Here is a 144,179-nt window from a genome sequence, read left to right as displayed (position 1 = left end):
GGGGAAGGATGTCCTGGAAAGAAGCACCTTCCTGGGACCGTGGATGAGCATGGGTACCAGGATGTATTAGGAGTTCAGATGATGGATGATGGGAGTTTAGGCAGGCCCTGGAGGTAGGTTGGGAAAGGGATCCTCATGGGGGTATGTAAAGAGATATAACTACAGGGATGGCAGGGGCCTTGGAGTCTGGATTCCTGTATGATGTGTGGGTGGGGTTGTTGTACAGAGCCTGGAGACTGGTCAGCAAGGGGCCACCCAGTGACTCCATGGAACTGGAACTCTAACAGCTGAACATCCCTCTCAGATGAAGAAAGCTGATGTCTGGGATTTAACCCAACGTGGAACAGACAGTGAGAAGGACAAGAGCCCTGAGTCCTAGACCAGTGGTATGGTGTTTACAGGCTACTGAGGACCTGGAGCTGTGCTGGCCACCAGGGGTGAGCGCTGGACTGCAGGAGGCCCCCTGAATAGAGATACCCCAAGTCACATCATGTATCATTCTTACCTGGGTTCTTAGGATGGAGTCCTGAGCAGTTTCTGATTGTATCATCTGTTCAGCCAAGGGTCAGAAAGTATTGTGCAGTCTCTGGAAACTTGCTCAACATTTTTAGTCTTTGCCACTAATTTATTTAGATGTTTCATCTTCTCACTTATTTAAATGTCAGTGGCAGGAGCTGGGCACAGAGAGTGCTGCACCAGCCTCCCCTGCCATTCAGGACATTCAGAGTGTGGCCAGCAGCCTTGCTGTTTTCTCTGTCTTCTCATTCTGAAGCCATCCTTCCTCTTCTGCTCTGTCTTTTCTTTTTGTTGCTTTAAATGCTAGCTGTTCAGTCATGAAACACATTTCAAACACCTTCACAAAATGAACTGTAGAAACCACAGAGAGGCCTTTGTTGGAGACCTCACGGTCCACTCCATCAATCTCAGGGAGATGGAAACCAGGAAGTCAGAAGATGCAGAGCTCTTCCCAAGTGGAATTGTAATAGGCTTGGTCTGCCTTTCTGGGAAGAGGGAGCAAGCTGGTCATGGACAAATATTTCTGTCTTTCCTACAGTAATATGTTGAAAGCCTGACCCCCAATATGATGGTATTTACAAGTTCCACCTTTGGGAAGTGATTAAATTCAGGTGAGGTCATGAGGGTGGGGTGCCCATTGGGGGTTAGTGCTCTTACAAAGAGAGTAAGAGACCAGAGCTCACTCTTTCCACCCTGCGAGGACAGTGAGAAAATGGCCATCTGCAAGCCAGGAAGAGTGTTCTTTCCAGGAAAGGAATCACCCTGGTCTTGGACTTCCAGGACTGTGGGAAGTCAATGTCAGCTATTAAACCTGCCTGATCTGTGGTAATTGGTTGTAGCAGCCTGAGCTAAGACATTCACGTAAGCCCAAATCTATCCAAATGGAGTAACTCCTGTGTGTGTGTGTGTGTGTGTGTGTGCGTGTGTGTGTGTGTAGGAGGAGCAGTTGTGCAGATAAATACAACAGCCCACACACCTAGAATGATTTGCGTGTGCCGCATGTGTGCACAGAGCTGGACCTCCAGCTGCAGGGATGTGATCCAGAACCAGCAGAGAGCGTGGAAGGGAGATGCAGACGAGCCATCACCATGGCGACCCCGCTTAGATCCCTAACTCCAGGATCCAAGGCCACCATGTCACCACGAATGAAACAGGTACAGGGATCTTAGCACAGATTTCATGCACCTAAGTGATGCTGCCATCACAAGGCTGAGTGAGCTGCCTGCCCACCATGGACTGAATGTAGTTCAGCTGCTCAGTGATGAAGCAACACTATATGTATCTGATGTCAAGGCCATATTGCAAATATATAGATCAGATCAGATCAGATCAGTCAATCAGTTGTGTCCAACTCTTTGCGACCCCGTGAATCACAGCATGCCAGGCCTCCCTGTCCATCACCAACTCCCGGAGTTCACTCAGACTCACATCCAACGAGTCGGTGATGCCATCCAGCCATCTCATCCTCTGTCGTCCCCTTCTCCTCTTGCCCCCAATCCCTCCCAGCATCAGAGTCTTTTCCAATGAGGCAACTCTTCACATGAGGTGGCCAAAGTACTGGAGTTTCAGCTTTAGCATCATTCCTTCCAAAGAAATCCCAGGGCTGATCTCCTTCAGAATGGACTGGTTGGATCTCCTTGCAGTCCAAGGGACTCTCAAGAGTCTTCTCCAACACCACAGTTCAAAAGCATCAATTCTTCGGTGCTCAGCTTTCTTCACAGTCCAACTCTCACATCCATACATGATTACTGGAAAAACCATAGCCTTGACTAGATGGACCTTTGTTGGCAAAGTAATGTCTCTGCTTTTGAATATGCTATCTAGGTTGGTCATAACTTTCCTTCCAAGGAGTAAGCGTCTTTTAATTTCATGGCTGCAGTCACCATCTGCAAATAGATAAGAACAGATACAGATATAGGTGTGGGTGTAGATACAGGTAAAGATGCACCTACAAATGCAGAAGTACATGTACCATGATTCTCAGCAAAGTTTTTACTTCTCACTGTATTTTAAGCTGCATCTTAGTGTTCATCTGATTCTTAAATGAAAAGCATCACCTGGCAAAAGAAAGATCTTAAAATTTCTTATTGACGTCATCAATTTTGCATGAACAATGTTCATTTTCCTGAATGATAACAACTTTGTAGAAGTTCAGAAGGTGGAACATTAGGAAGCTTTTACAGTGGTATCTATTTCTAAGATCATGGAATGCAGTCCCATCACTTCATGGCAAATAGATGGGGAAAAATGGAAACAGTGACAGACTTGATATTCTCAGGCTTCAAAATTACTGTGGATGATGACTGTAGCCTTGAAATTAAAAGATGCTTGCTCCTTGAAAGAAAAGCTATGACAAACCTAGACAATGTATTAAAAAGCAGAGACATCACTGCCGACAAAGGTCTGTATAGTCAAAGCTGTGGTTTTTCCAGTAGTCATGTATGGATGTGAGAGTTGGACCATAGAAGGCTGAGTGCCAAAGAATTGACACTTTCAATCTGTGGTTTTGGAGAAGACCGATAGTCCCTTGGACAGCAAGGATATCAAACCAGTCAATCTTAAAGTAAATCAACTCTGACTATTCATTGAAAAGACTGAAGCTGAAGCTCCAATACCTTGGTCACCTGATGTGAACAGCCGATTCATTGGAAAAGACCCCAATTGGGAAAGATTGAAGGCAGGAGGAGAAGAAGGTGACAGAGTATGAGATGGTTGGATGCCATCACTACGCCAATGGACATGCGTTCGAGCAAGCTCTGGGAGATAGTGAAGGACAGGAAAGCCTGGTGTGCTGCTGTCCATGGGGTCACAGAGAGTTGGGCATGACTTAGAGACGGATCAACAATAACAGATCAACAACAATAACAACAACAGGATGCCACGGCAGATTCCACACCGGGTTCTTATAAAATTGTAGAGCTGGAGGACTTCTTTCTGGTCTCCCCAGGAGTTACACCAATGTAGGGCAGTTTACTGTGCCAGGTACATGTTAGTTTTTCTGTTTAAAATGTTTTTAAACTGAACTTTCAAAATTCCAAAGTTAGCTCACATAATGCATAGTACAAAAAAGACTGAATTTTTACCTTCTAAGATCAAGAAGAGTTGACTCATTGGAAGAGTTGACTCATTGGAAAAGTCTCTGATGCTGGGAGGGATTGGGGGCAGGAGGAGAAGGGGATGACAGAGGATGAGATGGCTGGATGGCATCACTGACTCGATGGACGTCTGAGTGAACTCCGGGAGCTGGTGATGGACAGGGAGGCCTGGAGTGCTGCGATTCATGGGGTCGCAAAGAATCGGACACGACTGAGAGACTGAACTGAACTGAACTGAAGATCAAAAACAAAACAATGGTGTCTGTTCTTTCCACTTCTGTCCTAAATTAGAACTCTTAACCAGGACAGTTAGGCAAGAAATGGAATAAAAGTCATCCATTTTGAAAGGAAGTAGTAAAACTTTTCCATTTGCAGATGATGTGATATGGTATATAGATATGTATACAGAAAACACTAAGGAATTCACTGAAAAGACTATTAGAGCTAATAAGCAAGTTCAATAAGGTTTAGAGTTACAGCATCAATATGTAAAAATCAATTGTATTTCTACACACAGCAATAAACAAAACGTGAAAGTAAGAAAATAGCTTTACCTACAATAGTATCAAAAAGAATAAAACAGGAATAAATTTATCAAGAGAAGTGTAAAACTTTGAACACCATAAAACATTATTGAAAGAAATGAAACAAGGCCTAAATAAATGAAAGGGCATGTTCTTGGATTAGGAATTTCAGTGTTGTTAAGATGGCATCACTGACTCAGTGGACATGAGTTTGCACAAACACTGGGAGATAGTGAAGGACAGGGAAGTCTGGTGTGCTACAGTCCATGGGGTCGCAAAGAGTCGGACATGACTGAGTGAATGAACAACAAGATGGCAATACTAAGCAAGGTGATCTGCACATCAAGCACATCAAAAACTCCAGCTGGCTTCTCTGCAGGAATTGACAAGTTGATCCTAAGTTTCATATGGAAATTCAAGGAATCCATAATAGCCAAAATAGTCTTGGATAAGAACTAAGTTGGGGGGCTCACAGATCCCAATTTCAAACCTTGCTCCAAAGCTACAAGGATCAATGTAGCGTGGCTGTGGCATGGGCATGAAGACAGACCTATAGATCAATAGAATTAAGAGAGAGTCTGGAACAAAATCCCTACCTCCATCATACATTGATTTCAACAAGGATGCCAAGACAATGCAACAGGGAAAACATATTCTTTTCAATAAAGTTACTTGGACAGCTGGATATTCACATGCAAAGGAATGCGGTTGGACCCCTACTTTATGCTAAGTACAAAAATTAAGTCAAAGTGAATAAAAAACCTACATGTCAGGGCTCAAACTATAAAACTCTCAGGAGAAAACATAGATGTAATCTTTGTGACCTTGAATTTGGCAATAGTTTCTTAGTTATGACCCCAAAGCAAAATTTTGCAAATTATATATCTGATAAGGGACTTGTATCTATGATACATATATAAAGAATTCCTACAACTCAATAATAAAAATATAAACCCAGTGTAAAAATGGCCAAAAGATCTGTTCTTCAATAAATGATATCAAATAACCAATTAAGCACATGAAAAGATTCTCAATATCCTTAGTCATTAAAGAAACATAAATCAAAACCATTAGTAACACCCACATGACCCAGAATGGCCATGCTGCTGCTGCTACTGCTGCTAAGTCGCTTCAGTCATGTCCGACTCTGTGCGACCCCAGAGATGGCAGCCCATCAGGCTCCCCCGTCCCTGGGATTCTCCAGGCAAGAACACTGGAGTGGGTTGCCATTTCCTTCTCTGATGCATGAAAGTGAAAAGTGTAAGTGAAGTCACTCGGTCATGTCCGACCCCCCATGACCCCATGGACTGCAGCCCTCCAGGCTCCTCCATCCATGGGATTCTCCAGGCAAGAGTACTGGAGTGGGGTGCCATTGCCTTGATAAAAGATAATAACAAGTACTGGTGAAGATGTGGGGAAATTAGAACTATCATGTACTGCCAATGGGAATGTGAAATGGTGCAGCTGCTTTGGAAAACAATCCAGAAGGTAAGGTTACCAAGTGACCTAGTTAATTCCACTCTGCAGAATACACCCATGAGAAAGGAAAGCATACCCTACACGCAAAAACTTGTATATGAATATTTACAGCAGCACTGTTCACAGATGTCCAGTGGCTGGTGAAGGGATAAGTAAAATAGGGTGTGTCTCCAGGGGTCTCCAGGGGCTTCTCTGGTGGTCCAGTGGTTAAGACATAGCACTTCCAGTGCAGGGGGCATAGGTTCCACCTCAGGTCAGAGAACTAAGACCCTGCATGTCACGCAGTGCAGCCAAAAATATATCCAAACAGTGAAATATCATTCAGTAGTACAAAATAATGTCCTCACACATGCCACAACATGGATGAATCTTGAAAATATACCAAGTGAAAGAAGCCAGTAACAAAGGATAAGATATTGTACGATTATTATGAAATGTTCAAAATAGGCAAATTCATAGTGACAGGAAGTAGATTGGGAGTTATATGGGCCTGAAGAAGGGAATCAGCTGCGGGGGGCTATAAGGGGTGGATGGAGACTGACTGCTAGTGGTTATGGCATTTCTTTGGAGGGTGATAAAGACGCTCAGAAATTGTGGTAATGGTTGCATGACTGTGAACACACTGAACATTAAATTGCATAATTTAAACAGGTGGCTAATCTGGAATGTCCTTTATATTTCAGTAAAGCTGTTCTTTTATAATTTGTCAATAGTAGGTGATTGCTTATTCCATTGTCAATAATATCAATCAAGTCACTGAAATTAATCAAGTGTCTGATCTACCAGCTAGAAACCCATGTTATTACTACCCGGGGAACATTTGCATCTTGTGTGGGTTCACTAGTGGAATGGCTCAGAGCTCAGGAAAGGGACTCATTTCACAAGGCAGAGTCAAAGTACTGTCCACTCCCAGGTTGGGTATTCTCAGATTGCATATCCTTGGCTCCTAATTTGCATTGCAGTATTACTTTTAATTTTTTTAAGGTATCTTCTGAAATGTATTGATAACATGAAACCATTATGAGTTCTATTGGAGTATGTGTGTGTATGCGTGTGCTTGGTCACTGACTCTTTGAGAACCTAAGGACTGAGCCCACCAGGCTCCTCTGTCCATGGCATGTGGGATTCTCCAGGCAAAAATACTGGAGTGGGTTACCATGCCCTCCTCCAGGGCAGCTTCCCCACCCAGGGAATGAACCTGTGTCTCCTGAGGCTCCTGCATTGCAGGCAGATTCTTTACTGCTGAGCCACCTGGGAAGCCCTTTATTGGAGGGCTTTAAATATCACAGTGAAATTTTGCACTAGGCACTTAGATTATTTACATGCCAAACTGCTGCAAAACGTGAATAAGTTGATAGACCACATGCTAGGAAGGACAGTGAGTCTAAGTGTAAACCATCCCTCCCCTCATAGGAAACGGAACTGTGAAGTGAAGTGAAAGTCGTTCAGTCATGTCTGACTCTTTGCGACCCATGGACTATGCAGTCCATGGAATTCTCCAGGCCAGAATACTGGCGTGGGTAGGCTTTCCCTTCTATAGGGGATCACACCCAGGTGTCCCACATTGCAGGCGGATTGTTTATCAGCTGAGCCACAAGGGAAGCAAAAAGTCAGGTCAGAAAGTGTTTAATATTGTCCCTGCCCAAGCAAGAATGGGCTGCTTGTTTTGGTGAACAGAGACTTAGAGGCTGGATGGGTTCCATCCTGGGCCGGGCCTCCAGGTCCTTGGAGGGTGTTTGGCTAGAAGGAAGTCTGCAGACAGGGAAGAGGGTGGGATTCTGGTCCCTCTCAGAAAACCGAGACACAGAATGATGCAGGCAAAGGGTCTCCAGCCATTCCTTGAGGTCCTGCTGGAGGAGAAGACTGGGGTCCTTCATCTCATATCATACCCTCCTCTGTTCAGAGAGCCTGGTGCAGTGGCTGTGAGGTTTGTTCAATGTTGAAAGGATGGGAAAAGTTTTTAATTCTTAAAAAGATTTATACAGTTTTCCTTTTTTATGACAATAAACTCTTATCAATCAATGCCTTTTTTTTCTATTATGGACACAGATTCTAATTCGCTCTAAGATGCTACTGCCATGGTGGCTTATTCTTTGAAATATAAATCATCTCAAACTTTAAAATGTTGCCATGTGGTTCAACCCTACAAACAAATAAGAAGCAAGATCTTCATTCTGTTACTAGTTTGTTGAAAAATATGACCAAAGGTGTTTTAAAAATAGCCTCCAGGTAAATAATTGGAGGCAAGATTGTCCCTGCCGATTTTTTGTCCCGTTTCCCAAAAACTCCCCTCATCTTGGCAGTCCGGGGGTCGTCCCTTTCCAAGGTAAAAGGGCTTGCTGCACAGTTTGAAGGATCTGTTGGTTTTTTTTCCCCCAATATTTCATTTCTTTGATATGGTTAGGAGTGAGAAGCAGACTGAGGATCTGCTAGGAGTCCGGATGAAAGCAGGCACATGAAAAAATTCCCTGAAGAGCTGGACACGACCTGCTGAGGGATCGAAACCCAGTGTGAGAGGCAGGGGTGGAATTGCAGGCGTGGGGGCCCTGGGCTGGGAACCCAAGACCATTCATTCCTGGCAGCATCCAGCTCCCCTAAGCTCCACCCAGAAGTGTGGTCGCCTTTGTCATTTTAATTGGTCTGTGTTTGTGAAGTGGGGCCTCTATTTACTTATAGCTTGGGGCTTGTGTTTACCAAGCCTGGTGGAGGCCAAGTGACAGGGCTCCCGCACGCTCTCCCCTGTATCTTGAGGCCCTTTTCTTTTCAGTATCTGTGCCTGTCTAATTCGTGAGCTTCTGTGAAGCAAGCACAGGAGGGTACAAGGCCTACAGGGAGGAATTACACCTAATTACTCAAATAATTGCTAGGCTGTTGCCTTCTTAGTCACTGAAAATAATTTCCAGGTCCCTGGCTTTTATAGATAGTCTTCTGGAGGCAGGAGGACACAGCCCCCTTTTCAACTCAGCCCATTCACTCACAAAATCAGAACACTCGAGCCTGCAAAATTAATAAGCACCACTTCCATTACATATATTTTAGGTTGTTGTTGCCGTGGCGATAAAGTCAGGGACATTGAATCTCCTCTGTTGAGCCATTGTTATCATCCCTGGCCATCTGCTGCCGAGGAGTGATACTCCATCTCATTTGCATGATGACTGATATATGGGAGGTTTGGAAGGACATATGCCACGGCAATCATGTGATGAAAATTAAAGTGAAAGTTTTGGGCCCAGAGCCGAAAAAAAATCTGTGTATGCGCATGAGGCTGTTGATGTGCAAATGTGAGTCATATTGAGAAGGTCTGAATAGGGAGGTGTGACGTAAAGAGGGGACACAAGGCAGGTGCTTATCTCTCGGCAGTCAAAGGCACTGGATGTCATATCATGGGAACTACCTTCCAAAGAAACAGCTTTAATGTTTCCGTTCAGCACACAAGGGAGGAGAGAAATATAAGTTTTGGAAGCGAACAAAAAAGTAAGTTGGAAACTTTGGAACTGCGTTACTGCTAGCATGGAGGTTTAAGTCACTCAGCATTTTAGTAAGTTTCTGTGTTTTAAGTCGTCATGTTGAGTTTTGTTCCTGGGGGAAAAGATGATACCACTAAAGGTTGAAGTTTGGAAGTATGTAGATGGTTTTTCTGATGTTTGTTTGGAACTTCGGTTTCTGGTTTCTGCTGTGGTAGATACTTGGTCAACATTTTAAATGCCCTTTCTGTCTCTCTTTTTTAAATTTTTGCAAAAAAAAAAAAGATTTTTGGATCTTCGTGGAGAAGGATTTCAGAATAAAATATCTTGGTGCAATTGCATTTATACTGCATCAGTATTGTCTTTGCTCATATACATTTTGAAATGTGCAAATTCGCAACAGAATATTTGATATGAAATGATACTTGGTACACTTCTTTCTCTGAAACAAAGTAAAGTGAAATAATTTCTGAGATCACAAAAACTGTCCTTGAGATTGCAAATCTGACATCTCACTAGGACGGAGGAAATCTTTTCTGGGGAAGCGGGGGGGCAGGCAGGGGGGGCTGGTAAGTGGGTTGTCAGCACAACAATATAGATTATTTTTATAAACAAATTACCAATATCAAAGATGTTCCGTATTTTTTTTGGAAAGTCAGAAATTCCAGTCATGTTTACATATAAGGGAAAGAGTTTATCTGAAGTCCTAGAGATATTTAAAATGTTAAGTATAGTCTTTATAATCTTGTCTTTAAATATTTAGAGAATTGAATCAGAGCAGCCTTCTTAAAAAATGAGATGGTTCATTTTTTTATAAATGCAGATATCAGGAGACTCTTTAGAAAGTTAAAGAGTGATAGTAGAAAAGGCTGAAAAAGAGACAGACTTAATATGAACCTTGAACAAAATTCTGCTGAAGGATAAGTTCAATGAAATATTACTAAAAGAGAGAGAAAATTTTCAAATACCTTGATAAACAGTCTTTTGCCTCATGTTCCTTTCATCCTAACAAGGCATTTATTAAACATGCTTTGATACATGTGGAAATAATAGATGTCTCCTAAAGGGGTATAGTGAGCTTTTTCTCTTTCAATTTCAAAGAACAAAGCAGCTAATAGGCAAAGTGTGCAAAATAACTTCTCCAATATTTTTTTTTAGTGAAAGTGGCTTATTGTCAGAAAAGTTATACCAATTCTTACCTTATGTAATAACTAGCACTGCAAAACTCAAGAGAAAAGAATTGATGAAGAAATATTAAGCATAATTGTGTACACTATCTTTATGTTAGAGAAAAAAGTAAATAAGGACCAGGAAACCATCAAATTCATAGTCTAAAATAAAACTGAAATTAGACTTTCCTTAACTTTTCCCCTTGCAAATATCATCTGCATATTATCCTACTTTTATGCGTGTAACCTAAGATTACCCATGATCTCTTTTATCCTTATTCTAAATATTCAATTACTCACTGGTGATTATTGTGGCCTTCTTGGCTTACTCCAATATTAGATTAATATAGATTTCTTGTGCCAAATTAGCGGAAATCACTGTTGCACATAAGAGTGATTCGCTCTTTTTTAGTTGTATTTATGTTATAGAAGCTGCATCATTTTAAGCTTAAAAGCTTTTATATTTTAAATTTGGATATACTGTACCTTGGAGAGTATAAGGTAGTTGTATTTAAAACCTTTTAAAGTACATTGGAACTTCTATGGAGATTCTAATTTAGTTATGGTTAAAGGAGTCTTTTTTTTTTTTTTTCAAGAGTGGCCATTGCTATTCTGCTATAACATCAACCAGTAAGTTTTAAAGTTTCTTGGTTCTTCTTAACTTAGACATTTTAAGTGCAAATGAAGAATGGAAATGCTCGGAGCTGTCCATGGTAGCATGCTCTTTAAAAAGTTAGATGTTATAAAATGTATATCTATATACTCTGTATAATTGGCCTTATTACCATTTTAAAAGGTCAGGATTAAATTCTTACTAGGTAAATTAACTGGGTATATATAGTAATTATTTGCAGATAATGTAACAACCTTACTCTTACAATTCAATTGCAAAACTTTAAGCTTCCATAATGTAATAAATGTTTCAGTTGCAGCTTTAAAGTATTTATGAGTAAGTAAACAAAAATCATAAGCTATTAGTTATGTAATTATTTAGGTTTACATTAACAGAAAAGCACAGTGCAAATAGTTTCCATGGTAGTAGGACCATGCGAACAAACATCAAAAAATGTAACTTGTATGACTTTACTGCTCTTGAAATTAATTCCTGTCCTTATGTGACCTGCCATGTCTGCTATAGAAATCTAAAAGATCATAATTGTTTGATATGAAATGCAAAAGGAATAGTTAAATTGAAAGTTTAACATCATACAATTCAAAATCCCAAGCGGTATATAAACATTAAAAGAAACTTTGGACTGCTAATCCTAGGAAATGAGTTTTATGGATTGAATTCAACAAGGCTTCAGAAATGGTTCCATCTGCTGCCTAGCAGCTGGTGAAAGGATAAATTTAATTCATTAATTCATTTGGAAAAAAGGATCCGAAGTAGTAAAGACTTCATTGCTCATAATGCATAGAGGTGAAAACACAAACTGAAATCTGGTCCAATTGATCATCCAAGATAATGAGCCACATTTTGTCTTCCCTTTTTTTGGTAAAGGTCTTAGTGATGGAGTCAATACGGTGTTGATTTTTATGAGAATAACCAATCATTCCCAATCATTTCAATGATAAAAATGAAAAACTCGGGGAAATTTGAAGTAAGTCACATTTTTTAAAATCGAGGGAACATTAGGAATTATACATGTTCTCATTTTGTGTGTGTGTGTACACGGGTAGCAGTGTGTGTCTGTGCTTGTAGCACATACATATGTAATCTCTAAATCATATATATTCTGAATCATTCCAGTGAACTACCTATATTAATTGGCATCCTCCCATTTGTCAAGATATTCAAACTTCCTTAGTCCTTAAGATTAATGTAGGCATCCTTCAGATTCAGAATTCATATTTACTCAAAAGTTACAAGGTTCAAAATGACACTTGTTTTGTTTTCTCCTTTTTCTACACTTCAAACCAGTTGCTCCAGCCTCTGTTTTTACTCACAGGCTGCAAAGGACTTCAAAGATAAAAAGTTGTACTTGAAGTTGTCTTTTCCGAGCATCTCTTCTCTGTTAATCATGCTGACGTAGGACATGGAAAAAAGATTCAGTTGGCTGCATGGCACGGAGTTTTTAGTATCTTTATATAAAAATGATAGAGGTTTGATGCTCGGTTTCTTGAATTGCTTAAATTTAACCAACATGGTGAGGTATTGAAAAAGTTAATGTGTTTGAATTCCCTTTAACTGATAATCATAATCATATTGGTGGATCTTTTCCCCATCTGCTGGCATTTTAATGGGAGCGAGTTTTCCTTCAGAAGTGTGGCGCTCACCTTCCCGGGAGAGGTAGATATGTCCTGGGTGACAGTGAATTGATCACCATAGAGAAAAGGACGCTCCTGACCTGCTTCAGAATCAGCATCCATTTGAGCCCCTCATTTTGGATGGTGATTTCATGAACGGTTTTTGACTATTCTTTCTCTGTGGCCATAGCTCACTGTGGTGGGTTTGTTGGATTTGCTCTAAAGGTTCTGTTTGCACCCTGTGGGTTGGGTTAAGAATCAGGGTTTATGCATTTACTTGTGCTGTTGCATTGTTTATACAGCTTTGGTTTAGTTTTGATCTTTTTTTTTTTTTTTTTTGCCTTTTTTTTTTTTGCCTTTGAGGCTCTTCCACAGTGTCAGCTGCTGACTGATAGTAGGAAAAACGGCCTCATGGTGTGAATGAAAGGGACCTAGCGGTTGGTAAACAGAGATAAGGAATAAATAGAGCACAGGCAGAAGGAGATAGTTCTGTGGGCGCCCAGACTGCTGCCAGTCTGTTCAGGGGAGAGGCAGAGCCTGCCTTTTCCCAGATTAAATTAGTGTGCGAAATCTCCAGTGACCTCCTCCGCTTCTCCCCACACTCTGTGGCCAAGCTGAACAGCCTCTGCTGTAAAGTATTCGTTTTATCCAGGGACTGGCTGGACAATGGAGCTCTCCCTGATACTTATGGACAGCTGTCGTCATTCACCGTGCTGTCAGCATTTCATTTTTCAGAGGAGTTAAAAGGGTTTCTACCTTGTCACGGAAAGAGGGCAGAAAGGCAACTTTGCCAGTCCTGAGGCTGCTCAGGCTGGTGCGGGGGCGGGGGGGTGCGGGCAGTAGAACCGGGGTGGGGGTGACATGAGGGTCCGGAGAAACTGTGAAAGGGAACACTGCTTTTGGATTCTGCTAATATGATTAAGTGAAGGCAGAAATTCAATTTCAAATCTGGGGTCCTTGCTCAGAGAAAATATCTTTGATGCTAAAAGTTCTTTTTTTTTTAAAATTAAGGTCACCCGTTCCAACCAGAGAATTCATCTCTGCCTGCTCTACCCTTGTTTTGGCTAAATATGCATGCATTTTATTACCTGCGAGTAACCACCCTTAAAACAGTGAGACTGCAGTATACCTCGGGAGTCTCATTTTTTTTTCTTTTCTTTTTTTTTTTTAGTGATTTACTGCAAATATATTCAGCATTTGACTGATTAAATAGACCTTCGGCAACCTTGAGGGTCACTGTGTAGAGTATGTACATAGAAAATGCATCAGCCCATTGTACCCTGGCAGCTAATGAGATTGGTCGTTAAGTAAATGACACAAAGCCCACAAAAAAAGCTTAGCAGCTCACTAGAGTATCACAGAGTGTCCCTGCACACCACACAACGACACAAACACTGGACTACCCTGGCCCACCCCTGCTTTATTCTACATCACTGCTTCCCTGGTGTCAGCATGAGAGCAGAACAAAGGCAGGAGGTGCGGGTAAGTCAGTCTGGCAATTAAACCCCAGGGAGAAGTTGAACAAATCTTAGCCTAACCGTGGCGAGGCAAGTCCGATTCTCGACAAGTAGGTCAGAATGAAGGGGTTTTGCTATCACTTCTGGAAATGTTGCTTCAGTGATCAAAGCTCTTCTGTGGCCATTCTGCTCGTTTCGTTTTTGCCATTTCATAAAAGTTTTTACATTTCAAAGTCGAGTGTCCTCCAGAATGCAAGGGGACTTGAATTGGAAAGGCAGGCTGTTGGCTGGAGGAAGGGGGCTTTTGCGAGGGACGGCTGTTCAGGTGTGTGTAAAGGTTTGAGAAACTTTCAGATGCATGAGGTAACTTTGATTTTAGTTAGTCCTGCTGCTTTTCAGAGAGAAGGGAAACCGGGGTGTGAATGGGGGCAGTGAAGTTGTTTCTTGTCAATATGAAATTGTCCCGTCCGCTAGAATGTATTTACATGTGTGAGATAACCATTTCCTCGATCAGTATCTTAAAAATCAATCAATCAAACACAACAGAACAAGGAGATGAAAGCTCCTTTTTTTGTGTGTGTGTGCATTCCACTTCTCTTGAATCTGCAAATGAAATCATTGCTGTGATTTTGTAATGTTGAATAGGATTAGTGGTTATTTGCTTGCTGTACTTGGGGAGAAAAATCTAAGCTCTCTGACACTGAGCAGCACGGGGGTACTGTATCCCTTGAAAAATGCAGTTAGTATTGAGCTCTAACATTGCAGGATCCTTTTAGAGAAATATGGCAACAGGAAGTTGCCGGAAAGTCTTATCTGCCTTGCTGAAATGTCTGTCTGCCTTAGATGTGTGTACTCAGAGGCTGTTTAGTTCAAGAGAGAATGACGTTGTTACACGGCATTCAGGTAAATTCAGTATTTTATTCTAAGGACTGTCAGCTAAGTGGATTGTCAATGGTTTAATAAACCCTGATACTCTCATTGAAAACATTTTAAAAAGTATTGTTAAGTGTGATGTTTTAAAATAGTTGGATTCATAATATTGTCAGGATTCAATTTTTGAAGACATTGTCATTTAATATTAGAATAGCGTGTCATCTGTTCATGAATTAAAACTCTCCGTATTACACAGAAACTGGTTTCCAAACTTGCATTACTTGCCCTGAAACATTTTTATTTATGTAAGAATATGGAAATATTAGGATACAGAGTGATTGCTCACTATTAGTATTCATGGGAGATTCATAATAGAAGTTTAGAATGGGATCTCACTGACCCAGAGGTCACACACTTTTTTTGTGTCTTGAAGTACTTTTCTCTTTCCAGTGTGTTCCCAGCATTCATTTTCTTTATGAGTCATTTAAGACTATATGTGGACAGTATATAATATATACTATGTATTATGAACTCTAAGTATTATTTTTATAGTGACCAGAATTGAGAAGGAAATAGATTTTGTGAAGAAAGTGTTCTAACAGTGTCTTGTTCTTTCAAGTAAGAAAGAGGTACTTTGATTTTACTCAATTCAGATATTTGGAATATGTCATCTCATCACCAGGCCTTTAATGGGGTAGAAATTGTGGAAAGCCCAGGCGGTCTGAAAGTGGCTACAATTACCTCTAACAATTCTAGTTTAAGGCAGAGTTATGCAAGTTAGGCAGTCAGTCTTTCTTTTGGACATTGTAGATCCATGAGGTTCTCTTCTTGTACTGAACATTTTAAATTTGAATCTCATGTAGTATAGTTTATTTTTTTCTGTGGTTGCTTGTGTTCATCATGTTAACATAGGAGTGAGACGTTCAGAAAACACACAGTCCTTTCGGATGGCTGTACACGTCTGACTGCTCTCCCCCTCAGTGCAGCTAAGGTTGGGCAAGCGGGCCCAAGTGTAATACCCGCATCACTGTGGATAAAACCGAGTGGGATTGCTTCCACAGAAATATAGTTGTCATTCTTCCAAGCAAAATCGGGCTGCGTTGCAATTGAGATCAGAGGGCCTGGGTCATTACTTTTGCTTTATGGGAACTTGTTTGCATCAGGATTGGTCTTGAACTTAAGACATGTTTTAAAAAATCTAACTATGAAAATACACGAAGAAAATGCTTCTACCTGCTGTTTAACTTTCTTCTTCAAAAGAAATGGGAGGAACTTCATTTCTGCTGATAGAAGGAAACTTTGTGTTATTGAACTTGTATTCAAATTGATTTGAGAGAGACGTGTTGTAAGTTCAAAGGATGGTGTGGCTTGCTGTGGGTAGTGCAGGGGGCTCATTTCCAGTCCTAAGGAAAAGAACTATGACATGTTTGCTGGAGATGAGGCCGTCTGAGTGCCATGTGAGTGACACAGAGTAACCAGAGAACCTGCTCTACTCCCTTCCCAAGTTCATATGTTTGAAACCTGGTTCTTCCACTGCCTAGATCTGTGTTCCTGGAGAGTTATTTAGCTTTCCTGGGCCTCAGTTTCTTGGTCTGTTGGATAGGGGGTGGGTGGATAAATCTTGCTCTTGTCATAACTTCTGTTAAAATTAAATAAGGTGATATAAGTATTTGAAAAGCTTTTCCTGCCTTAACTTTCCCCTGGAGCTTAAACCAGTGGGTGGACCTAACAACGTCACATGAAGACCCCCTCATGCTTGCCTCACCACTACAGAACTCTTTCTCATGTTTTCACTTTCAGAGCCCTCAATTTTGTGAGATTCCTTGAAATATTGTGAAAAGTCCATTTTACGTGGCTGTGTGCTCATACCAAGTCTAAGGTAAACAAGTTAAAATACCAAATGTATATTGATATATGTGATTTGATGGGCTTCTTATGCATAGTTTTATTAATAGCAATTAAATGTATATTAAAATTTCATTACATTTGAACTTCAACCTCCTATAACCAGAAATACTGAATTTCATTTCAGAAAAGAATTTGAAATGAAATTCTGTATTTCATTCCCTAATTTAAGTACTTAATGAAAGCAAAGGTCTTTATCTACTATTAGGATTACTTCTCTCTTTTTTTTTTAACTTAGTATCTTTATTTTTTGTCCTTTTGGGGTTTATTTCATAAGGTTGTGGTGTAGATTATTTCTTATAATTGATACTTTGATTTGGTAAAAAAATTTTCTTCTTCAGGGACTTTATGATTGGAAAATATTTTATTCCATTAACTAAAGAAACTTGAACCTCGTTGACTGATAAATATTTTAAAATTTCATTCCAGTGAACTCTAAGTGTAGTATCAAATTGATAAGCTTTCAGGTACAAATTTGTTACTTTTTTGATTTAAGTCTTCAGATTTAATTGTAGAAATACTTGTTCTGCTAGGGTTTGACCTGTATATTTAAATTGCAACTTAGAATTTCGTTGCTAAGAAGAATTTCTGATCTTGTGTACCTTGTGTCTACAGGTACTCTCAAAAATGTGAATGCATCCAAAGTCTTATTAGTGACTTATTTATACTAAGTAGTATTAACTACAAAAGTATAATAGCTTTTAAAATACAAATATTTTAATTTATTTGACTTACACAGTATAAATATGAAGGAACAGAGGTACTTGACACAGTTTATGTTCTCCAAATATTCCTAAATACTGTTTGGTTTGTCAGAGTAAAATATATATTAATTGATATGCTACTAAGATGAAAAAATTACACTTGGTATTCTGTGAAAAATGTTTGTATCATGATCTCATTGCAGAACAAGTCTACAAAGATGGTACATTTTCCCCACCTTTTTCAAAATTTAAAAATAACAAAGACAGTTTCATTTCCTAAAACTTTGAGTTTTTCCATGAAGGAAGCATGGCACAAGGCTACTGTGGAAACCTGGCCTCATCCTTTTTTTCAGGCATGCCCTGTCTGTGTCCAGTTTCTATATGAGTGAATGCATGCTTGGCATGAAACAAAACTTAGTTGTCTCGACTTAGTGTTATGCAGAAGCAAACTGAAATGAAATAGTTAATTATTTAAATAGAATAAACAGTATTTTCATTCCTGGCATGTAGATTAAAGAGAATAAGAAAACAATAAATGAGAAATTTTGTTATTGAAAACCTAATTTGTAAAGGAATACCGTGAGCTAGGAAGATGCATGAGTGTGCGCTCTTTTGTTTCTACAGTATATTTGGTATGAATTAGAATGAAGGTATTTACCTCTTTTAAATTTTCTTCTTTCAAATAACAAACAATGGTAGGGAATTAGTCTTAACATTTCTATTCTGAAGGGCGAGAAAGGGGTGAGGATGAAATATGCTCATGAAGAAAATGAAATCAAGAAAAGATTGAGGCTGACAAAATGACTACTCTAGAAAGGGGGCAGAGATTCGAGTACACAACCCATTATGTACACAGCCCTTGATCTTTTTTTGTGTGTGAAATATACCAGTGTCTACCAAAAGGGTTAAAGAAAATGCATTCTGTTGCATCTGCTTACTAAATCCCTTACTTTAGTAGAAATTCAAATTTTGTAAAGATTATTCGTTTTATTGATGCATATAATTATAATCACAAGCCATCTGCTGATTTGGCAGGCATGGTTAAAATTCTCTAACTCTCATAACCTTTCAAGTACAGTGCCCTTGGGACTCTATTTCACTTTTATATTTTGGAAAACATGTAGGGACAAATAAGGGCGGTCATCTACAGAATGTCAGGCCTGAGGAAGGGAAGGAACAGAGATGGGGTACTGCAGAGGGCATTTTTAAGGGTAGAGGAAGTTCTTTTTTCCATTTTCTTTTTTTGCTTTTGACTTCATGAAGGATTATCCTAGTTCTATGATGTATTTAGGAATTTTTTACCTAAGGATTAAAGCTCTACCATTTTACTCCTGAAAGGCAGGTTCTAAGTCTAAACAAAACAAATAAAAAACCTTTCTGAATAATCCTCACATTGGTTTTCACAGGTAAGTGGAATGCATTTCACTGAGACTTTTTGAGCTAATAGAATATTCCACTGGTTTTATTTTTTCTGAAATACATTCTGAATCACTTCCCAGCCATCGATTTCAGATTGTAGGACAGTTTGTGCATTTTGATATGGACCTTTGGTTTGAAGGTCAAATTTCTAAGTGTTTTTGTAGGAAATCTCGTGCTGAGTAGACTTCACATGGCAGGAATCTTCTGGGGTCCCTTTTTAACTCCCGTGAACATTTGAAGCTTGGTGATGTCCCATGCCTGCTTCCCTTACTTCCATGGGACTGTTTCTACATAATGGGACCTGGTGAACCAGGAGACTCCAACAGTTAGGTTTTGTGGTTGGAGATGGTATCTAGGCCGTATCTCAGCAAGACTGCAGGTGAGCCAGGGGCGACGCCAGCAACTGTGGGATCCAGGACTTGGCTTTGTCGAATGATGGAAACACATACTTCCCTTATTCCTTCTCGATCTCTAACCCCCACACTCACACATATTCACACACACCTGTTAAGTCATTGACCCAAGGACTATTTCTTAGGTTTGGCCAATTAGGAAAAGAACTTCTGGTACAAATGTTGTGTATGTGACAAGGATGATATATGTGATAGTAATAACAAAATGATAATCTTTGACCTTCACTGATGCATGCACAGGACCGATGTGCCAGTCTTGTGTTAAGCCCCTGTGTTATGCATTATGTGATTTATTACTTGTAATATTTCCCTTTGTACCCCTTTTTGTGGATAAAGCAAATGATATTGAGACCCATACAGGTGTTTTCCTGGAGGTCAGCAGCAGGATCGAGGCTTGAACCCAAATCTAACTGTTCCCCAAATCCATGCTCTTAATTTCTTTCTATGCTGTGTGGTCTCTGAGTGCAGAGATTAGGGGGAAAACACTGTCAGCGACAGTGTCAAGTGACACCAGATCCCATGGACTTTGGGTTCTGCTGCTGCTAAGCCGCTTCAGTCGTGTCCGACTCTGTGCAACCCCACAGACGGCAGCCCACCAGGCTCCCCCATCCCTGGGATTCTCCAAGCAAGAATGCTGGAGTGGGTTGCCATTTCCTTCTCCAATGCATGAAAGTGAAAAGTGAAAGTGAAGTACTCAGTCGTGTTGACTCCCAGCAACCCCATGGACTGCAGCCCACCAGGCTCCTCCACGTTCTACTCACAGTCAAATATCGTTAAGTTGTTGAATGATCCTGATCCAACAACTTGCTTTATTTTGATAACATCTGTCATATTCATGGTTGAGTGCGGTGGGTCCTTTTCATTCCCTCAATTCTGTAACTTGATGAACTTTTTAAAAATGAAAACATCCCCAAATTTGAAAAATAGTTCATAGACAGCATAAGTCTTTGATATACCTCATACATAGATATTTAGCAGGCCATAACCTGGTATCGGAAGTAGCCTGCTCTGAGAACTATATGAGCTTTAGCACTGGTGCTAAACATTAGCACATCGAAGTTACACGTTTAGCCAAACAGGCAGAATCTTAGGTCTGTGAGCGAAAGCACACACTCACCTGGAAACACCTGATGACTAAATTCTTCCTCTGAGTCTGTTAATGTTGAGCAGAAGACATAATTTTTTTGACTTTGATAATAACACAGTGCTGACTTCATGCAGCCCGCTATTTTGAATCTTTTGCAGCTATGAATTCTTTTAATTCTAAGAATAACCAGAGGAAAAGGAAAAGCCCATGAGTAAGGTCTGCCATCATCCCTTTCATAGACGAGGTGACCATGCCCTGGGGACATGGGTGAGCCTGCCCAGAACTCAGGGCTTCAGATCAGAGCCTGGCTGACCCTGCTTGACACTGTGGCCTCAGGCAGCATGGGTTACAGTCAGCCACTGTGTTCCCTTTCTCTCTGTGGACTCGTTAAGATTTCACTTTGCTTAAGAAAAAATGACATCGATTACGGATTATGAATTACATGTAGATTCATCATCGTTATTTATTTTTGCATTTTAGATCTTATTTAAGCAGTTACTATTATAATACTCAGTTTCCTTAAATTATTATAGAAGATTAACCCAAAAACATCGTCTAATCTTTTGCAAATACCATGTTGAAAATAGAATACCGAGTAAGAAGAGTCAAGTTAATGCGATTTGACAAAAATCCTTTAGAAGAGAATCTGTATTTAAAATAATTTTTCAGTATCTAGCACAGAAACTTTGAGAACTGTGTTAGCTTTAGCTCTGGTGCTGAACAGCATCACATCGAAGTTATCTAGCACAGAAACTGTGAACACTGCAAGATGCAGAAGTGTTTGTTGGAAATAAAGAATCTAAGGATGAAGAGTTTCAATCACAGTGGAACTCTTCTAGGTAGATACCACGTCAAGTTCACAGATGATTAAAATATTTTGTTCTGGTTGGATATGACTTAAGATAGTGTTTGTATTTTATAGTTTCCCAGTGAAGTAAAAAAATGTAAATATCAGCACTAGAAAACTGAAACAGGTTATTCAGGCCCTCGGTTGACTAAGAAATAGTGATGTGTCTAGAATTTGCCAGGAGTTTAGACGATGGATGTAAGTCATGCTACCTGCCCTCGGGGACTTTGTGAGCTGGAGTGGAGCACAGTGATGTGGTTGAAGTCACCAGCCTTGGCTGGGTCATTGTTCATGTGATAGGGAGGTTTCCTCATGGCCACATGCCACTCCACTCTGCCACTCGTCCCTACTGTATGTGGGGCCAGAGCACCCCACCAGGCCTAGGTGGTTCCATTTTCCCCTAAAAGGTAAGGTTATGGCTTAAAGAATAGAATGACTGCTTTTGCTTAGCTGTGGCCTCAGGGAAGATTTCGTTGAAGAGCCATTTAAAGAGCCCTGAATCCATCCATTGACCAGCTTATTGAGAGTCTGCTGTGTTCCAGCATTGTGGATATAGACACAAGTATTGTGAGATGTCATCCCACAGCAGAAGACACGGGCAAACTGACATTCACAGGCCAGCGGGGCCCATGCTACGCAGGAGGCAGGCCCAGAGCATAGGTTTGAAAACTGGTCAGGAGTCGTAAGTGACAGCCCTGTGGCTGGGATCGCAGTGGGGGTGATTAGCGAGGTTAAGAGGTTCAGAAGGAAGAGGTTTTTAGAGGAAAAACTGATAAATGCAAGACAACCAGGTAGTGATATTGAGTATCCAGTTGATCCATGGATCTGAGATACAAGGGCAAGATCTGAGAGGGACATTTGGATGTGGTTTCCAAGGAGAATGTACGGAGTGCGAAGAGGATCAAAATTAGCAACACCGGAGAAGAGCAGTGTTTTAGTGGAAAGGTAGCAAAGAGGAGCCAACAAAAGAGGAATGAAGAGAACTGGAGAAATTCGCGAATTTCTCCAATTTGTAGAAAACAAGGGTGTAAACAACTAGCTCAGAAAACAGACTGACAATGCACCGTGAGACACATTGAGTAGGAAGACACTGGTGAGCTCAGCTACAGACACTCAGGTTGACTCAGGGACTGGGAGCCAGGTCACCATGGGTCCTACTGGAAAGTAAGGTGAGAACAGAAAGCCTCTGGGAATTTTAAGGAGTTTGAAGAACAGAGTCAATAATATATAGAGGAGAAATATGTTTATATACTGAAGAGAAGGAACCAGAGGGTATAGAAGGCTGAGACAAGATATGGATGAAAAACAAATCTGATCAGGTAGGAGTCCAAAATCGGGAGGGAGCATTCTCCTCTAAAACCAGAGAGAAAAAGAGACAGACGAGAGGATGCAGATAACAGGGTGTCTGTACATGGAAAGGTGAGACCTTGGGACCATTCCTAGTAGATAGCCCCATGTTTTCTGTGAAGTTAAGCAGCAAAATCCTGTATCCATTCTGTGTGGAATAGCTTTAAAGTCTAAGTGCCTTTAATATGTTTTTATTATTACATTTACATCATGTTAAAAACAAAAGGTTCTACTTCACTCCTAAATGTTATATATCAAGGATGTTGGTGCAGAAACTCAGAAGATGGAAGAGAACCAGAGGAGCAAGGGCTTTGAGCTGTCCTAGAAGATGCAGGTGGCAGGGGCAGGGAAGAGGAGCATGTCCTCTGGGACTGGGAAGGAGGAGGTGAGCAGGAGGGGCAGGCATTGGCTCCTCTGCCCTGAGGACTCGTGAGGACGCTGGGAGGCGTGGGCTTAGATCACAGTAGGCTGTAGATACACTTCCATTCTGTATCTGTCTTCTTTTTGTACTTTTCCTTGATTTACACTGAAGATGGACCTTTAGCCATTTGCCTCTTTTTATCTTTCCCGTCTCTACCCCAGACAAGGTCCACCTCCTCGTACCCAGGTGACTGCCACAGCCTGGATACTGCTCTCCCAGACTTCCAGCCTCTGTGCACAGCTGTCCAAAGTCATCTTTATCACACTTAACACAAAATGCAGACTCCTCACTACACTCTGTATGGTTCCACCTGTTTTTTTGAATAGCTTTGTTGAGATATAATTCACATAGCAGACAACTTACTTATTTAATGTTCCAGTTCAATAGTCGTCAGTATGTTCAGATTTACGCATCAGCTTTAGAGCATTTCCCTTTCCCCAGAAGAGACTCTGCATCCCTTAGCCATCATGCTCACGTTCCCTCTGCCCCAGGCTCCAGACAACTACTTGTCTGCTTGTGTTTTCGTAGCTAAGCCTACTCTGGAGATTTCATCTAAATGGAATAGCATTGCGTATGGTCTTTTGTGACTTTTCTCTCACGGTATAATATTTTCAAGGCTCATCCATGTTGTATCATCTATCAGTGCTTCACTCCTTTGTACTGTGGAACAATATTCCATTGATTGGATAGACCATGTTTTATTTATCCACTTATTAGTTTATGAACATTTGGGTTGTCTCTTTTCCATTGTTTATGAACAATGCTTCTGTGAACATTGATGTACAGTTTTTGTGAGTGTGGACATATGTTTTTATTTCTCTTGAGTATGTACCTAAGGGTTGAATTGTGGATTACATGGTAACCTCGTGTTTAACCATTTGAGGTACTGCCAGACAGTTTTCCAATGCAGCTTCACCGTTTGACTTTCTCACCAGCATTTGACATTCTCTTCATCTCCTGACCAACACTTATTATTGTGTGTCTTTTTATTATAGCCATCCTAATGGATGTGAAGTGGTACCTCATCATAGATTCGTTTTGTTTTTCCCTAGTGACTAATGACGTTGAGCATCTTTTCATGTGCTTATTGGCTATTTGTACGTCTTCTTTGGAGAAATGTCTGTTCAAGTCCTTGACCCATTTTCAGTGAGTAGCTCATCTTCCTATTATTGAGTTGTCATCTTTTTTAAATATTCTGGGTAGAGCTCTAACTGCTTTCACCACAGGCACAGTTCTTGTACTTTGTTTTAAATGAGCAAAGATTACTATTACTTCAATTTAAAATACTCCTCAGCTTCTTGAGTATTTTTCCATAGTACTTATCACTGCTTCAAATTGCACAGTACATTCATTACTTCCTTTTCTCTTGGTCTGGCTCCCAAGAATATAATTTCTGTCTCATCTAGCCCCGCTTCTCCCTCTACTCTCTCACGATAATGAGAGGCTATTGTGATTAAACACATGTACCTTTCAGCAGGTGTCTAATGCCCAGGGCTGCTTCTCAAGGGCTGGGTGACTCTGGGCAAGTATTTAACTTCTTTGTGTTATAATCTCCTCATTTGAAAGATGGGAAAAATTAATAATCGATGTGTATAGTCATTATGCAAAATGAATTAATATATAATAAAGCATTTACAATAGTATTTAGCACAAAGAAATAAAATAAAAAAGTCAGCAAATATTTTTGAATGAAGACTTAATGAATTTTCCTACTAACAAGGAAAATGAGCTGTTAAGTTTCCAAAGATTTAACCTGTTTCATCAACACATATCCTCACTATGACCAGGAGAGGTTTTTAATTGGGTACCAACTACCTGTGGGCTTTGCATGAAAACTGATCCCTGTGGGGATCGTGGAGTTTTACAGAATTTCTGCCATGTGCCATGCCTTTTATGAGTGACAGTTCAAAAGTCTTCAGGGCTCCAGAGGGAGGTTCTGTTATGGTACACTTTTAACAGTTGAAGACCCTGAAGATCTGCTAGGGAGGCTAAATGCAGTCCTGAGATCACAGAACTAGCAAATGTTAGAGTTAGGATTTAAATTCAGGTTGGTGTTACCACTTTACCACCTTTGGTGAGGGCTTGGAGTGTCCCTTCAACTACGAGCATTTCCCAGGTTATTGGTCACTGTCTTTCCCCACAGACTGGTTTTATGATTTTTACCGTATTTCATTGTCTCCATAATCTTATCACTCATCACCGACTTTCTGAACATTCTCTCCAGGCAGTTTCCAATAAATGACACAAAGAAATTCCCATTTTGTGAGCTCTCAGTTGTGGGTCTTTCCAGGATTTGCTCAGAGAAAGACATGCAAGCTCCACCTGCCATTTTAGCCACAGCTACACAGCAGGAGAAACCTTGGCATCATAAAGGATCTTGAGCATTAGCTCAACTTAAAATAGGAATAATGATGTCAACACCCTTAGGCTGTTGTGAGACTTAACTAAGATAATAAGACCATGAGATGCTAGTCCAGTGCGTGAATTGGTGTCCAGGTATGATTGAAGATAGCAATTGCTAAAAGCCTCCTCTGATTCTGTGTTTACCTCTTGCCTCCTGCAGATCGCTTAAAGCACCCTCCACCATTCCCTACTGCCTCTACCTAATTTAGGGTCAGCATATTGCTTGGCATATTCATGATAAATAATACCGTGTTTCTTCCATTGCCTCAATTTTATTTCATGGTATCTTAAGAACTGCCCAATTTAGTTTCTTTAGGCATTTGTAACACACCAGTCACTCTTCTGTTTTTAGCATATGATTAAATTGGCTATGACAATCCTTAAGTTTTAATACACCCCCACTTGGAATTAAAATCAATAGTTATATGTATTATTATTAAGGTAATAGCAAGATTGCATAATGTTTTGGGTACATTTTAACTTGCAAGTTATTTTTAATTTGCAAAGTTGATCTTAATTCATAAGCAGACTGTTCATAAGATTGTTATTTTGTACATCCCTACTTTTTAGGTATAACATTAATAATACAATCATTGACTTTAAGCATCATAGGTACTAGTCTTACAAGCTGATCTACCCTGTATATTTTCACCTGCATAACTTTTTGCTACATGCTGTGGGTACTTTTGTATTTTATCTTTAGATATTATTTTAAAGGATACTTTCATATTTTATCTTTAGATATTGTTTTCTCAAAATTCATATCCCAAAATTCATATCATAGCCCTGATCACAGTTCTCTGTTTTCTTAATAATTAATTGGTCAGCGGTCCTCAAATAGTCAGCACTCTCACTGGGTTTCTGGACTCTGGAGGAGGCAGAGACAAGGTTGCCCCAGCCCTGTGGGAGCTGTCAATAGGTGGGTGGTGAAGAGCATGTAGAGGGTGATACATGATGGGATCAGGGGCTGTGATCTGAGTAGGCATGGCTTCCTGTAGGAATACAGAACCACACTTGGGAGGAGGAGTTAGAATGTGAGAGGAAACCCATCTTGGTTCCTGGAGGCCAAGTCTTCATTTCACGAGTGTTCTTGTTATTCACTTTGGAATCACAGTATATAAACTAAGTTTTTAAAAGACGGATTCTGTAGTTCGTCCAACGAATTTTCTTCTTATACACACCTTCTTAGAAAAATTTAATGTCTTCCCAAAATATGTAATATGTTACCTCTGACAGAAAACTAAGGTCAAATTTCCTCAGTAATCATCTACAGATAGTGAAACGTGGGGATCGAGAGAGAAACTAGTGAAAACCAATAGGGTTCTGGAATTGGATAAGCACAGGACGAAGTGCCTGATGTGAGCTGTCCTGGTCTCTCTGGAAAACCAGATGTTCAAATGACCAGAGGCTCTTATTGAGTCTGATTCATTATAACTCGTAAAAGGCACCCAAGCAGAGATGCGGGTTAAGATCTGGACTCTCACAGCAGTCTCAGTGTGACAGCACTGTGCACAGCCGAACTGCATGAGTTCTCCTCTACTCAGACTCTATAGCTCATGTTTGTCCTTCTGCAGGCGAGAACTCATCAAACCCAGAACCCTCAGGTTGTTCTCCTGACTTACTGAGAAATAAACTCAGCACCTCCATCTCCTCAAAGACTTTCATTTCATCACCTCTTTGGTTTGTGCAACACAAACATTTGTACTATGAGAGGGGCACACACCTCACACCCCGCTCCACTCTCCAGGAGTACACCTGTTTATATGAATTCTTCCCCCTTTTTCTCTAGAAGAATAGGTGCTTAGTGAGGAGTAAATAAGTTAATGTGTTCATTTAAAAATACTGTTCTATATGGAGAAGGTTGGTTATACTGGCATTGATCAGATTCCTTATTTGTGATGTTATCTTGTATTTAGGTGAGGTTAGGATGGCACCCCACTCCAGTACTCTTGCCTGGAAAATCCCAGGGACAGAGGAGCCTGGTAGGCTGCAGTCTATGGGGTCGCTAAGAGTCGGACACGACTGAGCGATTTCACTTTCACTTTTCACTTTCATGCATTGGAGAAGGAAATGGCAACCCACTCCAGTGTTCTTGCCTGGAGAATCCCAGGGACAGGGGAGCCTGGTGGGCTGCTGTCTATGGGGTCGCACAGAGTCAGATACGACTGAAGTGACTTAGCAGTAGCAGCAGCAGTACTTTTAGAATAGCTTTGTTAAATAAAATCTCAGGGGGATAGCAAGACCAAATAAGAGATGGCAAGAATTCCAGAAGGGCTACAGATTCCTTAAAAATTGTTCTTATTTGTGAATGAACTTATGGGAACCAGGGGGTAGTGGGGAGGGGTAGATTGGGAGTTTTGGATGGACATGTGCACACTGCTATATTTAAAATGTATAAACAGCAAGGGCCTACTGTATAGCACAGAGAAATCTGCTCAATACTCTGTGGTAACCTAAATGGGAGAGGAATTTCAAAAAGAATTTTAAAATTGTTCTCATTGGCTTACTGTGATTTCTTACACTGAGCCATAATTCTCCCAGCTTTACTGGAATATTGTTTAGTAAGTTCGTGACTCAGGACACTAAATAGTTTTTCCTTGTCTGGGCACATCCCTGCAAAAGCACTTCACTTCTGTGCCATGTGTCACTTTCTGTTTGGGGAATCATCCTCCATCTCTTCAGTGATGTGTTCTTCTACAAAATAAATTGTTTTTTATAAATAAATTTATTTTACTTTCAACTGCTCTCACACTTCTAGTTCTAAAATATGTATTCCAATGAACAATGCTGGATATACCCTTGTAAGAGCTTTCTCACTGAGGTGTTTACCCTGACAGCAATGCAAATAGATTTTTTAGTTTTAGACTAAGAGGTATTTTCATCCTTCGAGAAGTTTTTGGGATGATGTGTTCTTCAACATAGCAGCGACCTGAACCCTTCAATAGTCTCTGAGAAACTTGCTGTACCATTTAGGAATAAGTGAAAATGTACTAAGGCTGGTAAAACATTGATTCTCTCAAGGAAAACTGCATTCTTGCTTGACATAGAAATTCATTTTTATGATATCATTTTTAATTAATTCATCCTCTTATTTTATTTGCTATGGGCTAGTTTCAGTGCTGGTGCAGTCTTAGATCTGTAATTTCTGAGCTTACATTTGTTAATGGCACCTGTAATGAAGAAGTGCATAATTACTGTTTCTTTCTCAACATGAATGACTTCATCTGAAGGGAAGATCAAGTTCAATAAGCTATAAAGTGGTTCTCAGAACGTACTCCAGTGAGGGGCCAGAACATTCACTTTGTATCTGTTGTTTTCTAGCATAAAGTATTAAAAACAGAGCGGATACATAGCTTGAGAACAGAGTGGGGAATACCGCTGCTCCATGTGGGCGTAGGGAATTTAGACTGTGGGATGGGCTTGCCTCACAGCCTGTGTTAGCGAACATTGAAGGTGACAGTTCTGAGTGTGGTCCCCAGGCCATCAGCACCTGCCTGGAACATGAGGGGAAGGGCCGTGCTCACGCCCACCCCAGATGCCCCTGTGGGTGACCGTGGTGCTGGCTGAGGTCTGAGAACTGCTGCTCTGACACTGCTGTTCAAGCTGTGGTCCGTGGAGTAGCGGGAGCCCCTGGACCCTTGTTAGCAGTGCAGGAGTTTGGGGTATCGGAAGCAGGTGGTCCTGATGTGGAGTAGAACCTGAACTACTGACCTGAGGTCAGAGCAGGACGCTTACCTGAGGTTAGAGCATTTAGGGACATTTGAGAGGCTGTCAAAGTGGGATCAGTGATGCTTTTTTTTTCACTGCACCAAATATTGGTTTGGCCAAAAAGTTAGTTTGGGTTTTTCTGTAACATCTTACAATTTATTTAAACAGCCTAATTCAACTTGTTTATATTAAGGGAACAGTGGGAATAACTGTGAGAGTACAGAAAGAAATGTTTACAGGTAACGCATGAGAAAAGTAGGCTTCATGTGTTTTGCTTATTTTATAAGATAGTTGGTAGGTCACTCAGCTAACAAAATACACAATCACTATGAAATACTACCTTTAAACCTTAATTATTTTCAAGAAAGTGTTACTTATTAAATGTACCCTAGCCTTTTATAGTATGTGATTTCTATTTTTAGTTTCTTTTGGTAGAAGTTGTTAATTTATTCTAGTATTTACATCAATATATCAATGCTTCTGTTTTTACTCTTCTTAAGCTCTGTCTTTTTTAAAAAATATAACCTCATACTAGCTGGTTTGTATATTTTAAATGATATACGTTGAATCCCCGTTATTATTTGTACCACTTCATACCAGTGATTTCATTCCATTTTCCAGTTTTTCTGTCCTTTGTCAGAACAGAAAGCACTTATGTGGTATTCCTATACTTATAACTCCATGCTTTGTATCAGTCTTCATTTCTCAACTAGCTAAAGAAATTCTCAGCATCTATCTTTTTGCCAAAACTTTTGCAATCATCTGTTGGTTAGATGAAGCCTTGCCTCTAGCAGAGGGCTTGCAAACAATACCCCTTTTTGTTGAGTGGAATCAGTGAGCACTTTACTGTTTGTGGATCCCCCTCAGTTCCTTCTGGGATACAAAGAGGGAAGAGATGTGTAAATCTCTCGTCACAATGTTCAGAAATATGTAAAGGCACACTGTGTCTACATTGTGGGATGGAGAACAGAACCATGGTCTAGGGAGCAGAGCTATAAACTGGATAATAAATGCTAAGTGTGCATGAATATACACACACACACACACATATATATATACATACATATATGGACATAGGAACACATGCATATAGACACATATATATCTATATATCCCACAATGACCTAGACATTTTAAGTGAAAGCGTAGTTTTCAAGTAATTTTTTTTGAAAGCTCAATTTTTTGATTCACTTTTCATGTACAGATAAATCTATGTTTTATGTCTCTCTTTTTCTACCCTCAAATTTATTTTTCCCGAATGTGTCTCTTAGAAAGTCTTTTTACCAGGGAAGGAGGTTGTAAACTTTCGAGTCCCATCTCATCCCCACGGGGTCATTGTTACAATGCTGAGGAACCAGGAAGACAAAGCTTTCTGTTGAAGCTGTGAAGTTTGCCTCTTTCCAGGACTTGGCGTTTTCCGCCTTCTGGTGGTGAAGCCAGTGGCCTGGGCAGAAAAGAAGACTTGACCAAGTAGCATCTTATTTGTAAGAACATTTGTAGCATGGAAACACATGAAAATGAAGGGATTTTTTTTTTAAGCCTTTGGAAATCTTTGCACAACAAACACCCCCGTATGTAAATAGAACTGTCACTAGCTGTTTGTCCAACAGCGAGGCCTCCAGATGAACCAGGGCTGTGCGCTGACAGGGACAGCTGACTCATTAGCAGAGAGCAGTGAAAGGTAATTAACCCTGGGAAAAGTACAGCTGCCGTGCGGGCTGTTCCTTTCTGTAGGATCTGATTAGAAATTAGTGTTAAACCACTGACTCTTTTTTTTTTTTTTTTAAAGACTGTCATTGATAATTCACTTTCACTCTCAGGTGTGTGCCCAGAAAAGGTTCTCAAATGTACTTGTGGACAAAGGAACTCAAATCTAAAAAGCATTTTCTGATCACAGTAGACACCTGTTTTTCTTGTTGAGGGGAGTTCTTTCAAATGAATATTATTGGACTGTTGACGATTGGTTAGTGCCTTGGTCCATTCTCTCGTAGTCAATATGTAAATTACTTGAAAAGATTGTTTCATACAGTTAATAAGCTGTAGATAATTACTGTTTAATTAAGTTTCTCTTTTTCTTTCCATTTTCCCTCTGATGACACTTCTTGTCCATAGCAATGGAAAGTCTCCAGTTCAGAGCCAGTGGACGTTAGGGAAGGTGAGTAAAGATTATTTAGAAATAAATATCCCCCTCCAGAGAGAAGTACCCCTAACTTTCCAAAGGCCTCCAAAAACTTGAAAATTTAAGGTATTTGTTTTTTGAGGGCAACTAAAGATGCCTGATTTTGTTAATGTTGGTCTCTTCCTGGTCATTTGAGTTACAATTATGTATTTTTTTGAGAATTGTGTACACCAGGCCTTCTTGGTTGATGATGTCACTTGTCTCATATGAGGAGCATTAATACTTAAACACAATCAGGATTTACATACATAGCTGAAGAATGTAGTGGCAGCATTATCACCCTGCCTCCACAAACTGTCTTTTTTTTAGAATAAATGGGGAAAAAAACTTTAACATCTGAAAGAACTTAAGTCAGAGGAAAAAAATATAACAAAAGATAAGACAAATAGAAAACAAATGGAAACATGGCACTTTGAACCCAAATATTAACAGTGATATTAAATGCCTATGTCTTAATTCCTGAAACCTGTGAATACGTTATCTTACATACAAAAGGAGTGTGAATAAATTAAGAGTCTGGAGATGGGAGAGTTGCTTGGATTATCCAGGTGGGCTCAACTTATCCCAGGGACCGTAAGAGAAAGGCAGGTGGATGAGTCACGGAGAAGTGACCCGAGAAGGACCCACCATTGGAAGAGGGAAGAAGGAGCCATGGGCCATGGAATGCAGTGGCCTCGAGACACTAAGAATGGCCACTGAAAAAACAACAATCTCAGACCTACAATACAAGGAACTGGGGTATGCCCCCAGTCCTCGTGAATTCCCCATACAGCCTCTGGAAAGAAGCGCAGCCTGATTTGATCTTAGCCTGGTGCAACTGTCCCAGACTTCAGACCTCCAGAGCTGTAAGGTAATGTATTTGTGTGAAGCCATGAAGTTTGTGGACTTTTTACAGCAATAACAGAAAACTAATATGGAGGATAAGTCAACCGATAGATGGGACCCATTTTACAGCTGACAGTATAAATCCTCTAAAGAATTTCTTGTGTTTGAATGAAGAGAAGAAAGATTTCTTGAGCACCCAAGACTGAGAAATCAGTTTTAGGAAGTGGAATTTGTAAATCATGATGATGGTTATCATGAATTCTGAGATTTCCATTTTTGCGTTGCAACACCCCTCCTCACACCAAAAATGTTCTCCATGTGGTAGTTTTGTAAGCATAATGCCTGTATCATCAGAGGTACAGATGAATACCAGCTTTACTGGGACAGTTAGTATGTCTGTGTTTCACTGAGCTTGAGCAAGAGGAGTAGAATGTCCATGGGAGAGACGAGGTCCATGATGCAGAGAGAAAACTGATCTGACTATTACGGGGTTCACAGGGCCTGGCACCTAGATTCCCAGGGCTGTCACGCAGAAGCTGGTGTTAGCATGGAAGGCTTTCTTCATTGCGAAATGGTGACAACTCCCCATAGGCATGGGATGATGACAGGAAAAGAGTGCACTATGGTGCTCATGAGAGTGCCTTTCTCAGGGAAAGAGTTCAGTCAAGGTGTTATTTAGTCGCTGAGTTGTGTCTGACTCTTGCGACTTCATGGACTGTATAGCCCGCCGGGCTCCTCTGTCCATGGAATTTTCCAGGCAAGAATACTGGAGTGAATAGCCATTTCCTTCACCATGGGATCTTCTTGACCCAGAAAATGTCATACCATTTTACTTTCATGGTAAAAGTAATGGGTTAGTTTTGTCTTTCCCTGTGGTTCCATTTTTATCTCCAGTACAAAGCTCATCCATTTGAAGGACATGGACATATGCTGTTTAAAATAAAATGTAAGTGTGTTTTTAAGTCAGGACAGTGGCCATACTGACAAATTCTGAGTAAGAAAAGTGAGGTACAGAAACTGGAAACTGGATATAGTTTAAATGAGTTGAAGATCTTCCTAAATGGTTTTCTTGCCAAATTTGGAAAAACAAGACTAGTATTTCCATGTTACCTTTGGCTTTTATTCCCATGAAAGGACTGATTTAAATCACGTACTGTTAGTTTTCATGTAAATCAGATAAAAGTAGACGTTGAGGAAGAAACTGACTGAAATCTATTACGCTCTATGCTTGCTCTCCTTTGGTTTTGGGAGCCAACTTTTATACATAAGGAAAGAGGACATTGAAGACAAAATTGTAAATTCTTAACTGGCATAGCAATCAGACAAAATCTATAAGCTCCAGATGTTGTCCTGGGATGTTATGTATTGAATGCAATTAATAGGATAGTATCTCAGGCATCCAAGGAATATTATTTTAGGCTTATTTTAATTCAATTCAGTAGTAACTGAATTCAATTCAATTCAGTATTGAACCCACTCTGGCCACATTGTGTGTCAGTGAAAGGTCAACATGACACATCCCCTCAAGTCCATAAGCTTTACTGGCACCGGGAGGATAAAGTGACCTTGACTCTGTGATGTCAGGGAGCTCAAGGAATCAGGTTGGAGGTGCCTGGCACCTCACAAGTCCATGCCATTCGGTCACTTCACCACGGCATGGGTGATACTGCTTCTCACCAGACACATTTTGCAGCTCTGATACCAAAGGGAAGAGTTCCTTTGAGAGTAGCAAATAAAATCAACACATCCTAAACATTTCATTTTAGCTCTTTACCCTGACCAGCTAGTCTCCTTTGACACTTGTCTAGCTATACAAAACTGTGGCTTAAATACATTGCTTAACCAAGCCAAGTACAACTTTGACTGTGGTTTTTCATTTGGTCTTTGGGGACATTTATTTATTGTAGCCAAAGTCTCTGAATCTCCGAAGATGCGTTCTTCATGATTCATCATTTCTGGAAGCATTTCCAGGCTGGTCTCAGCCTGTGCTCCCATTGCTTGTTCTGCCTCCTCCCTTATCATATTTCCACATCCTATTGGAATCCTCAGTTTGCTGATTTGTACCATGAGGATAAGAACTGTGCTTTCTGTATCTTTAAATGCCCAAGACTGGCATGGAGTTTCCTAGATCAGTTCTCAATAAATGTGTATTGAACCAATAATAAGTAAAGTGTTTAGCAGAAAGGGACTTATGTTAACAGAATCTGCATTAAATTAACTATAATGAGGACAAAATCCAAAAACCCTTCTGCAAAAATCCAATGCCCACTGGCCTCAACATTTGAGAATCAGGTCATTTCTTTGACAGTTTCGTTAGTTTCTCCCATTCCATATTGCCTGGTCAGACAATAAAGATAAATGATTCTATTCTTTTATCTTAATCCAATTGTACAGAATATGGTGAGGATTTTAATGCAAAACAAACAGTTCCTGCTGGGTGAAACAGCACACTTGTTGGAAAAAATTCTAAGAAAACCTCTTAGAAACGGACAAGGAAAATATAAAATGTCTTAGGATATCAAGCATATTGTGTAACAATCTATATAATAAAACAGCTTAAATAGAGAAAATTCCCTTTACATAATAAAAAGCCTCCTTTTTGAATCAACAAGTGCTCTTTGAACTTTATTAAAAATGTTTTGACATTATAGGGTTGTTTAGTATAGATTTACTCAAAATAGCACATTTAGTTGCAACACAAGCCTTGAAGTTAAGTGGTTAGTTTAATAAAACAGAGTTTCCATAGTTACCACAGGAGAACAGAAGATAACTTTTATTTCTTTGGAAGCCAGAAAGGGGCTTTAGAGAAAAGATTAAGCAAACAGACCCAGGCAGGTTCATTATGCAGGGCTTTGCACCTCATTGGCTTGTTTAAAAGTAGAAACTTGATATTACAGGAAATTAAAGTTTTCCCCCTAAAATCTATAGCAGCACACTAAGAACTATGCATATTCCATATCCCTGGGCATTCCCAACTAGCATCTGAGTCAGAGAGAAAGCTGGGTTAATGAGATCAATTTTTGCTCACAGTGTTTTGTTAAGAACCATTTCATAAACAAGTGGTTAAAAACCCATGCAGGAGACAGCACAGCCCTGCTCTCCGTCTCAGGTCTAACTTGGTTATTCCCGATCACCATTCTGTCGGAAGGCCTGATGGAAGGAAACCAAAATCCTCCTCATGCCGGTTCGCTGAGATACGCTCTGAATGCTAGAGATGGCTATTGTCGCCGTGCCCTCTGCTGTGTGAACCCAAGGAGCTCTTCACCGTTGACTGTTGAGAAGCAGAGTGACGTGGTTCCCCACTATCTCACCTTCAGCCTGTGAGCCTTTAAGGCGGCAGTGATTAACAGGACTTTCCCAAAGTTTCTATGTAGTTACAAGGACAGTTTCAATCTTCTGTCATTTTTTTGCATTAGCTCTGATTATGCTTTTACCAGAAAAATGCATTTGTTTTAAAGGTAACAATACCGACTAGGAGAATAGCTTATGTTTCATCTATATTTATCAGCACTCACTGTACATTTGTGTCTTCATTACCAGGAAATATTAAGGGACATTGTGCCATCGATTCCTGTTTACAGTTTATTATGCAGAGATAGGAAACACTTAGCATGTAAAATGAATGTAGAAATTATTCCTGGATAGAAACATGGACATTTCCCACTCGTTGGCTCTTTCTCCTCCATCACCGGATCAGAGTGTAATTGTCAGTAATCAGGCCTGCTTGCTGCTGATAAAACCACTCTGAATGCTAGCGGCCTTCTTTGTGTGATGACTCAATTATTCCAGAAGTGCCTCATCAAATCTACCCCATCAGCTGGGCTAATAAATAAGGAGAAGAAACTGGCCCCCCAAAGCAAATTATAAATCCATTTGCATTAACCATTTCGCTGGTCCATGATCTAGGCAGAAATAAGCATGGCAGCTTGTGTTAAGCTTATTTGAATATGTTTATAATGTTTACAGCATGCAACTTTTTTTTTTTTCCCACAAGGTGTTGGAATTATCAGTCATGAATGGCATCTGAATGCATTTATGTTAATTGCAGCAAGGCTTTAAGGATCTTTGAGGGCTATTTTGTGACTTAAATCAGGTGGAAGTTAAAACCTCTTGCAGGGAGAAGTATGGGTCTCGCACGAGTTATTGGCATTGCCTCAGAGTTTCAGAAGAAGGGGCTTGTGCTTTATTTTTACAGGTGGTAAAAGGACACATATGAATAATATAATGCCTGCTAGTACAAGTACAATGACTTCATATTGATCACAGTGGAAACCAGAAGTTATTCTGATGTTCTGTATGACTGCAGCAATTTGCAGAGAAAAAAAAAAAAAATTTTCTAGAGAAGATCAGAGTTGCCATAGCATTCTTTGTACTTCAGATTCCTTGAAAGACTCCATAAGGCAGAGAGCTCAAAAAGCCAGGCAAACCAGTAAAAATCAATTAAGTCCATCAATGGAAATTTTGTACATTGACAAATCATGTTTCTGTTCTTCTTATAAAATAACAAACTCTACTACATAAGTTTTGTTTGTAGTTGAACTTCAGTGATCACTGGGGAAGCAAAAAACATTCAGAATGTAATATGAAGAGCAGTTTGGTTGCTGATATCAAATAATTAGTCTTGCTGAATATGCTGTGATTTAAAACCCAAGGCATCCCCCCCTAAGAGGATGCAATGCCACTGTCCCATTTTGCAATGGGGGCTGTTTCAGTTTTGAATAAGTTCTTTCTACTCCTACAGTGACAAGTAGAGCTTCTAGCCAGTAAACAGTATTTTTATTTGCCTAAAACAACTTGAACCCGCTGCTGCTGTTGCTAAGTCGCTTCAGTCGTGTCCGACTCTGCGACCCCATAGACGGAAGCCCACCAGGCTCTACTATCCCTGGGATTCTCCAGGCAAGAACACTGGAGTGGGTTGCCATTACCTTCTCCAATGCATGAAAGTGAAAAGTGAAAGCGAAGTCGCTCAATCATGTCCGACTCTTCTCGACCCCATGGACTGCAGCCTAGCAGGCTCCTCCGTCCATGGGATTTTCCAGGCAAGAGTACTGGAGTGGGGTGCCATCACCTTCTCTGAAAAGGAACCCACTACTTCTCTTCATTTGCTCCTGTCTATGAAGCAAGTCGGAGAAGGCAATGGCAAGCCACTCCAGTAGTCTTGCCTAGAAAATCCCATGGATGGAGGAGCCTGGTGGGCTGCAGTCCATGGGGTCGCTACGAGTCGGTCGTGACTGAGTGACTTCACTTTCACTTTTCACTTTCACGCAATGGAGAAGGAAATGGCAACCCACTCCAGTGTTCTTGCCTGGAGAATCCCAGGGACGGCAGAGCCTGGTGGGCTGCTGTCTATGGGGTCACAGAGAGTCAGATACGACTGAAGCAACTTAGCAGCAGCAGCAGCATGAAGCAAGTCCTCCTTGTATCAATCTGAAAGGCTAAGAAGAAGGAAGTAGTGTTTGACAGCATAAATATAATGTGACAGAAGGCTAACGTCATTTTTGTACATCAGTTGCTAAATATATACTCTCTTGCTATGATGAGAAAGCTCATTGATGAAAAAATTCAAAATAAGAGGTTTAAATTTTCATTAGAAATTTAATGATGAACATGGCAAGTTGGAAAGCTGAAGAATTCAATCGTCTGTCCAAGCAAATTTATACGAAATTTGACTCTCACTTAAATTATCATGGTAATTAATATAAAAATAAACCTAGAGAGGTGGGATGGGAGGTGGGAGGGAAGCTCCAGAGGGAGGGGATATATGTGTACATGTGGCTGATTCACTTCATTGTACACAGAAACTAACACATTTTAAAGCAATTATACTCCAATTAAAAAATATTAAAATTAAAACTAGACAGAAGTATAAAGGACTTGCTTTCCCATTAAAAAAAAAAAAAGATCAAGAAAAATCCCCCCTTTTCACCATGCTAACTAATGAACAATTGGTGAAGATCCCAAAGGTAGTGACTGAGAGGTTAAAAGTGTTGGGAGGTTGGGAGACAGGGCTTCATGGGTCAGCAGTGCTGAGGTTGTATGTGTGTGTTAGTCGCTCAGTTGTGTCCAGCTCTTTGTGATCCCATGGACTGTAGCTCACCAGACTCCTCTGTCCATGGAATTCTCCAGGCAAGAATACTGAGTGGGTTGCCATTCCCTTCTCCAGAGGATCTTCCCGACTCAGGGATTGAACCTGGGTCTCCCACATTACAGGCAGATTCTTCACCTTCTGAGCCAGCAGGGAAGCCCAGTGCTAAGGTTAACATGCTGAATTCTCCCATTTCATTTGGCAGGAAACTAGACCTGAGGGTGATGTTTGGAGTTTGAATTAACACCCAAGTTCTGAGAGGAGGCTGCTGGGCATTGCATCGGACCAGTCCCACTGGTAAGTGAACTCCAAACGTAGCAGTTGTCTCACAGGGCTTCCAGCATGATGACGTTTCATATTCGATTTCCTTGCCCTTTCATCAAAGTTTTCACTTTGAGTTTAGTCCGGAGGATTTTTTTTAATATAGAATTTGTTTCTGAGTCGTAAGTAAATCTATGGTTCTCTGCTTTAAGGACACAATTGACAGTTGCATCTTAGGTCACCTCACTACCACCACCACCAATAAAATATAATCTGATATAGCTCTAAAAAAGTAACATCTCAGATTCATTACATCATATCATCAGGTTTAAAAACTGTCTTTCATATACATACTGCTGCTGCTGCTGCTGCTAAGTCGCTTCAGTCATGTCCGACTCTGTGCAACCCCATAGACGGCAGCCCACCAGGCTTCCTGTCCCTGGGATTCTCCAGGCAAGAACACTGGAGTGGGTTGCCATTTCCTTCTCCAGTGCATGAAAGTGAAAAGTGAAAGTGAAGTCGCTCAGTCATGTCCGACTCCTAGGGACCCTATGGACTGCAGCCCACCAGGCTCCTCCGTGCATGGGATTTTCCAGGCAAGAGTACTGGAGTGGGGTGCCAATTGCCTTCTCTGCATATACACATTACCATCTGTAAAATAGCTGGTGGGACACTGCTGTATAGCATAGGGAGCTCAGCTCGGTGCTCTGTGATGACCTAGAGGGGTGGGGTGGGGGCAGGAGGGAAGCTCAAGAGGGAACGGGTGTTTGTATACTTATGGCTGATTCACTTAGTTGTTGTATAGCAGAAACCAACACAACACTGTAAAGCAATTATGCTCCAATTAAAAATAAAAAACATTAATACTGTAGTGCATATTTGAAAGTTGCTAAAAAATAAAAAAGAACTGTCCTTTTCTGAAGCAAATACTTGTCCTTGAAGTGTCTGTAAATTTAGCACTCCATCCATGATTATTGGCATAAAGCAGAGCACACAAATGGAGTCTTCTGTGATGACTCCATTTAACAAGTGAAGCCACGTCTTAATTATAGCCACGCTGAAAGACTGTGCAGCCCACTAGGCTCCCAGAACCTTGGTTTGTCATGTAGTTTCACCTTCTAAGACTGCAGTTTCATGAAAAGATGAACTTCAATGGAAAAGTGTCCATCCTGGTAGGCAGGGGAGAGAACTAACTCAGTTACATGTTGGGGGAGCTTGGTCAAGATTCCAAATCTTAGGTTAATTGTCTTCCAAAATGTGTATCTCCTAAGAATATTTTAGTAAGTCCTTAACTTTTACAGCATGGTTTAAGATCAGCAAAGAGATTAAAAGTATGGCAATTATTGCCATTTGCAGCATCATGGATGGACCTAGGGATTGTCATATTGAGTGAAGTCAGTCAGACAGAGAAAGAAAAATATCGTATGACATCCCTTATAGGTGGAATCTAAAAAGAAATGATACAAATGAACTTATTTACAAAACAGACTCATAGACTTAGAAAAAGAACCAGTGATTGCCAGGGGGAAGGATGAGGGGAAGAGATAGTTGGGGAGTTTGGGATGGACATGTACACACTGCTATATTTAAAATGGATAACCAACAAGGTCCTACTGTACAGCACAGGGAACTCCGCTCCATGTTATGTAGTAGCCTGGATGGAAGGGCAGTTCGGAGGAGAATGGATACATGTGTATGTATGACTGAGTCCCTTTGCTGTCTACCTGCAAATATCACAACATTGTTAATCAGCTATACTCCAGTAAGAAATAAAAAGTTAAGAAAGAGTATGGCGACTATTGAAAATGGGTTTTTAAGGGTCCCTCTTTGATACAGTAATAGGACACATGCAGGGAGTGAAGGGAACCGATTGCAGTGGGAGATTCCTCTTGGTATCAGCCAGTGTGTTTCCACAAGGCCGTGGGCGGAGTTGTGAACGATGGATGCTTGAAACAGTGAGCCTCTGCAGCTCCTCTTTCCCACCCGTATTCCGGTGCACTTGGACTTCCCAGGCCTTTTGTGTCACATCACATTTCTGAACTTATATTTTGCCGGCATCCTCTGTGCAGGGCTCCACGTGGATCTCAGCTGTGCTGCCTTTGCTCTGCTCCCTGGGGAGGGGAGAGACAGCAGATGGGGTTAGGGCAGAGGGCTGACGCATCTGACAGCAAACGGCCGGGTTGTTGCGGGGAAGCCGCAAGCGTCAGGAAGCTCCTTTTCCCCTGAGAACCAAGTAACCACTGAAGAAAGTTGAAAATGAGCCCTCTGAGAAACGCTATTAAAAGTAGTAAAAAATCACGATTGTGCAGATGAGGTGCTGCTGTGTGCTTATTCGGATGCTAATGAGTTTGACATTAGGGAACTCGGAGGGTTTAGAGCTACTCCCTTCTGTGATTCGGTTCTTTATTGGCAATCTTTGAGAAAATAAATGGAAAATGTATTGCTAATAAACACACACCACGATTGGGTGTAGACAAAAAGCCATTACTTTCAGGGTTTAGAAAAGCACTCTGCCCACCAGTGTTTTCCAGATCTTTTGTCTTAGGTTAGAGTGTGACAAACAAAGGGGACAGGCAGGTGGACCTACCGAGGGCGAGGGAGGGTAAGCCAAACACAGTTGTAGAAAAAGCTGGGTTTTGTTTTTGCTTTTTTTTTTTTGTTGCAATCAAGCAAACTAAGAACTCCCGAGTCCTATGGGACTTTTCAGTCCTTCCATCCTGTGTCTTGAGACTTTTGCTGTGTGAGACATCCTGTCATGAGACATCTGTGTCTTAAGACATCTGCTCTGTCTTAAGGGTTTTATCCCCATTTTTCGCCAGGATCTACAGTTGCTGATTTGAGTTGAAGAAGCATCTGCTTAATGTCTGGTCAGAACTTTCAAGTGACGCAGAAATCCATGGTTAAAAAGCCGGACCCTCCAACTTACTGCAAGGGGTAAACACAAACCCTAGAGATCATCTGCCAGGAAGGTTGGTGACTTGTGTTCTAGAATGCCAGAATGGACGGACAAACCGTAGCAAGTGTGTGTTAAGATAGGTACTATATATATATATATATATATATAGTGTTCATGTCAGTAGCCACTCGCTGTCAGGCTGAGTGTGTTAACACTGAATTTCAGAGTTTTCTTTCAAGGGCCAAGCAGCCTGAAGACAGATTCTGTTCCATCCCTGGGACCAGGTAAAGGAGATGCAGGCCTGTGTGTTATGTCTGGAAGCAAGGAAGCCACACGCAGATTGTTCCCATGGAAAGCAGGATGAAACGTTGGCAAAAAGTGCTAGTAGCCTTTCGGGACACCTCATTCAAGGGCGGCCTAAATCCACATGCCTTGGGATCTTGTCTCTCGTGACTTCTTGAGGATAGCACGTGCCAAACCTTGACTGATCTTTTTCTTCTGGTGGTTAAAAATAAAACCGAGAATAATGACATTGAGAAGCCCTATTATACAATTTTCCTAGTAAAGGGCAGGCATTTTATCTATATCTATATCTATGTGTGTGCTTAGCCGCTCGGTTATGTCCAGCTCTTCGTGACCCCATGGACTGCAGCCTGTCATGCTCCTCTGTCCATGGGGATTCTCCAGACAAGAATACTGGAGTGGGTTGCCATGCCCTTCTTTATCTATATCTTATCTATATATCTAGTTTGGTAAGAAAAACAAAAATCGATTTGGCTTACCTTAATAAAGGTAAAGGGGGTAGAGAATCTGCCTGCAATACAGGGGACCTGGGTTCGATCCCTGGGTCAGAAAGATCCCCTGGAGAAGGGACTGGCAACCTACTACAGTGTTCTTGCCTGGAGAATCCATGGACAGAGGAGCCTGGTGGGCTACAGTCCATGGGGTCACAAAGAGTCAGACATGACTGAGCAACTAACACAGACAGCCAGGATAAAGGTAAACATCTTTTCCCCATTGATATATTATTAAATAGTATGATATTTTCATTCTGTTTATAGCATAGTCCATCAGAATTATAGATAATTGTTTACTGTTCACTTCACTGGTTATTTTTGCTTTTCTGTTTTTTTTTGTCCACCTTACATACCTTCTCTCTTTTATTTTTTATCTTAATAGAATGAATTGCAGGATTTCTCACTAAAGCGAACACAGGTGTTCATTCATTCTGACGGAGGGGGCTCACCGAGTCAGCGTACAAGTTACCTGGAGAAAGAGGTAAGACATTTTTATTAAAAAGCAGAATATGTTGAAATAAAATGGATCCGATTGAAGCATTTTATAAAGACTCTCTCCTATGACATTGCTTTATCTCTGTAGATTTACTTTCACAAAAATATATTGTTAATGCCCAATTTAGGATTGTGATTTTTTTTGTCAGAAGCGTGATCACTCTACTGTTTTAAAATATTAAACAGGTGAAGTTCTCTGAGCCTACAAGCCCTTTTGCATATTGATTAGTATATGTTATTTGTTTGCACATGTTTGCCCTTAGAGAGAGACTCAGCATTAAAATTGTTTTAAAATTCCAATTTGAATTCATTTGTATTAGAAATTAGTTTATTTAAGGATCAGGAGTAAATAAGTGAGATTTTTAAAAGCATGTTTTTAAAAGCATTGTAGCTGATTTCTGCAGTTAATTCCTACAAACAGTGAAAAGTAAGGAACTGGGACATCCTTGGGAAAAATCTGTTTAAAATGGCTTACCCCTCTATGAAGAAGCTTGTTTTCTAACATTTATGCATTTTTCAACACATGCATCTCAAAATATCAACAAGAAAAAAAATGTTTTAGACGGTTTCAGGGTGTTAACTTTCACTGAGTTCTCTTTAATCAGAGCATATGAAAAATATTTTTAAGTCTATGAAAACACAAAGCTGGTGATTGCCCCCTTAGGTCACAAAACTGTGACTCGGAGGCCGCGGTACAGAGACTAATAGAAATCCTTGGCACCCGGCGTCCACCTAAGGGAATGATAGAACTATTTGCTGGAGTCGTTTGGCAAAAGGACACAGACATATGGCTTTGGTTCATGGTCACGTTGCCAGTTGTGCAAAGTTAGAGGGTTAGTCGGTACAGAGGAGCGGCAGCAGCTCAGACATCAAAAGTGAGACTCCAAACACATCAGCCTCCTCTTAAAGCCACCCAAGCTTTCACAGGCCTGAGGTTTCTTCCTTTCGACTCTAGAAATTCCGTTTCAAAGGCAGCTTTTCTGTGGGGGTGTGCATGCCCTCAGCCTCAGGAAGAGCTCTCCCCAGACAGCTGTCCTGCGTCTGAGAGAAGACTGAACCTGCTTCCCCATCAGGGGTGAAAGGACATGAGATGGGTCACCAGTGTGCGGGATGCCATCGTTCGGTTCTTCAGCTTTTTATGCAGAATACGAAGCAGTACAGATAGAGCTGGACAGGAACAGAGATTTGAAATCAGGGATCCTGTGCCCTAAATAAAAGATTTGGAAAATTTTTCATTTCATTTAGGAGAAAGGATTCAAAAAAGTTTCAGAAAATTAATAATATGGCGTCAAGGATGCTGTCAAACTTCTTGATTTTATTCATTTAGATGTTTTAAAGTTTGCTTTCTTTTTTTAAAAACAAATTATTATTATGTTTGGCTGCATTGCATGGCATATGGAACTTTCCTGACCAGGGGCTGAACCTTTGCCCACAGCATTGGAGGCACGGAGTCTTAACCAGAGGACCACCAGGAAGTCCTTACATTTATTTTCTGAATTACTCTCCCTGAGAAATAAGTAAATGTATGAAAAGAGAACCAGGAAACTAAAAGGAGGGTAAGAACAGAGGAAAAATATACTTGATCATTCAATCTTGGTTTCCTTCTCAACGAGTCAACTGTGCTTTTAGGATCACAGCTCATTTCCCCCATCTTTTCCTTGTACAACAGGGAAGCATCTTCTGCTGCTATTTTCCGTCGATTCAAAGCTCTGTTGGAAACAAAATGATGCCAGATTCATCAAAAGGAAGGGCACTCAGTGTAGGGTTCTTTGTTCTTCGATCTGGCCAAGTTCTGTCCCAAGGTACAGACATCATTTAGCTGTTCCATTTTCTGAGGTTAGCCTTTTCCAACTTCCTCAGTTTCTTTTTGTCATTAAAAAAAGGCTGACTTTTGTTAAGGAAGCATCCGCTGAGGATGGGGGGCTCCTGGTGGGGAGGACCCCTGGACCTCCTCTCGGCAGGCAGGGGACTAACTTCCTCTCGCCATCACCGTGAGCTTCTCAGGAATGGAAGAGTCACGTGACACAACAGACAGACTGCCTTGTCGGTTTACAACTCCCAGGAGAGGAACACTATGAAATCTTTAAAGTGGGACTTATTGTAAGTCAAATGTAGTGAAAGACTTCTCAAATTAAAAGTAGCTACTGGCGTGAAATTATATGTAACTAGACAGGGCTTCCCTGGTGGCTTAGATGGTAAAAAATCTGCATGCCATGCAGAACACCTAGTTTGATCCCTGGGTCGGGAAGATCCCCTGGAAGAGGGCATGGCAACTCGTTCCAGCATTCTTGCCCGGAGAATCCCATGGACAGAGGAGCCTGAGGAGCTATAGTCCATGGGGTCACAAAGAGTTGGATATGATTATGCGACTAACACTTTCATTTTCAGACAAGATTACAATTAATTGTATAAGGATTTTGAGAGTGTCCTCAAAATGTTATGATCACCATGGCTTTTCTACTAATATTAAGAAATTCGAGACTACTTATAAATCTATATCAAGGATGACAGTGGATAGAATTCTGTTGAAAGGAGAAATAAAACTTAAAGGTTACCAAGAGATTTGTTTTACCCAAATCTTAAGAAGTGATTAAATGTTTACTTGGAGGTTGTTTTTGTGGACAAACAATTTTGTTTAACCATTGATCAAAATAGAGTTTTAAGTGAAAAATAAAATCAAAGGGAACTAAATCTCCTCACATACCAGTCATTTGCATGTGTGATGGAAGCAAAACTGAGTTTATCAATCTGGTGTCCTGCTTCTTGAATCTCTCCCTTCCACAAATCAGCAATTCCAGGGGTCCCTGGTGGCTCAGATGGTAAAGACTCTGCCTGCAATGCAGGAGACCCAGGTTCGATTCCTGGGTCAGGAAGCTCATCTGGAGGAGGGCATGGCAACCCACTCCAGTATTCTTGTCTGGAGAATCCCATGGACAGAGGAGCCTGGTGGGCTACAGTCCATGAGGTTGCAAAGAGTTGGACACAACTGAACCCCAAAGACGGCACCTAGTTGGTGCCATGGAGTGATGCAGAAGGAAGATCCTCTGATAGCCCCTGACGTATCTAAGTGCCAGGAGGAGAAGGTGGTCAAGTTCATGTCACTAGGGACACCTGCACATAGCTTTGTAAATCCCTTGAAGACGTTACATGAGTTTTCCAAATTCAAGTAAATAATAAGAATGTATTTTATAGTCATCTTTCTTCTTCACTGCCTCTTTGCTTATCTCCATTGTTGGTTGGCATAGCCTTCCTCTAAGTTTGCTTCTTTGCCTCCTTTATTTTATAAGTTTCTTTCCCTCTTGCCATTTATCCTTGTATTAATTAATCTCCCCCAGAGAATTGGGGGAGAAGCTCCTTAAAATATTTTTTCATGACTTCATTATGAAATGGATACCAAGAAGGAACCCCTTTTTTCCCTTCAACATAAATATTATATGTAACATATCCATAGTTACAGGTTAATAGAACTTTCCCATAGCTTCATGAAAAATAAGAGTGGCAAAATTTGCCCTTACTGTTTTATCTCGATTGAGTAGATTGATATAGCCAGGAGGAAATGGTAAGAGTCTCAGAAAATGTCTTATTCCCATCCATAAACAATGGGATGCAGATAAAGGCCCTAAGAAATGGGAAGAAGGACAGCTGTTTGGAAAATCAAAGCTCTGTTTTGAGGAAAGAAATGCTTCATTAAGTTTTTCAAAGTCAATTGCAGGCTTGTCCATAGCATTTGGGGTGTAGGCAGAAAGGCTGATCAAGCCTCCTTTTCCAATAGAAAAAAAAGATAATGTTCTCCATAAGAAGTGGAGTTTTTAGGATGCCGCCCATGTGGGTTATGGTGGTGGCTGCTTCTGTAACCGGGAGAACTTGACCGGGTAGCTGGTCCCCTCCCGCATACACACCCCTCATGTCTGAGCACCAGCAAGAGGTAGGACCTCTTTCCCATGAAGGAACCATCGCTGGAATGTGGTGCCCACTGAATCCAAGGTTCCGTTTTACAAAAATTAAGTCTACCCATCAGCAGTTTATTGAAGTCCATGAACATAATCCATAGGAAGAATGCTTAGAGGTTTCTGTTCCCAGGTGTAAGGTTTTCATGAACAAAGGCTTTTTTTCAAGCTGAGGTCTCCCAGGAGATCAAATTTTCTCTTGAATGTTAAAACTTCTTGCCCCAAAAGAAAGCCCAAGATGTCTTATATCCTTATCCCCAAGTTGCTGCAAGACTTAACTAAACCCAGAACTTAGGAACTGTCCTTCAGGTGTGAAAGGAGGGAGAGCTGAAATGGGTGAATTGTATGTGGGGGCCTTGATCCCTCCCATGCCCATCACTTGGCCCACATGTTACGTTGAACTGAGCTTCGTGGATGTGTTACCAGTTCTTACAAAGCTTGAATGGGATGTATGTGCTCCAGTATGACGCTATTGTCCAGCCAGAGGACAATAGCATCGGAAAATGCCGTCCTGAGGCTGGCAGTCCAGGCACCCTCAAGCCAGGATCCATGAATATTTATTTATGCCTAGCTTCCCGGGACTGTGAAAGGGAGGCGGCTGCTCAGGGGGAAGGCAGAGCCGTCAGGTGCTCAGACAGCTGGATTGCAAAAGAGCATCCGTCTGGAAGCTGTTAGAGAGAAGGTTAAAGCAGGTTTCTGAAACTTTCCTGTGCGCTGCTGGCACTCCTCTTCACACAGCGTTGCAGTTTTCATGAAGAAATCCGTGGAGTCCAGCCTTCACTTCCCATTGAATGGGAGTCCATCCCATTCAAGCTTTGCGTTTGAGTGGGCAATGTTCAGAGTGGTTGGAGGCTAAGAGCGCCTATGTGCAGGATAACCTTAAGACTCACGTTGAGGGGATTCTCACCGCCCACCCCTCCACCCCCCGCCCCGCGCCCCCGCATGAGCAGCAGAAGCAAAATGGATGGTTTTGACCATTTTAACCCTTAAGCTGCTGATCTCCCTTATTATAATCAAGCGACTCAATTAGCACGCAGGGAGAGGGGTTCGCACGAGTCGATCCACTTTATATGCAGCAGGGACACTCACAGAGGAGGATTTCACAACACAGGGCTCACCATCCTGTGTAAACCAAGCCACTGTAATCCCAGACAGTGTCACATCTGTCATAAATCCGCGTGGTTTTAAAAGAAGGGACATCTACAGGAGAGAAAAAAAAAACACTTCTGTTTTCTTGTCTTCTCTTATCATGTAGTTTTAAAATAGTCGTAACAATAGACCGTTTTTATGTAGGTGAAAGCCATGGCTGCTCGAAAAAGCAGTGGACACTTTTTGTTGGCTAATTTGCAAAACAGTTCAGTGATTGGTGTGGTGTTTATTATAAAATGATGACAAAAGGGTGCTGGTGGTTTTAATAGTTTTAGCTTACGAGGGCTGTCGTTAATTTTGTCTGTAGTGTTGCAGGTGAAAAAATGCACAATGGATAAATAGTCTATATTGGTTTAACTGAACATAATATATAGTGTGTTCTGGAGTTGTTTGTCTCAATAGACTATAGTAATCAAAAGTAATGAACCTATTATGTGCAGGACCTTGGAGAGTGTCGAATGGCAGTAAAAGTGTGGCGCATAAAAGGTTTATTAAAGGAAATTAAAGCCCATCATTGCCACACCTGCTCCCCTATTATAAGTCTATGGCAGGTCAGCGCTTTCCATCACAACTCAGCCTCGGAGAGCAGAGATGCGTCTCCCATCCTCATTGCAGGCACACCGCATCCCCGCCTGTGTCAGGATTTAAGGATGGAAGCCGTGGAGAGCACCTTCTGCCTGCCTCTGATTTCCAACCAGCGAAACAACTTCTTTCTGTTTCAGAATTCTTCTGGTAAAGTGCAAATGTGAATTAAACTGAGATGCTTAACAAATCCTAGTGAAATGGTTGGAGGTAGTCGGGTCAGAATCTATCTCCATGTGGACTAAAATAGCAGACTTTTTAAGTCTTGGCATCCCTTTGATAATTCACTTGGTTATATTTAAGATCATTAGTAATGATATTTTAGGGAATTGATGCTGACCGAAACAACACTCAAAGTTTCCTCTCCTTATAGATGTGGATGATTATAACTCACCTCTATTCTGGAATTACCAGAGTAAATGTCATCATCATTTCCAGTGGTATTTTACAATAGGGGCATTTTGAGGTTTTGTGCTACATTGGTTTTTTACACTGGGAGTTTTTTTTTCTAACTTAGAAACAGGCCCGTATCCGAAGCTGGTCATGCATGTGTGTTCAGTTCTGTCCAACTCTGTGTGATCCTATGGGCTGTAGCCTGCCAGCCTCCTCTGTCCATAGGATTTTTCAGGCAAGAAATACTGGAGTGGGTGGCCATTCCCTCCTCCAGGGGATCTGCCTGACCTAGGGATAGAACCCACATCTCTTGTGTCTCCTGCATTGGCAGGCGAGTTCTTTAAAAAAAGGCCTGTATCCAAAAGGTTCTAGAAATACAAGGGAATCTGGTTGAGTAACTTAGTCTGGAACATTTTGGTTTGGTATCTGAGGTTTTGTCTCTTTCACAACCACTGTTAGTCAGACCATTCTTCTTTCCATCTTCATGATGCTGAAAGTGTCTGAGTCGCTAGTGAACACTTGCAGACAAGAACATCTGCCTTCTTGTCCATTTCCTCTGGTTTCAGCATCTACAGAAGTATTTCCAGAACTTGCGGGCTGTAAGAGCAGTCACGGTTCTGTCTCCACAGAGTCAGATGCTGTTCAGCAATGGGAAAGCTCCTCTGCTCTTCATAATGACCTAAAGATCTTCTAGTGGCCTGTGTTTGTATTTTAGTCAATGTCAAAGGAATGACCCAGGACTTTGTGTTCACATTACAGATGGATGCAGAGGCTGAAGATAAAACGCTTCGTACCCGTGCAAAAGGAACCAAGGGTGAGTAAGCGTGCAGATTCCGTGACCCTGTGCCCAGCACACCATGAAATGTGGGCATCCCATGCTTGGTCCCTGATGGGTTGTCAGGAGGATCACAACTTCCTTAGGATTCCCGTTTTTAAATCAAGCCAGGACGCTGCATCATGGCACTCTGTGGCTAAAGAATATGAACCAGGAATTGAAGGACCCGGAAAAGGCCAAATAATGTAGGTTGCTAATGTTTACAAAATGCAACCATGAGTAGATTTAAATATCCTGCAAAACAGTATAAGGGTCAGCAAGGGAAGAAGGCTTTGTGGAGACCTCAAATTATCGACGTGACCTTTAACATCCAAGGGAAAAGTCCAAACCATTCATTTATTGCCAAAGTGGGTTTTGATTTTTATGTTATCTGGTTTAGTGGCTCCCAATCTAAACTTCATGTGAGTAAAATGACGATGTTTGGTTTTAGACTGTCCCCGCCAGGGATTCCGGCAGCTCTGCAAAGTCATGTCTGAAAGGTTTAACTTGCCGGTTACCCTCTCTTTTTGTAACCAACAGATGGTAATGTAATATTGAAATATAAACAGGCCCTTGATGATCGAAACATCTGGAAAACAGGATTGACTGGCAATAATACCCCTTAAGGAAAATAACTTTTATTATAATTAGCTATATTTGTGTGACCCTCCATTCTAAACGGAAGGTTCAGCCTGGCCTCTGGAGGGAGCCAGTAGCTGTTCCTGGCCTGACCCACCTCAGGTTGGCCTCCTGGTGGAGGAAGGGTTGGGCTGGGGAGTGATCACACAGTCGTTTGGAAGCATTTTGAGATTTACAGTTGAAAGCATCTAATCAAATTCGATGCTTTTGTTAGCTGTGTTTATGTTGTGTAGTCAAGGTACATAATCCCCATTTCAGTGAATTATGGAATCACCCATTTTTTAAAATTCCAGGATGATTTTTTTTTTCCAGTTAAAATAGAACCCTGACTATCATTAGGCATGATAACCAAAATGCAGAATCATGCATTTGCATTTGGTCCAAGATATGGACATTTTCTGTACCCAAACTGAAGTTGTGCAGTATTCTTTCCCAGGTTTAGTTAAAGTTACTTTAAAAGTAATTACATCATATATCCTATTATTTGGAGCAACTTCCCTGGTGGCTCAGTGGAAAAGAATCTGCCTGTAAGGCAGGACATACAGGTTTGATCCCTGGCTCGGGAAGATCTCCTGTAGAGGGAAATGGCAACCCACTCCAGCATTCTTGCCTGGGAAATCCCATGGACAGAGGAGCCTGGTGGGCTACAGTCCCTAATATTTGGAATGCAATTTTGGAAACATCAAAGTTTTAGGCAGCAAAGTTCTCCATGGAATAAGAGTTTAGTGATAATATCCTAGCACTGTTTAGGATAGGCTCACGTCTGCCATAAATATCAGTATTCTAGGAACTGTATTTGGATTGTTCAAATCTCTTATTCTGGCTTCTGAAAGCACACGACTCTCTCGTACTTCAAATGCATTTTAATTTGCCATTCTTTTTGGACTTTGAATCCTTTTGGCACATACATAAGCACTCTTAAACAGAGCCAAAATGTTGTTGGAGAAATGAAACAACTGTTTCTCATGTAGCGTGAGTCATCTTTAAAACCACCTGTTGTCTCTCTCAATATGCTGCTTATTCTGTGGTAGGCAGGTATTTATAAACATGAACTTCTTTAGTTCCCATCATTGCTTTTTTTTCTCTAACTGCTTTCTTTTGCAAATTTATTTATTTTTTTAATTGAAGGATAATTGCTTTACGTAATTTTGTTGTTTTCTGTCAAACATCAACATGAATCAGCCATAGGTGTACATATATCTCCTCCTCTTTCACCTTCCTCCCATCTTCCTCCCTGTCCCACCCCTCAAGGTTGATACACAGCCCCTGTTTGAGTTCCCTGAGACATACAGCATTCCCATTGGCTATCTATTTTACATTTGGTAATGTAAGTTTCCATGTTACTCTCTCCATACATTTTACCCTCTCCTCCGCTCTCCCCATGTCCGTAAGTCTTTGGAAAAATCAAAGCTCTTCTTTCTGTAAGTGTCTTATTTTTAATTGGAGGTTGAAATTAACATGACTCAAACTTCTCCTCTTTCTCCAGGAATAAAATTTATGGAACAGAATCTTAGGATATTTATTAATAAAATATTGTCCATTTTATTTAAATGCTTGTTTAATATAAATAAAATGCAAACAAGATTCTTTTGAAAATTTTCGTAGAGACAACAAAATTGATTTAAAAAGTAGTTCAGGGACTTCCCTCGCAGTCCAATGGTTAAGACTTCACCTTCTAATGCAGAGGTGTGGGTTCAATACATGGTCGGGGAGCTAAGATCTCACATACCTTGCAGCCAAAAAACCAAAACATAAAGCAGAAGCAATAGTGTAACAAATTCAATAGACTTTAAAAAATGGTCCACATTAAAAAAAACCTTAAAATAAAAAGTAATTTGTCCTCTGTGCTGCTGTACTTTTTTGGTGAGATTTTAGAGACAGGTATTTGGAAGTTGATCCATGACTGCAAAGTCCCAGGGTCACTGGAGGCCTGATCCAGAACTATCTGTTCTGGGCCCTGGTCACCTGTCTTCTTGTGTCCAAAGAACCGGAAAGATGAATCAGCACAAAGGGAAACTGTTGGGTCTGCACTAATCAGGGCTTCCCAAGTGGCGCTAGAACACACCTACCAATGCAGGAGATGTAGGAGACTTGGGTTTTTGATTCCTGGGTCGGAGGAGGGCCTGGTAACCCACTCCAATATTCCTGTCTAGAGAATCCCATGGACAGAGGAACCTGGTGGGCTATAGTCCATGAGGTTGAAAAGAGTCAGACAATACTACAGTGACTTACCACGCATGTAATGCACTAACCATGCACTGGCCGTTATCCCGAGGAGGTGAAAGGTTGCTCTCATGCAGTTTACAAAATTATGCACTGATTTTCCTTTTCTGTCTTTCTTTTTGTCAGTAGCACCAATGGATTCTCTAATCCAGGAGCTCAGGTAAGAGTTGCCCTACTTTACTTTTTCTAAGATTGATTGGCTTTAATTATTAGAATGTTTTGTACTTTTCAAGCCTCAGATCCTCATTTGGCGGTGAGCACTAAGCCAGTGGGCCTATCTCGTGTGCCTCTGTCTCTGCACCAAAGGGACAAAGGGGAGAAACTACGGACTGTCCATCTAAAGCAATCCAAGCTAATATTCTGATAACAAGACACCGTTTTTCTGTAACGTGAGCGGTTTCCCACTTTCTCCTCAGAGGGTGTGCTGCCTCTGTGTGCACACCCGATGTGTGGTTTGTTTTCGTACTGATGGAAACAGAGAACTGAGGTCATCTGAGAACCTGACTGAGGAATAAGCCCAGGATGGTTCTCCTTAATAATCAGATAGTTGTTTTTTAGATTCCACATGTAAATGATATCACATGATAGGTCTTTCTTTGTCAGGCTTGTTTTACTTAGTTTGATAATCCCTGGATCCACCAGTGTTGCTACAAGTATATTATTTAATTCCTTTTAAAGGCTGAGGAATATTCCTTTGTACATATGTACCACATCTTCTTTACCCATTCATCTGTTGATGAACACTTAGGTTGCTTCCATGTCTTGGCTAATACAAATGAACTTATTTACAAAACAGAAGTAGACTCACAGACATAGCAAACAAAGTTATCCTTACAAAAAGGAAGAGGGGGATAAATGAGGAGTTTGGGATTAACATAGACACATTACTATATATAAAATCAATAAATAAGATCCTACTGTATAGCACAGGGAGCTATACTCAATATTTTATAATAACCTCTAATGGAAAAGAATAGGAAAAATAAATTATATATAATATATATGTAGCTGAATCACCGTGCTGTGTACCAAAAATTAACACAACCTTGTGAATCAACATACTTCAATTTAAAAAATTTTTTTAAATTACCAGATAATCATGTGAATTTTTGACTGTAGGTATTTGAATGTAACATGGAATTCGGGGTGGATCTAAGCACTTCAGACTGAGAGACTGTGATATGGGCCTCAGGCAATGCTCTGGAAATTCCAGTTGACTAGTTTTTACAGAGTAAACTCCAATACATAGGTTTTCTTTCATGGGGTCTTTGCAAGGTCTGGCTTTGTTTTGTTTTAAAGTGCATATTTAGAAAGAAACGCATGTTGCCGATACGTTTTCTGTCCTGGTGCTATTTTTTAACAAGATTTGTCAAGCAAGAGGAACCCCTTATCTCTTCTCTACGTGTGCAAACCCAGAAAGTCCCAAACTCAGGGTCTAATCCATCTTTCTGGAAGCAGCGATAGTATGCGTGTTCCTCGGGGGAAGGAAACTGGAGTACGGGCAGCAGTGTCTGGACACGCACTGGTGTGTGAACCTATAACAGTGTCTGGTACACCTGGAAATTTACAGTGTGTGCATTGACAGTTTACATCCTCATTTTTCCAGGCAGCTGTGCCTTGTGTCTCCCTGAAGGAGTACCTTCGGTCCATTCATCAATTGAATGGGATGGGATCTGTCAGAATTGGGTACAAGCCTTCATGCTGGTGCTTTTCTCTGTGGAAATGTGTTTGTAGGAAAGCCATGGCCCCTTCATCATGGATGTTGTCATTGAGAATTTTACATTTTAAACTGCTTTTATAAGAGTAGAGTCCAGAATACACCCACACATAGGGACAGGATTAAATGGCTGAAGTATCTGGCTCCCTTAAATTCTTGCTTTTGCATCTCTTCTTGTTGACAATTCCTGTTTGTTTGGAGATGATGTCTCTGAGGAGTAGAGGAGAGAAGTGGACAATGCTCAAGGATTCAGGGGTCTGTGATATGTGCCCTCCCAGGGGGGATTCTTGGGGGTCTCACTGCTGAAGAACTAAGTGTGTTTTCCAGTAGGGTTCTTTGTAGGGAGTTAAACTACTCAGAGGCAGGGAAGGCCTTTTGAGTAATGTGTCTTGAAGAATAATGTGAAAAACAAAGGAAAATTTTGGAGAAATGAATATATTTTGTGTTTGACCTAAATTCATAGAGAAAAAAAGAGGACTTTAGCAGAAAGAAACAGCTTTGTGAGAGAAGCAGCATTGTTTAAATAATCTCATTGGAAAAGACCCTGATGCTGGGAAACACTGAAGGCAGGAGAGGGGGACAACAGAGGATGAGATGGTTGGATGGCATCACTGACTTGATGGATGTGAGTTGGAGCAAGCTCTGGGAGTTGGTGATAGACAGGGAAGCCTGGTGTGCTGCAGTCCATGGGGTCACAAAGAGTCGGACACAACTGAGTCGGACACAACTGAGTGACTGAATTGAACTTAACTAATGGAGAAATAGAGATTACTATCTAAGTGATAATTAAATATGTTAATATTTATTAACATCAATAATTACAGTCAAACTAATATTTATTGAGAGCCAGAGAGTCCTGAGTGTCCTGGAGCAGTTTATTTCATCAATTCTCCAAGAACCTTACAAGGTAGAAACTATTATTTTTCCAGTTTTTGGATGAAGAAAGTGAAAATAAATAGTTTACATAAATAGCCTAAGATTAAACAACTAATAAGGAATTCAGACTTCTAACTCAGGCCAGCTCTTCACCCTGGCTGCGTGCTCTCTCCTGTGCAATTAATGCTGATTATCCAGCATATGAATCAAAAAGAAAGTCTGCCATCCATGTCCTCAGAATCTGGATTGTTACAGTTTTGTAGTGTAACCCTTATGGTTTATTTTTCAAAGCCTGTTGGTGTTCAGTTGCTCAGTTGTGTCCAACTCTTTGTGATCCCATGGACTGTAGCTTGCCAGGATCCTCTGTCCATGGGATTTTCCAGGCAAGAATACTGGAGTGGGTTGTCATTCCCTTCTCCAGGGGATCTTCCTGACCGAGGGATCGAACTTGCATTTCAAAGCCTAGTTTTCTGAAATTCAAAAAAGAATACACTTCAATTAAAAATAACATTTCCTAGTCTTCTAATTTTCTAAATAAATGTTTGTCAGATATTCAATTTTACCTAACTTGTCATTAAATTAGTTAATCAATTCAGAAAGCTTGTGATAATTGCTGGAAAATTCATAAGCAAAATGAATTCACCTATTTTTTTCTTTACTGAGAATGATTTTATAAAAATTACTGATTATTGTTAATTTGATAATTACTTATTTTCAACAGCCTGATCATGCTCAGGCTAAATAGGTCTCAAGCTGTTTCTTAAATGGCTCAAGTTGATCCAGGTATGAATCCTAATTGCCATTCTATATAAACCCTGAAAAAAGTCTGATTTGTACGGAAAATTATAGTCTTGGTCTCTTTTTAATTTTGTCCAACTTCATCCATTTGCTACAGTTGTTCCTCTGACTGATTCTGCAGCTTTGTTCTAGTCCAGAACCCAGAATTTGTTGCTCCTGAATTCTGAGTATCTAAGGAAATGTGGCTGATTTTCCCCAGTGTAAAACTTGTGGCTCTTTTGCAGAGAACCTTGGCAACTTTATTTAGTTCTTTCTTTTAGAATGTATTGGACATGTTATTGCTTCTACAGCTACTACTTACAAAAACACTAATACAAATGAAGCTGATTTAAATATACTGCATATTGTTCCTGACACTAATAAAAATTGATACTGACATTCTCATCTTCTTATGATCCTCTATGTCAGCTACTCTCCTCACCATTAAAAAAGCAATTTATAACCCCAGACCCACCTTTAATCATGTGTCTTATTAGCATTTCCAGCTTTTCCTCCAGCACAATTCAGGTTACATGTGGTGCTGAGGGGGCTCTCATGCGTCCATCTAAATCATGACTGTTGGATTTTCTATGCTCTTTTCTTTTATTACTGTTATCCTTAATCTGATCCTCCTGCAATTGCATCTGCTAATATTGGTAATTGTGTTGTGCGTCTGTAAAGTGTTTTACACCAGTCCAGCCCCTCTTCTCTCATTAGGAAAATATATTCCAGCCTCTGAAATGGCTTTTCTATGTGACTCTTTAGAGGCACAAGTGAATTCAAGGCTCTTAATTATATTAGAGGTAAATCCCACTGTCCTTTCATGGTCTTATTGCTGCCTCCTAGTTAGATGAAGTTTTGTAATAAAATTTTAATTTAGTTATCTCTTTACTTTGTTCGGTCACTAAATCGTGTCTGACTCTTTGTGACCCCATGGACTGCAGCAAGTCAGGCATCCCTGTCCTTCACAATCTCCTGGAGTTTGCTCAAATACATGTCCATTGAGTGATGCTATCCAACCATCTCATCCTCTGCCATCTCCTTCTCCTTTTGTCTTCAATCTTTCCCAGCATCAGGGTCTTTTCTAATGAGTTGGCTCTTAACATCAGGTGGCCAAAGGATTGGAGCTTCACCTTCAGCACCATCCCTTCCAATGAATATTCAGTGTTGATTTCAAGTGACATTGTCTAGGTCTAACTGACAAGCTGGGTTGGGGGAAGTTAGTGCTTTATTCCCGCAAGGGTCTTTGACTGAAAGAGACTGGACCAGAGTCAGAACTGTGGGCCTGTCTGTGGTCCAGAGTGTACTCCATGTCTCACTGGACACAGTGTAGCCACTGTATTGCCCCGATACTGCAGACCCTAGCATTCCTTTGTTCCCCCAATAGTCTTTACTTTTTAGAGCAGTTTAGAGTCACAGCAAAACTGAGCAGAAGGTGCAGAACTCCACACAGACCCCCACAGCCTCCCCCACCGTCAGCACCCCCACCGGGTGGTATCTTTGTTACAGCGGATGAACCTGCACTGCCATGTTGAGATCCCATCTCAGCATCCGCATTTGGGGGAATATTTACTTACACCTCATCAACAGATGAATAAATCAAGGTGGACTATATCAGACCTACAAACCAAGCCTAGCACGTTTTCTTGATTCACAGCACTGCTGATTAGAGATCACTCTCCTTCCTTCCGGATTTTTGTATTCCATGAATGAGTGATGTGATTTTAAGTCTGTGTTAAAATACCTGGAGTACGTACAAATCTCTGTTCATTCTAGTTGTTTTCCTTTCAAAACGCTGTCTCCCAGGCGATGAACTGGTGTGGGCCTTGTCCTTCCAAGATGGATTTTTACACGTCAGGAGGTGTGTGTTGTTTTTGCCATTGGCCTGAGGTCAAGGACGGGCCTTTAGAACGGGGCCAACACAGCAGGCGGAACTGAGAGACTGAAGAGCAGTGCTCTCCAGTTTGCATATGTAATGTGACGGTTGCGTGGGGCGGGTGCTCCCCAGCTTAGTTGTGTATGTTTTACTTTCCATCATAAAGCCTGAATTTTGGGAAAAACAGCATGGGGCTTATACATAACTATTCCAAGTAAAGTTTCTCAGAAAAAAATAAGAACAAGCAAATGTGCTTTCTTTTCTCTACCTTTTCTTTCCATGTTCCAATATTATCACAAGGATGTGGGTGGTACAGGTCAGCCAATGGTTCTAGGACATACGGTGTGAACATCTCCAGAAACCAGACCTTTTCTAAAGCCATGATGCAGGCCACCCTTGTGGGCCACACATGAAGATGTACCCACCGAGGCTTTCGTCTTGCAGAACTCAACCACAGAGATCACTGTTTATCCACTCAGCTCTTCTTTCTCTGGTGCTTGCTCGCTTCAGTTGTGTCCGACTGTATGACCCCATGGACTGTAGCCCGCCAGGCTCCTCTGTCCATGGGATTCTCCAGGCAAGAATACTGGAGTAGGTTGCCATTTCCTTCTCCAGGAGATCTCAACCCAGGGAGTGAACCCGCATCTCTTGCCTCTCCTGCCTTGGCAGGCAGTTTCTTTACCACTAGCGCCACCTGGATACACAAACCTTTTTACACAGCACAATTTGCTACTCTTGATTGAGGAAAGAATATTTCCTTCCTTGGTGTTTGTTCAGCACTTACTCTGCACCAGCGTTGCCCCAGTTAGCACATTGGTATAATAAACCAGGGGATTATATGATAACATCCCTGTGGGTGACATTGTAGAGGGAGATGTCCCCTCCTACTCGGGGACCAGGTGTCACCCAGAGCCTACCTGCTCAGAGCACCCCTGGGTGCTTATTAGAAGTGCAGGTTCCCAGGCTAACTCCAGACTGAACCTGCATTCTTATGAGGTCTCTGAGGGCATGGCAACCACTCCAGTATGCTTGCCTGGGAAATCCCATGGACAGAGGAGCCTGCGAGCCACAGTCTGTTGGGTTGCAAGGAGTGAGACATGATTGAGTGACTAACACTTTCACTTTTCACAGGCATCTACAATGTATTCTCAGAGGATTTGGTTATGTCTCAGACAAAATCCAGAGTCTCTTTCAGCTTCCATGGATCACGTGACTGCCTTGTCACCTTGATGTGTAGGTAACCAATGCACTGAGGTTCCTTTCAACCTGCCCAGGCACATCAGAGTTCAGATGCAGTCACTGTCTTCTCACCCAGTTGTTCCATGGAGCATCTCTAACCCAATGTAGAAGTATTTCATTCCATCTCTTATTTCTCCTTCATCTTCTGAGAAGGAAGAATTGACTTGAATCACTGGCAGGTTCTTCATCTCTGCTGTTATCTCTCAAGAAAGCTATTAATGTACCCACTGGAAGTCTCCTCTCAATTACAGTATGTGTTGGCAAACATAAGAGTTCTGACGCTTTGTTGTGTTTTTCCCGCTGGAAGTGTGAACCCAGATAAACGTGTCCCACATGCTGACATGTGAACTCCCTACCCCTAAAGCGTGTGTGTGCTTTAGTTGCAGTGTTTTCTCTCTGTGCGTGACTTCCTGGAACTCTTAACGCAGACGGGGACTTTGTCAGGGGAGTGTGTTGGGGTGAAACTGGGTGAACCGCCACCCTGGATCCAGGGGGCCTCGTGGTGGGTCAGACCCTCTGTGGGACCTCGGAGCCAAGTTCAGATGTCACATCCCTCTGCCTTCTTGACTAAGGCTGCTCTGTGCAGTATTTTCAGTCTCGGCCTCTGGGTCCCGCGAACTGTCCCCCACCTCCAAGCAGAGCTTAACTGGCCTCCGGCTTTATGCAGATGTGCCTTCTGACTTGTCTTCGCCTTTGAAGCTTTCTGCTGCCTTTTCACTTCGTTTTTTTCCTTGTGTGATCATTCTCCTTGTTTATTTCATCCTCCTTGAAACAGAAAGTGCTTTTCTCGTATCACATCCACTTCCAAATGTTCTTCTTCCAGTCTCATCACCAGACTGTTTTCTGCAGGAAACCCCAAGCCTAAAACTCCTTCTTATTTTATTTTATTTTATGTTATATCATTCTCTTTCCATCTCAATTCTACTACATCTGTTCCTGGCAGCATTCTCTCCTTTATCTTTTCCCCTGTAGGATTTGTAGTCACTCTTTAAGGCTAATGACTAATGTCATCTCCGCCGTGAGCTGTCCCCATGACCTCCCAGGCTGACTAATACTTTCTTCCATTGTGTCCCCAAAGTACTTCTTTTCCTGTCTGTTTTAAAGCACTTATTACTTTGAATTATAGCTATTTTATTATTCATTCATGCATCTGTCCACCCATCCAGAAGAAAGCAGATCCCCTGCCTTCAAGTTTAGAATTTGGTTGGTGAGACATCAAAAAAAGAGCAAACTATTGAACAAAACTTTAATGAATCATACATAATTCTTTTTGATATACTGTTAACTTTTTGGAAACAAGATATCTATTTTATTTACTATTGTATTTTTAGTACATGATCTTACTTGAGGTGTTTTTTTTTTTTCTTATTGTCTACCAATGTTCATTTAGAGAATAAGTAATGCAATTAGTGGTACAGTGGTAAAGAATCCACCTGCCATTGCAGAAGACACAGGAGACCCGAGTTCAATCCCTGGGTCAGAAAGACCTGGAGACCTGGCAAAGGGATTATTGGCAACTCACTCCAGTATTCTAGCCTGGGAAATCCCATGGACAGAGAAGCTTGGTAGGCTACAGTCCATGAGGTTGCAAAGAGTCAGACATGACTGAGCAAGCACCTTTACCTTGATGTAATTAGTGACTCATATGAAGGAATTTTTATTTAATATGTTGATTCTCTTTTATATAGTGCCTATAACCTCTCTGCTTTCAAATTCTTCAATTCTTTCCCTACTTCTGTCCCTTCAAAGTCAAGACTATTTAAAAGGGTTAAGACCCCATAGTAATAAAATATTAAAAAGTGCAAAAAAAAGTAACAAAAATAAATAAAATCAAGACTGTTTAGTTGGCAAAGCTTCCACCAGCCCCTTGACTACAAACCAGGCCACTCTCACTGTAATAATCATTTCTCATTTATTTTCTCCAATCAATACCTGTTTTCCTCTACAGTCTATTTCATCCAACATAAAAACAAGGTGCTCTTAATTCTGTTACTTTCGCCCTTCATTTCCTTTGGTCATTTTCAGTCAGGAAGAGAAATCACAGTGAGAATATAAGTGCCTACTGCCTGTTTCTGAGATGCTTTTGTAAGGAATCAGCCAGTGAGTCTGTGGACAGGAGGCTTGGGGTCACAGGGCAGCAGGTGGAACCGCTGCTACTGGATGCGTGGACCCTTGGAGGAAGGTGAGCCCTGGAGCGTCTGATTCATGAAGGTGCTCACGTGGTCCCCACCTGAGGTCAGGGACATGCCTCCACTCCATGGCATGCTGCTCATGGAGCAGGATGTTCTCCAGGCCAGGAGAGCCACACTTGTAGGGAAACGATCTCATATGCCCGGGGTGACCATGAAGTCAGCTCTGCTCTTCTGGGTACCCCGTGAAAGCTGAGAGAGTTCAAACCCCCTCAGCCCTCTGAGGGCCTGTGTCCTTGGAGGCAGAGGCAGACACAGAGCCCATCGTCTCTCTTGGGGTCAGGGGCTCCAAGTTCCTTGCAGGAAGGAAGAACTGGCAGGCCCACTCACCTTCCTGACCTCCCCTGCCTCTCTGATTCTATCTCAGCTCTCAGCTCTGGTTCTCCTTCAGCTCCCCAGTCTCTAAACACTGGAGCCCCACCCCAGGTGTGTCCCTGACCCTCTTTGCTGGTGACTTCTTGGTGAACTCTTCCAGGCTTTCAATCCACTTGCGTGTCAAATCCGCTCTTCCCTGAACTTCAGACTCACTCTGATGGGAAGTGACTTGTGGACTTGCAGGCTCAATCTTTAGTTGAGAGCTTCTAAATCAGGGACAGCCTCTAAAAGCAAGTTATTTCAGATTCAGTGGAATACTTGGCTGCCAAAGCGCTGCACAGATTTGTGTGTGTGCATATATATACTTGCACATACACATATATAGTGAGATGACACGTACATTTACATACACCCAATTTTAATAATACATCGGAGGAGATGATCCCTGCTAATTCAGCACTCACTTGACTATTTTAACGCTTGATCCTCATTTTAAATATTTCTTCTGCATGGCAGCAAGTCCTGTGAAATGATTCATGATATGTTTTGGTGAAGTGGAGAAGGATAAATGGAAGCCATCCAAATGTCAGACAACTCTTGTTCATGCCGATGGCCTTGTGTGTATCTGTAAGTTTCTAGTTTTTTTTTTAGTTCAGGGAACTAAGAAAGGAAACTAGATTTATGGACCAAATATCTGCATTCAGGTAAATGTCAAGAAATAAAATCAGCATTTACGATGATAGTCATAAAAGAGCCACATGCTCTAAAAGTGTCTTTTGTCACAGTCGTGTTAAAAGCCAGACATCACCATGTTAGTTGAGGGAGTTGTGTTGCTGTGTTTGTGTATGTCCCTGGTCTGTTTTGTTTCCACCAGTGGGTGAGCCTCTCCCTCATGTTGGTCACTCTTGGTGTCTGTTTCTGCTGGTCTTTGACATTGTGCCCTCAGCACACGCACACACACATGGGCACATACACAGTGCACACACACAGGTGCACACGCACACACACATGGGCACATACACAGTGCACACAGGTGCACACACACACACAGGTGCACACGCACACACACATGGGCACATACACAGTGCACACACACAGGTGCACACGCACACACACACACAGTGCACACACACAGGTGCACACACACACACACACGGGCACATACACAGTGCACACAGGTGCACACACACACACAGGTGCACACGCACACACACATGGGCACATACACAGTGCACACACACAGGTGCACACGCACACACACATGGGCACATACACAGTGCACACGCACACACACATGGGCACATACACAGTGCACACACACGGGCACACACACAGTGCACACACACACAGGTGCACACGCACACACACATGAGCACATACACAGTGCACACACACACAGGTGCACACGCACACACACATGGGCACATACACAGTGCACACACACACAGGTGCACACGCACACACACATGGGCACATACACAGTGCACACACACACAGGTGCACACGCACACACACATGGGCACACACACAGTGCACATGCACACACACATGGGCACAGGTACACACGCACACACACACAGGCACATACACAGTGCACACACACATAGGTGCACACGCACACACACAGGCACATACACAGTGCACACACACACAGGTACACACGCACACACATGGGCACACACACAGTGCACACACAGGTGCGCACGCACACACACAGGCACATAGACAGTGCACATACACAGGTGCACACGCACATACATGGGCACATACACAATGCACACACACAGGTGCACACGCACACACACGGGCACATACACAGTGCACACACACAGGTGCACACGCAGACATGGGTACACACAGTTTCCTCCCAGCCCCCCTTCCCTGGTGTTTCCACCTCACATTCTCTCCCTCTCTCCCCCTTTCCTTCTCTTCACATTACCTTTTCTTCTTTTGCAAATGTCTACTTTCAGTGTTCTACTAGACCCACCCCTCTTGAACCTGAGAAAACCATTCTTTTGAACACTGAGAAATATCTATAGTAGAAACCACACTAGGAATAACCAGGAAAAGAAATCAGCAAATAATGAAAAAGGGCAACATTGATAAAAATCCATTCTAGATGAGAAAAATGATGTGACTCTCCTTCTTACTACACAATAATCAAATATAAAGACTGCCTGAAAGAAGTATGTGTATATAAATGTCATCTGAAGAAGTGAATTAATTATATTTTAAAGAGCATGAAGCCACTATGATAGTTGCTAATATGCCAAATATGGTTATGATTATCTTTTGAATGTAAAAACATTGCATTCTTTTTTAATATTTTTATTTTTTAATTAATTAACTAATTTGTCTGTACCAGGTCTTAGTTGTGGCACATGGGATCTTTGCTCTTCACTGCAGCATGGGGGATTTTTAGTTCCAGCCTGTAAAGTCTTAGTTTTGATATGTGGGATCTAGTTCCCTGACCAGGAATCTAACCTGGGCCCCCTGCATTGGGAGAGTGGAGTTTTAGCCACTCAACCACCAGGGAAGCACCCAAAACATTTCATTCTTAAATCAAATTTTTAAACAAATTAAGCCTTACTCTCTGTCATTCTCAATATTCAGAGCCATTCAGAGCCTGCTCTTTAGAAAGAGTTCAAGTCTGCACATCTTGGGGTAAGAAAAAGTCAGTAAATGTTCACAGGAGAGAACAGAGGACACCTGTGTTCTAGTCATTCAGTACTAAAATAGGTGGTACTTTATGCTTCCTGATCTTCATTTAAAGCCACCAAATGTAGGGTTTACTTGTGTGGTCCTGATGTGTTTCCGGGAGTGATGGCCCCACGATCTCAAAGAAGCTGCAAACCCATCCCTAGTTCATGGTTTTACTTTGTGAATAAATAAAGTAGGATTTACTGACTAACCTGCTCCTGTTAACCCCACCCACCACCATCTCTCTTTTGGCTTTCCTCGGTGGAGAGGGCAACTAGAACCAAAAGCCCATGTGGATCAATGACCTGTTGTTCCAAGGAGAATGGGCAGCCACATCGTCTGAACAGTCACTGGGTAGGTTTTGATGCCTCTCCCAGGGAAAGGCAATTCCTGTTTGCATGAAGTCATCTTCATACGCTTACATATGGATGGACTTCAGCTTCAGGCCGCATTTATGAAGTGTGATACCAAGACCCAGGCTCATAGATGCATTGGTGCTGGTGCATGCATGCTCAAGTCATGTCTGACTGTTTGCAACCCACGGACTGTAACCCTCCAGGCTCCTCTGTCCATGGAATTTTCCATGGAGCGAAAATACTGGAGTGGGTTGCCATTTTCTCCTCCAGGGCATCTTCCCAACCCAGGGATCAAACCCTTGTCTCCTGCATCTCCTGCATTGACAGGCGGGTTCTTTACCACCGTGCCGCCTGGGATGTCTATAGATGTACAGGAGATAAGAAATGAACAAGAAGCACTCTGTTCCCATTTAGACAGTTCCAGGTTACTGGGAGAGACAACGGCAATTAGGGAGTTAAGTTTTACAATCATGGAAACTTCCAGACCCCCATGGTGGCACAAAAGGAGTGTGTTCTGACAGTGTTGCCAAAATGATATCATTGGGAAGAGTGTGTCCACCAGCATGGTGGGGCGAGGGGAGCAGGAGGGTTCAGAGAGTCTTCTTAGCTTCTTCCACTGTTACTCAGGATTCAGAGTAAGTTTTTATTATTGTTGTTATCATTATTATTATTACAGTGTGGCTTTTAATGGCTTGACTATTTTATGAAAAAACTGTTGTGGACATTATGCAAGTAATTGATCATTCATAAAACTTAATCCCAATTAAATGAGGAAAAAGCATCTATTAGCTCTGGCCTTATGGGAAAACAACTCTCACTCTTATAAAACCTGATATTATCAAGTAACCTTGCCGATGGAATCAGTGTTCCATGACAGCAAACCAACCATCGATAAATAGCAACGACATGGCTGCTGAATTGATGACATGAGTCACAGGAGAAGCTTAAATTATAGGTTTTCTGTGGGTGCTGTGCTTCACACAGCGTGGGCATGCGTGTCCACCATGTGGCTGAGCAAGCTGGGCGTGGACTCGGGGATTGTCCTCCATGAAAGAAATGTGACCCCCAGGCTCATCTGTGTAAAAGTAAACTTGTGTTTGCGGTAGCCTGTGACGTGGAATCAGGAGGCCCATTTCAAGTGAACACAGACTTAACTTTCCCACAGGCGCCTGTCTCCTGATTCCGTAGAAGGTGGCTGAGTAGCCGGGCGAGACTTGCTTCCAAAGTCTCGCCATTCCTCCCGGGTGCTCAGCTGTGGGGGCTGCTCCCAGCTCTCGTTGCCTACATACCCCTCCATCCACATCTTCCTTCTTGCCTAGCATCCCTGCTTGCCTAGATGGCTTACCTGGTGACCTTCATCCCTAAGGGACCTGAGCCCTGGTCACCACGACCTTCAAGTTCTCTGGCTGCTGCCCAGCTGATTGGCTGTCAAGTCTGGCCAGAAAGAGCTAGGAGAGGCCAAGAGGGTCACTAAATGTGTTCTTCTCTGTTCCCCAAAGTTAATGGCAGCCTTGCTGTTCCTGATAGCCAGGATCCATACTCCTGCCAGGATGGCAACCCTCTCCTGCCTGCTGGACTCCCCGCCCAAGATATCCACATGACTGAGAGGCAGGCAGAGCTGGAACTTTGATCGGACTCTCAGGTGTCCCCCAGTGGAAGCCCTCTTTTAAGGGACCAGGATCTTTAGACCCTCAGAGGACACATTTAGGGGGAGTAATGTACAGATCCTTCAAGTTAGTCATTAGGAATCATAGTAAACCAAGTCATTCCTAACGCCACCTGTTTGTTAGTTCTTGGGCCCAAATATCCAAACCATGGAGGGCAGGGCACTATAACGGTCATCATGTGTGCATACTGGCCCCAAAGAAGGCATGCCCTCTCGGCAGGGTAGCACCTTCAAGCCAGCATCTCAGCTTTGTCTTTGAGAGGTTATTCTGTCACTCCATCAGGCCAGGATATGCTATAAGTCATACCAGAGGTGTATCCAGTTATTTTCTTTGTCTTCCTAGCTGGGTCTCTTAGAGACGCATGAGAATGCTTGTTGGCAGAATGTTCAGATAGCGGTGCTGTCTGAAGTGCTGAAGATGGGCCAGGAGAATCCATACTCAAATACATGTTGCGTGTGTGTTAGCCGCTCAGTCGTGTCCTATTCTTTGTGACCCCAGAGACTGTAGCCCGCCAGGCTCCTCTGTCCTTGGGATTCTCCCAGGCAGGAATACTGGAGTGGGTTGCCGTTTCTTTCTTCAGGGGATCTTCTGGACCTAGGGCTCAAACCCACGTCTCCTGCACTGGCAGGAGGACTCTCTACTGCTGAGCCAGTGAGGGGAATGCCAACAGTCCTGGTTCCCCTCGCTGATGGAAAGTATGTATCTGCCACATCAGTGACTGCGAAACACTCATAGTTGCATCTATGTTAATCTGTAAAGCAAATATCCTTTATTTTGGTCTAGCAGTTGCAATTAGAACTATTATTTGAGTTTGTGGTTGCCCACTGTTAACCCCGAGGATCAGTCTTACTAAGAGTCTGCACTTTAACTTTTTATTTTATTTTGGAATATAGCCGATTAACAGTGTAGTGATAGTTTCAGGTGCATGGCAGAGCGGCTCAGCTATACATCCACATGGATCCATTCTCCCCCAGACTCCCCTCTCACCCAGACTGCCACGTGACATTGAGCAGACTTCTCTGTGTTGTACAGCAGGTCTTTGTTGGTTATGCATGTTAAATACAACAGTGTGTGCTTGTGCATCCCAAACTCCCTAACTATCCCTTCCCCCGATCCTTCCCCCTAGGCAACCACAAGTTTCTTCTTGAAGTCTTGTGAGTCCCTTTCTGTTTTGTGGATAAGTTATTTTGTATCACCTCTTTTTAGATCCCATGGATAAAAGATGTCATATGCTATTTCTCTAACTTCCTTCACTCACACTGTTAAATTTAATGAAGAGAAAGAACACAGGGCCCACCAGCCATGCATCCTCTAAGTTTTAAGTGACACTAATCACTGTCATTTCTTCTAGACTATGATGTTTGGGGGTTACTATTTTGATGCTGGGACGAAGAAGTTTTAGAGGATTCCACTTACAGTTCCCACTTCACTTGCCAAGAAGCCAGTTATGCTTTTGTGTTTACCTGGAGAGGAAAGAGCCTGAGTGCCTCTTCAATTGCATGTCAGTTTTTCTGCCATGTTTTTGCCCACTTTTAAGTTATTTGTCATTTTCCTGTTTATTTGAAAGAATTCTTTGTCTTATTGGCCTTTTATTGTTTTGAAGAGTGTAATATATCTACAGAATCATGTACTTATCATGATAAGAGGAGAGCTCAATGAATTTTCACGACCTAAACACGTTTGTGTAAATAGATTAAAAACCAGAATATTGACAGGAAGCTCTCCTTATTGGCTGGTATCTCTTGATGAATAAAGGTTCTTAAATTTAAGATGTTCTAATTTACCAGTGTTTTCCTTTAAATCATTATGTTTTGTAAACTGCTTAGGAAGTTTTTGCCAAGGTCATGTAAGAACTTTCTCACATTTTTTTTCTGGAAGTTTTATTGTTTCATAGCACATGGTTTAAATCCATAACCTGTCATGAATAGTTTGTTGTATGCACCATCAGTTAGAGTCAAGACTTTTTTTTCAGATAAATATTCAGTTGACCCGGTGCCAGCCACTGAAGAGACAACTCTTTCCCCAGTGACACCTTCGCCATAAATTGCCTGTATTTGTGTGAGTCTATTTCTGGTTCCAGTAGACGGACTGTATACTCTGTTCTTTTTCTCTATTTGTTTATGTTTGCACCAGAAATACCTGTCTCAGGTACTAAAGGTTTATGATAAACTCTGACATCCAGGTCTGTAAGTCTTTCAACTTCCTCACTGTTCTTCTTCAAGACCATTTTTGCTGTTCTTGGTTCTTTTCATTTCCATCCAAATTTTAGAGTTAACTTGTCAATTGCTAAAAAGAAAAAAGAAAAAAGAAAAATATTCTTCTTGGGATTTTGTTTGGGGTTGCATTAAAATTAGTAGGTAAAATTTGAGAAGAATTGAAATCTCTCAGTACTGAATCTTTTATTCCATGAACATTTTCTATTTCTTCCTTTATGAAGATTGTCTTTAATTTTCACAAAATGTTATTTGCTTTTTATAGGTTTTACATGTCTTGTATTAATTTATTCCTCAGTGTTTCATACTTCCATGCATCATAAATGGTTTTATTTTAATTTTTTCTCATTTTTTATCACTGGTTTATAGAAGTTCAAATCATTTTAAACAGTGACTTCATTAAATTTGCTTCCTTATTTTAGTACTTTATCTGTAGGGTCTTTGGGGGTTTCCTCAAATAATATCATGTCTCTGAAAATATAGTATAAGTTTTTTCTTTTTCAAACATCACACCTGCATTTTTTTCCTGCCAGTCATTCTTCAAATTCATTCTTCTGGGTCCCTTCCTATGACTCTGTGCTTTTCTTTCTAACCAGAAGAAAACAACAGAAATACCCAATATGAATTTTCTCTGGAAATATTGGAGCACGTAAATAATTTCTTGGACTCAGGGATTTATAACTTCCATTTGTTTTCCTTTTCTATTCTTTTGGTGGGATGTACTCAAAATATAGCTATTGCTGAACCTACATTTTAAAATTAATTTTTATAGGAGAATAATTGATGTACCATACTGTGTTAGTTTCAGGTGTATAGCAAAGTGAGTTGGTTATATATATACATATATCCACTCTTTTTTAGATTCTATTCCCATATATGTGGGAAATAGATGTCCCACTATATGTCTGTGCTGAGTCACTTAAGTCGTGTCCACCTCTTTGTGACCCTAAGGACTGTAGCCCGCCAAGCTCCTCTGTCCGTGGAGATTCTCCAGGCAAGAATACTGGAGTGGGGTTTCATGCTCTCCTCCAGGGGATCGTCCCAATCCAGGGATCAAACCTGCGTCTCTTACATAGGCATTCGCAGGCAGGATTCTTTACCACTAGTGCCACCTGGGAAGCCCATTCCCATATATGAACCTGTGTTTTTGAATGTGTTACATATCTTCTGTTAACTTGCACTGAGGATTTATTACTGTTAAAATAAGCTGGAAAATTATTCTAGAACCCAGTGTTCATTGCACAGATTTGAGGGACTCGCAGTTTCCTAAGCCTGAAAGGTCAGTGAATTTGACATCAAACAGACCTCCAGCAATGACTCTATCATCAGCGTTATCTGATTGCTATTGTCCTCCATCACTTTTGAATAAAATTTCAGCTATTTGTCATCAAAGGGAGCACCATTTCAAGTTAGAATTCAGGTTACCAAATGGAAGCATTTTCTGAAAATGTAACCAAATTTTTCAGGTAAAAATACAGATCTTCTAAAGATATTTTAATAAAATCAAAACCACAGATATGAAATATGGCATTGAAAGGCATTCGGTGCATCGGTAACGCTCCCTGGAGGACTCTGCATGTTTAAAGCAACAGTTTGATTGAATAGAACAATAAATGCAGGGCTGAGTGTATTTTTTCTCTTTCTTTCTCATCTACTAGAAAAATATAGATAATAGAGCTCATTTAGTTCCTTAACATTTCAGAGCTCCGCAGATGGGAAAACACAACCCAGTGGAAATGATTTCTGGCAACCTTGAGAAGATATGTTAGCATTTTGTGGCATTTCTTTCAGTGACATGTAAAGCCTGGCTTTCCCTCACTGCAGTGTCACAGTGAAGTGTCACAATAAAGCCAAAACAGTGTGCCCTCGGGGAAAACGAGGGAGAGGGACCATTCTCCATGCACACACAAAGGGTAATATTTATTATAAAGGCTTTCATTTCAGCTCCAAATGCTGCCTGGGCCACAGCTACTTTGCAGTGGAGAAATGCACAGAATGTGAGATTTAAAGCAAATGTTGTATATAAATCTAATCTAATTTATGTAAATACAAATACGACGTAAAAAAGTAGAACACATTTACAGACATGGAAGCTTGCGTCAGTCTGTGCAGGGCACCCGGTGGGGGAGAGCTTGGAGTTGCTGGGTGGCGCCTTCAGCCGAGTTTTGGTGGAGTCCAAGGCACACAGAGTCAGAACCGGGGGTCAGGACCGCCTTGCCCTGACCTGCTTTTGTCACCAGCAGCATGGAGAGCACCTTCTTTGCCCACAACATGTGATATGGGAATTGTTATCCCTCTTCGTTGGATGAGGAATTTAGCATCCCAGAAGATTCAATTACTCGTTGCAGATGACACAGCTAATATTATATAAGGAGCTTCACGCACTGTTAATATCAAATGCACTAATTTATTTGAAGCTATATTTGTATTTTTTGATAGAACCGTAATATCCTTTTCATCCTTCCACAAGTTATTGTTTGGACCCAAATGCTGAACTTGATCTTTATTATTATTAATGTCTCCTCATGTTCATTCTACTGCTCTGCACTATGGACATTGTGGGGGGAGCCTGTGTCTTAACCACGTTTTGCGGCATTTTTCTTTGCTTTGACTGAGCGTCATCTCCTGATTTAATGAGACCTGAATCATTGGGATCAGCCCTGTGGCAGGTGGCTTCCTTCGGTTAGAGTGGTGACTGGTTTAACAGGGCCTGCTCCACCTAGTTGCCAAAGGCAGATGGAAATTACCCAGGTTCCTTATTCTGATTTGGCGACACATAGGGAGAACATGAACTTTGGGGACCAGCAGGCCAGATTCAAATATCAGCCCCACAAGTTACAGGTCATGTGATTTTGAGAAGTTCCTTGTCTTCCTAAATAAACTCGGATAAAAACATTAACAAGATAATAATATTAACAGGGCTGCCCTGGTGGCTCAGTGGTAAAGAATCTGCCTGCCAATGCAGGAGACATGGGTCTGATCCTTGATGCAGGAAGATCCCACATGCTGTGGAGCAATGATGCTCATGTGTGGCAACTACTGAGCCTGTGCTGTAGAGACCATGCACTGCCTGTGCGCCCTAGAGCCTGTGCTCCGCAACAAGAGAAGCCACAGCAACGAGGAGCCTGCGCACTGCAAGTCGAGAGTAGACCCCCCTTGCTGCAACTAGAGTAAAGCCCGTGTAGTAGTGAAGACCCAGCACAGTCAAAAGTAAATAAATAAAATTATATTTTAAAAAAAGAAAATGAGAACAAATTATGTAGCTCCAGGAGATAATTTATTTTCAAAAATATATACTGACAAGGCAAAATCTGTAAGAATCCCACTGGAACTAGATGTTCCACTTCATCCATCACCTCAACCATCAGAAAGTAATGGTATTTGTTGGACTGGCCAAGGCCTCCAGCCAGGTGTCCGTGATCAGTGTTTGTCCTGGTGCTGACGAAGCTTTGTTTGAATAAACCTTCCCAGCCTCTTTTCCAGAGCCCATGCTCTGCTTACATTGATGTTTAGAGTCCACTTTCCTTCCCCATTTTAGCATCTGAATGTCATTTGCTGGAAGCCTCTTTCATCTTCTATAAGTCTTCTTGGTTCTGGATAGTGGTTAAGTGGTCTTACTTGTGTATTTTGTGAGCATCTTGATGGAAACTCTCTTGGTTTAGGAGACTTGGTTTAGGGGGCTTCTTGAACCCTCTTCACATTCCTGGGAGCTTTCTTCTCCTGTCCCTCCCCTTTCACAGGTCGTCCTCCTGGCCAGAGAAGACATGGGCCCCAGGAGGTCTGCTTCTCTGTCTGTGTTTGCTCCCGTGACATAGGACACATGTGTCATAGACTGTGCTGCTTGACTGGCCAGGCTCAGGCCATGCAGTCTCCTCCTGAAGGCCCCTGTCTGCTCTCCTGCTCATTTGCTTAGATTCTATTCTACCCCATCGTCTGTACATGGTCACTTTAAATTTGGGCTCATCAAAGAAATGTTGCCAAAGCACATTAGTTTGTCTCAGAAACTTGCTCTTCTCTTCCACATCAGGATAATCTTCAATTCTCAATTTTTAATCTTTTTTTTTTTTGAGGGATTTCTAACCCTCTTGAATTATCCCTCCTTCTAGAATCTTTTATTTCCCAGATAAGAATAGCACTTATTTTCTTCTGAGATTTTAAAGGCTACCCTTCTAAATTCAAGAATTCATGTGTATGTGCCTGTGCTCAGTCATGTCGCACTCTTTGTGATGCCATGGACTGTAGCCCGCCAGGTTTCTCTGTCCATGGAACTCCCCAGGCAAGAATACTGGAGCGGGTTGCCATTCCCTTCTCCAGGAGATCTTCCCGACCCAGGGATAGAATCTGAGTCTCTTGAGTTTCCTGCCTAGGCAGACGGGTTCTTTACCACTGCACCACCTGTGAAGCCCAAGAATTCATGTATGATGATGATCAGATAATTTTCACAAACGGGCCACCATGGGTACTTCTCCCTATTGATGTTTTTAAGAGAACAGTTTAGGGCCTTGTCTTAATATTACTGAATATTCAACCTTCTTTTAGAGATAGAATGAATAATATCTCATTACTCTGTGACCAGGGTTCTCTCCTCTGGATCTTTTCATCTTAAGCTCTCGCATTTTTCTCCAAAGAGCATTTAATAAATATGTGTCAGAGACTCAGTGTTGGCTGAACCCTCTGGTCTTCCTAGATCTCACCAAGAGAATGTTTGCTTTAACTTTAGCACAGAGTGAGCTGCACTGATGCCAAGCGAGCTATATGTAGGAAATGTGTTTTCAAAGGGCCGTCCTCAGGAGGACTTCCAAATAAAACGCTGTGAGAGCAGGAGTAAGGATAAACTGTGGTCCATTTTTGTGAAATCCAATCTCCTTTCTCCTCCTTTTATTTGTTTGTTCTGTGTGCCAAATGGGTGAGACTCAAACGGCAGAGTGCCATGAGCATCCTTCCACTTTTTTCTGTGCCTGGAGATGGGCTGATCAAATGTTCATAGCCTACCCATCCACCCCCTGCCCCACACACACTTAATGCCCCATCTTTCAAGTCAAAGCCCAGGATGTGGCATCTCAAGTTTGACATGCAACTGTGGCAGAGATAAGCAGTTTCAGTAGCAAACAACTATCCAAAAAACCTTGTGATTTATCCATACTGGACACATTTCTCGTAGCTGGTGGTATATTTTTCACATTAGCTCTTTCTTGGGATTAACAAACCAGTGCAAATCTTGTTTCATCCGTCCCTGGGTATTTAGTCTAGTGCCAGGCAAAGCTCAGATTAACATATGCTTACTCAGGATTAAGGATGATTTTTTTTTTAACTCTTCTGATCAGCAGTAAAATAGAATCTACACAGTTCAATGGATTCAACTCCCAGGCTGTTTTTGTTAGTGCTGACAACTAATCCCAAACTGGGCTACAACTTCCTTTGGGTTTACTTGGTGATGGTCAAGGGTCAGGGAGCCATGAACTCTTTTGCCATGTTCTTAGCCTGTGTCTGTTACTGCAGTGCTGCACACGATTGCACCACGGCCAAGAAGAGAAGAGCCGGGGAGCAGGCTTTGGGGGTCCCGGTGAACAAGAGAAAGTCCCTGCTCATGAAGCCCCGACACTATAGCCCCAGCGTGGACTGCGAGGAGGGACGTGCAGACCAGGCGGAGGCGGCGGGGCAGGACGACCGCCTGGAGACCAACCATCACCCCAGCACAGGTAGCAAGGGGCCTGGCCTCAGCTTTACTTCACTTCCTCCCCAGCACACAGACCCAGGCCCACCTTAGGGGGAACATGCCGTGTGTCCAACGTGGGATCAAAACCAGACACTGGTTTCCCTCAGCATCTGCTAGCGAGGACCAGTTTTCCTCTGTTACAGCAGGGAGGTCAAACGCAAGCCACAGAGCATCCTTGCCCGTGGGCCGTTTGCAGGAGCACAAGCTTGGACTGTGCCTCTTTCTGCAGAAGGTAAAAGCTGCTCAGCCTTGCAGTTGAAAAAGACCTTGACTCAGCAATGGGGCGGATGTCCAATCCCTAAAAGAGAAAACCTCAAAATGAGCTTTACAACATTTCCAAATGACATATGAGATGCAGTCTCTATTTTGAAATTTTACTTTAATTTTTTACTGACGTTTATAATTGATTCACAGTATCATGTTTCAGGTGTACAGCATAGTGTTCAGTATTTTTTCCATATACCATAAACAGTTATAATTCCCTGTGCTGTATGATACACCCTGTTGCTTATCTATTTTACACATAGTAGTTTGCATCTCTTAATCCCCCATCCTGAATTTTATTTTGAAATTTTTAGGATGTGCTTCTCCCCAGTTCATGGTCACACCCACTAGACCCGGTTGTCACAGTACCTCCAGGAGCTAGACCATCACAGACCACTTTGTGCATGAGGCTGACATTGAAGGACATGCGAAGTATCTCAAAAGTTTGTTTTTAAAAATACATGGAGATCTAAACCTTGACTTAATTAGAAAGTGAAATTAAATGTACGTATCTTCTATTAGACCTAAGTATGGGCTTCCCTGGTAGTTCAGGCAGTCAAGAGTCTGCCTGCAATGTGAGAGACCCGGGTTTGATCTCTGAGTTGGGAAGATGCCCTGGAGAAGGATATACCAAACTACTCCAGTTTTCCTTTCTGGAGAATTCCATGGACAGAGGAGCCTGGCAGGCTACAGTACGTGGGTTGCAAAGAGTTGGACACAATTGAGCGAGTAACACTTTTCACTTTCATGTGCTATTACATACACATTTTTTTGAATGTGTTTTTAAGTAATCAAAATATACCAAATAAATTGTCCTTTGGAAGAAATATACATTATACAAGCCTAAGGCAATGAGATTCTTAGGTCATAAAAACCTATTGCATATAGAATGGTAGTAATTGCAATAGGAGTTAACAGAAAAAGTGTCAAAGTGTATTGACTGAGTGGATGCAAATCTTGGAGCACAATCATCGGTCTCCAGTAATCTACACTTGCAAGTAGTGTGAGGTTCTGTAGTTTAAACAATTGTATTCTTATTTATTAGCGTTGGAGCAAATTTCCTGGCTTTTCTGTATTTAACATATGTCTTCAAGCCTCATAGCTCATCTGTAAATTATCATCCTTGACTTTTTTGTTTGTTTGTTTCCTTGGGCTGGTCAGTTTCTTGCTGATTCCTGAAAATTGCAGGTTGAATCTAGTGTCAGGGAAAATCCTTGATTTAGTATGGTTAGACTTGAGGTATAAGGAGATGCAAGAGACACGGGTTTGATCGCTGGGTAAGAAAGATCGATCCCCTGGAGTATGAAATGGCAACCCACTCCAGTATTCTTGCCTGGGAAATCCCATGGACAGAGGAGCCTGGCGGGCTACAGTCCATGGGGTCACAAAGAGTCGGACATGACTGAGCGCAGCATATACACACACAATAATTAATACCATTGACATTAATGTACCAAGTATTCAAGAAAATGGGCATCTTTTACACCAACACATTTTGCAGGTGCCAGGAAGACCAGGTCTGTACCTGCCCACTGGCTTCCCACCTTCTGTTGTCGCTGAATGATCATTGTAGGTGCTTGATATTGACCAGGAAAATATACTGTCAAATGTTCTCAGTTAAATATTCACTTATAAGCACTGATGGACATCTCTCTGCAGCTTCAGAAAGGTTCACTCTTTTTATATTCAATTTTAGAACCATCACGACTAATAATGAATATGCTAAACTTACACTGTGGTGGCCATTACTTTTGATTCTTACTATATCTTGAACACATAAATCATATCACTTAACCCACCCAATGGTGACATGACTGTGTAATTGTGACCACAGGTGTGCAGATGAGACCGCTGAGGACAAGCGAGTTAATGCTGAAGGTGATGCAGCTTGTAGCTGTTGGAAAGAAGATAATTAAGAGACAATCAAAGGACAAGCAAGATTCTGATCTCTCAGCTAACCATGCTCCATAATCCAGTCCTCATGCTCTGAGTATCTTTAGAAGGCAGATTGGGCAAAGTCCCCCCCATGTCACGTCACGAAGTCACATGTCCAGAAATGACCAGTCCCAGGTGCTCCCTTCCCTGGCTGAGAGAGGAAAACTCTAAGTGGTCTTTAGCCTCCTAAGCAAGTCCCCCAGAGAGAAAGAGAGCTGGGTTTTCATCCAAGCCCAGCCTAAGGGCTTTTATCTACCATCCAGGTGCCCCGAGGTATTCACCTGACCAGGTGTGTGCCTGACTGTGTCTTCAGTGGGCAGTTTAGGTGATGAGAGAGGATACAAGCTCATGAAAGCTAAGGTCATGAACCTGAGTCCCTTTAATGGCAAAACTGTGCCTCGTGCACCTTCTGCCAGTTGTCTTTCCAAGAGCTGCCCGTGGGCAATAAGAATCACAGAAGAGGGACTTGCCTGGTGATCCAGTGACAAAGATTCTGAGCTCCCAATGCAGGGGGCCTGGGAGTAATCCCTGGTCAGGGAACTAGATCCCACATGCTGCAACTAAAGATCCTGTATGCTACGACAAAAGCCCAGTGCCACAGAAGAAACATTTTTAGGAAGAGAGCGATAGATAGAAGAGAATTTAGACAAAACAATGCAGATGCACCTTTTCCACCGGGGCAAACAGAAGGTGAGCTCAAAGCACCATCAGGAGGCAGGTTGAGCTCACGCATTCCCAGTGCAGATGAAGGAAAGAAGTGGGGTGAACCACTGTCTGGAGTCCTTCCCAGGCTGTGAGCACTAGCTCGTGGATCTGAGAAACTCCTCACACTCGTGGGAGCTCTGAGGGCTGGGGTGACATTTTGAACATATTATCTCTCAAGAAACAGCAAGTAAGGGATAAGCCACTCCCACTTAAAAACTCTGAGAGACGAATTCATTTCTTAGGGCTTTTATTCTCAGCAAAACTGACATAACTCAGGAGGCCTGGAAAACTAATTTGCCTGTAAAAATCATTCAGCTAGAAACAGAACTAAAATCCGAAACTTAGTTATACTAAAGGAATCAAACTCAAAACGTGTTGTGACTTTCGGAGGCTTGCTTTCTTTTAATATTTATTTTTATTTTTGGCTGCATGGGGTCTTAGTTGCAGCGCACACTTTCTCTAGTTGCAGCGCACAGGCTTAGTTGCCCCACAGCATGTGGGATCTTAGTTCCCCAACGTGGACTTGAACCTGTGTCCTCTGCATTGGAAGGCAGATTCTTAACCACTGGACCACCACGAGGATTTCTTTTGTTTAAGCCATTTTGATGCAGAACAGCTGACAGGCATGGGTGATCACTGCTCTGTACATTCAGGATTACCAGACCCCTCAGAGAAGAGACTTTGATGTAAAGTAAATCAACAAATGTGAGCTTTTACATATCAGGCCCCCCCAAAGAACAGTTTATTTATTTTTTGCTCTACGAGGAAAGTGTTGCCCCTCTCCAAGCCCAGGAGTGTACCAGAGGAATTTTCCATCACGTGTTGTTGTGAGATGCACTATGTTAGTTTTTGCTTTGTTGTTGTGTTTGTTTTTTGTATTTTTATTTATACATTAGGTTGTGTTGTTTTTCATCACCAGTTAGCTGACAGGTGTATTTTAGTATTTTCCTATAATTCAGTCTTGAAAGTATCCAGATTTGGGCAAACAGTAGGCACCCGGCTTCCGAGTTGACTCTTAGCCCCCCACTGGCTGGCCATGTGAACTGGGCAAGCCCTTAGCTCTCTAGAACCCTGGTTTCCCTTTGGTAGAAGAGATTCAAAAGTGCCTTTCTTGGAGTTATTGTGAAGATTAAATGAAATAAGTAACTGGACATTATATCAAGGACATACCAGTTTATTGTCAGGATATCTTATTGTTGGCTCATTGGTCACTGGGATATCGGATCATCCTTTTTTTTAAAAAATTTTGACTGTGCTGAGTCTTTGTTGTGGCTCAAGGGCTTTCTTAGTTGCAGCACGAGGGGACTTCTCTGGTTGCAGAGCACAGGTTCTAGACCCTGTGGGCTCCACAGTTGGCAGCACCAGGCTCAGTAGCTGCAGTGCACCAGCTTCATTGCTCCGAGGCATGTGGGATCTTAGTTCCCCAACCAGGGATCGAACCCGTGTCCTCTACATTGAAAGGTGGATTCTCAACCACTGGACTACCGGGGGAGCACCTTATCATTGCTTTAAAGATGAGGACCCAGGACTCCAAGGACAGTGGCCTGCCTGAGATCACACAGGTCATGACCCCCAGTCTCTGGACTTCAAACCTGGGGCGGAGTCTCCCTCCACACTGTGCACGTGAGGAGGGGGACTCCTCACGTCCCCCAGGCAGCTGGTGATCATAGCGTGTGTGATGTAGACAATGGCGACCAGGGCTGAGTCCTCTTCAGATGCAAGGCTGGGCCCTTCCACGGCCGGCAGGTCACTACTCACTCTGAATGAAGACAGGCCCCGCCTTGTCCAGATGGAGGCTCCTATGTCTCCTCTGCCATCGCTTGCTCTGTTGCAGCGTCAGGAAAGGGACAGTGTCCATCCTTTATTGATGACCCATAGGGTGTCACCTGCTCTCCCATGAGGCTGAGGAGCCACCGCAGTTGACACAGACACATGCCAGGCCCAGACTCGAATGAGGTCCCCAACACAGGTCTCTTGGATTATTTCAGGGGCAGAAGCACAAAATAGATGACTTAGCCACCCCAGAAAGTAAAATCGCATGAGCATAGAGAATATAGGGAGCCTGGGCACCCCATCACAGATCTGTCAGGCTCGAAGTGAACTCAGGGTCTCTCTCTGTGACAATGACTGACAGCAGCGGGTGGGCGCGTGGCAGGTTGGTTGGCAGGTTTGCTGAGCATGCCTGGAAACCCCCGGACACCGCTCGCCGGCACCTCTCCCGGCAGGGCTCCTCTCTTTCTGAAGAATAATTAATAAATATTTTCTTTTAGCATATAACCAACAGTTGAACCAAACAATTATGGAAACTGGAAGTGACCCAAAACGCTCGCATTGGCAGCAGCTCGGTGACACGCATTGTCGGGCACACGTGCACGGCTGTCACCCCGCCTCTCCGACGATCTGCACTTAATAGGAATATTTTAAACTATGTAGCTAAGCAACAGAGGTAATTGTTGCTTTCCAGAGCTTTTGTTAGCACTCTCACACAGCCCAAATATGCATAATTAGGTATAATGTCTATAAATCATTATTGTACACATGTGGGTACTTAAGTGGAGTTGAGAGAATAGTTCAATGAATTGAGCATATCCACGGAAAACGCTTTTTATTTGTTTTCTGTAGTTCATAATACTCTAAAATTATCATAACCCTTTACACTTTCTCTTAATAGCCAGCCGTGATATTGAGAAAAACTTCATTTGCATTTTAGACTATGTTTAATACATTATTTAAACCTGGAGTTCCTCTGATATGAATTCAGGAGAGGATAGACCGTCCTCTCAAATATTATGGGCTGGGTTTTGCCAGCCTCTTTTCTAGGAAGTAAAATGTTAAATTTTTCAGTTTATGTTGAATAGATCCCAACAAAGGACTGCACCCTATAATCAGTGGTATTTAAAGGGGCTAGTGTTGTGACTCAATTCTTCTCTTCATCCAAAAATGCTTTTAGTTACTATGGCAATATTTACTTGATCCTGGCAGTCCAGTGTTGATTTAGGGAGATAATTACCAGAAAGGAAGATGATGGAGATGTATTTTTGAGTGTCCTTGTCAGAGACAATGTTTATAAAAAATTAAATGGGACCCAAAAAAAGGCATATTGTCTTCTGCACAGACACCCTCTCCCGCAGCCCTTCCATGGGACGTCTGTTCTTTTCTTTCCTCCCAAGACGTGCATTAACGCAGAATGCCCTGCACTTGGTGTCTTTAACAGTCTTTAAGGAGGCTTATTATTTTGTCTTCCCATCCCCCACTCTGCCTGTAGAGACACAGCAATGGTCCTGCTTTATTTTTTTTGTCTTTATGAATGCCAGGGACCACTGCTGGGTTGTCTGGTGTATTTCATAGGCTGGCAAGTGCTGAGCTCCCTGGGCAACCCCTCCCCAGGTGCCAGGCTGGGGCTGGGGCACCCACGGACCTGCACCTCAGTTGGTGTGTTTGCACGGGAACAGTGTATATAAATAAACACACAGTCTGTCACCCCGACTGGGCCACTGCCAAGAGGGAAGGGGGTGACACTGGTGGCTGCTCTGGATGTGGATACGACAAGGACAGACGGGTACTTGGGCGCCTGTCCTCAGTCCCAGGCCTTCTTGACCATCAGGACTGGGAACAACTAGCTGACATTCAGCATCCTCTAACTATCCCTACCTCTCTTTTCACATAAGTGTACATGGGTACCAGGCCAGAAACTGTGCTACTGGTCAAGGCGTTATTCTGTCTTATGCTTTTTCCATTTACTTGTGTTTCCCTTGGTGTGGAATTTTCATGTTACAAGTATGAAAGTGATCAGGGCTTCTTTTAGTTACCATCTCTGTGTAGATGTGTTGTGTATTTTAGCTAACATTCCATAACATCTGAAAGTTTGTTTGGGACACTACAGAAGTAGAGAAAATCGACTGAATAAGCTTTGAAAATATATTGCCAGGGAGCAGAGAAAACCAATGAATACTTCCTTTAAAATGTATAATAGGACATATATTTGATTTTCTTCCAGTTGGCTGAGACTTGCAAATATAAGACGTACAGTAATGTGAATTTCACATTCAGAACTCTGATGGTTGAGCATTTATTTCAGTAACTAAACACACTTAGCTCTGACATGTTGAAAATTCAAATAGCTCATTTCTTTAAAGGTAATTCTTAAGAACATTAAGGTCTGAATTTTACTTTGTTTTGTTGAGAGTGTATATTTTTCTACCCAATGTTTATAAAACTGATAGAGTCCACATATTCACATATTGCATCTATTATATATGTGTGTGTGCTAAGTCACTTCAGTTGCGTCTGACTCTTTGCAACCCTATGGACCGTAGACTTCCAGGTTCTTCTGTCCATGGAATTCTCCAGGCAGGAATACTGGAGTGGGTTGCTATGCCCTCCTCCAGGGAATCTTCTTGACCCAGGGTTCGAACCTGTGTTTCCTGCACTGCAGGTGGATTCTTTACTGCGGAGTCACCAGGGAAGCCCATCGTATATGTATCTATTTATTTATTGGTCATTGTAATTTCCTTAAAATATTTTTATTCTTGTTTTTCAAATAATGGCTTTCTTTTTCCCCTTGAAGAAATCATGATAAAACCCATGGATGAGAAGTTTCATTCAACCGCACAAGAAAAATCAGATGGGAAGGAAGACAGATACGGCTGTTATCAGGAACTCGTGGTCAAATCTCTAATGCACTTGGGGACACTGGAAAAAAGTGCATCTGCTCAGACCATAATTGAAAACTTAAACGACAGTGGCATCCAGTCTCTAAAAGCAGAGGGGGACGAAGTGGATGAGTGCTTTATGGTTCCTTCCGACGATGGAAAAGATAAGACCGACAACTCCCGGCTGCGGTTCTCGCCCTCCTCCGACAGCGACAGTAACTCTGAAAGTGCGGAGAATGGTTGGGACAGTGGCTCCAGCTTCTCAGAAGAAGCCAAACCTCCGAGGGTCCCAAAGTATGTTTTAGTGGATGATAGGAAAGACCTACTGGAAGTTCCCGAAATAAAAACTGAAGGCAACAAGTTTATCTCCTGCAAAAATGTGTGTGATTCAGAAACAGAAAGGAAAGACCCTCAGAACACTCCGTTGGACCCATCAGATGGCCCAGCCCAGCCCTCCTTCCCAGGGAGTGAGGACCGCGGCCACGGTCGTGGGTGTCCAGCCGCAGGGACGGAGGAGGCCACTGCCCTGGAGAAAGCCAAGGGGAACCTGAGTCTGCTGGAGCAGGCGATTGCCCTGCAGGCTGAGCGAGGCTGCGTCTTCCACAACACCTACAAAGAGCTGGACCGCTTTCTGCTGGAGCATCTCTCCGGGGAGAGGAGGCAAACCAAAGTCATCGACACGGGTGGAAGACAAGTCTTTCCCAATAAACGTAAGACCCGGTTTTGCTTTTATTTCATTTAAAATTGCTTTATAGTTGGGGGTGGAGAACGAGTGAGATTTGATTGCTTCTTCCAGATATCTTTTTGACAGTTTAACACAGTTAAAAATCTAATTTGTACTATAAAATTACCCAAAATTTCTCCTATTCTCTAGCTTGTTCTCAGATCAAGCTTGGTTGGTTTTACTTGGTTTTCACACACAAGAAAAATCATTGACTATATTTCTCGTAATGTGATTTTTTTTTAAATATATGGTACTTTTTTTTAAAAAAATGGTATGTTGGATACGTTAGAAGTACATTAGTATTTACTGAATTTTAACTGTTCTTTCCCACCCTCTTTCTGGGATCATCTCACTAGCTTGGAGTTTCATCAACGTCAGGCTACTTGCAAAGCCAGGCAAGATGTTCTCATCATTCTTGGGAGGAGACTGGGAGCTAATTCCTTTATAAGCCTATGCTTTAAACAAGCTCTCTGACTCTGGGTCTGGAAACATCTGGACCAAACTTGAATGAGAAAGTCAGTGTGCTTGGAGTAGATCTAAAAATTGATCCTCAGACTTTGGGAAGTTGCATCTCCCATGAAGATGTACCCCACCACCGAGTCTTGCACTGTGTGGGCCTGGTGATGAGTCCTTCAGTTAAGTGGGGTGTCCCAAGGGGTGGTCCTTAAGGGCAACCTACTCCAGTGTACTGGATCCTCCTCCAGGGGATCTTCCCTATGCAGGGATCAAGCCTGTGTCTTCTGCATCTCCTGCAGTGGATTCTTCGTCACTTTACCACCTGGGAAGCCCTAAGTTATACATATACATATATCTATTCTTTTTCAGATTCTTTTCCCAAGTAGGTCATTATAGAATATTCAGTATAATTCCCTGTACTATACAGTAGGTGCTTGTTAGTTATCTATTTTACATGTAGTAGTGTGTATATGTCATTCCCCAATTCCTAATTTATCTCTCCCACCCCACTCTTCCCCATGGGTAACCTTAAGTTCATTTTCTATGTCTGTGAGTCTATTTCATGGATAGGTACCATTATTTTAGATTCCACATATAAGCAACATCATACGATGTTTGTCTTTCTCTGTCTGACTTACTTCACTTAGTATGATGCTCTCTGGGTCCATCCATGTTGCTGCAAATGGTATTATTTTATTTTTTTTTATGGCTGAATAGTCCATTGTATGTACATACTACTTCTTCTTTATCCAGTCTTCTTTCAGTGGACATTTAGGTTCATCCATGTCTTGGCTATTGTGAATAGTGCAGCGATGAACATTAGGATGTATATGTCCTTTTGAACCAAACCACATTTTCCTCCAGATATGTGCCCAGGTGTGGGGTGGCTGGATCATATGGTAACTCTATTTTCAGTTTTCTGCGGAACCTCCTTGCTGTGCTCTGTAGTGGTTGTACCAGTTTACATTCCCACCAGTGGCGCAGGAGGGTTCCTTTTCCCCACACCCTCTCTAGCATTTTTTGTTTATAGACGTTTTAATGATGGTCATTCTGACTGGTGTGAAGTGGTACCTCACTGTAGTTTTGATTTGCATGTCTCTAATAATTAGCAATGTTGAGCATCTTTTCATGTGCATAACTTGCTTTTTTTAAAGCAAGTTCCTGAGGTGACTCTTGGACACCGTAAAATCTGAGAATCACAGAATTAGGGGAGGAATATACTAGAGAAGGTCAAGTTTGGGGACTTACAGGGTTGATGAGAATAATGTGCTATCTGGCAAGATGTTTTGATCATTGAAATTTATCGAGAAATCAGGTGGGTATTTTAAATCCATTTTAGTACTCATCTGAAATCTTGTCTAATACTGTGTTGCAACTCATCTCTGAGGAGAAAAGAATAAAATAATGTCATTTGGTGAGGGATAAGATAAGTAGTTCTTTGGGTACATACTGTAAGGGCTGAATATTAAGGACCAGCATGTAGTCTGGGGTAGGATGCTGTATAAGCAGCCCTGAGCACTCCATTCACACTCAGCTTGGAAACTTACCTGTGTGTGTGTGTGTGTTTGTGTGTGTGCATGTGTATGTGTTTTAATGAACAACAAAATCAGAAAAAAAGATGAGATTTACTTCCTATTCCCAAACCCCATCATTTCGAAAGCACTCTATTTCCTCCCTTCTAAGACACACAGTTTTCCCATTTTAGCATCTTTGTAAAATTAGAAGGGTGTGCCATTATTCAGTTTTCAATTGTTTCTCCTTTCTCACTGGCACACAGGATAATGTTTCCTCTTGCAACTGATGGCATCTTCAGCCACTGATATCTTGACTTCAGAGACACTTTGTCTGTTCCACAGTTTAAAACACATGATAATACTTTGGTCTCTTCTATAGAACTTTCAAAACATTTTTTGTTTACAAAAGTTAGCAAGGCAATAGAATGTGAGTTAGGGAATACAGGTCATGGTGGAGCCTTAGAGAATCGCTGATGGGACTAGATGAGTCCATGGTGTAGCCTGTGTGTGTGTATGTGTGTGTGTGTGTGTGTGTGTGTGTGTGTGTGTGTGTAGGGGGTGAGGTCATGCCTTGGGGTGTCAAGTCCCTGCAGGGAACTTCATTCCAGACAGGAAGAAACAGGCAGAACAGTGAAGCCGACTGCTGGGGCTTCTGGCTTCTCTCAGAGGATGTCCAGGTTCATACTCTTCCTCTCATCCCTGGTGTGGGATCATAAGAGGAGCTTTTTTTTTTTTTTCTCTTGAGAGTATATTCCATGCGCTTAAGTTAACACCAGGTTTCCCAGGCGTCTCAGTGGTAAAGAATCCACCTGCCAAAACAAGAGATGCAGGTTCAATCCCTAAGTCAGGAAGATCCCCTGGAGGAGGAAATGGCTACCCACTCCAGTATTCTTGCCTGAGAAATTCCATGGACAGAGGAGCCTGGTGGGCTACAGTCCATAGGGTCCCAAAGAGTTGGACACAAACTGAGTGATTAAACAATGATAAGTTAGCACTAATTTCCCATGCGCCTCGGGCATGGGACTTTGCTCTCCAAGAATACTAGGATTTTAAAGTATCATTTCACCCAGGTCTTAAGTTACCAGGTTTGGCTGTCCTGCTGCCACCAGCCACAGGGAGATTTTGGGTCGCAGGGTAAGTAGAGTCACCGTATAATTTATTCTATGGCCTGTGACATTTTCAGGGTGAAGGGGAGCCATGAGAACAAGCCCACGAGTCCATCAGGATGTCAGGTCATCAGAGCACAAGGTCATTTTCATTAAGCAGCATCCAGGAAAGAAAATGAAGAAAGAAAAGCCAGGCCAGAGAGCCCTCCCACCCCCAGAGCTGCTGCTGCGCTTGGTTCAGGCACAGGGCTGGCCCTAGAGAGCACTGTGGGCATATTTGTTCCCACGAAGAGGGGCTGGCAGACACGGCCCCCATCTGGGCAGGGGCCAGCCTCCCTTATCTCCCACACCCCCTCTGGCTTCCTGCAGGCAGATAGCGTGGCCAGACCTCTCACCGTGGTTTGGAAATGCAGCCTCACCTGGCCAAGATCCGAGGGAGGGAGGCCATCAGAATTCAGGTCGCTTCTTCTTTCCAATGCGCTCTCTTGGGGTGTTGGCACCCCCCATCCCGATTTCATGTTAATCAAACGTCGAGGGTTTTGACTAGCTTTTTGCAGACATTCTGTACCCAAACGAACTTGAAATTTGGCAGCATTTTCAGACTCAGTGAAAAATAGCCCCACAAAATCATGCAACATGTCAGAACTCTTCATATATCCCTTTGTCTCTCACAGAAAACAGTGTAGTCTCCACATCCTGGCGTTAAATCCTGTCTCCGAAAACACGCACAGTGGCTATTCCAGTGTCCCTTCCCACCAACTGCGTCCTTTCCCTGCTGATCCCTGGCCCCCCACCCCAGGCAGCACTTCTAACTCCAAGGGTCCTTGGCTCCTCCCACTTTGTTAAAACTAGCACCCCCTCCCCCCCCGCCCCCAATAATTGCATTACACACAACCTGCTGTGCCCATCTGCCCAGGACCGTTTACCCTCCGAAAACTGGGGTGACGTGGCCACACTGAGGCACGTCTGCTCTCCACGATATTCATCGGGCTGCCTGGCGCTCTGTGCCACCTCTGGAGCCGGAGCATATGGCCCTCTGCGTCCTAGCAGCTGAGACCATGCCCGCACCCCTCGCCCGTGGCTTCCCTGCGGCAGGACCTCGTGGACTGTTGACTTTCACTCTCAGCACTGTGTGTTCCCAATTCCTAATGATGGAGTTCTGATAACCGCAGTCTCTGCACCACGCTGGTCCTTTCTATGAGGCCCTCTCTGCCTGTTCTGGTCCTGGTTCTCTAGAAGCCCCAGTGTGAGGGGCAGACCTGTCCCAAGCTGGCATTGTCACTTCACTCACTAGTTAAGAGTGCAGTTTCACCTCTGAGAATGCATTTCACTTTTAAGCTTATCTACCCTCAGTCATGAGTATAAACATATTCATGTTAGTCCTCACTTATTTTATGTATTGATGTAATCCTTGATCTAACCCTCAGGCTTCCCCGGTTGTTAAGGGGTAAAGAACTCACCTCTAATGAAGGAGATGCAGGAGACACAGGTCCAATCCCTGGGTCGGGAAGATCCCCTGGAGAAGGAAATGGCAACCCACTCCAGTATTGTTGCCTGGAGAATCCCATGGACAGAGGAGCCTGGTGGGCTACAGTTTATGCGATCGCAAAGAGTCGGACATGACGGTGCACACATGCACACACAGACACATACTCACACATATTGTCTAACCCCCAGCCTCAGGCGTGCTGGGAAATGAGGACCCTGAGCTGTCTTCTGCCCGCGCCCTCTAGGCCGCCTGACTGCGTGGGTTACTAGGTGTCCCTTTCCTCTACAGCTGCACATGTGATCTACCCCTGCCCCCCACCGTGTTCTGACAGTGCCCTGTGAACCACTCCAGGCTGCCCCACTCTCTGTGCTCCCACACTTTGCAGGTCTCCCCCAAGGACGCGTCCTTGCTAAGCCTCTGTCTTCAGTTTCTGCGCAAGGAGTGAAACCATAGCCCCTTCTCCTCCTTGGCTGCTGCGAGTTGATCCAGGGCTGTCGACCACAGGGGTCTGGGCCTCCCGGACCCCTACAGCCCTGTCCACCAGCCGGGACTGGCGAGAGGTGGCCTCTTGTCAGGTCAGCCTCCCAACGTGGCTGGAACCCAGAGCCCTGGGGCCACTGCATCTGCCACCAGGACCTGCTGGGCTGGCCAGGCAGTCCCTCCTCAAATAGAACAGCTTCTTCATCGTGTGATGGTTGAGCCTGGCTTTTCCAGATTCCCTCAATAAGAGACAGTGTGGGTTTAAATAAATTCCTTCTCTTTTGCTTTTCTGGAGCCTACTCATCCTCTGGTGTAGGGCTGACTTTTCTCAACTACGATCTGACATGACAACTGGAAACCATCACTGTGTTTCGACACACCCTCGCCCTATCTCAGCCTCTGCTTAAGATACCAAAACAATCAGAGAGAAAGCACTTTTTCTGCTTCCGCAGGTCTTAGTGGAGGGTCTTATTCAGGGCGATTTGAGGCGAGTGTTTATTATGTGGAGGCTGAGCAGCATGAGAAGGCTGCCCCCACAAGGGCTGCTCTCTGCAGGGAGGGCGAGGACTGACCAGCTGTCTTTCCGTTTAATTCCTCCATAGACTCACCGAGGCCTGAGAAGAGGGAGACCAAGTGCCCCATCCCCGGGTGCGACGGCACAGGGCACGTGACGGGACTATACCCCCACCACCGCAGCCTTTCGGGGTGCCCCCACAAAGTGCGGGTCCCCCTGGAGAGTGAGTGCCGCCTGGCCCTGGAAGAAGTCCATGGGGTCGCCACTTTCTCCTCCAGTTTGGGATTAGACATGAAAACACCAAGTTTTCTCTCTGTGTCAAGACAATTTCCATCTAGCCGGGTGTTTTAAAATACAGCATATTCATAAAAAATTGGGGTGCAGTGAGGCCAACAGATCAAGAGATGACTGACGTTGAAAACATAACTTGCTTCTCATAGTTCCCAAGAGGAGGGGGCTCCTCAGGCCAGGCATTGGCCTCCAGGGAAGTACCAGGGCCAGCAGGGAAGGTGGGGGAGTTGAGAGTGGGGAAGAATCGTTGGCAAGAGCCTTCGCTGAAGTAAGCCGGTCTCGATCAACCAGTTGGAATTTTTCCTGGGAGCTCTGGAGCTTGGGGGCTGTCTGTGGTTGTCTGGGACCTGGCCCTGGGGTTAGAACAGGTGGAGAGTGTCCTGGAGTGAGAATCAGATGGGGGAGGATGTCAGACATGAACTCCAATTGGCTGGTTTGCATTTGAAAAGTGTTTACAACCTCTGGGAATTAGGGAGCCCCAGGTGGGGCCATCTCCCCAGAGTCAGCAAGCCCCAACGTCAAGGCCTCAGAATATACAGAAGATAAAAGGCCTGAGTGATGCTCTGTGTGCCCTGTGGTCCCTTCTCACCTGAGATTCCGGAGCATCACCTGTGTCCCCCACCTCCTTGGCAGCAGGGACACCTGGCATCTGAGGCATCGCCCAGGACATTCCTGCAGAGTGAGGGCCTGTTGGTCCCTTCACCCATGTCCCCCCATGAGCCCCAAAACTGGAGGGAGAGGGGAGGGAAGAGCTGCTCCTAAGCTTTGAAATACCTGCAGGCTCCGTCCTCTATTTTGGAGCCTCTTATTGAAACAGCTCTTAGGCCACACAGCCCGCCCTCATGGGCATGTCTCAGTGCCAGCCGCCCCAAAGACGTTTAATACTGGACATCCGCATGGGCTTCTGGTCTTCAACGGAAGCTGTATGGGAAGGGAGCAAGCTGGATTGTAACTAAATTCATTTGGATGCGAAGTTGAGATATCAGTTTCTTGGCATGTGATGTACTGGTAGTAAATTGCTCTTTTCTTTGCTATTTTGTGCTTAGTTCTTGCCATGCATGAAAATGTGCTCAAGTGCCCCACCCCGGGATGCACGGGACGAGGGCATGTGAACAGCAACCGCAACACGCACAGGAGGTAAAACGAATGAGACTCCAGGGACTCAACCTGTGTTATCACTATTGCTGGATCACTGTCAACTGTGTTAGCACTTGACATAGATAAGAAATTCTCAATGTGTGGAGAGTAAAAAATAAAATACCTCATTATTTCCCTAGAAATTTTCATAGAGCAGCCAACAAAAAATGTCATATTTGAACACCAGGGGTAGATACTCATATAGGGACACACACAGAGTGTGACCTCTGCTCTGAACATCCCCAGAGCTGTTTGATATTGGAAAGAGTGGCTTAGGGGTTCTCTTGAACCCCATCCAATGTACATTAAAGCAGTCACCATAGAACTTCAGATTACTGAAGGTAAACATCATTTCATTTCATTGAGAGTTATTCCACAGAGATCGCAACTAACTTAAAACACATATGTGCATTTATGTGTTGCGTACATGTAAATATTTTGGTAAAATGCTTATTGTTTTACATATATTATGTATAGATTATGTAATCATGAGATACTATTTGATGCATATGCATATTGCCAGAAAACTTATATTCTGTACTCTCCATTTAAACTAAGATGTAAAATTAAGTTCCTAACATTTTGCCTATAGACTCTAAGCTATTATATCATGAAATTAGCTATAACTGGACAATTGCCGTTGGATGAGTGCATTCTGTTAATACTTAAAATATCACCAAGTTTCCAAATAATTGTTATATCTCCTTTACATAATATTTTTATTTTTAAATGAGTTTGTTTTCTATCACCTCTGAGATGAGGTTTGGTGACAAATGTTGACACAGTAGTTTGCAAAGCCCTCTGGGATCTTTTAGGATGATAATGGTGCTAAGAGAACTATTAATATTATTACGACAACATTTGGTGCACGCCAAGGATGAGTGAGGTAGGTGCCCAAGCAAATTACATTCTCTTTTTAACTCAGACCTGCCCACTTTTTTTTTTTAAACAGTCTTTCTGGTTGTCCAATTGCTGCAGCTGAAAAACTGGCAATGTCCCAGGACAAAAGTCAGCTTGATTCTCCCAAAACCGGACAGTGTCCTGAGCAGGGTCACAGGTATGACAGTCCCCTATGCTCCCTGTGTTCGGAGATCCTACACTGAGGGTCCCTCACCCCCCACGTGTCAGCACCATGGGCCACCTTCGTTTCAGTGCACAGCAGCCACTGTCCACTTGAGAGGCCGGTCCGGTTCAACATCATGTCACTGAAATGAACTGCTAGACCCTCCAGAAGTTCAACTTAAAATTAAGCTGTGTGCAGAGTTATGTAATGTGGATGAATCAAAAAGATATGAAATATATGATAACATGGGCTTCCCTGATAGCTCAGTTGGTAAAGAATTTGTCTGCAATGCAGGAGACCCCAGTTCAATTCCTGGGTTGGGAAGATCTGCTGGAGAAGGGATAGGCTACCCACTCCAGTATTCTTGGGCTCCCCTGGTAAAGAATCTACCTGCAATTCTGAAGACCTGGGTTTGATCCCTGGGTTGGGAAGATCCTCTGGAGAAGGGAAAGGCTACCCACTCCAGTATTGTGGCCTGGAGAACGCCGTGGACTGTATATCCATGGGGTCACAAAGAGTCGGACATGACTGAGTGACTTTCACTTTCACTTCATATGATAGCATGTATTAATCAAAGTTCTGTGTCACTCAATGCAAGCCCTCCCACGAGTCAGGCAGGCACCACCTTATGGTTGACGTAACCACTTTCCTGGTGGCTCAGACGGCAAAACATCTGCCTGTAATGCAGGAGGCCCGGGTTCGATTCCTGGGTCGGGAAGATCCCCTGGAGAAGGAAATGGCAGTGCACTCCAGCACTCTTGCCTGGAAAATCCCGTGGATGGAGGAGCCTGATAGGCTACAGTCCATGGGGTCGCAAAGAGTCAGACACGACTGAACGATTTCATTTCCATCTCATAAATCTCATCACTCAAAATATGTGATGCTGTATATTCATCCTTCTCTTTCAGATACGCATATAGTTTCTTTAAAACAGAAATTCATTCCAAACTGGTAACTTGTAATAAAATACCTCCTGTTGGTCCTGGGTCCTCTACATTCTCAAGCACTTTGGAGGGCTTTACATACACCTAAATAATGACAGGGGACCAGACAGTGTGAAATGATGCACTTGTTAACACAAAAATCACACATGCAGGAAAGAAACGATTTCAGGATTATAACAGATAACCAGATCTTCATTGTTGTTACTGAGACACTGAGCTGAGAAGAACAGTTGTTAGGAACATTTTTAAGATATGGTACCCCTTAATACTGGCTTCTGTAGATTTAATTAAAGGGTCAATTGGCGTGACTTTGCCAAGAATCAAAATTACATGAGTGAGAAAGATGAGTCAAGCAAAGATCATGATGAATTACTGAGTAGCTATCAATTAAAAATCTTATAACAAGAGTTTTTGTCAGTATTACTGTATTTTCTAGTTTCTCCCTTAGTAAGTTGTTTTTTTGGCTATGCTGGGTCTTTGTTGCCTCCAGGGCTTTCTCTAGTTGTGGCAAGCGGGAGCTGCTCTCCAGTTTCAGTGGCTTCTCTTATTGCAGGGGCTTCTCTGGTGGATCAGATGGTAATGAATCTACCTACAATACAGGAGACCCATGTTCCATCCCTCGGTTGGGAAGATCCCCTGGAGAAGGGAATGGCAAACCATTCCAGTGTTCTTGCCTGGGAAATCCTATGGACAGAGGAGCCTGGTGGGCTACAGTCCATGGGATCGCACAGAGTCAGACATGACTGAGTGACTAACATTTTAACTTTCTTTCACTCTTGTTGCAGAGCACAGACTCTAGGCCTGAGGGCTTTAGTAGTTGTGGTAAAAGGGCTTAGTTGCTCTATGGCATGTGGGATCTTCCCTAACCAGGGGTTGAACCTGTTTTCCCTGTATTGGGAGTTGGATTCTTAATCCCTCAACCACCAGAGAAGTTCCCTAAGGAGGTTATTTATCAAACGCAGAAATAGCATTATTTCATTTTGCCCATTACTTAAAAGAGACGTATTATTTTAGGCTAGAACACTGCTGCAATATTAGGGCTATAAATCTAGTTATTTATGCCATAACAAGATCAACTAATCACTTAAATATTTTGATGTAGCACTCAAAAGGTTTTTACCTAATCCAAGAAATATCACAGAAACTTTGACATTCTGATGAGCAAAGTATGTTTTGGTGGGAAAAATAAGCAAAATAATAAATTTTGATACTACTAAATTGTGAAAGGTATATTTGTGTTCTTTAGCCTTAGACCACAGCACCACAACATTTGTGTTTTCCTTAGTTGACATTGGTGCTGCACAGACATGATGCCCTGGTTTAATCCAGACAGTAATTCTAAAGGAATATTTAAGTCATATTTAGCTTGGATTAAGATAACTCTATTGAAAAATGTGATAGCTATTATAGTAATTTCAATTCATATTGAAGCAATGGCAATTTAATAGATAAAATATTGAAATACTACCTAATACAGCAAAAGCATTTAATCTGAACTCGGGGGAAAAAAGTAAAAAGGCTCAGAAGTTCCTGGTTCAGAAATCTAGTCTCTGGTGCGGACACTGACCCTGTTGGACGTCAGGGTCCTGCTGGCTCTGCCAAACAGAATATGATGACATTTCCTCACTAGCGACGGCCGTGACTTTCACGGCTACTCTGATGAACAGTGGGATGCGTGCACCTTATCAGTACCCTGGTGGTGGTAACATGACCCTTTTCTCTAAGTAGATCAGAGTGCAAATAGACATCACATACTTGCTCCTTAACCATCTTTATTAATGAGTGGAGGATGATGCTCCCTCTGTTACTGATGAGAGACTCAGACAAGCCATGTACAACTGCCCCCCACACCCTCCGACTAGGCCACCCAGGGCCCAAAGCACCTCCTTGTCCCTCCACCCTGTCTGGCTGTGACCACAGTGCTTTTCCCCAGTGCGTATCTCTGTAGCACCCACGGGTGTGACATATCCAACCTGCTTTAAATTCTGACTCTGGGACGCTCACTAAGAGTGTCCTCCTATTTCTCTCAAGCTCTGTGCCTCTCTCTTCAGGACGAGCTTGGTGAAGCAAATTGAATTCAACTTCCGATCACAAGCCATCACGTCTCCCAGAGCCACGGTGTCAAAAGAGCAAGAGAAGTTTGGAAAAATACCCTTCGATTACGCCAGTTTTGATGCCCAGGTTTTTGGTAAATGCCCCCTTGTACAAACAGGTCGGAAAACACCACCATTTCCTGAATGTAAGCTTTAATTCCAATACTTATCCCCCAAAATGTATCTTGTGTATGTGTGTGTTATGGGAGGGGATGCATTTAAATAGGTAATATACTATTTATTGGTAATATTTAGCAATATTTAATAGGTAATATACTATTTCTGGGAGGAGAGAAAATATATAGTGAAATAAAATAAGAATAACAATTATAAGTTAATCAGTACTATTGATGTTACATGATGTTACACTGAATATGGTGAATAGTTTGTGTTTTAATTATTCTACAAATATGGTGCCATTGTTGAATCTAAATACAGTAATTCTGACAAAATATTTAATTCTCATTTAGCCAGGATTGGGTTTAGTACACTGAAAACTGCAATAGCTATTATAATACAGTAATTTTAATTCATATTAAAATTATGAAAATCTAATAGGTAAAATCAGAGAAGGCAATGGCACCCCACTCCAGTACTCTTGCCTGGAAAATCCTATTGATGGAGGACCCTGGTAGGCTGCAGTCCATGGGATCACTAAGAGTTGGACACGACTGAGCGATTTCACCTTTAACTTTTCACTTTCATGCATTGGAGAAGGAAATGGCAACCCACTCCAGTGTTCTTGCCTGGAGAATCCCAGGGACGGGGGAGCCTGGTGGGCTGCCATCTATGGGGTCGCACAGAGTCGGACACGACTGAAGCGACTTAGCAGTAGCAGCAGCAATAGGTAAAATAGCGAAATACTACTTAAAGTATTACTTGCATTAGCAAAAGCTTTCAGGCTTAAGGTGGGAGAAAAAGTGAAAGGTCTAGGAGGAAACTCATAATTCAAAAATCAAGATTTTACTAGAAAAAAAAAGTGTGGCTATGGAGATGTTCACCCACAGATTTAAGAATTAATGCAGAAATGTGTTCATTCTCTAACAATGACACATTTGTATGGACGGTCATAATGCAAAGGCACTTGTAACACATAAAACTTGATGTTTTTACTAATAGTTTTCTCCAGTTGTTTAGAGTCCTTGAATATTCTAATGAGTAGGTGAGATTTTTCACCTGGGGATAAATCCAGGAATGATTTCTACAAAGGGAAATAATCCTCCAGTTGGAGTCCTCCATAGACCATGAATTTTTCACAGTGTTGTGCAGGTCCCTGGGCTCCCTTTGATCTGACACATAGTTACCTAGATGTGGTGCTCTTAGGAACACAGAATGTTTCTCCCTTCTGTGATATGAATCACCAAATTTTTCAAAGAACTTGAATGCGGTATAAAACCCAACAGTGGCTAAACAGACTAGGGAGGAGTGTGTCCATCAATTAGAATATATTGTACTCTAAAAGATTGTTTTACCTGTTCTTACTAAAAATAAAGTATAACCAACATAGGTAACCACTGACAACCTATTAGATTCAAGGGGAAAATTATACACAGAAATACACACACAGTGTTTTGTATCTATATGCAGATAGTTTTCTTTTATATATATATAAAATAGACACACATACATATATATTTAATTCAGGTGAAACTAGTTAATAAGAGCCTTCTAAATATTCATATAATATGGATACTGGTTTAAAAAGTAGAATTTTCAGTGACATTTTTATAACTACAGGAATAACATTTGGTAATGCTTTAAACTATATTTTATGAAAAATAATGATCAAACATTTAAAATAAACACTACATTCAGTAAAACAGCCAAATGCCTTTATAGCCCACATTAAATTTTGGATGTGCCTCCCAGTCCCTGAATGATGTTTGCAAACACCCAGAGTAAAGAGAAACATCTTTAATTCTCTCAGGGACACCCTGGTACCCATAGTAGAAGCATAAGGGAGGACTCAGCCTTGATAACTCAGTGCTTTTCTGTTCACCTTGAGAACTTGGGCTCAGTCCATCCCCTACTCGCTGCCCTGCGCCTGAACACAAAAATGAAGTAAAAAAAAAAAAAAAAAGCTTCATCATCTCCTCAGGTCCACCAAGTTGGAGGAAGAGAAACTGCTACTGATTTAAGCACAAAACAAACCCGCATAACAAATAGCAAAGCATGCAATTCTGAATCTAAGTATAAATTGTTGGTGTGAGAACAAATATGAAGCAGTCCATTTCCTCCGCAGGGATCGCTGATTCTCGTACCTACACTGTTTGTGGGTGTTGTGGCCTTAAGCCTCTCTAGTCCCTGATAAGTTTCACTAGCATAGACTTGAATCTACCATTTTTACCACCTGTGCTGCCAGAGCACGTGCCCAGTCACCTGAGTTAGAGTTTTTCTCATAAAACGTATAAATACAAAAAATATTAAGAGAATAGGCCTTCCTTCTCCGCAGTCACCTTGTTTGATATATGAACTCCAGTGAAAACCAATCTGAATAACATTCATTTAAGGTACACAGAGAGAATGGATTGTGTTTCTGTGTATTCTTCACGTATTTTCATGCAAGAAGTTCTGTCTTTCAAACAAGTCTATTTAATGAGTAAATCCATGTTTGTGCAATTGCTAATCAAATCTCTCTTCAACAGCGAAGCATTTTTCCAGTCCAGGGAAATTTCCCCCCCGGCTGCCGAGTGCAGGCGCCCACACACAGAGCCCAGGCCGTGCCAGCTCCTACGGCTCCGGCCAGCGCAGTGAAGACACCCACATCGCAGCAGCTGCGGCCATCCTGAACCTGTCCACCCGCTGCCGGGAAGCCGCCGACATCCTCGCCAACAGACAGCAGGGTCTGCACGCCAAGGTAGGCAGGCCAAGAGCCCGGAGGGGGGCCAGCGGCTCGCCGTGAGGATAGGCTGCCTCCGCAATCCTGGCCATGCTCACCACCTCCGTGGCCTGGCCCCCTTTGTCTTTGGGAAGGGGTGAGCCTGATGGATTCAAGGAGCAGGGAGACCATGGCTCATTTGCAGGTTGTGCAGGGAAGCTGGGTGGGGGGTGTGGAGACTGGCTGGGGAGCCCAGTGGATTCTAAACCTCTTTTTGTGTTGGGGTCTTGGCCATAGCGGCATGAACACAGACAGCACTAGAATCTGTCTGAACAGCAGAGACTGTTCGCTGTCTGAGAATCAAAGATGGTAAGATGTATTTAATGAAACCGCCACTTGTAAAACATGGCAAAATTCATGACATCTCATTACTGTGTGTGGAACCATCATAGAGCATAAAATAGTCTGAGATGCTGTCATTTTTCTCAAAGGACATCATAAAACCTGGGTCCATTAAGTCAACAAGAGAAGGATCAAGGGCTCTTGAGAGCTCAGGGCCCAAATTCAAATCCAGAACCAAATTCTAGGAAGTTTCTGAAGATCCCCATCTTTCTGGAGCTCACAAAATTAATCACCTTTCTCTAATAACCTCTCCTCTCCAACTAACAAGGAGAAGTAGACACCTGTGTTTAGGATGTCTTGATGAAAATAAAAACCAAAGATCCTTTGTGTGTTGGCTTTTGAGGAGGGAGTCGTGATGTTTCAGAGTAACAGTGACCATCAGATGGGGTGCCAGAACTGGCTGCAGGCAGCTAGAGCCAGCAACTTCTGTCTACATGGAAAGCTGTTAAAAGAAATTGTTTTCCTACCTAGCTGGGAGAAGCTAGCTGACAGAGCATGCCCAGGCTGGTTTGGAAAAAAGTGAAAGTGTTAGTCACTCAGTTGTGTCCAACTCTTTGCAACCCCATGGACTGTAACCTGCCAGGCTCCTCTGTCCATGGGATTCTTCAGGCAAGATACTGGAGTGGGTAGCCATTCCTTTCTCCAGGGAATCTTCCAGACCTAGGGATCAAACCTGGGTCTCCCGCATTGCAGGCAGATTCTTTATCGTCTGAGCCACTAAAGAAGTGGTGATTAGAGAAGAGAGTTCCCCTTGCTCTGGGTGGAAGATGCCCCGGTTAAACTCTAACGCAAACTCCGTGAGCACAGGCATTCGCTCCCCTTTCCCTTTAAGCTCAGCCCATCCCGGTGCAGTCAGCTGCTCACCTGTGTGCATGCCAGGCCTTCAGGAGAGCAGGGCGCACAGTGGCATGGCGCATTTGACAGAAGAATCAGAATTAGCTTCTGGACAGGTCTGAGCCAAGTAAACCCCAGGAAGAGTTGGTGGCCAAAAACCACTCAAAAATCGTTTTAAACAAATGAGTTCCTTAAACAAAGAAAAACACATTGCCTCAAAAATATAAAGAAAACTCCAATTTCCCCAGAAATCACAGTCAGAGATTATTTACATAAATGAATGATTTTGGGTCCTTTAGAATGTAACTTTGGTTATTCTTAAATTCTTAAATTTTAAAAACCTGAATACATTTCTCCTTTTTAAAGGGATGTTCTAATGTGCAGCTCATTGGAGTGATACTAAACTGTCTTCCTTCTTATTTGCTTTATTGTCAGTTTAGGCTGTCCTGTAAGAAAAAAGGGGCTTCCCTGGTGACTCAGCAGTAAAAAATCCACCTGTAGTACATGAGACATTGGTTTGATCCCTAGGTCAGGAAGCTCTCCTGGAGGAGGGCATAGCAACCCACTCCAGTAATCTTGCCTGTAGAATCCCATGGACAGAGGAGCCTGGTGGGCTACAGTCCATGGGGTCTTAAAGAGTCAGACACGACTATAGCAACTGAGCACACATGCACACATAATAAAAGCGCCAGCGTTATAATGGTTAACGCTACTTAACTTTGCTTAAGTGAGTGGTTGTAGGGTGAAGGCTCTACGTGGATAGGTACAGTTTGGTTCCTTCACCTTTTACCTTTGTATTCTCCACGTTCTATCAATTGCTGAAGTCAAGCAGTGAATCCAACAAAGATGACAGGAACCCCCCAAATGTCTGAGCCCCCAAACTGTCAACCACACCTTAACTGCAGGAGCCCCGCCACGGATGAGACCATAAGAGTCGAAGGGCCAGAAAGTGCGGCGGTCGGTTTTTTAGAGAATCTGTGATGCTGGCAGTTTTCAAAACCTTTTTCCCATGAACGTTTCTCGCTGGACATCGTGGGTGGTAAACAGGATCAGTGTGGCCCCCTGCACGGTCACCTTGTGTCAGCCTCCTCCACGCCTGCATTTGCACACGACTGTAACGATTTGCAGAGTTCTATCCTGGTTGGATTCTATTTTCTGACCTTAAAAGAGAATCTCATACATTCCTGAAACCACAAAAAGTAATTATTGTAGCAAAAAAAAAAAAAAAAAGAGAGAGAGAAAAAGCCAAAGTAATTAACCCTGAAATATGGGCTCCAATGCAGCAATGCCCTGTGCCTGCCGTTTCTGTTGTCCACAATGCCCTCTGCTCCGTGCCCTTTGTTTCACGTAGGATTAAGTGTAAACAGTCTCGCTCCGCACTGAATACTAGCCTGATTCTCTCTCCACCAGGATGCGGGGCTTCCTTCATGGTGGGTGTTTGGTGTGTTTGTTTTTGCTGATTAGAATTCAGAGACCTCTTGAGTTCCTGGTTCGGAAAACAGGATATAGAAATACATGGCTTTCCCCCATTCTCAACTTCTGGAGCTGAGCATAGAAGCACTGTTGATGGACTAGAGAGATTCTGGCAGGAGGATTCAACTGTCCCAACTGGAGAGTCCGGAGGTGCTGGGCTGCCCAACAGAGTAGAGTCCCTCAGAGACCCTGTCTTCAAGAATCATACGGTTAAAGAAGGACGAAAAACGTTGTCACTGCAGGAGGAGAGCAAGGTCTTCAGAGGGGCCTTTCCTGAGGTCCAGGGGAGGTGTGGGTGATTCTATAGGGAATTTGACCAGAACTTTGACAAAGGATTTATTTTCTTCTGCCTCCGTCTGGTCCTTTCCTTCCCTCAGTGAGCTTCTTGGAAGTTGTTTAAAGAGCCCAAGAGGAGAACAAGTTACGAATCTTGCATGTGGGCATGACTTTGTTAAAATCAAGCCAAATGACACTGACCTTGAGACTGGCTTCATACCCACTCATCAGGGCTAATACAAGTTCTTTCAAGCTATGTGCAAAGTCATAACTCACCCCAAGTTTGGCAGGATAACTGAATTCGTGATATGCAAAATCCCTACTCATGTGTAAGATAAGACAGCAGAGGCAAACCTCAGGGAGGCAAGAGAACCTCTTCCAAAAACAATGAAGAACGTTATAAACATTCTGAAGTGTTCTCCTTTCCGAGTTTCTCAGCCTGAGTGTCTGCCTACCCCACACGCCTCCTTCACCGCCCAGCCCTGGGTGGAGGTGCCAGTCGCTGCCTGAGCTCACATTCACTACATCCTAAAAGTAGATCTTAGAAAGAACAGCTCCTGTTAAAATCCAATCCAGCACTTACACAGCATGTCCACACTGCCTAAATCACCTGTGGGTGTTTTAAGTATCTCTTTGAGAAATCAAGTCAGAGAAAAATTAGTAATAGCAATACCAAGTGGAGATCATTGTGGTTACAGACACTTGTTTGAAGCATGAGCCATAGTGTGATACTGGAACTGTCCTTAGTCCTGAGATTTGTAGCCTGTGCTTCATTTCCATGTGGAATTCCTGTGAGTTCGCAAAACATAGGTGGACCACAGCTTCAGACATTCCCCCTTGAGTCTGGAGATGGTGCTCCTGAGATAAGCACAGGGCTGAGGACAACCAGGCAGCAGGAGGAGTGAGCAGCGGGGGTTTACGGGGTCCACGCCATCCTCCTTCCTCCCCACCTTCCTCCTCCTCCTCCTCCCTCGTCAGCAGAGGTAGGAACAGGCACACAGTCTATCTTTATCCCAATCCCTGCCGCTTGCCAAGTGTTCTGTTGTTTGTTTTGGTGTTTTCCCCACCTGTTTAGACAAAGTGGCATATGCACAGTGTGCCTTAAAAGAAAACAAAAAATTGACACTTGCTTGAAATGTTTAAAGTTCAAAGTCTGTTTTGTGCTTGAACAAGGCCGAGAAACAACACGCTATCACATCTCCACTCCTGCTGCCTTCTCTCAGAAATAGCCCGGTGGCTCTGGGGATGGTTAGAATCCAAAATCAGCCTTTTTCAGTAACTTTAATGTGAAGTCAGATGCTGCGCACAACGTGAGTGAACTGCTCTGAGGGACTGTAGTCAGGATCTCAGAGAACCAGTGCTGTGTGTGGGGAAACCACCTCTTTGCTTCCGTGTAGAACGGCATAGGGAGATCTCTTAGAGTCCAAAAACCCAATCAAATTATGATTATTATCAGTTGTGTTGTTTACTGAATACCTACTATGTGTCAGGCACTATAAATGAGCCCTCTGCACATAATGTACCGTGTGCTTAGTCACTCAGTCATGTCTGACTCTGTGCGACCCCATGGATTGTAGACTGCCAGCCTCCTCTGTCCATGGAATTCTCCAGGCAAGAATACTGGAGTGGGTTGCCATGCCCTTCTCCAAGGGATCTTCCCAACCCAAGGATCGAACCCAGGTCTCCTGCATTGCAAGTGGATTCTTTACTGTCTGAGCCACCAGGGAAGTCCAGGAATACTTGAATGGCATCTCATTTTGCAGGTGAAGAAAGTAGTGCAGAAATATTAAATAATTGCTCCTAAATGGCACAGCTACAACTGTTGGAGATAAAACTTGAATTCTTGCCTAACTTTTGATCTCCTTGATGAATTTATCATTCCCTGGTGTACAAACTACTGGTCTACCAAGAGTTTTCACTATGACATTAAGTGTCAAACAAAGATTTAGGGGAAAAGATTGTAAATTTAGCTTCCCTGGTGGCTCAGGTGGTAAAGGATCTGCCTGCAATGCAGGAGACCTGGGTTCAATCCCTGGGTCAGGAAGATCTCCTGGAGGAGGGAATGGCAACCCACTCAGTATTCTTGCCTGGACAATCCCATGGGCAGAGGCACCTGGTGAGCTACAGTCCATGAGATTTTAGAGATTCAGACATGACTGAGAGACTAAATAACACTTTAATTTTATACCTTCTCTCAGTCACTTACTTCTCTTCTGAATTCCATCACAGGATTTCTATTAGTATATCTCACGAGTCATACTCTTAATAGCATTAATATTAATATTCAATTGCTATTTAGTAAGAATAAGATGTTTTCAGTTCATTTATTTTATTCATTTATTCATTTAATTTTTTGAGGTATGTGTGATCTTAGTTCCCTGACAAGGGACCAAACCCATACCCCCCGTAGAAGAAGCACAGAGTCTTAACCACTGGACCTTAGGGAAGTCCCAGTTTGTTTATTGTTAGTACCTGGTTACCCTTTTTTGAGGATAAGCAAGAGGATTTTATTTTTTTATATTAATTCGATTTTTAATTTAATTTTTATTTTATATTATAGTTGATTTACAGTATGGTATTAGTTCATGGTATACAGCAAACTGATTCAATTGTACATACACATATATCCTTTCTTTTTCAGGTTCTTTTCCCATATAGGTCATTACAGATTATTGAGTAGAGTGCCCTGTGCTATAAATAACTTGGGGTTAACATATACACACTTGTCCTCTGAAACATATTTTCAAAGTAGGCAGGGTATCGTTAACAAGGACTTTCTGTATAGCACAGTGAACTGTATTCAGTACCCTGCCTACTTTGAAAACATGTTTCAGAGGACTTCCAATATGAAGAAGATGTTTCCGCCCCCTGAATCAGGAACAGAAGAGCCTTAGTGGCGAGATGGAGCAGAAACCCGTCTGCAGACCCCCTCCTCTTGCACTTGTCTTAGCGCTGTCACAAAACGAGGAGGTGGTTCAACCTCTCCTTATTAACAATGGAGAATATGCCAAATAAGGAAAACAAGGCTATCTTATTCTACCAACACCTTGGAAGTTAATGCTTTTCATAATCAGAACATTTAAAGTAAAATTACAGTTTTGTTTTTTTATTTACTTTGTCACCATCTTTGAATGTAAGATAATTTTTTTATTTTTGAAACAATATAGTATTATCATTTTCCTGGGAAATATTTGAGGAAAAGAGCCCTTAGCCTATCCTTGCAAGAATTTATGTGATTCCCTTTTGTTCTTCTTCAGAAAACGATTTTCTTCCCATTTTCCCTAGTTGTAAGTGTAATCAAAATTGCAGGTTGTCTCCTGCTTTCAGTGACATAAGTCTTTTCCCTGTTGAAACAAAGTCCTTGAAATTATCATTTTACTGATCACATAATGTGCCAGTTAATAAGTACAGTGTAATATTGTCCCTGTTTTGGCAGACATCTGAGTCACTACTGATTTTATAGTACAGATAAGGCTTATAATAGATAATCACCTCAACTTTCAGCTGAATAATAATTTATAATTGTATAATTTATATATACATTACATAAAGTAAAATAATAATTTGTAGTCAATTTCACTAAAAATGTCCTATATGCATCAAATAAGCTTCTTGAAGGCAGCGACACTAGATTTCTCCATTTTCTTTTGCCCTAAATATACTGGCTTGAAAATGTTATGTGCTTTCTCAATCCTTTTGAAAATCAGCACCTCACAGGGAATATCTCTAACTAAGAAGTGGCTGAATTACATGGTCACTGATGTTGCTCCGAAGTTGGAGAGTATATGAGCAGTGTTAGACCAGGCTCAAGAAGTTTAAAATTCAAATAAGATCTAAGCCCTTTGAGAAATGAGCATCTTAGTAGTCAGGCTGGGGATCCCTGTCTGGGTAGGGCTGTCCTCTCCCCCTCCTATGGCCTCTCCCACCACCACCACCCGCTCCTCATTGCCCTGCCATGTGGAGTTTCAAGCACAGAGAGAAATGATGTCTATTGATACTGCTCTGAATGAAATCCATGCAGTAAACGTGTGATCCACCCATCCATGGGCAGAAAGGGGCCCTTCTCTGGTGCTGTGTGTAATTGTCGAGTGCATCTGTGAGCTCACTTAAAGCCCATCTGTACCCGCATGGCCGCCTGCTACCCGCTCCCCTTCCCCAGCACGGTCAGGTGCTCAGAGCAGCCGGCTGGGGCACGGGGCACAGAAAACCACCTCTTTCAAACATTAGGAATGATTTTTTTTTTCAATCAACCTATGATTACTCAACATGTAGAACCACCACAACTCTGAGAATCTCTGTTTTTTTTTTCTCATTTACTCATTGGAAGTTTTTTTTTTTTTTTTTTTAGTTTCCTGTAGAAACTAAAATATATATTAGTGTTGTCTTGGAATAGTTGGTATTTTTTTTTTCAGCAAGCTCGAATCTGCACTATTTATGGGTTTTGCACTATAAAATGCTGCAGCCCAGTCACGTGGCTCCCTTTTCCTAAGCCATCTGTCACAGAGGTCTGGAATTTTATGTGAATGTTGGTTGTGCAGTCTTAACCCAAGTTTTTTTTATTTTTTTATGAAAAAAATGTCAGCAACTACAATATTTAGCATTTTACTTTACATTGGCCATTAAACTTGATTGCTATAGCTCTGTTTCATTGCTATAGTTACATATCAGCATTGAAGCCAAAAGTTGTTTTGATGTGCTTGTGGCAGACTGCACTGTACTGTGGAGAGAGTGTGCAGCACAGATATGGTTAATATCTTGGATTTTTGTAACTAAGGTTTATTAATGCTGGTATAAAAATGTATTTGATATTATACAGATGGCATAAGATGTGGTGGTTACTAAGTTATTATCCTGGATAAGCTCTACTGTGAAATTCAGGGCTTAAAACTATCACAGGAGATTAAACTATTTACTAAAAAGGACAGAAAGACAGGACGAAAGCATCTTAGTACAAATACATTAGAAGTGTATTTACCTCCCATAGATATCGTAAAGCATCTTTACCTGAGAGATTGAGAACAAAAACTTTGCAGGTAAAACAAGCAGACAGAAGAGATGCTTTTATTTTTTAATTCAGCAACAGTACAGTGGACCTCATCTCAGTGGGAACGTTGGGGAGGGGATAAGGGCAGAGTGTAACTGGGGGGTTAAAATAAACCTCTGGGAAGTAGCTGTTAGGGATCTTAGGAACATATTCAGGGAAGTCTCCTGCTTTTCCAGACAAAAGAAACAGAGGAGAGACATTGTCTAGAAGTTAATTGTGAATTGACGGACGGCAATGAGAACCCCGGGAAGGTATTCCTTTGACCCACTTAGGAGGGTAAAAAGCTCACTCTCCGAGAGTCCTGGGAGTTACTGTCTGGCAGCGTTCACGATTCAGGACCGTGCACACCATCCTCGGGCACGTGACTTGCAGAAGGGCCAGGATGCATGGGGACCTTGTTGGCACTTGAACCTTAAAAACAAAACGAAGCTCAGCCAAGGTCTCCCGAGGAGAAATGTCGTGAGGCAGAATTAAAGTCTCATACTGAGTATCTGGAAAATAATCACCTTTATTCTGGAGTTTTCAGTGTAGAGCTTAACCTCCTACCCCTACCCGGGTCATGCTGCCAGCTGCCACCTCACGTCCCCGAGGGGGAACTAGGCGTGCACTGCCCACCTCCCCCAGCCCACCCCCCATGAGTTAACCAAGCTTTTCTGGTTCAAGTCACTCAGGGTAAAATGTCACTGTCACAGTAATCTAATATGGTTCTAATATTTCCCAATAAAAATTCTCTCCCAGCTGGTTATTTTCTGCATGTTTTTCATGTTGGGAGGGGGATAGTGTGTCTCTTTATTAACTCCAGTGTTAATGCTTTAAAGGATGAATTGGGAGTGATAATTCTGCAAACTAGAAAGGAAGATTTAAAGCTAAACTTAAAAAAAAAAAGATAAAATATGTTTAGCCAGTACATTTAGTATTTGGACCATCTTACTTATATTTAGGCTTACATTGCTTAAACCCAGAAACACGAAACTCCCTAATGGGGCTGCTCTGAAAAGTCTGCCTAAGAATTGAACATTAACCAAAGCGAATCAGAAAGCGAGATTTAAAATCAGATATACTTCCATAAAAGCTTGCATTTAAAATGATCCCTTAAAAGCCCCACATGGCCAGGCTACCACTGCAAACTGCTTACATGGTTTTTTTTTTGTTTCCTGTTATACACAGGGGGCCGAGATAGAAGTGGATGAGAATGGCACGTTGGACTTAAGCATGAAAAAAGCTCGAATCCTGGACAAAGTTGCACCCCTAACTTCCACTAACCCTTCTGTTCCAACTGCTTCCTCATCCCCGTTCAAAACCAGCAGCCTTCTGGTCAACGCTGCCTTCTACCAGGCCCTGTGTGACCACGAAGGCTGGGACACGCCCATCAACTATAGCAAAGCCCACGGGAAGACGGAGGAGGAGAAAGAGGTACTGTTCCAGTGTCTATCAATAAGTTGGAGACAGAGCGTGATCGGATAGTGTGGTCCACTTATTCCTCCTGCACATTTCTCACCATCCTATTTAGATAACACGTAATTCTGTAGCTGGTTTTTGATTTTGGTAAAGCGATGATTTTAAATTTCAGAAGATATTTACAAATGAATTCAACATTTCCCATCCCTTGCCTAAAACGAGATGTCATTAGAGTCTGTCATATCACCGTTAAGGGTTGAGTTGTATGCACTGAGAGGTGGTGTCATCTATCCTGGGACATGGCAGCCTGTGAGCCGTGAGCCCATGTGTCTCTGCACCAGAGGCTGGAACACGAGAGCAAATCTGTACAGGGATGCTTCTTGTCAAATTCCCTTCCGTGGTTTCATGGAGGGATGGTGTGGGCATCCCTCCATGCAGAGCTGTAGTCCAGGGACTGATCCTGGCTATCGGGTGTCCAAGCTGTGGCAACCCCAGAGCTGTGAGCTGGGTTATCCCTGGAGGTGGAGTCACCCCGGAAGTCAGATGTTGTGCAGGAAGACATCAGCTTCCTCTCATGGCTGGAGCCCCCTGGGGTGGGTCTGATGAGCCCCGACTCAGTGTCATTCCAAAGAGTTCACGGCTACACCCCCCACTGGTTAGACTCTGGGTCACTGCACATGTGACCCCAGCCTTCCTGCAAGGCTGTCTGTCCTAGGGAAGTGCTTGGTGCTTGCCAGCTGACACGTTTGAAGAACTGAAGTAGACATTTGGAAGTAAGCATCATCCCCCTTTTTTCAGATATGTGAAGCTCAGAGACTTTGGAGGGAGGCTAATTTGATTTTAACATATACTTTATTTTTTATTGAAGTATAGTTGGTTTACAATATCATATAAGTTTCAAGAGTACAGCACAGTGCTTCAGATACATATACATACACACATATATACATATATATGGGCTTCCCTGGTGGCTCAAATGGTAAAGAATCTACCTACAATGCAGGAGACTGGGGTTCGATCCCTGGGTCGGGAAAATTCCCTGGAGGAGGAAATGGCAACCCACTCCAGTATTCTTGCTTGGGAAATCCCATGGATAGAGGAGCCTGGCGGGTTACAGTCCATGGGGTCACAAAGAGTTGGACACGACTGAGTGACTAACACTACTCACTCTGCATATATATATATATATGTGTATGTGCGTGTGTATTCTTTTCCAGATTCTTTTCCCTTACAGATTATTACATAATACTGAGTATAGTTCCCTGTGTGACTTGAGCATCTTCCTTAACATCTCTGGGCATGAGTCAGTGTCAATGGCAGTGATCAAAAAATTGGGGTGTTTTCTGTTCCCCTTCTGTCCTTCCCTTCCACCCTCCCCCCACACACACTTTCATTGGCATCCCCATGTCCAGTAAGACTGGCCCCGAGGACGTAGGACACCCATCTGGTAGGAGAACCAAACTGTAGCCAAGCTCCTGGATGAGTGAGCAGTCAAGCAGGCGTGCAGAATAGCTGGAGGGGGAGTGGCCTGGAGGAGCCTCCAGGACCCAAGGCAGCTCTGCGTCTCCGTCACCACCAGCCACACCTTCCCAGGAGGGCAGGGGTCTCCTACAGCAGCAGGTTCCAGTTAGATTATGCCATGTGGGGCTTAGTCACTGTCCTTTCTTTGGCTTTTAAAAGTTCACCCAAGTATTTAGGGATGGTTTGAGTTAATCTATCATAACACTACTTTAGAAAAATTTTCTTAAATCACACACATCCAACTTTAATGTAAAACAGACCCTGCAAAGTGTAAGAAGCTGGTTTGCCTCAGGTGGTGATTGAGAATTGGTGAACATGTGTCTCTGTCTTCCTTTGCATTCCCTAGTCAGCTTGTGCAAAGTCCCCAAGGTTACACCTTGTTTTTGTCATTGCCGTATAATCCAGAAATGTGCCTACATTCACACTTGCCATCACTCCACACCGGGGTCCGAGGTGGAGATGAGGTGGTGGGGGTGGATCCTTTGGAAGCACAGCCCAGATGAGAGCAAGGATGGTGATTCTTCTGAGTCAGGGACACCCCCAGTCCAGAAGACCCCCTCTATTGCCAATCAGTCTCCTGCCTAAACCACTCCCAAATGAGGGCACCTAATCCTTGGGGGCAGGAGGAGAAGGGGACGACAGAGGATGAGACGGCTGGATGGCATCACTGACTCGATGGCCGTGAGTCTGAGTGAACTCCAGGAGTTGGTGATGGACAGGGAGGCCTGGCGTGCTGCGATTCATGGGGTCGCAAAGAGTCGGACACGACTGAGTGACTGAACTGAACTGAACTGAATCCCAGCTATGAGACCTGGAGGTCCAGTCAAAAATGTGTGGCACGGAGGATGGTCCCTTACAGAGTGACCGTTAGTGCATCCTTGTTCTTAGGCGAGTCCACTGGGATGAAACCCCCCACGTTGGAGAGGCTTGGTGCCATGTGCTGGGGGCTTGGACTTTCTCTTCCTCATCCTTGCAACCCCACTGTATACCAGCCATGGTCACTGTTCACCCCAAGTCTTCTTTCTGCTTGCACAGGGTCAGACATCCGGTCCAGTCCCCACCAGTAACAAAGCAAAGTGGGTTCTTGCTCTCTTTCAGGGTCTTTGTGTCGTTTGACACAGGTTCTGATGGCTCAGTGGTAAAAAACCTGCCTGCCAACACAAGAGATGCAAGAAATGTGGGTTTGATCCCTGGGTCAGGAAGATCTCTTGGAGGAGGAAATGGTGACCCTCTCCAGTATTCTTGTCTGGAAAATCCCTGGGAATGGACAGAGGAGCCTGGCAGGCTATAGCCTATGGGGTTGCAAGAGTTGGACATGACTTAGCTGTAAACCACCACCATAATGTCTGTAGCAATGTCTGCAGGGTACTCCTTATATTCTGGGCACTCCTGCCACTTAGGGGTTGAGTAGGTCCCTTGGGGACCTCCTTGGCTATGTGTACTTCTTAACACTTAGCAGAAAGTAAAGTCTCATAACAAATATTCTCTCCTTAGAAACATGTGAGGAGTCATCTGGGCAGCTTTGTGGATTCAGCTGGGGTCCATTCCTATCTAATGCTGATGGAGCTGACATCCCAGTGCAGTCATGGGGAAGATGGATCATTTCGATTAGACGTCTGCTCTTTTCAGAGCGGCTTACTTCCTTCAGGTCTGCTAGTGCAGGCTAACTGCTACAACTTGCAACCTAAGTATCTGACATCTGGGCTTCCCAGGTGGAGCTAGTGGCAAAGAACCCACCTGCCAGTGCAGGAGACATAAGAGACATGGGTGCGATCCCTGGGTTGGGACGATCCCCTGGAGAAGGAAATGCAACCCACTCCAGTATTCTTGCCTGTAGAATCTCATGGACAGAGGAGCCTGGCCAGCTACAGTCCCTGGGGTCGCAAAGAGTCAGACATGACTGAAGTGACTTAGCACACAGCACACATCTGATATCTGGGATTGACAAGCTACTGGAAGTTCGATGTTATAACAAGAACAAAGACGGCTTTGGAGATCCTGAGTTCCTGGAGTCCTAGAGCTTGCGCTAGGTTTGAGTTGACAAGGTAGTTTTTAAGCTCAGTGCCTATTGTCAGGGTCTGAGCGTGGGTGGTTCACTGCTGGGCGCTATCCCTGCGGGACACACACAAAAGTGCTTCTGAATCCCCGTAAGCCCTGGGACAGTTCCTTACCCCTGCTCTTTGTTCCTGAGTCCATGCCAAGGTGATTTACATGTGTGAAAGAAAGAGAGTATTTTTCACATTCTGTTCTGACCCAGAAAGAGAAATGTGATGCTCAATAGTTATTATTTTGTAGAAATCGATGGTAGTCAATGTCCTCGTTGCGAAGGTACAACGCAACGCAACACCCCTCAGAGGGTGGCCACACTGAGTCGGAATAAGGATGATGGCTCTTTCTCTACAGTGTCTGATTCTCCTGACTAATCTGAAGAGCAGGATTATTACCAAAGTTTCTAGAGAAGGAAATTGAAGCCAGATGGAGTGAACTTGCTGTTCTTTGGTCATATAGAAATTAAGTAATGGGCCTGGGTGGCAGGACCAGGTGCCATCTCAGGATGGCAGGACCAGAGTTCTGAGCCCGGGTGCAGAACATGGCCAGTGACCATGCAAACCAGGGACGGATGGTCCTGGCTGTGCTTCCCGGGAGCTCTGCCGAGATGCTGCTCAGGGTCCCAGGGTGCTCTGTGAACCTGGGCTGCTCTCAACTCCACATACTTCACATTCTCCACACACCCTCACACCCCACACCCACACAGCCCCAGACCCCACATGCCCCCACACAGCCCACACAACCCTACACCCCACACCCCGTACACACTCCACACACACCTACAGCCACAGCCCACACACTCCACACCCCCTCACACACCCTCACACCCCACACCCACACAGCCCCAGACCCCACATGCCCCCACACAGCCCACACAACCCTACACCCCACACCCCGTACACACTCCACACACACCTACAGCCACAGCCCACACACTCCACACCCTCTCACACACCCTCACACCCCACACCCACACAACCCCATACCCCTCATACCCCCCACACCCCACACACCCTCACACCCCATACACCCTCACACCCCACACCCCCCTTACACCCCATACCCCACATACCCTCATACTCCACACCCCATACACTCCATACACCCTCCACATACCCCACACCCACACCCCACACACTCCACACACCAAAAACCACAGCCCACACACTCCACACCCCCTCACACACCCTCACATCCCACACCCACACAGCCCCATACCCCACATACCCCCTCACACCCCCATACACCCCCACACCCACACCCCACACACTCCACACACCCTCCACACACCCCACACCCCTACACCCCACACACTCCACACACCCTCATACCCCACACACTCCACACACCCCACAACCCTACACCCCACACACTCCACACACCCCACAACCCTACACCCCACACACTCCACACACTCCACACACCCTCACACCACACACCCCCTATACCCCCACACCCCCCCATACCTCCCACACCCCCCACCCCACACAACACTCACGCCTATACTCATGACCAGAAACTGGGTGATTATTTCTAATTCATTGTTATCTTGTTCATATGCACAACAGTTGCTTAATTTTGGTGGTAATTTTCAGAAAATATTGTCTGTCTCTCTCAGTGAAATAGCCTGTCCAGATGCCCCCTAAAAAAAAAATCCTGAATCTGGAAAAAACTCAAACTATCTCGAAAGGAAAGTGCTGAGAAATAACTAGAGCTGTCAGTTTTGTTCAACTGTCAGTTCTCCAAAGACTTCAGATGTTAAAAGTGCCAGATGCTATTATCTGTTATTCATGCTCTCATTATGTTCTGCTTTTTACTAAAATCAATATAAACTCCTATTGTACATTAAAGGAATTTCATCGCACCCAAGCACTCTCTAAACACACATATATGTATGCCACATTTTCTCTTATGTATCTCCAATATAAATTATTATTTTCAAAAGGATGCTATAAATTTTGAAAAAAAATCTGACAGATGATGTTGACATATTTTTTATGGTATGCAATTTAGGAGTTTATATGATATACAATGCTTCAGTAACAAAATTAAACATTCTTATAATGAGGGTCACCTGTATTTTAATACATATGCTCTCTGCAAGTTTCTAGAGGTAGAATGCTGAGCCCAAAGAAAAAAAAACGGAGGAAGGGAGAGACAATTATTTCATAATGCCATTGCATATCCAAGATTCCATAATTTTTTAAGGAAGTTACAAAATATTTAAAAGGTCATATCCAATAAAATTATTCTGTTGAAACAGCAACACATTTTACTTTGCTAAGTTAAATACCATATATTCTGCAAGAATTAATTTTGAATGTATTTGAGTCAAGTAAGTTAAGCTTTCATAGATGATTATTTCTTTCAGAATCTCTTATTCCCTTGTCTTCTACAGTGTGCAGATTCAACAAACAACAGCTGATAACCTTTATATGTTCATCTGTAAATGTACATGCCTTCTTAGAGATACTTTGCTAATTCCTATCACAAAGAAAATAATAAAATAGCTCTTTTCTACTTTATGCCATTTTTGTGAAAAATCTAACATCTGAACAGAAAAACAAAGTCTGTTCTTTGTCTTTCTTGTGAAGTCAGGATCAGTACTAAACTGAAAAGAAGGCCATGAAAATTAGTAATGATCCAACATTGCTTTTGGATCAATTAATAGTGATTCCATCCAGTGAGTAAAAGCATTACAAAATATCAACTTAGCAGAAGAGGTCATTGGATATACATTTGTAAAAGGCCAAGACGTTTTATAAATTATAGTGGAAAACAGTACCCACGCTGAATCCAGGCACCTCCAAATGAAATGGATAATAGTGTATCTGGGGGTCTCCCTGGTGGTTCAGTGGTAAAGAATCCACCTGCCAATGCAGGAGATACGGGTTCGATCCCTGGTCCGGGAGGATCCCACGTACCTTGGAGCAACTAAGCTCGTGCGATACAACTACTGAGCCTGTGCTCTGGAGCCAGGAGCTGCAATTCCTGAAGCACCTGTGCGCCTAGAGCCTGTGTTCCACAAGCTTCTCTCCACGAGAGAAGCCACTGCAATGGGAAGTCCACGCACCGCATCTAGAGAGTAGCCCCTGCTCGCCACAACTAGAGAAAAGCCCAGGCAGTAATGAAGACCCAGCACAGCAAATAAATAGCAAATAATATTTTTTTAAAAAATAGTGTATCCAGTTTAAGCTCTTATAATTAGGAATTGCTTTGCTCTAGTCACATTGTGAAATGTGAAAGCATAAGCATCATTCACTTGTTTTCTATATATTTCACAGAAGCAGCATTAAAATAACCCTTCTCCTTGTACCTTAATAGACAACGATCATCAAGCACCCATTTCTCTTTGTTTTTTAGTGATATATGATTTTCTGCTACTAGTTTCAAACATTTATCAATAATTCAAAATGGAATACTCAGTATTTAATATGAAAAAAGAAATTAGACCAAACCAGGTTTTACTAATTTGCTCTGAAGATCCTGTTCCTTGAGGTCATTCATGCATGTTTTCACCACTGTGTGGTCTTGTGTAAAATAATCGATTGAACTGTTGTCCAGGTAATTAATTAAGGAAATTACATTTGCCTTTATAACTGAGATCAAGGCTTAGAATTCTTCTTAGATTGGGAAAATCCACGGATTTTGTTTTCCATTGATTTTGAGTGTCAACTCAGAATGATTAAAATTGTATTTACCCTTGCAATGTCATGTCCATGCAATTTAAATGAGATTTGCCTTCAATAACTCAAAATCATTTTCTCATCTTAAATGGATCAATACTTTTGAGATTTAGGAGACAGTTTTTTTTTTAATAGACCAGTTCAGTTCAGTCACTCAGTCGTGTCCGACTCTTTGCGACCCCATGAATCACAGCACACCAGGCCTCCCTGTCCATCACCAACTCCCGGAGTTCACCCAGACTCACGTCCATCGAGTCAGTGATGCCATCCAGCCATCTCATCCTCTGTCATCCCCTTCTCCTCCTGCCCCCAATCCCTCCCAGCATCAGAGTCTTTTCCAATGAGTCAACTCTTCCCATGAGGTGGCCAAAGGACTGGAGTTTCAGCTTTAGCATCATTCCTTCCAAAGAAATCCCAGGGCTGATCTCCTTCAGAATGGACTGGTTGGATCTCCTTGCAGTCCAAGGGACTCTCAAGAGTCTTCTCCAACACCACAGTTCAAAAGCATCAATTCTTCGGCACTCAGCTTTCTTCACAGTCCAACTCTCACATCCATACATGACCACGGGAAAAACCATAGCCTTGACTAGATGGACCTTTGTTGGCAAAGTAGTTAACCTCATTTTAATATTAAATCCAGAAAGTATTACATTTACTGAATATAAGCTTAGCGATAAAAGTAAACTAATTATGTGTTTGAGTGAAACCATCATGAGTTGCCTGACAGTAATATATCAGATGGTAAATAAGTGATGTGAAAGGGTCAATGAGATTTCCTTATGAAATCAGGATCAGTACTAAGCTTAAAAGAAGACCATGAAAATTAATGATAATCCAACAAGATAGTCCATCCAGAGAGTAAAAACATGAGAAAAAAACCAACTTAGCAAAAGAGGTAAAGGAAAACAGGAAGTGATTGATGTGAGACTAAAAACAGGTGTCCAGAAAAATCAAGCTAAACGCTGCTGAGACATTGTGGACTCAACCACTGTGCATTTAAGCAAATAGTTTAAATCTTATTTGCATATCAGGAAGGACATTCTAATAAGCTAAATTTACTTCTTCATTCTCTATTTAAAAATTTGTGTGATTCATTTTTTGCAGAATTTCTTTTGTTTTACCAGTGTCTACTGTGTACATGGCAACCCACTCCAGTATTCTTGCCTGGAGAATCCCAAGGACAGAGGAGCCCTGTGGGCTACAGTATGTGGGGTCACAAAGAGTCAGACATGACTGAAGCGACTTAGCACACTCGCACACTATGTACATAAAGAACTATTTCCATGTTCTCCAGGAAATGTTTATTATACTGTAAAGCTTGAAATATACTGAAGTTAATATATTAAAATATTAACTTATTTACATGGCTCAAGAAATTCCTCTGTAGTTTTATCTGCCAACATGTGAACTTTTAAAAATTGTGCCTGTGAGTTGTAATTTCTCATTCTTTACCAAGGATAAAAGTCCATGGCAGTCCGGGTGTACCCTTATTATTTTATTTATTTTGTGTACAAATCCGGTGAGGGGATGTCATCTAAGTCTTTAAGCCAAAACTCAGATTTGACCCTGATGACTTCAAATACAATTGTTTTTCCAGGGTTTCCTAACATCTTGTGTGCTTCTGTATTTTTTTTTTTTTCCAGAAAGACCCAGTGAGCTCTCTAGAAAATTTAGAGGAAAAGAAGTTCTCTGGAGAGGCCTCCATACCAAGCCCTAAACCCAAGCTCCACACCAGAGATCTCAAGAAAGAACTCATCACGTGAGTGACCTGTGGTTCTAGAATGGAGACTCCTGATCAAAGCCTTGAGTAATAACACCTTGGCCTATGGAGTTGACTTGGCACTGTTTTAGGGCAATTTCGACTGGCCGGTAGTTAAATATGCTGTGTGTACCTAGACCTCTACTCAGAACTAAGAGGATTATGAAAAAAAGGTGCATGACTTGATCTCGTGCTAAGGGAATTAAAAGTCAAATTGAAAGACAAAATATGCAAAACAATTAGAAATGTTTATGTTCTGGTCAGAGATCTTAATCGGACATTCCCTGACCTCAGAGGAGCCAAGTTAGGGCTAGAGGTAGTCTGTGTGAGTGGTAGTCACTCAGCTGTATCTGACATTTTGTGACCCCAAGGACTGTAGCCCGTCAGGCTCCTCTGTCCATGGAATTCTCCAGGCCAGAATACTAGAGTGGGTTGCCATTCCTGTCTTCAGGGGATCTTCCCAACTCAGGGTTCGAATCTAGGTCTCCCACAATGCAGGCAGATTCTTTACCGTCCAAGCCACCAGGGAAGCCCAGAAACTTTTAAAACTTCCTGCAGAATGTTATTTGGGAAGGGAGTTCATGGGGTTTGTTACATTCTCAAGGAGTTCTGTGACTCAGGAGAGTTGAAAGACCCAGGCAGGTAATACTGGTCAAGCTGCCGTGGGTTGTTCATCAGAAAGGGTTGCGTGGACCAGAAGGCTCTACGCCGAGCCCCAGGACCAGGCAGCCTGAAGAGAGACAGAGTCAGAAGGCGGGGGCAGGACAAGGGCCCTGAGAAGATGGCCTGGTTCAAGTTTTCCGTGAACAGACCACAGGATGTTTGAGCAGAAACATGAGCTAGTGCTGGGCTATTTGGGGAAGAGCAGTGTGCAGAGTTCTTCTGAGGCCGTATGCATGTGGGGGACCGTCTGGGGTCAGAAAGATCTTCTAAAATGTTAACTAGAGATGCAGACGTGAGGTGTGGCCTGGGAGACGGTGCTTCTGGGGAAGACATATAGAAAGAAGAGGACAGAGTGCTCATCCCAGAATTTGAGAGCACGCATCCTGCTGGGACCTGAGAGGGTCAGAGATGCCCACAAAGAATACAGACCTGCGGACAGGGAGGAAAGTGATGGTCATGGGAGCTGAGAGCTCAGAAAATTCCCACCTGGGCCTTTGGTGGTTTCAAATGCCACAGGAAGTTCAGCGAAGTCAAAGCAGAAAAGGCAGAATATCCAAGCATCGGGTTCCCTTACAAGAATAGTGTTTCCTGATGCCTGAGCATCCCTGAGCACTGTACTCCCTGGGAGGTGACCTGGGCAGCCAGGTACTTACATCCTCATGGCCTGCTAGTCAAGTTTCTAAAATTTTTGTATGGATTTTGTTTCTGCAATGTTATCTCAAAGATCCTCAAAAAGGGCCAATGTTTATCCTTTGAAGGCAGATTTTGGAAATTTCCATAGTTGTTTCAAACTAAATGTAGTGTGAAAAACTGATGATTAACCTGCATCACCATGTTGGAGAGAAAGATGAAGTGCAATTATGTTGTCATGGGCCCTTCTCATTGGTGCAAAGAGAAAGGGCTCCGAAAATGCAGTGAACGATTTTCAGAATGTAGTCATGAATTCCTAGGACAAGAACTCCTTAGAAGCCTTGTGGTTTCCCTCTTTTTTCAGGACAGGTGAGCACTGGGGTGGATACCACACACTCCCACGAACCTGTGTCACACACAGGTTCTGTAAACAACTCACCCAGTCCTTATCATGCTTTATGTTTCTAACCGGTAAATGTGCCTTAATTGCTTACCAGAAACTGTTTGGCTAGAGTAGATTTTTCGATGCTATGGGATCAACATAAATTCATTTAGATTTTGAGCGCCACTTACTGAGGGAACTAGCTGGTTTCCTTTCTCTAAACTGTGACGCTTTCCTTTGCAAATCTTCCCAGAACATATCACCCAACTGGCACATGTTACTGTGTAAGATTTCTCATCAAAGATCTGTAAATTAACCCAGCCATCAGAGCCCAACGCATCAATTTTTCCTACTATGTCACTCCTTCAGCCTTTGCTTTATTGCTTGACCTCTTTAAAGCACAAAGCTTCAACAAAATAATTAGCCACTATTTAAACGCAAGCTTTATCATTATACTTCCTAAATGCACGCTTCATCATTATACTTTCTAAGTAATTTATCACTGTCTGGTTTAAAAATCATTGGCACTTCTTTGCCTCTCCTGGCAGTATTAATAAGGATGATTTAAAAAAATAGAAATAAAATCTAAAGTGAAATAAAATAAACGCAATGCTGTTTTGGCACACCAGGTGGCGATGTATTTCCAAAGTGGGAATTCCCAGGCTGTTATAAGCCATCCCTCACGCTCTGAATATTCCAGCTGCATAATGATCAGAAAAGACTGTTTCTCTGTTGAGCGGGCGACTGGCACTTGCAGGATAACTCAGCTTAGATGTGAATTGTTGTTCTCTTTTTTTTGTTTGCATATATTTGTAGTTTTTAATTTTCCTTCCTGATGTTCTAAGAAGGTGGTGGGCAGAGAGCTGGCTGGTTTAGCTCAGATCAAGCTCTGAAAATTAGGCATCTCTCGAGAGATGGAGGTGTTCTACCCTTATGGTTTCTTTAGACTACCTGAGAATGATTGGAAAGTAGCTTACAGGAAAAATATACTGAGAAGGTGACATTTCAGAAATCTTGAATGTCATGAGACTATCCCCAGATACTCCTCTAAAGGGACAGAGTCTGATTCCACACATGGGTAAACCTCTCCATAAGGCAGGGTGCCTAGAACATCAGAAGGCATGACTGACGTAGCTGATGCTTCCTCTGATTATCGGCACCGTCATAAAGGCCACTGAGTGGGCGGGGGTCAATCTGCTCACCCCCAGCAACATTTTAGCAGTGTCAGAGAAAAATAAATGGCTGAGAAACCAACTGAGAAAACAGTTACTCCCTGTTAACTATGGGAGTAAACCTGTTCAGAACAACTATCCTCTTTCATTATTTTTAAACCACACATAAGATACACAGAATGTGACCAGCTTCTCAGATGAATGAAGTGTCTGGGACAGACTCTGGGCAGGTGGGTGGGAGAGACTACTGCTTAGGTTGTTGATTCGTGAGTGTCTTTGGTGGGTTCAAACCTTAGGATGAAACTGATCACAAGCTTTATTAACTAGACCTCTTAACTATTTCTGTACTGTCAGCAGCTTTCCCATCTGAAATGTCAATTTATGTGTCAGCCATAGGTAGTATTTTCAAAGATCTTTTTCAGGTGATTTCTAACATGTTTATGAAGCTACTACGTTATCTTTCTCTTTAAAAATTTACAAAACTTTCTGAAATCTATGATGTAGTTGGTACCAGTAATCCTAAGAGCCACTATCATGATAAAGCATGGGTTTATAATAATTATTTTTTAGCCCGTGTTTTCAAAGAAATAGAACAGCATTGACTGTTGACTCTCACCCATCACCAGAAAACATGTTTTAACATCACTTTCTGGCATCATTCTGAATCAGAGAACTGATACAAGGCTGGAAACCCGTAATTTAGGACCATAAGTTTCTTCTTGAGCTTTTCAGGTGGCTCAGTGGTAAAGAACCCACCTGCCAATGTAGGAAACATGTGTTTGATGCTTGGGTTGGGAAGATCCCCTGGAGGAGGAAATGGCAACTCACTCCAGTATTCTTGCCTGGAGAATTCCATGGATAGAGGAGTCTGGTGGGCTACAGTCCGCAAAAAGTGGAACATGACTGAGCAGCTAAGCCCATACAAGTTTCTTCTTAGTGAGTTTATGGGTCCTTATACAGCTACATCCTTAGTTCCTTATTTCCTTTAGCTTCTGCACATCTCACATGTGTCGCTGCTGCTGCTGCTAAGTCACTTCAGTCGTATCCGACTCTGTGCGACCCCATAGACGTCAGCCCACGAGGCTCCCCCGTCCCTGGGATTCTCCAGGCAAGAACACTGGAGTGGGTTACCATTTCCTTCTCCAATGCATGAAAGTGAAAAGTGAAAGTGAAGTCGCTCAGTCGTGTCTGACTCCTAGTGACCCCATGGACTACAGCCTACCAGGCTCCCCTGTCCATGGGATTTTCCAGGCAAGAGTACTGGAGTGGGTTGCCATTGCCTTTAACTTGTCTTAAAAGAGAAGCTACCACATTCATAACCAGTCAGGCAGAGCCAATGCCCCCATGAATGCACCTAATCCTGATTCTGTGTTTTTATTGACCCAGCTGTCCGACACCAGGATGCGATGGGAGTGGCCACGTCACGGGCAACTATGCATCTCACCGCAGGTAACTTACCGCCTGCTGGGTCAGGCTCCATCATCCCATCCTCTTCAAGGACTTGTCCTCAGCCCTTCTAGAAAGACATTCTCTCCATTGGAAATTGGAGGCTGAGTTAGTTGGGTGTTTGGCTCATTTTGTTTCTCAGAAATAAAGCTAACTTAAATCTTCAGTCTTTCTACTTATGTTGTAAAGAAATTATACTTTTACTATCAAAAATGATTTTCTGATCCTGTGGTGCAGGCTACAACCCAGAAGCTAGGGTTCACCTCAGACTGTGGTCCCGTTTAGCTTTACACGAAACCTAGGTAGGAAGGACAGCAGTGACCAGGCTGACCCTTCACGCTGTGGGGACTTCCTCCCCGGGGCCGGCGGCTGGTGCAGGAGTAAAGAGACAGCGGAGCAGATAGTGAGAGCTCGGCCCTTCCACCCTCCTGCGTCACTGTGTGGCTCGCTGTCCCTCTGGCTGTGGCTTTAACCCTGAGCACCATCCCTCAGGATTCAGACAGAGGGTTCTCTGGGTCGGTCATCACTAGGGTCTGGGTGTCCCTGGGTAAAGCCCCTGGCTTGGTAAATAGCAAACCACAGTCTACGAGAAGTAGTTCAGGTGTCCAAAGCCTGATCCAGCTAACCCGGGTTCAGACCTGGTTCTTTTTCCCAGACCCCTGTCCATGGGTTGAACGTGGGTTTGTTCAGAATCTGAGGCTGCCCCCGGGTCAGGCCTGCGTGTGGCAGCGTGTCTCTTATTTTTGCTTCTCTCCTCCCTCTTCAGTGTTTCTGGATGTCCCCTGGCGGATAAGACCCTGAAATCCCTCATGGCAGCCAACTCTCAGGAGCTCAAGTAAGTGTGGACCCAGCCTCTGCACCTGTGTCTGGCCAGGGTGGTCCTAACCAGGGGCAGATGGCACCTCAGTAAACCACAGCCACGTACCCTCTTACCAAAAGTCCACAACTAAAATCAAGTCCCTGAAATTTAGTTTAGTTCATTTACTGGCCTTGGAAATGTACTGACCTTGAACAAAAGATGAGAATTTTGCATGATGTTGACAGGCGCCCAGAGGTAAGTTGTGGGTCAAATCTCAGGTTATTCCAAAATAAGGTTAAAAAGAAGAAAAGAAGAGTGCAGGCTAACAACAGATACGGTTTCTCCCAAGCACTGGGAAGTAGTTACATATCAGCATTTCCTTTTATTATTATTATTTTTTAATATAAATTTATTTTAATTGGAGGCTAATTACTTTACACTATTGTATTGGTTTTGCCATACATCAGCATGAATGGATTCTTAGGCAAAACCAGTTGTATTTAAGCAAAAAGAGCCCCCCATAATCGGCTCATCCTGTTTTTGAATGCCTGGCTCTGTGCTGTACTGTGGGACCCACGCTTCTGCCACGTCAACAGGGGCCCAGCTCTGCTTTCATTTTTCCAGGTGTCCTACCCCAGGCTGCGACGGTTCAGGGCACGTGACCGGAAACTATGCCTCCCACCGCAGGTAGGACAGACCCCTGCCCCCAAGATGGAGATCAGAGGGGCAGCAGCATACCATGAGATCACACACTTCTCTCTTGCTTTTTGTTGGGTCCCTGCTTCAGCCTGTCTGGCTGCCCTCGTGCTAGGAAAGGTGGTGTCAAGGTGACTCCTACCAAGGAAGAAAAAGAAGACCCTGAACTCAAGTAAGTGACCCGGCTTTAGGGCAGAAGCCTAACAAGGGTCAGCGGGCAGGACTTGGGATCCAGGTTGGGAGGTGGCTGGGGACCCAGCATCATGAGTGCTGGAACAGCACAGACAGAGCGGTCAGGGGCTGGAGGAAACCTCCCCTTCCCCACCTGTGCTTGCTCGGTTCTCAGATGCTGCAGAAGGAGTACGGGGTTTCTTTTTTCAGTCTGTTTCAAAAGGAAGCCTCCTGGGGATGTGCCCTGGTGTCATCAACATGGTTGTACCTCCCCTGGAACTTCCATTCTGCCTAAGACACAATTTTATCTAAATTGAATTCCCTCCTCTGAGAAATATGCCTCAAGCCTTGGGTGATGGGCTTCCCAGGTAGCCCTAGTGGTAAAGAACCCATCTGCCAATGCAGGAGACTTAAGAGATGTGAGTTCCATCCCTGGGTCAGAAAGATCCCCTGGAGGAGAGCATGGCAATGCACTCCAGTATTCTCACCTGAGAATCCCATGGGCAGAGGGGCCTGGTGGGCTACAGTCCATAGAGTCAGGAAGAATCGGACACGACTGAAGGGAGTTGGCCCAATGACATGATAAAGTGGGATGACAGCTCTCTCCTCCAGATAATGCACGACAGTTGCTTAGCTCAGAGCCTGGGGACCATTGTCACTGCCGGGACCCATTGTCTCCCTGGTCGAAGGTAGACAGCATCTACCAGACATCTGGTAAACCCTGTCATCTCCCTTAGTTGATTCCTGTGTGATTTGAACTCACCATCGCCTCCTCAATTTGGTCACAGCGCCTCACCTGGGTTATCTCATCTCCCCCAGCAGCTAATGACTGTATTATGTTTCTCTAGATGCCCTGTGATTGGGTGTGACGGCCAAGGTCACATATCAGGTAAATACACATCCCACCGCACGGCATCTGGATGTCCCCTGGCTGCCAAGAGACAGAAGGAGAACCCGCTCAATGGGGCACCCCTCTCCTGGAAGCTGAACAAACAGGAACTTCCCCACTGCCCCCTGCCAGGCTGCAATGGGCTGGGCCACGTCAACAATGTGTTCGTCACCCACAGGAGGTGAGCTTTGCTGTCTGTCATGTGGTTGCTATGATTGATTGTCACTTGCTGGGTCGGAGGGAGAGACGCCCCCAAGGTCAGAAATGTTCGAGCAATGAGCACCTTAGATTTCAAGCAATAAGTCTTGCCAGAGAGATATTAGACCAGTTTGAAAGATGGAAAATGTTCTTTTCTCTATTTCTGAAACTCACTGCTCGACTTTCAGGTACTTTCAAAACTGTGCTTGGGTCTTTTGTCCTCAAATGTTGCTCTTGCTGCTGTTTTTCGGATGGTTCTATCTTTCAAGGGTTTGTTTTACTTCTGGGTGGTGAGCCAGAAGGTGGTGACCCAACGACTCTCTGATGTTGTATGGTTGTGAAGCTTCATTTTACTCATTGATGTCATTCCCTTTTGCTCACGAACTGGCTCCATTTCAGACCAAATGGTAGATAGTTTGCAGCTGGGAAGCTATGACTTGTCCCAGCAGCCAGAAAGAAAAGGACACAGCCACTGATAAGTACACAGAGGACGAGAGAGGTTCAGAAAAGTTTCTAGCTTCCCAAGTACTCAGCTCCTTCTTCACTCAGTGGCATGCACTTCACCCCGCCCGTGGCCAGGAACACTGATCCTAGCCCAGGTGTCGTCCTCATTCCACCTCAAGGAGAGGACCTGGAGGGTTCCTGCATGCTTCTCCGGGCACTGGGCCCTTCCCGTCGTGGGGCTGTGGTTCATGATGCAGATTTAAGATCTGATGAAGCACGAGGGAGTCCTGGAGCTCTGCTCATGGGCAGGATGCAAACACAGCAAAGCTGATTCCATTCCCAGGTGCGTGTCTGTATGTTGGGAAATGAGGTTCTCTTCTCTGAGAGTCACACCTGCTTGTAGAGGAACCTGGACTCTTTATCCTTTAACATTTATTTATTATTTACTGATTTATTTGGCTGTGCTGGGTCTTAGTTGCAACATACAGGATCTTTAGTGGTGGCCTTTGGGATCTAGTTCCCTGACCAGGGATTGTACCTGGGCCCAAGTGCCCCTGAACTCTTCCGATGGTTGCTTTTCTGATGGTTCTCAGATGCCTGATCACGTTCACAGCAGCCACACTGTTTTCTGCTGGGTCTACACTGCCATATCCTATTTAGGAAGGACAGTCACAAATCAGGTGAGCCCAGTGGCACACGGGCTCCACAGCGGCCATGCTTCCTTATCACAGACACCGTAATATCCATGTTGACATCAATAATGAAACTTCAATGCTGAACAGTGGGGAGCACATCCCTCAGTTAGAATTCTCTGTAAACGCCTGGATAGTCTTACATGATGACACCAAGGCCTGATGAGGGTGCAGGGACCCTCAGGGCTGTGGATGGAGGAGGAGAAGCTGGAAGAACTGTGTCGGGAAGCTGATGTATCACGTGTAATGGGGCAAGTGAGCGAGGGTGCCCTGCCATCCAGCTGCTGGCTCAGCCCCAGAGACACCCCTGAACCTGGAGGCAGAGACAGACATGTCCGAGGAGGTCTATTCCCCTGACTCCAGGCCGGGGCCCATGTGCCCCCCACCCGCCCCCCACCTCGGTCCCCGAAGCACAGGAAACAGCAGTGGTTCCCCATGCGGGGCTGCTGATTCGTGTGGGCCTGAAGGCTCCTCGAGGACTGGAGCAGGTACTGAGTGACACAGCGCCAAGGGACACGTATGTTATGATTTTGTTTCCACCAAGTGAAAAAACATGTAGCAAAATCCCATTTTTAAAGAGTCAGGTAATTACTCCTCTATAGTTGGAGTCAGTGGCTGTCTCTGGGGGCCAGGAGACAGCTCTTGCTAAGGGGCTGGTGAGGCTTGAAAGCGTGTTCTGTGTTTGCAGGTAAATGCATGGTAAACCCCTCAAGGCTGTTCTTTCAACTGTAGATATGCATTGTGTGTCTCTATGTACAAGCTGTTTATTTTGTAATGTGAAAAAGCAAATTAGGAGCTCAAAAAGTATAGGCTGCAATATTAATGCAGAGATATTATTTTATAGAAGAGAAACAATTAAGAGTTTAGACAAATGAATAATTCAGATTGCACTGCTTTTCAGTCTTGCTACTCAGAGAGCCTGAACGTCACCTGGGGAAATTCTCTTTGAGGTGGAATGCTTTTCTTTTACGCTGTATGGGATTTCATACAAGTAATACAATAAAATGCCTAGCTTATTGCCTGGCACATAATAAGTGTTTGACACAGACTATTTCCTTTCCCTTTTGAACAGTTGTATTAATATATGTGCATATATGCAATAATTCATTACAGTAGGGATGACTTGTGCTGGGATCACACTACTGGCCTACGATGCACCTTTATCTGTCCTGTTCTCGCCCCTAACATCCTGACGTGGTTCGGTTGTCTTTCCCATCTCTGCCAAAGGCCAGCCGCCATCCAGGTTGCTCTGTCCTGGCAGAGAGCCTGTTCCAACTAAGTTCCTCACACTGTTTATTCCTTTAAACCCTCACAAACCCCATGAGCTACAGGCGCTGTGGTTGCCTCCTTTGACAGACAAATCCTTGTGCAGGGAAGTTCAAGAATTGCCCCCGTGCACAGCTCACAGCATCAGGACACAAAGCTCCTCTCCTGAGCTAGGTACCAGCTCACTCCTGGTATTTCCTGGCTCCTTCCAACCACCAGGCAAACACTCCTGCAGATTCCTCTTGGGCATCCTCTAAGGCACGGTCTGTAACTTTTCCCATTTGAGATTCAGCAAAACGAGAACAATTATGAAGGACAGTTACCTGTGCATGACGTCAGTGTTGTGTTTGTTGTTTTTGTTTCATCACTAAGTCATGTCTGACTCTTTGCAACCCCACGGACTGCCACATGCCAGACTTCCTTGTCCTTCACTATCTCCTGGAGTTTGCTCAAACTCATGTCCATTGAGTCAGCGATGCCATCCAACTATTTCATTCTTTGCAGCCCCCTTCTCCTCCTGCCATCAATCTTTCCCAGCATCAGGATTACATGATAAGTACTTTACAACCTTGCTTTGCGTCTTCATGTTACAAACCTCCACTTTGAAAGAATGGCAACTGAGGTGATGAATGGTGTTGTATTAAATACACAAACACACACACACACTCATGGATGTTCGAAGCTGAAAACCAGAAGTCCTGGGACTAAATATAACTCATTTATTACTAGATATAACTGTCATTTTATTGAAGATTATAAATTTATTATACAGGGACGTCCCTCACACAAATGTGTCACCTGCAATTTCATTATAACAGAGCAAAGATATAGTTTAAAATTGCCTTCCTGTACTTTCATAGCACTGTGAATTTGGTCCAAGCCATATAAAGCACATCTTTCCTGCCTTTACAAAACATTGCCCAGACCCTGAAGGTGACAGCCGGCCAACCTCCCCTTTCCCTGAGCAGCAAGAACTGAGCCTTGTGGAGGACCTGGCCTCCTCAAAAGAAAAAAGAACTTTAAAAATATTTTCAAGCCCCAGTTTTCTTAAATTTAGGATTTGTTTCATATCCTTGGAGATACAAAATACCCAGTGGCATTTTTAAAAAATTTTCTTGGCCCTGCCACAAGCATGTGGGATCTTAGTTCCTCCACCAGGATGGAGCCTGTGCCCCTGCGTTGCAGGCTCGGACTCTTAACCCCTGGCCCACCACGGAAGCCCCCAGTGGCATCTTTAGGCCGGAGTCTTGCATCTTTCGTGAACTCTACTCGATGTCAGTCCCGTGGCTGTGGGGCTTCACTGACCATCCACACAGCCGCTCCTCTCACCCCGCGTTGTCTGGATAACCCAGACCCTCAAGGGAAGAGTCAGAGAACTCTCTGGAGGCGTTAACATCCATCTTGTTCCCAGCCTCCCGCAGGTCACTTTTAAAGTCCCCTTTACCAGCTAGACAGTAATCCTGTTTGTGACCCTTTTCTCAGAACACAGTAGGTGACATAAAACAAGACAGACTGGCAAAAACTTCCCAGAAAAAGAAAGAAAGATAATGCAGCTTATAGAGGCCACTCTTTTTTTTTTTTCACATCTTCTTTCTTTTTTTTATTGGAAGATAATTGCTTTATAATATTGTGCCAGTTGAGGCCACTGTTTACATGAGCAGTTTCCAAAACAGAATATCATGGTTACAGTTCAGTTTCTGCTTCTCCATTATTTTATTTCCCATGTAAAATATTTCATAATTTATCAAGTCTCGGAAAACCACACAGCCTTCCTTTTACATGTAGTAAAATACATATCTAGTATTATTTCGTATCATCTTAATATAGAATCATTTTAAATTCTTCAAAAAATGCATGCACTCTACAAGCGTTTACTAAGGGTTTTGCTTCAGAAATATCCTCTTTCATTCTACCAAATGTCCTAATCTTTGGATGGAAAATGATTGTTTCATGAATAATTAGTAACCAAATTTCTGTGGGAAAAAATATTTTCAATGGTTGATTATTATAATTTTTAAATTTTATTTCAAAGTTGTTGATCCAAAAATATAACAAATGACAAAAAATTAATGGCTGCTTAGAACAAAAAATCATCTCATCATGTCCAACAGAAAACATGTTTTGTTCAATGTTGTCATTATCATTTTGGTGCAATTTAAATAAAACAGATGAAAGAAGCAGGCCTGAATGGAACAGCTTTGTAGGAAAGATATATAAACAGTCTACAGGACAGTACACTGCGAGCAGTGAGGGCACCTAAAGGTGCCGGCAGCCCCTCCTTTTATTTTACTGTCAGGTACCTGGCTCAGCGGTAGAGAACCTGCCTGCCAATGCAGGAGTCGTGGGTTCGATCCCTGGGTTGGGAAGATCTCCTGGAGAAGCGAACGGCTACCCACTCCCGTATTCTGGCCTGGAGAATTCCACAGACTGTATAGTCCATGGGGTCTCAAAGAGTTAAATGTGGACTGAGCGACTTTCACTTTCACTGCTTTTGTTTTAGGAGATATTGTTATCTGCACAGAGACTGCAGATTATAATGTAATGAATAGGCAGGCAAAGACCTAAAGAGTATGTAGTGAATACAAAATTTTAATTTTTCTGAGAAATAGTATGGGTTTCACCCACTGGTGTAATTTTCACTTTCACAGCTTGTCTGGATGTCCTCTCAATGCACAAGCCATCAAGAAGGGCAAGGTCTCTGAAGAACTAATGACCATCAAGGTCAAAGCATCTGGAGGTAGGAGGACAGGGTGGGGCCACGACCCCCAAGGTTTGGCCCCCCAAGGGGCCCACATCCAAACCCTGCTCCATGCTGGAAGTGCTATTTGAATGGGCAAGAAAGACGCTTCCCTGAAATTTGAACTAAGCTATAACTTTCTCTAAAAAACAATGTCTTGGTTTTTTCCTTATTTTTTAATAAGGATGTCCAACAAAGAAAATCGGGCAATGATGCTGGATGAATTAGGGTACACTGGTTGAACTTTTGTCCTTCAATCTTAAAATGACAGTTTTTGTATGAGCCTGCATGTGTGTGTGTTCCTGGTATGCGCCCTCTTTCAAATTTCAAGGTCTGGGCACCCATGTTTGAATCCTTCCTTACCTTTTGTCCTACACCCAGAATGATATTTTTATGGTGAATCCAGATGGTTTAATTCTGCATCTCTGTCTCTATTTCCCTGCATGCTTTCCCATGATCGACCCCTGACACAGTGGCTAAGCCATCCTCCCTACTGGAATCTTCTCATGTCCCTCTGATTTCCAAGTACTTTTCTTGAGTTCTCATCAGTGTTTTCTCAGGCTTGCGTTCTTCTCTTTCAAGATCATCCTAAGGCATCTGGGGAACAGAGGCGAAGTCATTACTTGGCTTTATCGATTTTAGTCAATGGCATCTTTGGAACTCAGTTCTACACGAGTATGAAAGCATTGCTCCATCTTTTAAATCCCTGCGTGACTCTTAGAAACAGTGGCTTGTTTCCAGGCTGTGCTTCCATGCACAATATGCCTCGTGCACCTTGCACATCCTCCTGTTGTAGGTGTGTAACATTTGCCCCAGGAGCGGCCCTAGGAGTAGAGTTGCTGGGCCGTGGAGCCTGTGAGGCCCAGCTTCAGTAGGTGATACACCATTGTTCCAGAGCAGTGACCCAGGAGGGTCCCAGAGCCTGTACCTCTTCACATAAGCTGTCGATTCCCACCCAGCCTGCTTCCAGGCATTGATCTTACTAAATCTAAACGCTGGTGATCACATTTATCCTGCTGAATTGTCGTCTTCTGGTTTAGAGTCATCATTCTGGACTGTTGAGATGACCTTAAATCCTGCTTCTGGCATCTGAATATCAGCCACTATTCCTAACTTTTAAAATCTTTAAAATGCACTCATATTCCTCCTATAAAAGAATGACGGGAAGAACCCCGTTCATTGGGAACCTGTTGTCTGTTCAGCACTTTATGTTTTTTTGTGTTAATTCTCACAGCATTTTATTGAAGCACGAGGAGGTGAAGTGACTCAACTTCAAGAACAAGGGTCAGACAGTGTTCAGACTCCAAAGCCACACTGCCCCCACACCACATTTGCTTCTGATTAAAGTCCATGAAGAAGTCAAGCTATGGGTCCCTGGGCTCGAACCCACCTGCCAGGACCCCCTCTGCCTCTAATAGTGGCTCCCTACATTTGGTCACTAATCAGCACAGTCCAGGTGCTCCTGTCCTGGTAGCATTGTGCACAAGAGGACTCACAGGCCTTGGATCTCAGGTCCGCCCTGCCCCTTCCCTTGGCCCCAGCCAGGTGATGTGGTCGTGTCGGTGGTCAGTGAGCCTCCTTTAGCCCCTGTGAGGCTCTGGCCTTCTTCGCGGGAGGGGTGATGACACCTGCCCCACAGGGTCCAGCCAAGTTCCAATGAGACCTTACTTGTGAACCCATCTGGCAGCAGACCTGGAACACAGCAGAGCTACATTGAATGCTGGGGCATTTTTTACCAAGGGAGTCCATCCTACAACACTTTGAACCCACTTTCTTAGAATCTTGGACATGGATTTGGGTAAAAATTCAACATTTCAAGTTAAAGTCTCACTTTCATTCGCCAAGTTATGTCTGACTCTTCGCAACCCCATGGACTGCAGCACACCAGGCTTCCCTGTCCCCCACCATCTCTGGAGTTTGCCCAAGTTCATGTCCATTGTATTGGTGATGCCATCCAACCATCTCTTCCTCTGTTGCCCTCTCCTTTTGCCTTCAATCTTTCCCAGCATCAGGGTCTTTTCCAATGAGTTGGCTCTTCGCATCAGGTGGCCCAAGTATTGAGGCTTCAGCTTCAACATCAGTCCTTCCAATGAGTATTCAGGGTTGACTTCCTTTAAGATTGACCGGTTTGATCTCCTTGCAGTCCAAGGGACTCTCAAGAGTCCTCTAGCACCACAGTTCAAAAACATCAATTCTTTGGCGCTCTGCCTTCTTTACGGTCCAGCTTTCACTTAGCAAACCACACATTAAACATAGATGGACTCACATTTGTCAGTCTTCTTTTTTCATTTTGAACTAAAACAATCTGACTTTTTACAGGTATAGAGAGTGATGAAGAAATTAGGCATTTGGATGAAGAAATAAAGGAACTCAACGAGTCCAACCTTAAAATTGAAGCCGATATGATGAAACTCCAGACACAGGTAAAAAGAAATAAAGAGGGAAGGGGATAAGGATGGGACAAGACCCACTTAGTGCCCTGTCCTTCCGAAATCTGCTTCCACGTTCCCAAGTTCTCTCCCTTTCAGATCACGTCCATGGAGAGCAACTTAAAGACCATCGAGGAGGAGAACAAGCTGATAGAACAGAACAATGAGAGCCTGCTGAAGGAGCTGGCGGGGCTCAGCCAGGCCCTCATCTCCAGCCTTGCAGACATCCAGCTCCCACAGATGGTCAGTCTGAGGCCACGGCTCTCTCCCCATGCCCCCAGGCTCCCTCCCAGGGCTAGAGCAGAGGGGTGGCTCGGGCTGGTCACTCAGTCCTTCCACTCGTGTGCAGTTTCCACATGTCCAGGGGCTGTTCAGTTTGAGCCATCAGGTCAGGGAGAGGAGGTGCCCCAGCACACAGAGAGCAGGAGGTGAACAAACCTGACTGTGGATCCCATCATCACCTGGAAGGACAGAGAAAGGGGGAAAAGAGCCTGCCTCTGACTCTCAGAAGGGGAATGTGGACAAAGGGGTTAGAGGATGAAAGAGGACAATTCCCACCAGACAGCTGCCACCCCACCCCCACATCCCTTCCGTCCCAGCTCAGGGTGGTCTGGGGAAGCTTCTGGCACAAGCAGGGCCTCCTCTCCCCTGCCTGGCCTGCACCCCCTTCCACAGACGAGGTCTCTGTGCTGAGCTCATGCACACAGGAGCTGAGGCTGAGACCCCTCCTCGGGAGAAGGGGTGCAGAAGGGGTGCAGCTGGGAGGGGCCTGACCCGGTAGCCAGACCTCCACCCTATGTGGCTCCAAGCTTTTCCCAAAGTATAGACAGTCGGTCGGCCTTCCCAGATGGCACTAGTGGTAAAGAACCCACCTGCCAATGCAGGAGATGTAAGAGACATGGGTTCAACCCCTGGGTTGGGAAGATCCCCTGGAGTAGGGAATGGCAGTCCATTCCACTATTCTTGCCTGGAGAATCCCACGGACAAAGGAGCCTGGTGGGCTACAGTCCATGGGGTCTCAAAGAGTGGGACACAACTGAAGGGACTGGCACATAGACACAGATAAGTGGTCACACTCACCCCGCTAGCTGAGTGAAAAGTGAGCAGACCAGCCCACCACACACTCACCCCTGACTCCCCCTGAACTCCGACCGCCTCACAGGTCCCCTCACCCCTCCCCAGGCTCCAGGGTCAGAATACCACACCCCGTAGACCTGCTTCCCCTTTCCCGGCAGCCCAGGTCCCGTGACTGGAGCCCCGTGTTCTGTCCTCCTTCAGGGGCCCATCAGCGAGCAGAATTTCGAGGCGTATGTCAACACGCTCACAGACATGTACAGCAACCTGGAGCGGGACTACTCGCCGGAATGCAAAGCTCTGCTGGAGAGCATCAAGCAGGCGGTCAAGGGCATCCACGTGTAGACCGCAGTGCCCCAGCCCTGGGGAGCCCTGCCAGCCTCACAGACGCGCCTGGAGGGGCTCCAGGCCACCCGGGCAGGCAGTGGCCATACTGCATTTACAATTGCAACATTGCACTAATTTCCCCCCTCCCCCCAGCTGACGTGAAAAGGAAAGAAAAACTATGATAGACTCTTTGGATGAAAAAGCAATGCAGTCAAATATTAGATCTTATTTATTTTCATATGTTTTCCTTTTATTCCTTCATTGCACTCTTTTGGGTTTTTTTTTGTACAGTATATGTAAAATAAATGTGACATTTTTATATTTTATTTATTTCTAATCAAAGAGTTTTTTATCTTTTAACTGCATTTTGAAGTCTGCCATATTTTTACAAGTGTGTTTATTAATTTATTTTCCAATAGAATTTAAATATTAGAAATGCTATTCTCAAATCACATATCTGGCTGGGTTTAAAGGAGAAGACAAAAAAATATGAAGGAAAATCCTTGTCTAAGGACTGCACTGTGGACCAGTTTAATTGTTATTGCACACTCTACCCCCCACCCCCAACCCCTTTCACGAGCTTTGTGTTTTTGAACGGGCTTGGGTAAAATGCGTGGAGGGACACAGATAAAAGGCGCTCACTCACAGGATGTGTGCCCTACAGAAGCACAGTTGACTGAAAACCAGCCTGTTTCAAATTTGTTAGCAATAATTAAATAGAGCAATCAGCAAAGTATTCGACTTGGCTGTCCGGTTTCAGTTCATATGAATTATTTATTTGAAGTTATTTCAAGAAACAAGCTTTTTAGCGATGCAGGTTTGTCTATTTGTTTTTCAGGTTATACCAGATAGTTGGCGGCTCTTACCCCAGACGAGAAATAAGACTCGATGTAACTGGCCAGGCTTTCCTGCCACTTGTCGGTACAATACGCAAGGGACACTATTGTAGATTTGTACTTAGCAAATGTAAACGCACCCAAATGGAAAACTGTGTAGATACCATATCCCCTGAAATAGCATTTATCTTACTGGGTTGACTGGAAAGGAATGGAAAATACAGTCACACAAGCACCAATGGTACCCGGATCTGAGTCATTGCTCTAAACACTGGCAACATTGTCTCAGCCCCCTGAGGCAAACAGACAGCTTTCGATTTGACAGTAGTCTTTCTGCAGACAGAGGAGTGCTGCAAAGTACACACACTCACACCCACAGGCACACAGACACGCTCACCGACACGAGATTGAGCCCTCGATCTCGCGTTTCTGGATGGATCAGAGGTTAGTAGTTGCTATAGGAAAGGCAATGTCTATTTCAGGGATTGTAAAGTAGTTAAGCATTGTTTCAAAAGTTTTTTTATATTTATTTTTTTTAAGAGAAAGGTATAGACAACCAGCTAAACTGCCTTTTTGCTGTGCACACACCCCGGGTGTGCGACGTGCCTCCGTGTAAATGGGCTTGATTTCTGTGCTGTAACAAAGTGTTTATTTTTCTTAGCAACATGGATGTGTATGTGGACTGGATGCCATGGTGCTCGCGGGCTTGCTGTTTTCCACCCTTGTCCCGGCTGCTGCACCAGCAGAAGCGCCATGCGCGGTAACTCCCCCCACCGTGACACTAGTCATTGTTCTCTATTAAGTGGGGCTTATCTTTGGTTTGGCGTTCATTGAAATCCTTGACTCTTAGTCTAGTGAAAATGAGATGTCTGTTCTTAGGTAGGAGCGGTGGGTATTTAAAAATCAACTTTAAGAAAAAAGAGCTAACGCGTGTGCTGTCTATTACAAACAGGACACCAAACGAAATTTTCTATTAAAGTTATGTATTTACAAACATTTTGCTATACAGTCCTCGATAGATGCATACAAATGAGTTCACTTATTACAAAGACAAAGGTTTAATTTGCTAAATATTTTAATGAGTTTGTTATATATTTTATTTAATTTAAAAGAAATCTCTTACCAACCTATGTATTTATTACCTTAATTTACTGCGATTCAGGTTCGTTGATTTGTGTTCGCGTAGTTTGAACAGGATGGTTTTGTGAAGGATGTTTGTTTTTATTTGCCTCCTTTGTACTTGGTCTGTTTTGTAACGTGCGCTGAATTTTTGTTTCTTTCCATGATGTTAATGATCGATACTGTAAATTGGGTCTTTTGTAAACAAACAAACAAAAAAGGCAATGATGTATGCATTTTTTTAATTTGAAGTAGTTTGTATACCGTTTCTTCAAACAATTAATATTTCTTACATCAAAGCAACCGATTGTGTTCAGTGCTGTACATTTGGTGTATGGTAGGAAATAAAAATGGAAAAGAGTTTCACTGTGGTCTTTCTCGAGCTGCTATATCGAGATGCTTGTGGCCAGCCCATAATAAACACTGTCCCCCCCACCCCAGGAGCTCAGTGCGGGGGAAGGGGAGGGTGCCCCTGAACCTCTGAGTCGCTCTGATTCTTTGAAGTCCACCAGCCAGTCTGCTTGGATTGTTTTCTCACCCCAAGTGGAGAAGACTTTTTGCCAACTGCCACACTATCCCCGCCTGAGTTCCAGTAAAAGTACATACAGAAGGGCGGCTGCCTCCAATGTCAGGAAACCTTTGCTGGAAATTCACCCACGTCTGGTGAGCAGTAAGAGAGAGGCCCCAGCCTCCTCATGCTTTGAGGAGTATCTCTGTGTATTCCTACAAGCCAGCTGAACTCAGATTAAAGGAAAATAGTTAATTCTTCACAGCACCTCTTTGTCTTATGTGTTTTTCCTATCTTATTCCAAACAGCTTAATTTAATTTTACAGTTTCTTGCTCACTTTTATACATCTCTAGGTTGGTTGCCATTTATACTCAATATAGTTTAAAAAAAAAAAAAACCATGTCATCCTTGTGTTAAAGCAAACTTGACTGAAGGGGAGTCTGGGTCCCCAGAGAAAAGACTGATACCTAAATGACCTTTGCATCATAGGGGTTGGCACACAGCAGTTAAATATATATTTAGCTTGGTATTTTTATATACATTTTTTAAAATTTTCTTATTTATTTATTTGGCTGCATCAGGTCTTAGTCGGAGCAAGTGGGGGACTTCACTGCATCACTCGGGTTCTGTTGTTGCGGCCTCTGGACTCGCTAGTTGCAGCTCCAGACTCCAGGTGTGCTGGATCAGTAGTTGTGGTGGTTAGGCTTAGTTCCGAGGCATGTGGGATCTTTCCGGTCCAGGCATTGAACACGTGTCCCCTGCATTGAGAAGCTGATTCTTTACCCACTGGACCATCAGGGAAGTCCCTGTAGCTCGCTTGAAATCACCAGCTGATGTATCTACGACGCACATGTGATCCATCCTATAACAGGATCACAAGCCACAAATCTGCTCCATGGTTCTTAGCCCACCCCTTGCAGAGCACAGGCATCTTGCCCTCTGTGGAGTTTTACATCCACAAGCCGCATACACATCCCAGTCGATGTGGCAGAAGAGGAGAAACAGGACAGGATGGCGAATCAGAGATGTTCAGATGATGGGTGTTTTATCAGAAGATGTGTGTGCCAGGCCCGCTCCCAGGGAGTTCAGCCTCTCGGGGGACAAGGCAGTGGGTGACAGGGACACAGCCTCCTGTGGACGCAGTGAGCAGGGTACCACCCTGACTCCGATTCCCTGGAAAGAAGTGCTGGTTACAGACGAGCCGGCAGTTGGAAGAAGGACATTGCAGGCAGTGTGGAGAAGCATCTACAGAAGATGACAATGAAACGGTCATCCACCAAACAGGTATTTAAACATCCAAAAATTAGTGAGAAGTGAGGCCATAAGAAGCAAGAAGCCCAGGTAAGTGGGAGAGGGGGCCATTTTGTAAACATCTGTGCTAAAGAATTATAATTTCCACACACAGACTCCAGAATACCAAAGAAAGATCTAAAACCAAAGAAGGATCAAATCTCCATTAAAGACAATTTGTTCCATCCATTCAAACAATTACACCAGGCTCCTCTGTCCATGGGATTCTCCAGGCAAGAATACTGGAGTGGGTTGCCATTTCCTTCTCCAGGGAATCTTCCCAGCCCATGAATTGAACCCAGGTCTCCTGCACTGCAGGCAGATTCTTTACCGTCTGAGCCACCAGGGAAGTCCTACAATTTCTTACCTGAAGGCAACACAATTGTGTTCAGTGCTGTACCTCTGATATTTGGTAGGAAATAAAAACTGATGATGAGTTTTGCTGTGGTTGTTTTCAGGTGAAAACCTTGTCACCAGCCTGTGAAAAGTCCTGGAGCCTTTAGACAGAGAAGTAAATTCTTCCACTGTAACTAAATTCTGAGCAAAAAGAAGAGGGTAAATGAGTCTTTGATTTGGCTCCCTAGAAAATGTTTTAAAACTGATGTCATGATACATAAATATTCTACTAATCTTCTTAAAACTGTGTTTTCTACGTCTCTTTCCACCCATCACATCCATTTTATTGTGGTCTGGGAGCAGTACCTTGCTATTTCCTGTCATGATTGAGCAGCTGATTACAACACAAGCAGATTTAATTGGTTAATCACTGGTGACACTGTCAGATCCCATCACTGATGCCCATATAGTCATGTCCTGAAATCCTCAAGCGCATTTATGGAGTAAACATCCCAAGGCCCAAAGACACTGATGAGGAAACTGTTGCTCAGGAAAGTGGGTAAGTTGTCCAAGATCAGAAAACCAGGAAAAGGTACAGTCAGATTGGACCACTTTCCACTGTTTTTAATATCTCGGCCATGGGGCTCTATCTACTCACATGTTGGCTGTTGTCTCAACTGGAAAAAGAAAACAAGAATTAGTCAAGATTATGACATCTGTTGGTATTCACTCATTTCTTTCAGGTCTAAAACTAAGAATAGGATTTTAGGGTCAGCTCTAATAAATACTGCCATGTGCTTTTCCAAAGTTGAATGTTTAAAAAAAAAAATTTGTTGGGCCCAGACACATGTGTGCTAAGTTGCTTCAGTCATATCCAACTCTTTGCAGTCCTGTGGACTGCAGCAAGCCAGGCTCCTCTATCCATGCGATTCTCCAGGCAAGAACACTGCAGTGGGTGCCATTTCCTTCTCCATGGGATCGCCCCAACCCAGGATCGAACTGGTATCTCTTATGTCTCCTGCATTGGCAGGGGGATTCTTTACCACTAGAACCACCTGGGAAGCCCAGATATGTGGACTATTCCTAAATCCTGATGGGACAACAGCGTCTCCTGGTGTCCTGAGGTCCTGAGTTCGTCCTCATACCTTCTTAGACACAACGCATGGAAAGGTTTCCGTCAGCATTGCAGGACTTGGAGAGTCAATAATTTGCCTCACATGCCAGAGAGAAGTCCAGGGTCAGAATTCAACCCAGTTCTGACCCCCAGAGACGCCCCTGTCCCTCCTGTAGGCCAACCCCCGACTTCCCAGCCGACATCCCAACAGCCTGAGGGGAGAAGGGGTCAGTGTCACCACCAATCTGGAAAAAGTTGTTCAAAGAAGCATCATTTTTGCATTTCAGCCACACCCCTGTGATGTGTTTTCCTTGTACAGACCCATCATGCAAATCTGACACCCTAATCATTAACTTGACAAATTGGGATTGAAAATCTTCATATGGATTTTAAGTAAGTCAGTAAAGTCGCTCAGTCGTCTCCAACTCTTTGTGACCCCATGGACTGTAGCCTACCAAGTTCCTCCGTCCATGGGATTTTCCAGGCAAGAATACTGGAGTGGGTTGTCATTTCCTTCTCCATATGGATTATCAGATCAGATCAGATCAGTTGCTCAGTCGTGTCCGACTCTTTGTGACCCCATGAATCACAGCACACCAGACCTCCCTGTCCATCACCAACTCCCAGAGTTCACTCAGACTCACGTACATCAAGTCAGTGATGCCATCCAGCCATCTCATCCTCTGTCATCCCCTTCTCCTCTTGCCCCCAGTCCCTCCCAGCATCAGGGTCTTTTCCAATGAGTCAACTCTAGGCATGAGGTGGCCAAAGTACTGGAGCTTCAGCTTTAGCATCATTCCTTCCAAAGAAATCCCAGGGCTGATATCCTTCAGAATGGACTGGTTGGATCTCCTTGCAGTCCAAGGGACTCTCAAGAGTCTTCTCCAACACCACAGTTCAAAAGCATCAATTCTTTGGCGCTCAGCCTTCTTCACAGTCCAACTCTCACATCCATACATGACCACAGGAAAAACCATAGCCTTGATTAGACGAACCTTTGTTGGCAAAGTAATGTCTCTGCTTTTGAATATGCTATCTAGCTTGGTCATAACTTTCCTTCCAAGGAGTAAGCGTCTTGTAATTTCATGGCTGCAGTCACCATCTGTAGTGATTTTTGAGCCCAGAAAAATAAAGTTTGACACTGTTTCCACTGTTTCCCCATCTATTTCCCATGAAGTGATGGGACCGGATGTCATGATCATCGTTTTCTGAATGTTGAGCTTTAAGCCAACTTTTTCACTCTCCACTTTCACTTTCATCAAGAGGCTTTTTAGTTCCTCTTCACTTTCTGCCATAAGGGTGGTGTCATCTGCATATCTGAGGTTATTGATATTTCTCCCACCAATCTTGATTCCAGCCTGTGTTTCTTCCAGTCCAGCATTTCTCATGATGTACTCTGCATATAAGTTAAATAAACAGGGTGACAATATAAAGCCTTGACAAACTCCTTTTCCTATTTGGAACCAGTCTGTTGTTCCATGTCCAGTTCTAACTGTTGCTTCCTGACCTGCATACAAATTTCTCAAGAGGCAGATCAGGTGGTCTGGTATTCCCATCTCTTTAAGAATGTTCCACAGTTTATTGTGATCCACACAGTCAAAGGCTTTGGCATAGTCAATAAAGCAGAAATAGATGTTTTTCTGGAACAGTCTTGCTTTTTCCATGATCCAGCAGATGTTGGCAATTGGATCTCTGGTTCCTCTGCCTTTTCTTGAACATCAGGAAGTTCATGGTTCACATATTGCTGAAGCCTGGCTTGGAGAATTTTGAGCATTACTTTACTAGAGTGTGAGATGAGTGCAATTGTGCGATAGTTTGAGCATTTTTGGCATTGCCTTTCTTTGGGATTGGAATGAAAACTGCCCTTTTCCAGTCCTGTGGCCACTGCTGAGTTTTCCAAATTTGCTGGCATATTGAGTGTAGCACTTTCACAGCATCATCTTTCAGGATTTGAAATAGCTCAACTGGAATTCCATCACCTCCACTAGCTTTGTTCGTAGTGATGCTTTCTAAGGCCCACTTGACTTCACATTCCAGGATGTCTGGCTCTAGGTCAGTGATCACACCATCGTGATTATCTGGGTCGTGAAGATCTTTTTTGTACAGTTCTTCTGTGTATTCTTGCCATCTCTTCTTAATATCTTCTGCTTCTGTTAGGTCCATACCATTTCTGTCCTTTATCGAGCCCATCTTTGCATGAAATGTTCCTTTGGTATCTCTGATTTTCTTGAAGAGATCCCTAGTCTTTCCCATTCTGTTGTTTTCCTCTATTTCTTTGCATTGATCACTGAAGAAGGCTTTCTTATCTCTTCTTGCTATTCTTTGGAACTCTGCATTCAGATGTTTATATCTTTCCTTTTCTCCTTTGCTTTTCGCTTCTTTTCTTTTCACAGCTATTTGTAAGGCCTCCCCAGACAGCCATTTTGCTTTTTTGCATTTCTTTTCCATGGGGATGGTCTTGATGCCTGTCTCCTGTACAATGTCACGAACCTCATTCCATAGTTCATCAGGCACTCTGTCTATCAGATCTAGTCCCTTAAATCTATTTCTCACTTCCACTGTATGATCATAAGGGATTTGATTTAGGTCATACCTGAATGGTCTAGTGGTTTTCCCTACTTTCTTCAAATTGCCCCCAAATAAGGAAAATATAAATGACTTATATTTGCTGTTGTTTTTAAGGCAGAACAACATAATTATTGAGTTGGGTTCAAAGCTGCCTTGTGTAGGAGTGACAGCTTCACATTGGCCTCCAATGAGTAAAGGACACTTTGTGCCGACCTTTACCAGTGATTAAATATGTAGAAACATAAAGAGAAGACATTTCCCTGCTCTAAGAAACATCTGCTGTTTCACAGTTTTCCGCTCAAATATGTATTATCATATATAAATGCAGCTATTTTCCTTCTGTGACCGATTACCTTATTCTGTCTGGCATGAAATCTGGGACTGAGTGTACGAGGAAATAGTTTAGATGTTTGGAAGGAAGAATGGCACTTTGGGGACAGACATTAACAGAGCTTGTGAAGGATCAAACATCTATCCATTGGAAATCGCTGTGAACATTTCTCACCAAGACTAGCGTCCTTGAATTTCAGAAATAAGGCCTGAGGGGACTTCCCTGCTGGTTCTGTGATTGGGAATCCACTTGCCAATTCAAGGGACACATGTTCAATGCCTCATCTGGGAAGATTCCACATGACAGGGGCAACTCCACCCATTTGCCACATCTATGGGGCCCATGCACCCTAAAGCCCATGCTCCACAATGGGAAGCCCCTACAATGAGAAGCCCACGCACCACAGCTAGAGAGTAGCCCTTGCTCACCTCAACCAAAGAAAGCTACAAGCAACAACAAAGACCCAGGGCAACCAAGAAAATAAATAAAAAAACAAATAATACTTCGGACCAGAGAGGAAGAAGCTTCCACACTCAGTGCTGGCCATGCCGTGCTCTGATACACCTAGACCACCAGTGTCTCCCTGACTCCAGGAAATCCTTGTCCAGGAAGAAAGTCTTTTTAGCATCTTCAGTATTTGTCAGCAGCTTCTCAACTATACACATATCACATCGGGAAGGACTTGCCATGCTCTCAGTGGAAACACTCCTTCTCAGAACAACTGACACCCCAGAATGACCATTCACGCTTGAAGATGCCCTCTGTCTCCTCTGATTCACTGGGAGCATCTCTTCCAAACCCACAAAGGCCCTGTGAAGCAACATAAATAAATGAAAATAAATATTTTAATGAAAAAATTAATGAAGAGTGAATGCAAATTCCTTATGGACAACATGTGTGCATGCTAAGTCGATTCAGTTGTGTCTGACTCTGTGCAACACCATGGACTGTAGCCCACTACAGCATGTGTGCACACACACGTGTCTGTTTTAATATTTATTCAGTGCTGAACATTCACCCGGGGTTTCCCAGGGGCTTTGCATACGTGATTTAACTCTGACTACAATTCTGAGAGCTATGAATGATTGCAATCATTGCACACTCTAAAGAGGAGTCACCCAGGGGCTGAGTCACGGGAGCTCAGCTGAGACCTGCTGTCCATGGGCCCCTTCCCAGCCTGGAGACTGTGCTTATCCACACTGCCCTCACCCACTTGGCCTTCTTATCCCCCTCCTGTTCCCTGTGCGGGAGCAGCCGGCTCAAGTCCTGGCTAGTGCCATGAGGTGACACATGCTGCACATAACAGCTTGAATAAAATACAGTTTTAAAATTAGGTTTCATTTTGTTACACTTATTTTTTTAATGTAACTGCTAGAAAATGTGAAGTCTGCGTGTCGCTCTCATTGCATATCTCCTGGACGTCATCATCAGACCATTTCCTCTGTGAGGAGCCAGAAGACTGTTCAAGCAGAAAAACCATGAGTGTGTTTCTGCAGCTGAGAAGTCGCAGTGCTTTTTTCCTCCCTTTTCTGTTTTTTTGAGGGAGAAATTGCCAAATTATGAAAACATCTGAGACCTATTATAAATTTTATGTGTTCAGGCAAGAAAGCAAAGCAGCTAATCACACCATTAAATCTATAAATGTATTGAATGTGTTCATACAACCTGAAAATTTACTCATTTTAGCTTTTTTTTCCCTTAACAATTACCAATCTACACAACCAAATTCTGTTTTAAAAGATCACTATAGACCTTGAAATAATTTTTTGGGTACATATCTGCCTACAAGGCTGAACTGGAAGTTTAGGGAACCAGTCTGAAATTAGAGAACCAAAAAAATATCCAGTGGACTTCTTTTCCTTAAGCAAAGTGACAATTTGTGGGGGAGGAATTTGAATTTATTTAAAAAAATTTTATCTTTAATTGGAGGATAATTGCTTTATACAGTTGTGTTGGTTAATGCCATACATCAATGTGAATCAGCCATAATACATACATCCCCTCCCTCTGGAACCTCCCTCCCATCCCACCCCTCTAGGTTGTCACAGAGTACAGCATTGAGTTCCCTGTGTTAGACAGCAACTTCCCATTAGCTACTCTACACACAGTAATGTATATGTTTTAGCGCTACTCTCTGACTTTGCCCCTCCCTCTTCATGCCCCTCTATGTCTGCAAGTCTGTTCAGCGTGTCTGTGTCTCTTTTCCTTCCCTACAAATAGGCTCATCAGTACCATTATCTAGATTCCATATATCTGCATTATTATAGATATTTGTTTTTCTCTTTCTGACTTAACAGAACTCTGTATAACAGGCTCTAGGTTCATCCACTTCACTAGAACTGACTTAAAGTCATTCATTTTTCTAGCTGAGTAATATTCCATTGTATATATGTACCATATCTTCTTTATCCATTTTTAGTCAATGGACATCTAGGTTGCTTCCTTGTCCTGGCCATTGTAAATAGTGCTGCAATGAACATTGAGGTACATGTGTTTTTTTCAATTATTGTTATCTCAGGGTATATGCCCAAGAGTGGGGTTGCTGGGCCATATGGTAGTTCTGTTGCAGCAAGGCAGACCTCTTCCAGGGCCCGAAACTGGGCTCTTGTCTAACACTCGGAAATGAATTGTCCGAGGAGACACATGTGCTGACAAAGCAAGAGATTTTATTGGGAAAGGGCACCCGGGTGGAGAGCAGCAGGGTAAGGGAACCCAGGAGAACTGCTCTGCCGCTGGCTCGCAGTCTCGGGTTTTATGGTGATGGGATTAGTTTCTGGGTGGTCTTTGGACAATCATTCTCATTCAGAGTCTTTCCTGGTGGTGCAGGCATCGCTCAGCCAAGATGGATGCTAGCAAGAGGGATTCTGGGAAGTGGACTGACACGCGGTGTTTCCTTTCGACCTTTCCCGAACTCTTCCGGTTGGTGGTGGCTTATTCCCGATTCCTTATCCGGATCTCCTGTCATAAAACAACTCGTGCAAATGGTTACTATGGTGCCTGGCCAGGGTGGGCGGTTTCAATCAGTGTGCTTCCCCTAACAATTCTATTGCTAGTTTTTAAAAGAAATCTCCACACTGTTCTCCAAAACAGCTGTATCAGTTTACATCCCCACCAACAGTGCAGGAGGGTTCCCTTTTCTCTACACCCTCTACAGCATTTACTGTTTGCAGATTTTTTGATGATGGCCATTATGACTAGTGTGAGATGATAACTCTTGGTGGTTTGATTTGCATTTCAAATCTGAGTTCATTGTTTCCACTGCAGGAGGACCTCTGATCCTGAAGGGAAGGTGAAGGTGGCTCTTCTTGGCTTAGGTAACTCTTTCTGAGCAAGGGCCTGATTGGGTAAGGTGTGGGGTGTAATCGCTTACAGTGGCCCCCAGTTAGGAGGGGAGAGCTGTGGAGGGAGTGTTGGAGAGTAAACGGAACCTGAAGTTGACCAATCCAATGTCCATATAAGTGGATTTGGGGGAAGTTCCTGAAACCAACAAGGTAGTTATTTGCAGCTTCATCTTCTGGATGGCAGTGCCTGGATTACTAAAGCCATATGCACAGAGACACTGCAGTAGGAAGGCCCTGGTGATTCTTATGACAAAAGTGGAGGGTGGGGTCTGCTCTCTAGGGTAAATTTAGACTTCCTTGTGGACTAAAGGAGCCCTCAGGCACTGGAGCTGCTAGAATCTGCTTCAGGGAAGGTGTGGGGACCAGGTGGCCAGAGTCAGCGAGAGTTCCTGGGTGTGGGGATACAGCATATTCTCAGAACACGGCAGGAGGACACCGGTGACAATGGCTTCAACCCGAACACCGTGAAATGGGCGGATCAGAAAGCACACCGCTTCCTCGCCCTTGGTACACAAGAGCCCTGAGTACAGTGAAACTGATGAGCAGAGGGCTGGGGCAGAACCTGTGGGAGGGGCGCCTAATGAAAACCAGAGCCACCAAATGCTGGACCTGTGTGACTTCAGGACATGTCCCTCCATGAGGCAGGCCACTGTGTTTTTATTTTACCAAAGGCTCCCCAAAGTTAAACACCTTGTCCACGATCACCCAGCTGGCGAGTAGAACGGTTAGAATTTACACTCAGGTCTGTCTGACTCTGAACACCGTGGTTCTCCCACCTCATTACGCTGAATCTGATCCATGATTGAGAAAAATCTCAGATCTGGATGGGGGGTGAAGTACATGGTGGGGACGGGCGTGGGCAGATGCCAGGGCTCTTGCAAAGCTGAGCAGATGGTGAGGCTCTGAGCAAAGGCGACCGTGCAGGAAACTGGGAGGAGACCAAGTTCAAGGAAACATTTCAGAGAGTAGAATGAAGATCAAATACATTCCAAAGGGTTTCCAGAGACTTGCACACCCAAGGAATGGATTAGGTACTCACTCCCAGCTTCCCAGATACCATCCAAGTTAATGCTGAAGCCTCCGTGTCTGAGTGTCAGGTGTTTGTCACTGTGATACCTTTGAAGCACGGAAACTAGTAAGAAATGAAAAATCTCACCTTTATTTCTAGGCCCATGTTCAATCCAAATATCTAGAGCTTTTTTCCAGAGCCACAAAAAAATCACTGTTATCTTAATGACTTATAATTATTTTCAGTTCAGTTCAGTTCAATTGCTCAGTCATGTCCGACTCTGTGACCCCATGAATAGCAGCGCACCAGGCCTCCCTGTCCATGACCAACTCCCGGAGTTCACCCAAACTCATATCCACCGAGTCGGTGATGCCATCCAACCATCTCATTCTCTGTCGTCCCCTTCTCCTCCTGCCCCCAATCCCTCCCAGCATCAGGGTCTTTTCCAATGAGACCCTGGCATCAGCCACATGAGGTGGCTGAAGTATTGGAGTTTCAGCTTTAGCATCAGTCCTTCTAATGGACACCCAGGACTGATCTCCTTTAGGATGGACTGGTTGGATCTCCTTGCAGTCCAAGGGACTCTCAAGAGTCTTCTCCAACACCACAGTTCAAAAGCATCAATTCTTCGGTGCTCAGCTTTCTTCATGGTCCAACTCTCACATCCATACATGACCACTGGAAAAACCATAGCCTTGACCAGACAGACCTTTGTTGGCAAAGTAATGTCTCTGCTTTTGAATATGCTATCTAGGTTGGTCATAACTTTCCTTCCAAGGAGTAAGCGTCTTTTAATTTCATGGCTGCAATCACCATCTGCAGTGATTTTGGAGCCCCAAAAAATAAAGTCTAACACTGTTTCCACTGTTTCCCCATCTATTTCCCATGAAGTGATGGGACCAGATGCCATGTAGAGAATCACTGTGTTAGATTTGGATCATCTGAACATAACAGTAAAACTCTAGTACAAGTGACGGTGCATGTGTGCTCAGTCACGTCTGTCTCTTTGCAACCCCATGGACTGTAGCCCACCAGGCTCCTCTGTTCAAGGGAGTCTCCAGGCAAGAGTACTGGAGTGGG

At 43.2% G+C, this 144,179-nt stretch overlaps 1 protein-coding gene across 3 annotated transcripts; it reads left to right on the top strand.

Moving 5' to 3' along the window:
• The first annotated feature begins 42,529 nt into the window (after positions 1-42,529).
• LOC133260415 (suppression of tumorigenicity 18 protein) lies at positions 42,530-132,967 on the top strand. Of its 3 annotated transcripts, XR_009740807.1 has the most exons (22): positions 42,530-42,602; positions 49,447-49,501; positions 52,490-52,523; positions 73,788-73,987; positions 81,476-82,270; positions 87,932-88,066; positions 89,181-89,271; positions 90,224-90,328; positions 93,330-93,517; positions 96,017-96,228; positions 105,386-105,631; positions 114,516-114,631; positions 118,865-118,927; positions 119,691-119,759; positions 120,348-120,410; positions 120,511-120,591; positions 121,439-121,660; positions 126,728-126,816; positions 129,136-129,239; positions 129,345-129,488; positions 130,524-131,926; positions 132,144-132,967. XR_009740807.1 is itself a non-coding variant. In XM_061438739.1 (21 exons), exons 2-21 carry the CDS (start codon positions 49,447-49,449, stop codon positions 130,662-130,664), a joined length of 3,150 nt encoding a protein of 1,049 aa, XP_061294723.1. In that variant the 5' UTR covers positions 42,530-42,602; the 3' UTR covers positions 130,665-132,967. The 3 variants fall into 3 exon arrangements, 2 of the variants coding, with proteins under 2 accessions (XP_061294723.1, XP_061294722.1); XM_061438739.1 differs by having other exon boundaries at positions 52,493-52,523; positions 130,524-132,967; XM_061438738.1 differs by having other exon boundaries at positions 130,524-132,967.
• The last annotated feature ends 11,212 nt before the right edge of the window (positions 132,968-144,179 follow it).

Source organism: Bos javanicus, chromosome 14 (genome assembly GCF_032452875.1).
Source record: "Bos javanicus breed banteng chromosome 14, ARS-OSU_banteng_1.0, whole genome shotgun sequence".
NCBI lineage: Eukaryota > Metazoa > Chordata > Mammalia > Artiodactyla > Bovidae > Bos > Bos javanicus.
Note: the sequence above shows the minus strand (reverse complement) of the source record. Positions and strands in the feature narration are given on the sequence as shown.

Excerpts from the sequence above, each read along its gene's own strand:
- LOC133260415 (XM_061438738.1), top strand. The coding sequence starts at position 49,447 with ATGGATGCAGAGGCTGAAGATAAAACGCTTCGTACCCGTGCAAAAGGA. Across the intron at positions 82,271-87,931 it reads ACAAGTCTTTCCCAATAAAC|ACTCACCGAGGCCTGAGAAG; the intron begins GTAAGACCCGGT and ends ATTCCTCCATAG. Across the intron at positions 96,229-105,385 it reads AGCAGGGTCTGCACGCCAAG|GGGGCCGAGATAGAAGTGGA; the intron begins GTAGGCAGGCCA and ends TGTTATACACAG.